Consider the following 112,185-nt stretch of genomic DNA (forward strand, 5'->3'; position numbering starts at 1 on the left):
AGCATCCTAAAAAGCAGATAACAAAAACCAAAAGCAGCATCCAATGTCACTGCTGCATTTTATTTTATTTGTTGCAATTTAAACAAAGGAGCATCCTTGCAAGATATCTCATAAAATGGTTCGCTGATAGAGAGGTAGAGCTCCCAATGCCTCTCGTTCTCCCCTCTCCTGTTTCACCTGCAACAAATAAAAGTGACCATTAGTAGCATAAACTTAAGCTGGAAAAAATAGTAGACTCAGTGGTTTAAAAAGTCATTCATCAGATACTCCATTTATATCAGTCAAATGCACCACATGCCAATTGCTAGAATTAAGTACCATAATCCAAAGGAAATTTGGTGATGTCCAGACTGTTACAATCAAATTCTGATGACAATTTCAGATATAATGCCATGTTGATCAAAGGTTGGGTCTTCATGATGTCACAAAAAAAAATAACAGTGATTCCAGTTGTTGAAGATGAAAAGACTAGTGTGAAGAAAGAGTGAATAGACTAGAGATGGGGGTGAAAGAGGTAGAAACCATTTGGTTCGTAGTTGGAAGAGAAAGGCTTTTCTTTGCCATGAATCCAGCATGTGCAAGCAAATGAAGGACTACCTAATGGATGCATGTGACTCCATCAGTTGGTGATGGAATGAGATTTAGTAATAGAAATGGATATTATATATATTTTTTCGATTGCATTTCTTATTTCTTTCTCAAGAAGAGAGAGCAAGAAGCGCACATCACCAAATAGGGAATGCATTAAACTCATTTCTTTTTATCAGACTCAATGGAAAGGTCTGGTAGGCATACCTCAACCTGTGCACTGAATTTTAATAGTAGCGAAACCAAAGCACTTTGCTTACATGAAACACAGACTAATGCCAGTTTTGGGTGAATATATATATATATATATACATATAATAAGCATAGAATATAGCTAGACATAGTTAATGCAGCATCTTATGCAATGTTTTCAGAAAAGGCGATACCAAATATAATAAGAATATAATCTATTTGTTGTTATATTAATATAATCAAATATAAAGAACATTAAGCACACCAAGTTTTCAAATTGACTGGCCATATGTTCATCTAGAAGGCTCAGCAAATTAAATGGATACGTCAATGCTACAAAACTTTCAAACAGCTCATCATTAGAATTAGAATTTACAGTAAAAATCTGTATAAACTACATAATGCAACTCCAATAAATAGGCAGAGAAGCAAAAAAGGTTGTCCACCTAGAAGGTTTGAAGAGGCCATTTGCAGAAGGATATCATCCACGTCACATAAACAAAAATTCCGAGTTACTGCCAGAAGCTGATTGAAAACAACTCGAGGTAAAATTTGCTCATAGAAACACTTACCAGAGCCAACATGTCTTTAAGATAGCTTCTAAATGGTGCCTGCAATGCCTGCAAAGACCGAAAAAGTGGTTGGTATTGGCGATTAAGATAGATGCGAAAGGCAAAACTTCATAACCAAACTGAAACAATATAAACATGGATTTTATTTCAATAAAAGTAATTGGTGCATAAAAAAAATAAGATCTTCATGGCTAAGGATCACTTGCAACAGTTATGTACTGCCAAACGAGAAGTATCCCAACCTATCAGCAGCACCACCTTGAAAGTATAGTTGATACATATGTAGGGAACAAAAAATGAGTCATAAAAGGCATGTAGTTATGGTTGTCTAGATACATATAGACATTATTACATGAGTTGAAAATTTCATAACAAACAAAATGATTTGATGCCCCACATTTGGATGTCCTATGCAAGTATTTTCCATATTCAAAAAAAATATATAGGGGCGGTATAGTCTACAAAAGCAGAAAAAAAGGGTGGAGAACAAGAGCTGATTTACATATATTCTTTAAAATAACTTTTATGAATAAAGCCAGAACAGTTAGCCCATACAGAGAAATGCATGCAGGCATATGTCTGGATCAAATGATTTCTCTACCATGAACCTAAGTAAGAACAGCATTATACTCATAATTATGTTCTTCATGTTTTCCTATATAGTAAGTCTCTTAAAAAAGTGTTACTAAACCAAATTGAATTTAGGCTCTGTTTTGTGCCAAGAAAGTGAGAAAAGAAGATAAATCAGCAGGGGAAAAGAACAAGGCAAGAAAATGAAGTATTTTCTCCCATCTGATTAATAAAAAATTTTAAAAAAAAAGTTATTGAAAAGTGGTTAAGATATGTTTATCTTAAGCCGCTCACCTACATTTCACTTTCTCTCAAAATCACTACCTTCAAACAAAAAATGTTTGCCATGTTTAGAGAATACCTGGCCCTATATTTTCTCTTTGATTTTCTCTTGAAAGAAGAGCTTCTCCCACCTAAAATCGAGTAAAAGTTTTTGGTGAAAAAAAAATGGAGATGGGAAAGGATGTTGAAAAATGAGTCATGTGAAACCAACAAAACTTTCAATAAGTTCAAGCAGCTTCAGGCACTTGAAAGCACAAGCAAAACACAACACCAAGGACAGGTTAGCAAAAGCTGGTAAATGATTCACACCGTGTGTAACATCCTGAATTCTTGAGAATCTGACAATCTGATATCAACATCAACTTAACTAAAAGGATCTCAGAAAATAATAATTACTTCTGGGCACATTTTTTTGTTTCCTCTGTTTCCTATACATCATTCAAAATCACCAAAAACCTATCTTCCGGATATCATGGCTCGTCTAAACTTGAGATGCATCGAATTCCAAAAGAACCCTTAACAAATCAATCATTTTATCAACGCATACCTTCATTAACACGAATCAAGGACCACATGACAGCTCTGTAAATCTTCTTCAGATTACTAATCATAGAAAACGAGCAAAGGCAAAAAAGGGAACATCGAAAAATGATCAGACCTGCAAGTCCTCGGGCAAATACTCGTGCTTCAGTGAGAGATCCATGGCGCGCTTAAGGCGCTGGTTTCTCGCGTCCGCCACCGTCGCGCGGGAGCCGGGCCAGCGCCTCCTTGATGTCCAGATCGTACATAGGATCGTAGAGATCATCGTAACGCAACCCTAAATCGAGAGATAAACAAAATTAAAAAAAACACACACACACACATAAAACAAAATAGAATCCATCAAATAAAGGGATCCACAATTCGGGATCAGAAACCCTAGGAGAGAAAGATGGAGATCCATAGGGACTACCGTATTTCTTGAGGCGCTTGGAGAGGGCCTTGTAGTGCTGGGCGGCGAGCCAGTTGCGGCGGGGGTTGAGGAAAAAAGATTGCAACCACGACGACGACGACAACGCCATTCCTACACCATTTCGCTTCGCCTGGAATCGCTATTTATCGATTGATTCGTTGGTTTTCGATCCATCCACCACGGGAATGCGAAGCGCGAGCTTACGGGCTTCACTGAGTCCCGGCCTGGATTAAAGCCCAGTACATGAATGGACCTAATCTTATGTAAGGCTGCAAATGGGTCGGGTCGACCCGAGATCCGACTCGGCCCGACCCGCGTAGATCCGACCCGAATCCGAATTTTAAGGACCCGTGAGTCCGGGTCGGATTCTAAAATTGGACTCGAATCATTTTCTAGGTCGGGTCTAGGTTCACCGAACGGACCCAATCCGACCCGAATGGATCCGAAGAGATAAAGAAAGAGGGGAAAAAAGCAAAAGAGAGTTTTTTTTTTTTTTTGTGTGGGTCGTGGCACTATTGTCCGTGAAGATCCTCTCTTGGTCTATTACACTGTTGATACCTCTGGTGTCTCGGTAGCAGGCTTTTTTTTCCTTTTTTTTTCCTTCTGTTTTTTGGTTTCTGTTTTTTTAACTTTTGCAGGGGAGGAAGTGAGGGAACACCAAACTGAATATGGGTCATGTGCCAGTTTTCTGCAATGGAATTGGATTTTGGAAGGTCTGGGATTTTTTTTGTCCTCGTGAGAGGGGAGCCGGGAGACACCAAGTTCCCGTCCAATCAGTCATATGGACAAAAAATAGTGTGATATGAAATTTGGCTTGTAGACCCGGCTTAGTCAGGGGTCATCTATTCTGACTGGAGGTCAATTGCAAGTCTTTCAAGTTATGGGTCACCCAGCACCTCATAATTATGATATGACCAAATTAAATTTGCCCAAATTCTTTCCCAAAAGCACAAAAAATTGGACCCCATTTGGACCCAAACCCGATCCGACTCGGATCCGGACCCGACCCGGACCCGATTTGGACTCGACCCCGATCCGACCCGATCTTTAACTAGGTCGGGTCTGGGTCCAAAATTAGGACCCAAACAAAAAACCGGATCGGATCGGGGTCACCCCAGAACCCGACCCGACCCGACCCATTTGCACCCCTAATCTTATGTGCTTAATTTATCATTTTGTAATTCTCAGTTATTTGAATGAATGAGGTTTAAGTTACACTTGATGTAACTCTGGTAGAGTTATACTTTTTTTTTTCGAATTGGATGATAGGATATCATATCGATGATCCAAGCTATTGGATATGATCCACCACCTACTACTTACATATTAAAAATTATGTGATTCGAAGTTCCTTATTCGATGTATCCAATAAACAATTAATTCGTGTTATTTAAAGTATTGAAAATTTGACCATTTGATGTATACGCTACAAGACCCCCAGTCATATGATCTTAGTGCGTAAATAATTTAGAGATGATAGATTATATCCAACAGCTTGGATGATCAATGTGGAACTCTCATCATCTAATTTAGAAAAAGAGTGTAATTCTATAAATCTTACACTAACACTAGGTATAACTTAACCTTCATCTTGTTTCTATTGTCAAAAAAAAAAACAAAGAAAAGAAAAGAGGCCATTCAAAATTTTTTATCTAAATTCATCACTCGACCTAATATAGGCAATCTTAATTCATTATGTAATACGCGAACTTACATATATGACTGCTTTTGTTATTTAATGGATCGGTGAAAAAATTTAGTGTTATTATTTCCCTCTTTGAGCCATTGGATCCTTGACTTTTGCTTGCAAAAGATTTCCTACATACATAAAATTATTATTATATAGCTGAAGCAAGTTCAATAACTTCATGTGCTCTTGCTGATTGAGGCCTCCATTTTAAGCCTCCTTGGTTTGAATTTCAAGAATTTCGTTATCATGATTTGCTCCCTTCTTGAAAATGTTGCGAGCATTCTCACGGTTCCATCTTCCAAGGCCTTCTTTAGTATTCTTTAGCATCAAGGCTACTCGAACCCATGGAGAGTAATGGCCATAGCATCTCCAGGCTTGTCGAACCACTTCGAATTCCTTTGCAAGGCAATCAGAATTTTTCAAAGCAAAATGGACTAATAATATTAAGGAACTTATCCTTACAATCAATTAAAATCGGACAATGATCAGAAGCATAGAAAGCCACATGACATTGACACACCTCCTTTGATTCGGGAAATAGATCCATCCACTCGTCCGAAGGTAGCACACAGTATAATATTTCCCTAAACACGAGCAAGATGCGGTTTATTGTTGCACCGGGTGTAATCTGGACCCTCAAAACCCAGGCCAATAAGGCCATTAGGTTGAAAGAATTTTTTTAAATTCCTTAATATTTATGTCAACATGAAAGGCCTTGCATTGCCACTAATAATACAATTAAATTTGTCATCCATTAAATTGATGTCAAAGAATTAAATGATATATCGCACTCTAAACATGATCTTCTAATATCTTAATCCAAAGTGTAGTTTTTTTGTTTTTTTTGAATGCAGAAGCACTGGCAAAATATATTGAAAAATTATTTTTTTTTGTTTTTTTTGAATGCTGAAGGATTTCCATAACAAGATATTATCTCTCTTTCTTGTGGGCTATTAAATTACTTGAATATGCAAAAAGAAAAATATTTATTTTTGTTGTCCATCAATTGTTCACCGATTATTTTTTCATAATTTTCTTTGCCCAACAAGATGGAGATACAAAAACCTACGACCTTCTACGTTGTACAACTAGGATTTAAACCAGGACCCCCGTAGTAGAAGTAACCATTGTTCTTATGGTGCACATTATAGCAGTTGGCTTGTGTAGCAAAAGTGCGAACCCCTCGAGGAGCTTGAAGTTGGTCGGACTTATCAACTATTCGTATGTTTTTGAAGAAGCTCGCCTTGCCAAAACCTTCTTCTGGGAAATGGCCACTGCCCATCTCCGTGGAGGTGTGCTGACCTTTTGAATATAAGTTCACAACCTCCCCTCCCCATTGTATCATTGAGGCACTATCGGACAGATGAGGGAGTAAGGAAGAAGGCCAGTACCCCACTGGAGATTGATTCCCATACTGCAGCCACCAATTCCCCGTTTTTGGATCCTACTCAAAAAATGAAAACCATATGAACATTCATCACTATTTATAGGTGAAAAGTGAAACTGTGATTAAACATGACTATTGAAGTTTTGCTATGTTGAGAGTTTGTGAGTTAGGAGAAGAAATAAACATTTTATGAATCTTTTGTTTTTACCTTCCAGAGAGACAAAGTGATTTCATATTGGCGTCCACCATAGCTAGAAATGGGGTAAATGGTGGCTCCCAATGCTACCTCCTTGTTGACTTGAACGAACCCAGAGCATCGTAGGTTGTAGCAGCCTGATTTATAACCGTCACCCTACAATTTCATGGAAAATATTAGAAGCCTTCCAATTTTTCATAATTGTTGCCTTATGTTTTCTGTCGAAATCAGGAATGTCTGTGGCACCTCATCTCTATCATATAATTGACCAGAAAGAACCAAAAAACTAAAAATAATGAACAATATAAGATAAATTATCAAAAAACACTTGGAAGATAAGGTAGGAGAACATAAGGAAAGAGGAAACTAATAGAAACAACACATAGAAAATACGGAAAAATGAAGAAATGTTAACCTACCGTCCAGAAAGTAAATAGTCTTGTTCTATGATCTCCATACAGAGATGGATCAACCTGATTTTTTCCACACCAAAGAGTAACCGGCTGAAGTTAATTAATGCATGAAGCGAGAACTTTCAAAATTTCATATAATTAAAACTACTTTCTATTTATCCGAAATTGAAGCAATAATATACATGCCAGCCAGCTTCGATGGTATTGAGAACTTCTGTAGGACCTCCAAGAATCCAAAGTTGAGACAGACTGAACTCATCTTTGTTTTCCAGCTTCGGGTTCCACACATTTATGGTTGCCTTTGCTCCATGGTACTCATCTCCTGTTACATAAGCAATCGCATGCTACGCAAGAAAACCCACCAACAAACACAAATGAGAAAGGCGAAAGAGTAGGGGAAGGAAATGGAAAGGTTAGAGATACTTCGCTCCATGGTTACTCCTTTTCATAAATTTTCAAAACCATGTACCTCATGTCCAATGCTATTCCAGTTGGGTTCTATAGAAGTTGGATTTGCGATTGTCCTATGCCTCTTCTTTCCATATCTTTCGATAAAGCTGGACCTCAGCACATCACCCTTCTTAGTTCTCCTAATAGGGATGGTGTCCTCGGGGCACCTCCCATTTTGATGCCAAAGTTGAGGTATGGAGCTAGTTTCCATCTTTGATGCCTCCCTATTCTCATCGTATAGGCCTAATAGTTGGAAACTTGGTCTCATCTGAAGATTTTGCATGAAGTGGAGACAAAGCAAAGAGACCGCCAAGTGTAAACATAAAGTGAAAGGTGAAGGACTTGAAAAGAAGAGAGAGTGTGGGGGGAAAAAGAGCACACCTGGATAGTATGGTTTTTGAGCGAAGGATGATCGAAGGCTGGCTGATGAGAGATATGGACACAGTCTATGATATCCCCATCCGGGCTCTTTTTAAAGAAACAAACATTAGAACAAATAAAACCGCAAATCAAGAAGCATTACAGTGAAAAATGCCAAAAAATAAGTATGATAGAAGAGAAAAATTACAATAGAAACTTGATGGGATTGTACTGAACGAACAAAAAAGGTGAAAACAAAAATATTTCAAAATACATTTCCGATTAAAAATAATTTAGAAAATCTTCTTAAAACTCTTTTACAATGAACAAAAAATGTTTTCTTACCAAAAAATCCAAAAAAAAAAGAATAATTGAAAGAATAGTGGGATGGTAGACCTTGATGCTTTTGACAGGTTTATCCAATCGGATCAGGTGTTGCTGCATCTCGAACTGCTCGATTGTAGCCCACACTCTAGGCATGATGCAAGATAAGCAAATCATCATCAGCAATAGCGCGACTAGACCATGGCTCATACTATTGTGCACCTCCATAGCCCTTTCTTTCAAACCCTTTTCAATGAAAATAAAAACATACACCATCCAATATATATATAACAAACTTCTTCTTCCTGGTTGCCTATTATATATCAAAGAATATCTTACTTAAATTAAATGCCACAGATTCTGCTTGATTTTGTGCATTAATTGAAAGAGCTTATCTGATTATCAAATTAATTGTCCATCAATTGTTTCCTCCATAATGAAGGATTTCCATAACAAGATTTTCTCTCTCTTTCTTGTGGGCTATTAAATTACTTGAATATACAAAAAGAAAAATATTTATTTTTGTTGTCCATCGATTGTTCACATCATCCTTCTTGGTCCTCCTACTAGGGATGGTGCCTCTTCTTTCCGTATCTTTCGACAGAGCTCGCTCTCATCACATCATCCTTCTTGGTCCTCCTAATAGGGATGGTGTCCTTGGGCACCTCCCATTTTGATGCCAAAGCTGACGTATGGAGCTAGTCTCCATCTTTGAAGCCACCTCATTCCCATCATCTAGGCCTAATGGGTGGAAACTTGGCCTCATCTGAAGATTGCACAAAGTGAGGACAAAGTAAAGAGATCCCTAGGTGTAAATATTAAGTGAAAGGGGAAGGATTTGAAAAGAAGAGAAAGTAAGGGGGAAAGATAGCACACCTGGACAGTATAGTTTTTGAGTAAAGGATGATCAAGGGCTGGCTGATGAGAGATGTGGACACAGTCTATAATATCTCCATCCGGGCTCTTTTTAAAAGAAAAGCAAATAACATAACAAATGAAACTACAAATTAAGAAGCATTGCAGTGAAAAATGCCAAAAATAAGTACAATAAAAGAGGAAGATATATTACAGTAGAAACTAGATGGGATTGTAGTAAATGTACAAAAATAATAATTTTTTTATTTTTTAAAAAGTGACAGAATAAAATGCTAACAAATTGGAAAAAGAGCGTAGCTCAAGAATTTTAATGCCCAACTAAATACAAAGGAATGATTTCAACTTTACAAATTAGATAGCACTAGGGTGAGTAAATGAAAGATAACAATTTTTTTAAAAGGGGAACAATAAAATTCCAAGTTTTATGCAAGTATTGTACAAAAATATGTTCTTGCTATCGTGCTTCCTAAAATATTATGTATAATAATTAAAAATAATAAATAGATTACCAATTAACAACCAAGTTAAATTTCATCCACTAATAAGGAACGGCTAGGATGTCTCTATATTTTGAGAAAAAAATAAAAAGGTAATATATCAATTTCTAAAGAATATTTTCCTAAATAGAGACAATATGGGAAGAAAATCGTCTGATCCGTGAAAGACGACACAAGATTAACACAAAAAAAAAAGTAAGAGAGAGAGAGAGAGATCAAGATTCCTTCTAAAAGATTATATTAAATTAAATAATCTAAAAAATTCTAACCAAATTAAGGTTCTTCTTTAAGTAGATAAATAAATAAATACTTTGTAAAATAGATTTTATTGAAAAATAATTCAGAATATCTATCCAAAACTCCTTTGGAATGAAAAAAAAAATCTTTGACCCTAAAAAACCAATAAAAATCTAAGAAAAAAAAATGAAAGAATAGTTAGACAGCAGACCTTGATGCTCTTAACTGCAGGCTTATTCAATCGCTTCAGATGCTGCCGCACCTTCGTTTGCCTACACCATAGCCTTAGTGCACCACAAGGAGATCATCACAAGCAATAGCACCACCAGTCCATGGCTCATGCCAACGTGAGCTTTCATGGCCCTTCTTTCGACCTTTTTTCAATGAACTAATTAGAAAACCAAACATACCATACAATATATGAACAAAAATTTCTTCTCCGCCATTGTCATTTATATAGCGAAGTTTATCATATATCAATCAAGATTATCAAATTAACGGTGCATCAATTATTTTAGATTTCTATCCCTTAGCAACACAATCAAAATTGAAGAGACAACCATATGAATTTTAGTCCAACACTACTTGCCAATGATTTCAAATAACCTATTAGCTGTGGTGTACTCTTGGCACATGTCATGCACCAATTTGCTATTTATGTCAGCAACAGCATGCATGCTTAACTTGATTGTAAGATGGTGGATTCATTTAGATGAGTATTTAACGTGTTCATCAAAGGCAAACTAACTTGAAAGGAGGGGGTTCAGAGTGTAGCTTTGTGTATCCTATAGCTTCTTACCAGCTGGTGCGTACAATTATCAACCCTGAGCTGGTATGGGATGGGGCGATGACGGGCGTCGATCTCGCCCGCAAATGGAGGAGAAGAAAGGAAAGAGGTGACTGGCTCCGGCGAACAGGGATGGAAACTCCTCCCCTATTAGTCGGGCAAAATAAGAAAGAAAAGGATGTGATTCGTTTCATGGTTAGCCATTTAAATAGATAAGCAACAGATAACCATTTAACAACCAAGGTGAATTTCATCCACTAACAAGGAATGGCTAGGATGAGTCCCTTTATATTGACAAAATAATAATAATAATAATAATAATATATCAATTCCTAAAAGATATTTTGCTAAATAGAGACAATATGTGAAGAGAACCGTGACCGAAAAGACGACACAAGTGCTGCCACACCTCCACTTGCTAGATTATGGCCCGCACCATAGCTTCGGTACCGTGCACCACAAGAAAATCATCACACATCATGGTCAGCTTTTAAGAAACCGTGTTGCAGCGTCCCTCGAGTACACATAGGTTATGGGCCGAGTGCGCTCTAATACCATGCATCACAATGCAAGATCTCACCCAAAAAAGCTAACCAAAAAGTATTTTTTTGATTCCTTAATCCTGTAAAAGTACGCAAGATCTTTTTTAGCGAATAACCGATGTGGGACTAAACACATACCCACATGATTCCTTACAATTTAATCCATCCCTCCCAGCTGGTGGCTCGATCAAGAATCCCCTGCCAAGAATGGCAGGTCGCTCGAGGTTGTTGGTCTCCAGAATCCTCCTCGCTCGCTACCGAGGATGGAAAACCGGGTGGGAAGAAAATGGAATGGAAACTGAGGAGGGAACCAGCCCATTTCAGCTTGGGATGGCAGTCATGATACGGCACTCGATAGCAATGGACGTAGAAGGAGGATAGAGACAGCCCATACTCGGTCGAAGGAAAAGGCCAGAAAGAAGCATTGTTCAGTTGCAAGAAACTATGGGAAAAGAAGATTTCCCTTTATATTTGAGATTTCTTTGGCTGTCCTATGTCCAAATTATGGTCAGTAAAAAATCAGTGCGCTTTGTACGTAGTTTGCTTCCTGTTGTGGCGAAGAAAATCTGAATTTAAATGCGTCCAAATTTGCGTGATTCTTAAATATCCGATAGTGGAAGGAAGGCCAAAGAGGAGAGACCGTGAGTTATGGACGATTTATAATATCCCTAGGGACCTCATTAACTTTCTGTAGGAAAATGTGATCTCGGCCTGTTAAAATCCTTTCGATGAAATCTTCCAGCATCCAAATACTCCCTTACAGAAGCATGAAGCTGTCTTATTGGCGGTACATGATGCATGCACCGTCCTTATTGCTTTCCTGACGCTGGATTCCTTAGGTCGTTCTTATTAGAAATTAACCTTATAATTACTACGTTCGGTGAGAAGGATGGTCCGTTCGTCAAGTCTCCGGGAGTACCAGCTTGAGTGGAATAGCTCGAGAGGTGCCGGTCTCCACTGCTTGTTTCTTTTCGATCTTCACTGTGGATTTTTTGTGGGGGAAGGAAGACATGGACTGCTGAATGCCCACCGTTCACACTCGCTTTGACGAGCTATTTGACGTAGGTAGCTGTTGCACTATAGCATATTTTACTACTAATTAAGACGTGAAATATTGTTACCCTTATCCCTATATAAAACTAGTAACAAGAATATTGGGGCAGGATGTCCGATTTCAGTGCGGAATCAAGCCCTTTTGCCTGTAAACTCCTAGGTACTCGCTTTGCTTTAAGATTTTTGTTCCCTTTACGGCAACTCCTAGTGATTGCACTAGGCCTAACAGACAAGATAATCGACCAAAATCTTCTCCTCCACCCTGTGAATTATGTCAATTTTCTATCCCAAATTCCAACCATTCCTTTCTAATTTCTTCATCCATGTATAGGCCAAGTTCCAAAGATGTTAGCTATTATTTTGCTCTTTCTCTCTAGAAGTGGCATCCTACACGGCATGCACTCTATGGCGAATCTTAGCCGCTCATTTCTGTAGTACTGGTGTATTGAGATGAACACTTGACGAATAGAGTCTACCGGATCGGGCTGAAACAAAATCTTGGAATCGAGTCTCAACTTTCTAAGTTCTTCCCACACATAATGTGAAGTAGTCTGCATGCCTATTTCCATCGACAACAAAGTATTTAAGATTAAAAAACTGCGATGCTTAGGTCTGTGTAATCTATTGGCCCGGCCTTTGTGGTTGCCATGTCCTAATAATTGCTAGCCTAAGCAAGCCTTGGTCGTACGTAGGACGAGGCAGTAGCGCCACCGGCTAAAACTGCCCCAACTCCTCCATATTATGAACAGTAATGCGTTATCATAGTATGATGTGATCAAAGGTCCATGGATCTTATACTCACGTTAGAGTAATATAAATGCCGTTTTTTACCAAAAAAAAAAAGTCCATGGATCATATGGTTCACAGCCTTTAAGACCATCAGGATCATGGCCTGCCAGTTTTGTGGATCTTAGCGACCCCTCTTTTACTTTAGCTAATGCGAATCTGTGCTTGGAAAATGTTTATCTTGTTTCTATTACCAAAAAAAAAGAAGAAGAAAGAAAAGAGACCATTCAAAATTTTTTATCTAAATTCATCACTCGACCTAACATAACCAATCTTAATTCATTATGTAATACGCGAACTTACATATATGACTGCTTTTGTTATATAATGGATCGGTGAAAAAAATTTAGTGTTATTATTTTTCCTCTTTTGAGCCATTGGATCCTTGACTTTTACCCACAAAAGATTTCCTACATACATAAAATTATTATTATATAGCTGAAGCAATTTCGATAACTTCATGTGCTCTTGTTGATTGAGGCCTCCATTTTAAGCCTCCTTGGTTTGAATTTCAAGAATTTCGTTATCAGGATTTGCTCCCTTCTTGAAAATGTTGCGAGCATTCCACGGTTCCATCTTCCAAGGCCGTATTCTTTAGCATCAAGGCTACTTGAACCCATGGAGAGTAATGGCCATAGCGTCTCCAGGCTTGTCGAACCACTTCCTGAATTCCCCTGCAAGGCAATCAGAATTTTTCAAAGCAAAATGGAGTAATAATATTAAGGAACTTATCCTTACCATCAATTAAAATTGGACAATGATTAGAAGCATAGTAAGCCACATGACATTGACACACCTCCTTTGATTCGGGAAATAGATCCATCCACTCGTCCAAAGGTAGCACACAGTATAATATTTCCTAAATACGAGCAAGATGCGGTTTATTGTTGCACCAGGTGTAATTTGGATCCTCAAAACCCAGGCCAATCAGGCCATTAGGTTGAAAGAATTTTTTTAATTTCTTAATATTTATGTCAATATGAAAGGCCTTGTGCTGCCACTAATAATACGGTTAAAATTGTCGTCTATTAAATTGATGTCAAAGAATTAAATGATATATCGCACTCTAAACATGATCTTCTAATATTTTAATCCAAAGTGTAGTTTTTTGTTTTTTTGAATGCAGAAGCACTGGCAAAATATATTGAAAAATTATTTTAGTGGATCGATCATATTTTCTCTAACTTCAACTCATGCTTCTGGATTTTTTTTTTTCGGTTTTGAAAAGAAATGGCCAAATTGGAGCTCAGAACCATGGAAATTGCTGAATTTTAGACTCATGGAAGAAACCAAAATCAAATCTGGAGTTCTCAAACCTTGGTTGACACTTGATGCTCATACTACCCAAGCTCGCTTATTTATCTGGTTAACTTGTGCTAGTTTTCTCAGTCTCCCAAAGCCTTTTTCACCCGTCTTTTGTTAAAAATGTGGGAAGCTCAATCTGAAATAGAAATGCTAGCTTGGATTCAGGAAACATGATGCTAAATTCAGGATGCAAGCCCCTTTCTGAATTGAACTTGTGTGTGTAAAATATTTTAGTTGAAGGATGGCACAAACCATTGTGCAGTACTGTATGAATCATTTGTGACAAGTACCCACAGAATAAGGCAAGCTGAGTTACAGCCCAGTGGTTCACCCCTCTACTTGAGAGGGGGTTTTGGGTTCAAAGCTTGGGAGGTATTTCCCAGGCGTACCATGATCATCAACTTGGAGAAATGGGTCAGCTAGAAGCTCTCTCGCAGGATGGAGACTATGATGAAGCATCCTCCCCTCAAATTTTCCTAAAGGTTCCCTCCAGCAGGCTGTTCCTCTTGTGTTGCCTCGGTTTCCTTTTTCTGATGGAGACTATATATGATGAGAAACCTGCAGCTTTGAACTATGCTACCTTGCTGCACTCTCATTCTTTTCAGATTTTCTTTCTTCCGAGTCTCCTCTTCGCTGTCTCTCTTGCTAAGGAGTGGTTCTTGCGGGCCGGAACACCTCCTTTGTAACTCCTTTGAAAATCCTGTATACTTTCTCTACTCCGTTGTAACTTCACCAATTTTGTTCTGAATAAATTTTGGTGAGTAATGTGGCACATCCCAAAAGAGTATATGTCCTCCAATTCATTGTAAAGCATGCATTAAATGTCAACTTTTTGCTTTCTAAATACAAATTAATTTAGAGTCTTAACTTGGCACTGCATGGTTAGCACCCCCAATCCAACGACCTGTCCTTCCTAATATTTTCCGAGACAAGCAGAATATGGAACCTGTCATGGGCTATAAAAATGTGCCGTGACAGAGTAACCATTGATTGTTTATTCTCGTTGTGCATTCATTGTTCGCAATTATATATTCATGATTGTATTTTTCTATGGACAACTGGGATTTCTACCATTGTTGTCAATGTGCACATTAAAGCAGCTGGATTGCGTAGTGGAAGGGGCAATCCCGTGAGGAGCTTGAAGATGGTTGGACTTATCAACTATTTGAATGTTCTAGGAGTAGCTCGCCTTGCCAAGACTTTCTACTGGGAAATGGCTGCTACCCATCTCTGTGGAGGTTTGCTGACCATTTGAATTTAAGTTCACAACCTCCCCTCCCCATTGTATCTCTGAGGCACCGTCCGACAGATAACGGAACAAGGAAGAAGGCCAGTAGCCCAATGGAGATTGATTCCCATACTGCATCCACCAATTCCCCGATTTTGGATCCTGCTCAAAAAATGAGAACCATATAAACATTCATTATTAATTATAGGTGAAAAGTTAAAAAAGTAATTAAACATGACTATTGTAGTTTTGCTACACTGAGAGTATGTGATTTAGGACAAGAAATTAACATCTTGTGAATCTTTTGTTTTTACCTTCCAGACAGACAAGGTGATTTCATATTGGCGTCCGCCATAGCTAGAAATGGGGTAGACGGTGGCACCCAATGCAATCTCCTTGTCGACTTGAACGAACCCAGAGCAGAGTAGGTTGTGGCGGCCTGTTGAATGATAACCATCATCCTGAAATTTTTAGGGTAAAATATAAGAAGACACCCAATCTTTATACTTTTTATGAAAACAACTCATATAGGACAAGAGAAAAATGAAGGAATATTAACTTACAGTCCAGTAGGTAAATAGCCTTGTTTTATTAACTTCATACAGAAATGCATATACCTGATTTTTTGGGGACCAAAGAGCAACCAGCTGAAGATAATTAATGCATGAAGAGAGAACTTTCAAAATTTCATATAATTAAAACTACTTTCTATTTATTCAAAATTGAAACAATAATATACATGCCAGCCACAGCTTCGATGGTATTGAGAAGTTCTTCGGGACCCCCAATAATCCAAAGTTGAGACAGACTGAACTCATTTTGCTGTTCCAGCTTCGGGTTCCACACATTCATGGTTGCCTTTACTCCATAATACTTATCTCCCTTTACATAAACAATTGCATGCTGCTCAAGAAGACCCACGAACAAACATAAATGAGAAAGACGAAGGAGCAAAGGGAAAGAAATGGGAAAAGTAAGAGATACAAAGCTGCTACTAAGATACATGGTCTCCATTTATATTAGTGAGGTCTGCTCTCGAACAATCCACATCAAATTCCCCCTCCAGTTAAAATAAAACTCAGCTCTCAAATTAGATATGACTAGTTGAAATAAATATGAAAAAAAACTAAAATCCTAAAAGAGATAGATCTCTTCTTCTATATTGACTTTGTTTTCAGTCGCTCTATCTAATTTTTCCTAAATCGGAACATATGACCGGTCAAAATCTATCCCAAAAAGAAAATTTTTGATTTGATCGACCCATTTCGAATTCCAAACGATAAAATTGGTCCGCACCATCCATTTCAAAAAGTAATCCATTTGAAAAAAAGACACATCATCTAAATCGAGCATTGTATGACCAAGTTATAACTCCGAAAATTTGACACATGATTTAGCTTCTCGATGCGATCTCACTACTGGACCATGTCTAGTCTAACCTATAGTGCCCAAAGTAGTTCACATTGAGTTTGATAATCCTCCTGGATCAGAGAGTTTGTTTGAAGATTGCATGGTAATTTTAACTCCAATTTTACTCAACTTTTAGGTGGTGAAACCTGGTAGTTTGTTCTTCAACTTTAATGGCTCGCCCTGTTGATTTCACCTCTTTTCTAATTCGATTTAGCATACCCACTTCAAGAGATTTTCTTGGCTTTTTGTTAAAATTCCACCCCATATGTGATGATATTGATATATGGGGATCTCTAGCTTTAGAAGAAATGCTCTCTATATTCCCAATATTTTCACAATGGTGAAGTTTTGCCTGAACCAAATGCAGTGGTGGTCATCCTCCAAGCCGAAGGATTTCCATAACAAGATTCTCTCTCTCTTTCTTGTGGGCTATTAAATTATTTTCATATTGATTATTAACTGTGTGGCTTGATTGTTAGTGCTCGATGATTTTGATAATTTACTTGAATATACAAAAAGAAAAATATTTATTTTTGTTGTCCACCGATTGTTCGCGATTATTTTTTTCATAATTGTCTTTGCCCAACAAGATGGAGATACAAAAAGCTACGCCCTTCTACATACATTTAGGATTTCTACCAGGACCCCCATAGTAGATGTAACCATTGTTCTTATGGTGCACATTATAGCAATTGGATCGTGTAGCGAAAGTGCGAATCCCTCGAGGAGCTTGGAGATAGTTGGACTTATCAACTATTTGAATGTTTTTGAAGTAGCTCGCCTTGCCAAAACCTTCTTCTGGGAAATGGCCACTGCCCATCTTCGTGGAGGTGTGCTGACCATTTGAATTTAAGTTCACAACCTCCCCTCCCCAGTATATCTCTGAGGCACCGTCTGACAGATGAGGAAATAAGGAAGAAGGCCAATACCCCACTGGAGATTGATTCCCATACTGCAGCCACCAATTCCCCGTTTTTGGATCCTGCTCAAAAATGAAAACTATATGAACATTCATTAGTATTGATAGATGAGACGTGAAAAAGCAATTAAATATGACTATTGTGCTTTTGCTATGTTGAGAGCTTGTGAGTTAGGACAAGAAATAAACACCTTGTGAATCTTTTGCTTCTACCTTCCAGAGAGACAAAGTGATTTCATATTGGCATCCACCATAGCTAGAAATGGGGTAGATGGTGGCACCTAATGCTATCTCCTTGTTGACTTGAACGAACCAGAGCATTGTAGGTTGTAGCAGCCTACTAATTTACAACCGTCAGCATAAAATTTCATGGCAAAATATTAGAAGCCTTCTATTTTTTCATAATTTTTGCCTAATGTCATTTATCGAAATCAGGAATGTCTGTGGCGCCTCATCTCTATCATATAATTGACCAGAAAGAACCTAAAAAACTCAAAATAATGAACAATCTAATTCCCTCATATTTGATAAGATAAATTTATTAAAAAACTCTTGGAAGATAAGGTAGGAGAACATAAGGAAAGAGGAAACTAATAGAAACAACACATAAAAAACATGGGAAAAAGAACGAATGTTAACTTACGGTCCAGAAAGTAAATAATCTTGTTTTATTATCTCCATACAAAATTGGATATACCTGAATTTTTTTCCACACCAAAGAGTAACCAGATGAAGTTAATTAATGCATGAAGAGAGAACTTTCAAAATTTCATATATTTAAAACTACTTTCTATTTATTCAAAATTGAAACAATAATATACATGCCATCCAGCTTTGATGGTATTGAAAAGTCCTGTAGGACCCCCAACAATCCAAAGTTGAGATAGACTGAACTCATTTTTCTGTTCCAGCTTCAGGTTCCACACATTTATGGTTGCCTTTGTCCCATAGTACTTACCTCCCCTTACGTAAACAACCGCATGCTACTCAAGAAAACCCACCAACAAACACAAATGAGAAAGGTTAGAGATACTTCACTCCAAGGTCACTCTTTTTCATAAATTTTAAAAATTATATACCTCATGTCCATTGTTATTCCAGTTGGATTCTATAGAAGTTGGATTTGGGATTGTCCTACGCCTGTTCTTTCCAAATCTTTCGATAAAGCTGGCCCTCAGCACATCGCCCTTCTTAGTCCTCCTAATAGGGATGGTGTCCTCTAGGCACCTCCCATTTTGATGCCAAAGTTGAGGTATGGAGCTAGTTTCCATATTTGAGGCCACCCTCTTCTCATCATATAGGCCTAATGGGTGGAAACTGGGTCTCATTTGAAGATTTTGCATAAAGTGGAGATAAAGTAAAGAGACCGCCAGGTGTAAACATTAAGTGAAGGTGAAGGATTTGAAAAGAAGAGTGTGTGTGGGGGGAAGAGACCACACCTGGATGGTGTGGGTTTTGAGGGAAGGATGATCGAAGGCTGGCTGATGAGAGATATGGACATAGTCTATAAAATTCCCATCCGGGATCTTTTTAAAGAAACAAATATTGGAGCAAATGAAACCACAAATTAAGAAGCATTACAGCGAAAAATGCCAAAAAAATAAGTATGATGGAAGAGGAAAATTACAGTAGAAACTTGATGGGATTATACTGAACGAACAAAAAAGGTGAAAACAAAAAAATTTTCAAAATACATTTCCGATTAAAAATAATTTAGAAAATCTTCTTAAATTTCTTTTAGAATGAACAAAAAATATTTTCTTACCAAAAAATCCAAAAAAAAAATGGAAAGAATAGTGGGATAGTAGAGGATGATGCTTTTGACAGGCTTATCCAATCGGATCAGGTGTTGCTGCACCTCGAACTGCTCGATTGTAGCCCATGCTCTGGCCATGATGCACGATAAGCAAATCATCACCAGCAATAGCACGACCAGGCCGTGGCTCACACTATTGTGCACCTCCATGGCCCCTTTTTTCAAACCCTTTTCAATGAAAATAAAAACATATGCTATCCAATATATATATATATAACAAACTTCTTCTTCCTCGTTGCCAATTATATATCAAAGAATATCTTACATAAATTAAATCCCATAGATTCTGCTTAATTTTGTGCATTAATTGAAAGAGCTTATCTGATTATCAAATTAATTGTCCATCAATTGTTTCCTCCATGCTGAAGGATTTCCATAACAAGATTCTTTCTCTCTTTCTTGTGGGCTATTAAATTACTTGAATATACAAAAAGAAAAATATTTATTTTTGTTGTCCATTGATTGTTCATGATTATTTTTTCATAATTTTCTTTGCCCCACAAGATGGAGATACAAAAACCTACGACCTTCTACGTTGTACAATTAGGATTTATACCAGGACCCCCGTAGTAGAAGTAACCATTGTTCTTATGGTGCACATTATAGCAGTTGGCTTGTGGAGCGAAAGTGCGAACCCCTCGAGGAGCTTGAAGTTGGTCGGACTTATCAACTATTCGTATGTTTTTGAAGAAGCTCGCCTTGCCAAAACCTTCTTCTGGGAAATGGCCACTGCCCATCTCCGTGGAGGTGTGCTGACCTTTTGAATATAAGTTCACAACCTCCCCTCCCCATTGTATCTCTGAGGCACTATCAGACAGATGAGGGAATAAGGAAGAAGGCCAGTACCCCACTGGAGATTGATTCCCATACTGCAGCCACCAATTCCCCGTTTTTGGATCCTACTCGAAAAATGAAAACCATATGAACATTCATCTCTATTTATAGGTGAAAAGTGAAACTGTGATTAAACATGACTAATGTAGTTTTGTTATGTTGAGAGTTTGTGAGTTAGGAGAAGAAATAAACATTTTATGAATCTTTTGTTTTTACCTTCCAGAGAGACAAAGTGATTTCATATTGGCGTCCACCATAGCTAGAAATGGGGTAAATGGTGGTTCCCAATGCTACCTCCTTGTTGACTTGAACGAACCCAGAGCATTGTAGGTTGTAGCAGCCTGATTTATAACCGTCACCCTACAATTTCATGGAAAAATATTAGAAGCCTTCCAATTTTTCATAATTGTTGCCTTATGTTGTCTGTCGAAATCAGGAATGTCTGTGGCACCTCATCTCTATCATATAATTGACCGGAAAGAACCAAAAAACTCAAAATAATGAACAATATAAGATAAATTATCAAAAAACTCTTGGAAGATAAGGTAGGACAACATAAGGAAAGAGGAAACTAATAGAAACAACACATAAAAAATATGGGAAAATGAAGGAATGTTAACTTACCGTCCAGAAAGTAAATAGTCTTGTTTTATAATCTCCATTCAACATTGGATATACCTGATTTTTTTTCCACACCAAAGAGTAACCAGATGAAGTTAATTAATGCATGAAGAGAGAACTGTCAGAATTTCATATAATTAAAACTACTTTCTATTTATCCGAAATTGAAGCAATAATATACATGCCAGCCAGCTTCGATGGTATTGAGAACTTCTGCAGGACCTCCAAGAATATAAAGTTGAGACAGACTGAACTCATATTTGTTTTCCAGCTTCGGGTTCCACACATTTATGGTTGCCTTTGCTCCATGGTACTTATCTCCTGTTACATAAGCAATCGCATGCTACGCAAGAAAATCCACCAACAAACACAAATGAGAAAGGCGAAAGAGTAGGGGAAGAAAATGGAAGGGTTAGAGATACTTCGCTCCATGGTTACTCCTTTTCATAAATTTTCAAAACTATGTACCTCATGTCCAATGCTATTCCAGTTGGGTTCTATAGAAGTTGGATTTGGGATTGTCCTATGCCTCTTCTTTCCATATCTTTCGATAAAGCTGGACCTCAGCATATCACCCTTCTTAGTTCTTCTAATAGGGATGGTGTCCTTGGGGCACCTCCCATTTTGATGCCAAAGTTGAGGTATGGAGCTAGTTTCCATCTTTGATGCCTCCCTATTCTCATCGTATCGGCCTAATGGGTGGAAACTTGGTCTCATCTGAAGATTTTGCATGAAGTGGAGACAAAGCAAAGAGACCGCCAAGTGTAAACATAAAGTGAAAGGTGAAGGACTTGAAAAGAAGAGAGAGTGTGGGGGGAAAAAAGAGCACACCTGGATAGTATGGTTGTTGAGCGAAGGATGATCGAAGGCTGGCTGATGAGAGATATGGACACAGTCTATGATATCCCCATCCGGGCTCTTTTTTTAAAGAAACAAACATTAGAACAAATAAAACCACAAATCAAGAAGCATTACAGTGAAAAATGCCAAAAAATAAGTATGATAGAAGAGAAAAATTACAGTAGAAAAAAAATAAGTATGTTAGAAGAGAAAAATTACAGTAGAAACTTGATGGGATTGTACTGAACGAACAAAAAAAAAGAAGGAGAAAATGAAAAATATTTCAAAATAGATTTTTGATTAAAAAGAATTTAGAAAATCTTCCTAAAACTCTCTCAGAATGAGCAAAAAATATTTTTACCTAAAAATCCAAACAAAAAATAATTGAAAGAATAGTGGGATGGTAGACCTTGATGCTTTTGACAGGCGTATTCAATCGGATCAGCTGTTGCTGCACCTTGAACTGCTCCATTGCAGCCCACGCTCTCCCCATGATGCACGATAAGCAAATCATCACCAGCAATAGTGAGACCAGGCCATGGCTTACACTAATGTGCACCTTCATGGCCCCTTTCTTTCAAACCCTTTTGAATAAAAATAAAAACATATACCATCCAATATATATATATATATATATATATATATATATATATATATATATATATATATATATATAAATTAAAATTTAGATCTCTTTCTATTTGCAACACAATCAAAATTGAAGAGACAGTCTTATGAATTTTAGCCCAACACTACTTGCCAATGATGAGAAATAATCTCTTATAATCATTTTTCTTACAAAAAAAATGATTAACTTGATCAAAATGTCCTTGACCAATAAAATTTTGTAAATATTATAGTTATGATTTTTAATAGTATTTGTCATGCTATCATGTTTCACATGAAACAATTATGGATTGCTAATACTTAGGTGGCTTGGGAGTACATTCACTGCTGACGAGGCGAGAGGTCATGGTGGCGAGACATGCCGCTAGGTACATTATGGAGCTGGACAGCTTATAGAGTGCCCTCATGAAGAGCAAGTATGGCTCGCATTCGATGGTAGCTGACTTCAGGGTTGGACGCCATAGCTCCTTCACCTGGAAGGAGACTTGTGCCTATGCACTGATGGTGTTACCCGAGATCAGATGGACGATTGGTGACGGACAATCCATTGACGTGATGGAGGATGCCTAGGTGACCGAGCAGCCATTAGGGTGGATGCCAACGATGGTGGACTCGGCGAGATTGTCGGGGTGTAGGGGTAGTGAACTGATTACTCCTGGTACGGGCAATTGGAATGAGGTGCTGATCTAGGAAGTCTTTAAGGAGTAGCTAGCTGAGAGGGTCCTGGAGCTTTCGATCCAGACTGAGGAGGGGGTGGACAGGTTGGTATGGACTCCGATAGGGAGGACGAGGGTGCATGTTAGGGATATGCGGGTAGTGATGGGGGGGGAGACTATCCAATAAATAGAGGACAGGTGGATCTGGAGACTGCGCGTCCACCTTCGAGTGGCTTTATTCATTTGGAAGGTGACTAGGGGCTACTTTCCAACCCGTAGTATACTAGCTAGGAGGGGCATCAGGACGATCCCAATATGTGAAGATTGCCTTGATGAGGAGACCATTAGTCATGCTCTTCTTTGCTGCCCTCGAGTGACACTGGTGTGGAGGAGCGCGACACTATATGTACCGCGAGGTTGGGGATCGGCGGAGAATTTACTACATCATCCATAGGCATCCATGCAGAGACAGGTGATGGTGGAGTAGAGCATCACCTGTGCTTACCTGGCTTATCATATTTGGTTAGATAGGAATGCCCACATCTTTGAGGAGAGGAGGTTACCCCCGCGAGCTGTGGTGACAGAGCTATCCGTCATGCATTCGTGATCATCGACACTACTAGGGCGACTTCACTTGGGGGGACTAGGGACACCTGGGGTTTCCATATTGCTGTCATAGCACTCAAAGTCATTCTTGTCACTTGGGAACCCCCACCCCCTAGTCACCTCAAAGTAAACTTCGACGGTAGTGTGCTAGCAGGAAGAGATAGATGCGGGACGGGGTTCGTGATCTGAGATCACAGTTGCCGCCTGATTGCTGTAGGAGGACGGCACATCTGTGGCACAACAGTCATAGGAGCGAAACTCAGGGCGACATGGGAGGGCATCATCTATACGAGGACTGTTCTAGAGGTTGGTAAGATCATCCTGGAAGAAGACTCTGTTATGGTGATCGACTGGATTCGGAATGCTGTGTGATAGGTTGACAGTCATCCTCTCCTTAGAGACCTATTTTACTACCTATGCATACTCTAATATCTAGAAGATAGCTTTTGCCTGTCTCAAGCTTTCTAGCCATGTTCTTACTCAGTGGAGTTCGTACATAAGGAATAATGATATTTCTAATTTGACATGGAGCAAATTCAAGAACCTAATCAAGAAGTAGCTCTACCCAATTGGTTATGAGAGGATCGGTGGATCAAGTGACAGTATCTATGGTAGAAGTATGATCAATTTGTCTAAGACGAAGGGTAACAAGTTGACCTAAAGCCATAGGGATTGAGGAGAAGAATTAACCTAAAGACGACAAGAAAGGTAACAAGTTTCAAAAAAAAGAAAAAACACTACAACAAAAATTATTGTTGACCGCAAATCGCTTGTGGCATTTCTTACTATATGCCATTAAAAATCTTTCTTTGTTGCACTATAGTATAAATGTCGCTGTTTTCCAATAAGTATTTGTTTTATTAGTGGTACTTTATTGTAAATACCATTATAATTTTGTATCTACAGTATATGATTTGAAGTGATGGAAACTAGAACTACTATTATGGTATTTAACTAATATGCCAAAAAATAATACCATAATTTGTGGGATTTTAGAAGATTGCCCTAAACCTTAAATTGCTAATTTTTATAGGGAGCCTCGGTTTGGTAACATGGAGGCCATCAAATATGTTATTGTACATATTATGGTAGTTATTCGAATCTCTCATGATTAAAAACTTTTGCAGTAAAAATATTTATAATAAATCAGCATGTCTTCTTGGTAATACTATATAAAGGTTACTGGTCCGATCGAGCTTGCATTGACATATTAAAAATAAAACTTATTTAAGGCAAATATATATATATATATATTAACATTTTTTCATCAAACTCATTATTACTTTTATTATAGCATTAATAAAAATAATCAAAAAATAACTATTCTTAAAGAGTTTGCAAAAAAATTATATATGAATATAGTGACACATAAAAGTTAAGTTTTAAATATTTTCAACAATAAAACTTCGAAAATACATGAAGAATAAAATATTCATTTTTTTATTTTCTAAAAAAGATAAGGATTTTTAAAAATAATGATTAAAATGTGAAATATTAAAATGTACATCAAATAATTATTTAATGATATGAATATATGTTAATAAGTTAAATGAATTGTTCTTATGTACTAAGAATACAAGTTGTAGCTCGGTGGATAAGAGCTTGCCATTTAACTAAGAAATCATTGGTTTGATTTCTTTCTTCGTTTGAATTCTGGTTTATACATTTATTTTTGAGAGTTTTTTTACTAGCATATATAAATTGCTAGGATCACAACTTTAAGGGCACTTACATATACCAATAAAATACAAATTTTTTATTGATATTGTTTTGAAAATGCCAACAATTAATTGTTGATACCATCTTAAGATGGTACATAAAAAAATACCACAAAAATGCCAATAAAGTATTGGCATCATTTTTATATTGGCAACTTTTTTTTTGCTTATGGTGGCACTTAAATATGCCGCTAATAACAGTTTTTGTATAGTGAAGCGGCAGAAATCCAGATCAGTAAGAGGAGAAAAGTAGGAAGCATGTCAATACAACTTAGAAAAATTATTGTAGCCACTACAAACCTTCGTAGGTATATCAAGAAGTATTGGAAGCTTTACCATAGTTGCAACCATAGAAGAAGAAGTCGTAGCACGATGAACCAAGGAAAAAAAGAAAGAAAAAAAGGCAATCCTCAATGCTACAGAGATTGAATACCCGAGCCCAAACAAGCAAACTCAAAATTAAGCTTGATGGTGAAAAAACCCAAAATAGTAACTAAGGTGGACCTAGAAGCATGAGAAAAACTCTTTGCTTGAAGATCCAAGTAAAACAAAGCATCATTAAAGCTATTGTAGATCCTAGAGGCCAAGAAGACATTTTATCTTCGAAAATCTGGTTCAGAAGCTGAGGGTGCAAACTAAGTCCCATCCATATCCCTATCCTCTTGGTTGGATTCAGAAAGAAATTAAGTTAAAGATCAACAAACAATGTACCTTTACATTTACCATAACTAAAAAAATATATTAATTGTGAGAACCCTGCGAGCATATATTTAATACTATATAAATACTAAGAAATTCAAAAAATACTTTCTGACTAGCTATTTTTGGATGAGATTTTGAATTGTAGATAACTAACTAAACCAATTAAAGATCTATTTTACTACTTATATATACTCAAATATCTAAAAAATAGCTTTTGCTCGTCTCAAACTTTCTAGCCATGTTCTTGTCCGGTAGAGTCCGTACAGAAGGAATAATGATATCTCTAATTTGATATAGAGCAAATTCAAGAACCTAGTCAAGAAGCAATTCTACCCATTTGGTTATGAGAGAATCGGTGGATCAAGTGACAGTATCTACGGTAGGAATATGATCAATTTGTTTGATTGTAAGCACTTCTTAAAATCCTCATCATCCCCTCGAGTTAGTCATGCAATAATAAATACTCATGGGGATCAGTTATGAGATTGTGCCATTTGATCAACAGATCCATCTTAAATAGGTAATTAACATGACATCACCACAGCCTGGGATTCAAACAATCTATTTATAACTAATAACAACTGCTTATTCTATATTACCCTTCAATAATCATGCAGTCTTCCCATAAGAGCCAGCTTTGCCAGACTGATATCTGAAAATGCTTGAGAATGCAGATTTCTGTGATGATTGCCAAAAACAAGCAAATAAAAGATAAAGCATCCTAAAAAGCAGATAACAAAAACCAAAAGCAGCATCCAATGTCACTGCTGCATTTTATTTTATTTGTTGCAATTTAAACAAAGGAGCATCCTTGCAAGATATCTCATAAAATGGTTCGCTGATAGAGAGGTAGAGCTCCCAATGCCTCTCGTTCTCCCCTCTCCTGTTTCACCTGCAACAAATAAAAGTGACCATTAGTAGCATAAACTTAAGCTGGAAAAAATAGTAGACTCAGTGGTTTAAAAAGTCATTCATCAGATACTCCATTTATATCAGTCAAATGCACCACATGCCAATTGCTAGAATTAAGTACCATAATCCAAAGGAAATTTGGTGATGTCCAGACTGTTACAATCAAATTCTGATGACAATTTCAGATATAATGCCATGTTGATCAAAGGTTGGGTCTTCATGATGTCACAAAAAAAAATAACAGTGATTCCAGTTGTTGAAGATGAAAAGACTAGTGTGAAGAAAGAGTGAATAGACTAGAGATGGGGGTGAAAGAGGTAGAAACCATTTGGTTCGTAGTTGGAAGAGAAAGGCTTTTCTTTGCCATGAATCCAGCATGTGCAAGCAAATGAAGGACTACCTAATGGATGCATGTGACTCCATCAGTTGGTGATGGAATGAGATTTAGTAATAGAAATGGATATTATATATATTTTTTTCGATTGCATTTCTTATTTCTTTCTCAAGAAGAGAGAGCAAGAAGCGCACATCACCAAATAGGGAATGCATTAAACTCATTTCTTTTTATCAGACTCAATGGAAAGGTCTGGTAGGCATACCTCAACCTGTGCACTGAATTTTAATAGTAGCGAAACCAAAGCACTTTGCTTACATGAAACACAGACTAATGCCAGTTTTGGGTGAATATATATATATATATATATATACATATAATAAGCATAGAATATAGCTAGACATAGTTAATGCAGCATCTTATGCAATGTTTTCAGAAAAGGCGATACCAAATATAATAAGAATATAATCTATTTGTTGTTATATTAATATAATCAAATATAAAGAACATTAAGCACACCAAGTTTTCAAATTGACTGCCCATATGTTCATCTAGAAGGCTCAGCAAATTAAATGGATACGTCAATGCTAACAAACTTTCAAACAGCTCATCATTAGAATTAGAATTTACAGTAAAAATCTGTATAAACTACATAATGCAACTCCAATAAATAGGCAGAGAAGCAAAAAAGGTTGTCCACCTAGAAGGTTTGAAGAGGCCATTTGCAGAAGGATATCATCCACGTCACATAAACAAAAATTCCGAGTTACTGCCAGAAGCTGATTGAAAACAACTCGAGGTAAAATTTGCTCATAGAAACACTTACCAGAGCCAACATGTCTTTAAGATAGCTTCTAAATGGTGCCTGCAATGCCTGCAAAGACCGAAAAAGTGGTTGGTATTGGCGATTAAGATAGATGCGAAAGGCAAAACTTCATAACCAAACTGAAACAATATAAACATGGATTTTATTTCAATAAAAGTAATTGGTGCATAAAAAAATAAGATCTTCATGGCTAAGGATCACTTGCAACAGTTATGTACTGCCAAACGAGAAGTATCCCAACCTATCAGTAGCACCACCTTGAAAGTATAGTTGATACATATGTAGGGAACAAAAAATGAGTCATAAAAGGCATGTAGTTATGGTTGTCTAGATACATATAGACATTATTACATGAGTTGAAAATTTCATAACAAACAAAATGATTTGATGCCCCACATTTGGATGTCCTATGCAAGTATTTTCCATATTCAAAAAAAATATATAGGGGCGGTATAGTCCACAAAAGCAGAAAAAAAAGGGTGGAGAACAAGAGCTGATTTACATATATTCTTTAAAATAACTTTTATGAATAAAGCCAGAACAGTTAGCCCATACAGAGAAATGCCATGCAGGCATATGTCTGGATCAAATGATTTCTCTACATGAACCTAAGTAAGACCATCTATACCTCATAATTATGTTCTTCATGTTTCCTATATAGTAAGTCTCTTAAAAAAGTGTTACTAAACAAATTGATTTAGGCTCTGTTTTGTGCCAAGAAAGTGAGAAAAGAAGATAAATCAGCAGGGGAAAAGAACAAGGCAAGAAAATGAAGTATTTTCTCCCATCTGATTAAATAAAAATTTTTAAAAAAAAGTTATTGAAAAGTGGTTAAGATATGTTTATCTTAAGCCGCTCACCTACATTTCACTTTCTCTCAAAATCACTACCTTCAAAACAAAAAATGTTTGCCATGTTTAGAGAATACCTGGCCCTATATTTTCTCTTTGATTTTCTCTTGAAAGAAGAGCTTCTCCCACCTCAAATCGAGTAAAAGTTTTTGGTGAAAAAAAAAATGGAGATGGAAAGGATGTTGAAAAATGAGTCATGTGAAACCAACAAAACTTTCATAAGTTCAAGCAGCTTCAGGCACTTGAAAGCACAAGCAAAACACAACACCACAGGACAGGTTAGCAAAAGCTGGTAAATGATTCACACCGTGTGTAACATCCTGAATTCTTGAGAATCTGACAATCTGATATCAACATCAACTTAACTAAAAGGATCTCAGAAAATAATAATTACTTCTGGGCACATTTTTTGTTTCCTCTGTTTCCTATACATCATTCAAAATCACCAAAAACCTATCTTCCGGATATCATAGCTCGTCTAAACTAAAGATGCATCGAATTCCAAAAGAACCCTTAACAAATCAATCATTTTATCAACGCATACCTTCATTAACACGAATCAAGAACCACATGACAGCTCTGTAAATCTTCTTCAGATTACTAATATAGAAAACGAGCAAAGGCAAAAAAGGGAACATCGAAAAATGCTCAGACCTGCAAGTCCTCGGGCAAATACTCGTGCTTCAGTGAGAGATCCATGGCGCGCTTAAGGCGCTGGTTCCTCGCGTCCGCCACCTCGCGCGGGAGCCGGGCCAGCGCCTCCTTGATGTCCAGATCGTACATAGGATCGTAGAGATCATCGTAACGCAACCCTAAATCGAGAGATAAACAAAATTTAAAAACACACACACACACACACATAAAACAAAATAGAATCTGTTGCTAGAAACTGGACCCGGGGCGGCCGTCGGCTGAGGAGGAGGAGCTCCGGCGAACACTGGCGGGCGGCGATCCGTCGGCGAGCGGCGTCCTCCGTGGGGGGCCTGCAAAAAGCCGGTGGCCGGGGTTTCCGGCGCCGGCCCTCCGATGCTTAAGTCAGAGGGGAGCTTAATTTTGGAGAAGGAGAGAGGAGGAAGATATATTCTGCTGGGCTTTTTCTGAGTCCAACCCCCCTGGGAAGGAGGGGTCCCCTTTTTATAGGGGGGTCGGATTACCTGTAATGTGATGGGGCGAGGTTGCCGTACGACTCAGCACGTCGCTTGAGTTGGTGCGCGACCAGTGAATTAATGCCTTTATGTTGGAGGCGAGGCCGGGATCAGAGAGTTGTCACGGCTGACCGAACGCTGCCGAGCTGATTTACCGTGGAGGACTGAAGATCCGTAGATAATAGGAGCCACGCGCATTAATTGTTGAGTGAGCCGGAGATATACATTAGTGAGCCGGAGATATACATTAATTGTTGAGTGAGTCGGGGGTTTGCAGAGATCATGCGCATTAAATGCTGGAGGCGGTGGCAGGGTATGGCCCCTGACCGGACTTCAGAAGGGTGCAACCGCGGTACGTGGGCGGCGAGGTCGGACTTCCGAGGTCAAGAGCCCTGAAGCTAGATGCTTGGTGGGGCGCCAGGTCGGGCGTATTAATTGTGGAGTAAGCCACCTAAGGCGTGATCCTGCGTCGGTCCGTAGGGGAAAGTACCCACAGTGGACAGTTGGTGGAGTCCGACTCCCAAGGTCGGGCGCTCTTCGGGTCGGGCATTCTGAAGTCGGGCATCAAGTTCGGCCGCCCGAGGTCGGCCGTCACCCGGTCCCGTACCGGCAAGGTCCTCATGTACTCGGGGGAACTTGCACTCCCTCAACAGAATCCATCAAATAAAGGGATCCACAATTTGGGATCAGAAACCCTAGAAGAGAAAGATGGAGATCCATAGGGACTACCGTATTTCTTGAAGCACTTGGAGAGGGCCTTGTAGTGCTGGGCGGCGAGCCAGTTGCGGCGGGGGTTGAGGAAAAAAGATTGCAACCCCGACGACGACGACGATTCCTACACCATTTCGCTTCGCCTGGAATCGCCATTTATCGATTGATTCGTTGGTTTTCGATCCATCCGCCACGGGAATGCGAAGCGCGAGCTTACGGGCTTCACTGAGTCCCGGCCAGGGCTCAATCTTCGGAGATTGAGTCCTGCTAGGTCTATAGGACGAGGGTGGCAATGGATTGGACCAGGTCAACTTTGAATTATAGACATAAGATTCTGATCTATATGTGACATGATGCTATATTGGTTCAGGAACCCTGGAGTCATATTCATCTCCAAGCCAACATTTCTCACCTGACATCCCTTTGACTTGTGATTTGATATATTTTATAAAGCCCAGTCCATGATGGACCTAATCTTATGTGCTTAATTTATCATTTTGTAATTCTCAGTTATTTGAATGAATGAGGTTTAAGTTACACTTGATGTAACTCCAGTAGAATTATACTTTTTTTTCGGATTGGATGATAGGATCCCATATCAATGATCCGAGCTGCTGGATATGATCCACCACCTACTACTTACATAATAAAAATTATGTGATTCGAAGTTCCTTATTCGATGTATCCAATAATCAATTAATTCATGTTATTTAAAGTATTGAAAATTTGACCATTTGATGTATACGCTACAAGACCCCCAGTCATATGATCTTAGTGCGTAAATAATTTAGAGATGATAGATTATATCCAACAGCTCGGATGATCAATATGGAACTCTCATCATCCAATTTTGAAAAAGAGTGTAATTCTATAAATCTTACACTAACACTAGGTATAACTTAACCTTTATCTTGTTTCTATTGCCAAAAAAAAACAAAGAAAAGAAAAGAGGCCATTCAAAATTTTTATCTAAATTCATCTCTCGACCTAATATAGGCAAATCATTATGTAATACGCGAACTTACATATATGACTGCTTTTGTTATTTAATGGATCGGTGAAAAAATTTAGTGTTATTATTTCCCTCTTTGAGCCATTGGATCCTTGACTTTTGCTGGCAAAAGATTTCCTACATACATAAAATTATTATTATATAGCTGAAGCAAGTTCAATAACTTCATGTGCTCTTGCCGATTGAGGCCTCCATTTTAAGCCTCCTTGGTTTGAATTTCAAGAATTTCGTTATCATGATTTGCTCCCTTCTTGAAAATGTTGCGAGCATTCTCACAGTTCCATCTTCCAGGGCCTTCTTTGGTATTCTTTAGCATCAAGGCTACTCGAACCCATGGAGAGTAATGGCCATAGCATCTCCAGGCTTGTCGAACCACTTTCTGAATTCCTCTGCAAGGCAATCAGATTTTTTCAAAGCAAAATGGACCAATAATATTAAGGAACTTATCCTTACCATCAATTAAAATTGGACAATGATTAGAAGCATAGTAAGCCACATGACATTGACACGCCTCCTTTGATTCGGGAAATAGATCCATCCACTCGTCCGAAGGTAGCACACGGTATAATATTTCCTAAATACGAGCAAGATGCGGTTTATTGTTGCACCAGGTGTAATTTGGACCCTCAAAACCCAGGCCAATCAGGCCATTAGGTTGAAAGATTTTTTTTAATTTCCTTAATATTTATGTCAATATGAAAGGCCTTGTGCTGCCACTAATAATACGGTTAAAATTGTCGTCTATTAAATTGATGTCAAAGAATTAAATGATATATCGCACTCGAAACATGATCTTCTAATATCTTAATCCAAAGTGTAGTTTTTTGTTTTTTTGAATGCAGAGGCACTGGCAAAATATATTGAAAAATTATTTTTTTTGTTTTTTTTGAATGCTGAAGGATTTCCATAACAAGATATTCTCTCTCCTTCTTGTGGGCTATTAAATTACTTGAATATGCAAAAAGAAAAATATTTATTTTTGTTGTCCATCAATTGTTCACGATTATTTTTTCATAATTTTCTTTGCCCAACAAGATGGAGATACAAAAACCTACGACCTTCTACGTTGTACAATTAGGATTTAAACCAGGACCCCCGTAGTAGAAGTAACCATTGTTCTTATGGTGCACATTATAGCAGTTGGCTTGTGTAGCAAAAGTGCGAACCCCTCGAGGAGCTTGAAGTTGGTCGGACTTATCAACTATTCGTATGTTTTTGAAGAAGCTCGCCTTGCCAAAACCTTCTTCTGGGAAATGGCCACTGCCCATCTCCGTGGAGGTGTGCTGACCTTTTGAATATAAGTTCACAACCTCCCCTCCCCATTGTATCACTGAGGCACTATCGGACAGATGAGGGAGTAAGGAAGAAGGCCAGTACCCCACTGGAGATTGATTCCCATACTGCAGCCACCAATTCCCCGTTTTTGGATCCTACTCAAAAAATGAAAACCATTAGTATTGATAGATGAGACGTGAAAAAGCAATTAAATATGACTATTGTGCTTTTGCTACATTGAGAGTTTGTGAGTTAGGAGAAGAAATAAACACCTTGTGAATCTTTTGCTTTTACCTTCCAGAGAGACAAAGTGATTTCATATTGGCATCCACCATAGCTAGAAATGGGGTAGATGGTGGCACCTAATGCTATCTCCTTGTTGACTTGAACGAACCCAGAGCATTGTAGGTTGTAGCAGCCTACTGATTTATAACCATCAGCCTAAAATTTTATGCCAAAATATTAGAAGCCTTCCAATTTTTCATAATTTTTGCTTTGTGTCGTTTATCGAAATCAGGAATGTCTGTGGCGCCTCAACTCTATCATATAATCGACCAGAAAGAACCCAAAAAACTCAAAATAATGAACAATATAAGATAAATTATCAAAAAACTCTTGGAAGATAAGGTAGGACAACATAAGGAAAGAGGAAACTAATAGAAACAACACATATAAAATATGAGAAAATGAAGGAATGTTAACTTACCGTCCAGAAAGTAAATAGTCTTGTTTTATAATCTCCGTATAGAAATGGAGCAACCTGATTTTTTTCCACACCAAAGAGTAAACCAGATGAAGTTAATTAATGCATGAAGAGAGAACTTTCAGAATTTCATATAATTAAAACTACTTTCTATTTATTCGAAATTGAAGCAATAATATACATGCCAGCCAGCTTCGATGGTATTGAGAACCTCTGTAGGACCCCCAAGAATCCAAAGTTGAGACAGACTGAACTCATCTTTGTTTTCCAGCTTCGGGTTCCACACATTTATGGTTGCCTTTGCTCCATGGTACTTATCTCCTGTTACATAAGCAATCGCATGCTACGCAAGAAAACCCACCAACAAACACAAATGAGAAAGGCGAAAGAGTAGGGGAAGGAAATGGAAAGGTTAGAGATACTTCGCTCCATGGTTACTCCTTTTCATAAATTTTCAAAACCATGTACCTCATGTCCAATGCTATTCCAGTTGGGTTCTATAGAAGTTGGATTTGCGATTGTCCTATGCCTCTTCTTTCCATATCTTTCGATAAAGCTGGACCTCAGCACATCACCCTTCTTAGTTCTCCTAATAGGGATGGTGTCCTCGGGGCACCTCCCATTTTGATGCCAAAGTTGAGGTATGGAGCTAGTTTCCATCTTTGGTGCCTCCCTATTCTCATCGTATAGGCCTAATAGCTGGAAACTTGGTCTCATCTGAAGATTTTGCATGAAGTGGAGACAAAGCAAAGAGACCGCCAAGTGTAAACATAAAGTGAAAGGTGAAGGACTTGAAAAGAAGAGAGAGTGTGGGGGGAAAAAGAGCACACCTGGATAGTATGGTTTTTGAGCGAAGGATGATCGAAGGCTGGCTGATGAGAGATATGGACACAGTCTATGATATCCCCATCCGGGCTCTTTTTAAAGAAACAAACATTAGAGCAAATAAAACCACAAATCAAGAAGCATTACAGTGAAAAATGCCAAAAAATAAGTATGATAGAAGAGAAAAAATACAGTAGAAACTTGATGGGATTGTACTGAACGAACAAAAAAGGTGAAAACAAAAAATATTTCAAAATACATTTCCGATTAAAAATAATTTAGAAAATCTTCTTAAAACTCTTTTACAATGAACAAAAAATGTTTTCTTACCAAAAAATCCAAAAAAAAAAGAATAATTGAAAGAATAGTGGGATGGTAGACCTTGATGCTTTTGATAGGTTTATCCAATCGGATCAGGTGTTCCTGCACCTCGAACTGCTCGATTGTAGCCCACACTCTAGCCATGATGCAAGATAAGCAAATCATCACCAGCAATAGCGCGACCAGGCCATGGCTCATACTATTGTGCACCTCCATAGCCCTTTCTTTCAAACCCTTTTCAATGAAAATAAAAACATACACCATCCAATATATATATAACAAACTTCTTCTTCCTGGTTGCCTATTATATATCAAAGAATATCTTACTTAAATTAAATGCCACAGATTCTGCTTAATTTTGTGCATTAATTGAAAGAGCTTATCTGATTATCAAATTAATTGTCCATCAATTGTTTCCTCCATAATGAAGGATTTCCATAACAAGCTTTTCTCTCTCTTTCTTGCGGGCTATTAAATTACTTGAATATACAAAAAGAAAAATATTTATTTTTGTTGTCCATCGATTGTTCACATCATCCTTCTTGGTCCTCCTACTAGGGATGGTGCCTCTTCTTTCCGTATCTTTCGACAGAGCTGGCTCTCATCACATCATCCTTCTTGGTCCTCCTAATAGGGATGGTGTCCTTGGGGCACCTCCCATTTTGATGCCAAAGCTGACGTATGGAGCTAGTCTCCATCTTTGAAGCCACCTCATTCTCATCATCTAGGCCTAATGGGTGGAAACTTTGCCTCATCTGAAGATTTTGCACAAAGTGAAGACAAAGTAAAGAGATCCCTAGGTGTAAATATTAAGTGAAAGGGGAAGGATTTGAAAAGAAGAGAAAGTAAGGGGGAAAGATAGCACACCTGGACAGTATAGTTTTTGAGTAAAGGATGATCAAGGGCTGGCTGATGAGAGATGTGGACACAGTCTATAATATCTCCATCCGGGCTCTTTTTAAAAGAAAAGCAAATAACATAACAAATGAAACTACAAATTAAGAAGCATTGCAGGGAAAAATGCCAAAAATAAGTACAATAAAAGAGGAAGATATATTACAGTAGAAACTAGATGGGATTGTAGTAAATGTACAAAAATAATAATTTTTTTATTTTTTAAAAAGTGACAGAATAAAATGCTAACAAATTGGAAAAAGAGCGTAGCTCAAGAATTTTAATGCCCAACTAAATACAAAGGAATGATTTCAACTTTACAAATTAGATAGCACTAGGGCGAGTAAATGAAAGATAACAATTTTTTTAAAAGGGGAACAATAAAATTCCTAGTTTTATGCAAGTATTGTACAAAAATGTTTTCTTGCTATCGTGCTTCCTAAAATATTACATATAATAATTAAAAATAATAAATAGATAACCAATTAACAACCAAGTTAAATTTCATCCACTAATAAGGAATGGCTAGGATGTCTCTATATTTTGAGAAAAAAATAAAAAGGTAATATATCAATTTCTAAAGAATATTTTCCTAAATAGAGACAATATGGGAAGAAAATCGTCTGATCCATGAAAGACGACACAAGATTAACCAAAAAAAAAAAGTAAGAGAGAGAGAGAGAGAGAGATCAAGATTCCTTCTAAAAGATTATATTAAATTAAATAATCTAAAAAATTCTAACCAAATTAAGGTTCTTTTTTAAGTAGATAAATAAATAAATACTTTGTAAAATAGATTTTATTGAAAAATAATTCAGAATATCTATCCAAAACTCCTTTGGAACGAAAAAAAAATCTTTGACCCTAAAAAACCAATAAAAATCTAAGAAAAAAAATGAAAGAATAGTTAGACAGCAGACCTTGATGCTCTTAACTGCAGGCTTATTCAATCGCTTCAGATGCTGCCGCACCTCTGTTTGCCTACACCATAGCCTTAGTGCACCACAAGGAGATCATCACAAGCAATAGCACCACCAGTCCATGGCTCATGCCAACGTGAGCTTTCATGGCCCTTCTTTCGACCTTTTTTCAATGAACTAATTAGAAAACCAAACATACCATACAATATATGAACAAAAATTTCTTCTCCGCCATTGTCATTTATATAGCGAAGTTTATCACATATCAATCAAGATTATCAAATTAACGGTGCATCAATTATTTTAGATTTCTATCCCTTAGCAACACAATCAAAATTGAAGAGACAACCATATGAATTTAGTCCAACACTACTTGCCAATGATTTCAAATAACCTATTAGCTGTGGTGTACTCTTGGCACATGTCATGCACCAATTTGCTATTTATGTCAGCAACAGATGCATGCTTAACTTGATTGTAAGATGGTGGATTCATTTAGATGAGTATTTAACGTGTTTATCAAAGGCAAACTAACTTGAAAGGAGGGGGTTTAGAGTGTAGCTTTGTGTATCATATAGCTTCTTACCAGCTGGTGCGTACAATTATCAACCCTGAGCTGGTATGGGATGGGGCGATGACGGGCATCGATCTCGCCCGCAAATGGAGGAGAAGAAAGGAAAGAGGTGACTGGCTCCAGCGAACAGGGATGGAAACTCCTCCCCTATTAGTCGGGCAAAATAAGAAAGAAAAGGATGTGATTCGTTTCATGGTTAGCCATTTAAATAGATAAGCAACAGATAACCATTTAACAACCAAGGTGAATTTCATCCACTAACAAGGAATGGCTAAGATGAGTCTCTTTATATTGACAAAAAAAAATGATATATCAATTCCTAAAAGATATTTTGCTAAATAGAGACAATATGTGAAGAGAATCGTGACCGTGAAAGACGACACTAAGTGTTGCCACACCTCCACTTACTAGATTGTGGCCCGTCCCATAGCCTCGGTACCGTGCACCATAAGAAAATCATCACACATCATGGTCAGCTTTTATGAAACTACGTTGCATTGTCTCCCTAGTCCACATAGGTTATGGGCCGAGTTCACTCTAATACTATTTGTCACAATGCAAGATTTCACCCAAAAAGACTAATCAGAAGATATTTTTTGGATTCCTTAATCCTGTATAAGTACCCAAGATCTCCTTGGTGAATAACTAACGTGGGACTAAATACACGCCCGTATGTTTCCTCACAATTCAACCCATCCCTCCCAGCTAGTGGCTCGATCAAGAATCCCCTGCCAAGAATGGCAGGTCGCTCGAGGTTGTTGGTCTCCAGAATCCTCCTCGCTCGCTACCGAGGATGGAAAACCGGGGAAGAAAATGGAATGGAAACTGAGGAGGGAACCAGCCCATTTCAGCTTGGGATGGCAGTCATGATACGGCACTCGATAGCAATGGACGTAGAAGGAGGATAGAGACAGCCCATACTAGGTCGAAGGAAAAGGCCAGAAAGAAGCATTGTTCAGTTGCAAGAAACTATGGGAAAAGAAGATTTCCCTTTATATTTGAGATTTCTTTGGCTGTCCTATGTCCAAATTATGGTCAGTAAAAAGTCAGTGCGCTTTGTACGTAGTTTGCTTCCCGTTGTGGCGAAGAAAATCTGAATTTAAATGCGTCCAAATTTACGTGATTCTTAAATATCCCAGAGTGGAAGGAAGGCCAAAGAGGAGAGACCGTGAGTTATGGACGATTTATAATATCCCTAGGGACCTCTTTAACTTTCTGCTGGAAAATGTGATCTCGGCCTGTTAAAATCCTTTCGATGAAATCTTCCAGCATCCAAATACTCCCTTACAGAAGCATGAAGCTGTCTTATTGGCGGTACATGATGCATGCACCGTCCTTATTGCTTTCCTGACGCTGGATTCCTTAGGTCGTTCTTATTAGAAATTAACCTTATAATTACTACGTTCGGTGAGAAGGATGGTCCGTTCGTCAAGTCTCCGGGAGTACCAGCTTGAGTGGAATAGCTCGAGAGGTGCCGGTCTCCACTGCTTGTTTCTTTTCTTCACTGTGGATTTTTTGTGGGGGAAGGAAGACATGGACTGCTGAATGCCCACCGTTCACACTCGCTTTGACGAGCTATTTGACGTAGGTAGCTGTTGCACTATAGCATATTTTACTACTAATTAAGACGTGAAATATTGTTACCCTTATCCCTATATAAAACTAGAGACGATATTGGGGCAGGATGTCTGATTTCAGCGTGGAATTAAGCCCTTTTGCCTATAAACTCCTAGGTACTCGCTTTGCTTTAAGACTTTTGTTCTCTTCACGGCAATTCCTTCTAGTGATTGCACTAGGCCTAACAGACAAGATAATCGACCAAAATCTTCTCCTCCACCCTGTGAATTATGTCAATTTTCTATCCTAAATTCCAACCATTCCTTTCTAATTTCTTCATCCATGTATAGGCCAAGTTCCAAAGATGTTAGCTATTATTTTGCTCTTTCTCTCTAGAAGTGGCATCCTACACGGCATGCACTATATAGCGAATCTTAGCCGCTCATTTCTGTACTGGTATATCGAGATGAACACTTGGCGAATAGAGTCTACCGGAACGAGCTGAAACAAAATCATGGGATCGAGTCTCACCTTTTTAAGTTCTTCCCACGCATAATGTCAAGTAGTCCGCATGCTTACTTCCATCGACAACAAAGTATTTAAGATTAAAAAAACTGCGATGCTTAGGTCTGTGTATTCTATTGGCCCGGCCTTTGTGGTTGCCATGTCCTAATAAATGCTGGCCTAAGCAAGCCTTGGTCGTACGTAGGACGAGGCAGTAGCGCCACCGGCTAAAACTGCCCCAACTCCTCCATATTATGAACAGTAATGCGTTATCATAGTATGATGTGATCAAAGGTCCATGGATCTTATACTCACGTTAGAGTAATATAAATGCCGTTTTTTACCAAAAAAAAAAAAGTCCATGGATCATATGGTTCACAGCCTTTAAGACCATCAGGATCATGGCCTGCCAGTTTTGTGGGATCTTAGCGACCCCTCTTTTACTTTAGCTAATGCGAATCTGTGCTTGGAAAATGTTTATCTTGTTTCTATTACCAAAAAAAAAGAAGAAGAAAGAAAAGAGACCATTCAAAATTTTTTATCTAAATTCATCACTCGACCTAACATAACCAATCTTAATTCATTATGTAATACGCGAACTTACATATATGACTGCTTTTGTTATATAATGGACCGGTGAAAAAATTTAGTATTATTATTTTCCTCTTTGAGCCATTGGATCCTTGACTTTTACCCACAAAAGATTTCCTACATACATAAAATTATTATTATATAGCAGAAGCAATTTCGATAACTTCATGTGCTCTTGTTGATTGAGGCCTCCATTTTAAGCCTCCTTGGTTTGAATTTCAAGATTTTCGTTATCAGGATTTGCTCCCTTCTTGAAAATGTTGCGAGCATTCTCACGGTTCCATCTTCCAAGGCCGTATTCTTTAGCATCAAGGCTACTCGAACCTATGGAGAGTAATGGCCATAGCGTCTCCAGGCTTGTCGAACCACTTCCTGAATTCCCCTGCAAGGCAATCAGAATTTTTCAAAGCAAAATGGAGTAATAATATTAAGGAACTTATCCTTACCATCAATTAAAATTGGACAATGATTAGAAGCATAGTAAGCCACATGACATTGACACACCTCCTTTGATTCGGGAAATAGATCCATCCACTCGTCCGAAGGTAGCACACGGTATAATATTTCCTAAATACGAGCAAGATGCGGTTTATTGTTGCACCAGGTGTAATTTGGATCCTCAAAACCCAGGCCAATCAGGCCATTAGGTTGAAAGAATTTTTTTAATTTCCTTAATATTTATGTCAATATGAAAGGCCTTGTGCTGCCACTAATAATACGGTTAAAATTGTCGTCTATTAAATTGATGTCAAAGAATTAAATGATATATCGCACTCTAAACATGATCTTCTAATATTTTAATCCAAAGTGTAGTTTTTTTGTTTTTTTGAATGCAGAAGCACTGGCAAAATATATTGAAAAATTATTTTAGTGGATCATCATATTTTCTCTAACTTCAACTCATGCTTCTGGATTTTTTTTTTTTCGGTTTTGAAAAGAAATGGCCAAATTGGAGCTCAGAACCATGGAAATTGCTGAATTTTAGACTCATGGAAGAAACCAAAATCAAATCTGGAGTTCTCAAACCTTGGTTGACACTTGATGCTCATACTACCCAAGCTCGCTTATTTATCTGGTTAACTTGTGCTAGTTTTCTCAGTCTCCCAAAGCCTTTTTCACCCGTCTTTTGTTAAAAGTGTGGGAAGCTCAATCTGAAATAGAAATGCTAGCTTGGATTCAGGAAACATGATGCTAAATTCAGGATGCAAGCCCCTTTCTGAATTGAACTTGTGTGTGTAAAATATTTTAGGTTGAAGGATGGCACAAACCATTGTGCAGTACTGCATGAATCATTTGTGATAAGTACACAGAATAAGGCAAGCTGAGTTACAGCCCAGTGGTTCACCCCTCTACTTGAGAGGGGGTTTTGGGTTCAAAGCTTGGGAGGTATTTCCCAGGCGTACCATGATCATCAACTTGGAGAAATGGGTCAGCTAGAAGCTCTCTCGCAGGATGGAGACTATGATGAAGCATCCTCCCCTCAAATTGTACTAAAGGTTCCCTCCAGCAGGCTGTTCCTCTTGTATTGCCTCGGTTTCCTTTTTCTGATGGAGACTATATGATGAGAAACCTGCAGCTTTGTGTTAACTCCCTCCGACTTTCTTCCAGACTCGTCACGGAGCTCCAGGCACATGGGTTCCATTTCTCCCTAACAACCTTCAAACAAACTCCCATCCAGAATGTTCCCAGGAGAGTTATAAAACCTCCGTCTCACGTCCTCTCATGTATTCAGTTGAATGAAATGTAATCCTGTTATCTTCTTCATCCATTCCTCACTCCTTCTTCTTCTTCAACGTACTCCTGTAACTGGAGCTTCTGTGCCAGTTACTATTCATCAATGTGCCGGGGTATAATAGTCCAGGTTAATGATTCTTTCATGGTATCAGAGCAGGAATCCTCTCTGTGTGTTGGTGAGCTCCCGACAACCTCTCTTTTTCTCATAGTTCATGTCATCCGACTCAATTATCCTTGAAGTGGTCTTACCTCCTCTCGACGACGAAGCTATGGCATCTCCTGGATCAACAAACAAATCCACCGATGCTCACAGAAGTTTCTCCAACTCTGCTATCTCCCCAAATTTAAAATTCCTCATCACAAGGATTCAATCCTTGGTTCCAACCCAACTCACAGCTGAGAACTATCTTACCTGGCGCTCACAAATCACTCGTGTCTTCAAGGCGAGTGGGTTTCTCACCTTTCTAGATAATACAGCACCCTCAGCATCTTTCAATGATTCTGAGGAATTCGACAATTGGTTGTTTACAGACCAATTTTTATCCACTGCGCTGTATTCTACAATCTCCCCTTCTCTTCTTCCTTTTGTAGTCAACTTAGAACACTGTCACCAGATCTAGAGAACTCTTGAAAATCGTCTGAATTCAGCCACTCGGACACACATTATCCAGCTAAAGAATGAACTGCACAATATTCGGAAGAACAATTTATCAATGCAACAGTTTCTTAATGAGGTCCGATCCAAGGTTGATGCTTTGGCAGCCACGGGATCCAATCCAGAAGCAGAAGATGTTATTCTCTACATTCTAAATGGCTTACCAACCTGCTATGACTCCTTCGCCACTGCCATTCGCACTCGTTCTTCATCCATTACTCTTGATGAACTATACGCCCTCCTCTGTAGTGAGGAAATTATCATGCTGTCTAAAGAAAAGCAATACTCTGCTCCTGATAATTCTTTTGCTTTAATAGCAACCAGAGGACGAGGCCGTGGCCGTTACTTCTCATCCTCTCGGGGACGTGGTCGCTCAAGAACCGGTGGCTGGTCTCCATCCTCTCCCAGCAGAGATTCCACACCTTTCATCGAATGCCAGATCTGTCATAAACCCGGGCATTCCGCAGCTCGCTGCTGGTTTCGTATGGACCCCAGTTATCAAGGTCATCCTCGCCAATTCACTCGACCGCAAGCTCACCTGGCTCACTCCTCTACTGGCTCTTCATCTGGCGAGTGGATCATTGACAGCGGAGCTTCACTACATATGACTCCAGATTCTTCCTTGGTTCATCAACCCAGCTCCTACAATGGCTCAGACAAGGTTATACTGGGAGATGGTTCTTCCACGGACATTACTCATACAGGATCAGGTATCCTTCCCACTCCATTACACACTTTTCACCTACCTACGCTTCTACACACTCCACACATATCGCATAACCTTCTCTCTGTCCATAAACTAGCTTTAGATCATAACTGCATCCTCATCTTTGATTCCTCTGGTTGTGTCATCAAGGACAAGCACTCCAACAAAACTCTATTCCAGGGACGATGCTCTGACGGTCTCTACAAAATCCCTTTCACATTCATCCAGTCATCTCCTACAGCCTATACAGCGTCTACATCTCTTCCATCTTCAATCTGGCATCTTCGTTTGGGTCATCCGGCCAACAATACACTGCAACATCTCTCCAGCACTCTTCGTCTTCCTCAGTCAAACAACTATTCTTCCCTCTGCGAGCCCTGTTGCATGGCCAAGAGCAGTCGTCTTCCATTCACTCTTCACTCCCGGACTACAACAGCACCACTAGAACTAATCCACTCCAACGTCTGGGGTCCCTCGCCTCCAAGCTCCGACAATCCCATTCGATTCTATGTGTTGTTTGTGGATGACTTTACACGTTATTCGTGGGTCTATCCTCTTGCTCGCAAATCGGATGTATTTGATAAATTTTTACTTTTCAAATCTCTTGTTGAACGACAATTCAGTAAGCCCATTAAATGTTTTCGCTCTGACGGAGGGGGTGAATTTGTTAATAACCGATTCCACTCTCTCTTCTCCTCTCTTGGCATCGTCCATCAACTCTCTGCGCCATATACCCCAGAACAAAATGGAATATTCGAACAAAAACACAGGCATTTACTTGAAATTACCCGTAGTATTCTTATTCATTCCTCCCTACCCACAATGTTCTGGATTGATGCTCTGCTCACAGCTACGTATCTCATTAACCGATTGCCTACTTCGACACTCAATTTCCAATCTCCATTCGAAGCCCTTTTCAAACACCCTCCAGACTATAACTTCCTCCGAACATTTGGTTGTCAAAGCTATCCCTGGCTTCGTCCTCAAACCCATAACAAACTATCCCCCCGTTCCACACCGTGCGTCTTCATTGGCTACTCTCCAAACCACAAGGCCTACAGGTGCTATAACCCAGCTACGGGAAAGGTCATTATCTCCAGGCATGTCCGCTTTGATGAATCTAAATTTCCTTACTCTTCCGTTCGTTCCACCATCTCAGCACATCCTCCTCTTCTTCCTTTTCCCTGTCTTGTACCACCCTCCTTATTACCTCACAATTCACACATCACTCCTATTGCCTCTCATCCACATGTCCCACAGCCAGCAACTTCCGATCCCATTTCTATTGTTTCACCACAACCAGAGGATCGCGTCTCCTCCTCCTCCACAACCGCATCACCTCCACCACTAGTCCGTCACCACATGATCACCAGACAGCAAACTGGTTCCCTTAAACCCAAACAAATACTCTCACTCCTCAGCACCTCACCAGAACCATCTGAACCAACCTGTTACACAAAGGCAGCCACAGATATGCAGTGGAGAAGAGCCATGTCTACAGAATTCGACGCCTTACTCAGTCAACACACCTGGGATCTGGTACCTCGGCCTCCCTCTCAACAGGTTCTCGGATGCCGATGGACATACCGAATCAAGAGGAATTCAGACGGGTCCTTAGCTCGGTATAAAGCCAGGTTAGTCGCCCAGGGGTTCAAACAATAATTCGGCATAGACTACACTGAAACTTTCAGCCCCGTTGCCAAATTCCAAACCATACGACTCCTCCTGGCTCTAGCAGTTACCAAACACTGGCAGGTCAGACAGCTCGATGTATCTAATGCGTTTCTTCATGGGAAACTAGACGAGCTGGTATACATGGAGCAACCACAAGGCTTCAGTGATCCTCAGCACCCAGACCATGTCTGCTTGCCTCGGAAAGCCATCTATGGTCTCAAACAGAGTCCCCGGCAATGGTTTGCTACCTTCTCCAATTTCCTTCTGCAACATGGTTTCAAATCCAGCGTTGCCGACCCGTCTCTGTTCTTCTCCCACCAAGACAATGCTTCAATCTACATTCTCATCTATGTGGACGACATCTTGCTCACAGGAGACTGTCCCCAGGCCTTAACAAATTTATTTCTTACACTACAAGGTCAATTCCAAATGAAAGACCTGGGCCAATTGTCTCATATCCTGGGTATTCAAGCTACATTTTCTACTCATGGCGTCACACTCAACCAACAATCCTATGCCCTGAAACTTCTACACAAGGCAGGCATGCAGGATTGCAAACCAGTGGCATCACCTCTTCCTTTAAAACTACCTATCTTCCCCAACAGTTCGGCTCCATATTCCGATCCTACACATTACCGATGTCTCACTGGATCTCTACAATATCTGACTACTACCAGACCGGATCTTTCCTTTGCCGTGAACTATCTGAATTCAGGATGCAAGCCCCTTTCTGAATTGAACTTGTGTGTGTAAAATATTTTAGGTTGAAGGATGGCACAAACCATTGTGCAGTACTGTATGAATCATTTGTGATAAGTACACAGAATAAGGCAAGCTGAGTTACAGCCCAGTGGTTCACCCCTCTACTTGAGAGGGGGTTTTGGGTTCAAAGCTTGGGAGGTATTTCCCAGGCGTACCATGATCATCAACTTGGAGAAATGGGTCAGCTAGAAGCTCTCTCGTAGGATGGAGACTATGATGAAGCATCCTCCCCTCAAATTGACTAAAGGTTCCCTCCAGCAGGCTGTTCCTCTTGTATTGCCTCGGTTTCCTTTTTCTGATGGAGACTATATGATGAGAAACCTGCAGCTTTGAACTATGCTACCTTGCTGCACTCTCATTCTTTTCAGATTTTCTTTCTTCCGAGTCTCCTCTTCGCTGTCTCTCTTGCTAAGGAGTGGTTCTTGCGTGCCGGAACACCTCCTTTGTAACTCCTTTGAAAATCCTGTATACTTTCTCTACTCCGTTGTAACTTCACAATTTTGTTCTGAATAAATTTTGGTGGGTAATGTGGCACATCCCAAAAGAGTATATGTCCTCCAATTCATTGTAAAGCATGCATTAAATGTCAACTTTTGCTTTCTAAATACAAATTAATTTAGAGTCTTAACCTGGCACTGCATGGTTAGCACTCCCAATCCAGCGACCTGTCCTTCCTAATATTTTCCGAGACAAGCAGAATATGGAACCTGTCATGGGCTGTAAAAATGTGCCGTGACAGAGTAACCATTGATTGTTTATTCTCGTTGTGCATTCATTGTTCGCAATTATATATTCATGATTGTATTTTTCAATGGACAACTGGGATTTCTACCATTGTTGTCAATGTGCACATTAAAGCAGCTGGATTGCGTAGTGGAAGGGGCAATCCCGTGAGGAGCTTGAAGATGGTTGGACTTATCAACTATTTGAATGTTCTAGGAGTAGCTCGCCTTGCCAAGACTTTCTACTGGGAAATGGCTGCTACCCATCTCTGTGGAGGTTTGCTGACCATTTGAATTTAAGTTCACAACCTCCCCTCCCCATTGTATCTCTGAGGCACCGTCCGACAGATAACGGAACAAGGAAGAAGGCCAGTAGCCCAATGGAGATTGATTTCCATACTGCATCCACCAATTCCCCGATTTTGGATCCTGCTCAAAAAATGAGAACCATATAAACATTCATTATTAATTATAGGTGAAAAGTTAAAAAAGTAATTAAACATGACTATTGTAGTTTTGCTACACTGAGAGTATGTGATTTAGGACAAGAAATTAACATCTTGTGAATCTTTTGTTTTTACCTTCCAGACAGACAAGGTGATTTCATATTGGCGTCCGCCATAGCTAGAAATGGGGTAGACGGTGGCACCCAATGCAATCTCCTTGTCGACTTGAACGAACCCAGAGCAGAGTAGGTTGTGGCGGCCTGTTGAATGATAACCATCATCCTGAAATTTTTAGGGTAAAATATAAGAAGACACCCAATCTTTATACTTTTTATGAAAACAACTCATATAGGACAAGAGAAAAATGAAGGAATATTAACTTACAGTCCAGTAGCTAGGTAAATAGCCTTGTTTTATTAACTTCATACAGAAATGCATATACCTGATTTTTTTGGGGACCAAAGAGCAACCAGCTGAAGATAATTAATGCATGAAGAGAGAACTTTCAAAATTTCATATAATTAAAACTACTTTCTATTTATTCAAAATTGAAACAATAATACACATGCCAGCCACAGCTTCGATGGTATTGAGAAGTTCTTCAGGACCCCTAATAATCCGAAGTTGAGACAGACTGAACTCATTTTGCTGTTCCAGCTTCGGGTTCCACACATTCATGGTTGCCTTTGCTCCATAATACTTATCTCCCTTTACATAAACAATTGCATGCTGCTCAAGAAGACCCACGAACAAACATAAATGAGAAAGATGAAGGAGCAAAGGGAAAGAAATGGAAAAGTAAGAGATACAAAGCTGCTACTAAGATACATGGTCTCCATTTATATTAGTGAGGTCTGCTCTCGAACAATCCACATCAAATTCCCCCTCCAGTTAAAATAAAACTCAGCTCTCAAATTAGATATGACTAGTTGAAATAAATATGAAAAAAAAAGAAAATCCTAAAAGAGATAGATCTCTTATTCTATATTGACTTTGCTTTCAGTCGCTCTATCTAATTTTTTCTAAATCGGAACATACGACTGGTCAAAATCTATCCCAAAAAGAAAATTTTTGATTTGATCGGCCCATTTCGTATTCCAAACGATAAAATTGGTCATGACCATCTATTTCAAAAAGTAATCCATTTGAAAAAAAGACACATCATCTAAATCGAGCATTGTATGACCAAGTTATAACTCCGAAAGTTTGACACATGATTTAGCTTCTCAATGCGATCTCACTACTGGACCATGTCTAGTCTAACCTATAGTGGCCAAAGTAGTTCACATTGAGTTTGATAATCCTCCTGGATCAGAGAGTTTGTTTGAAGATTGCATGGTAATTTTAACTCCAATTTTACTCAACTTTTAGGTGGTGAAACCTGGTAGTTTGTTCTTCAACTTTAATGGCTTGCCCTGTTGATTTCACCTCTTGTCTAATTCGATTTAGCATACCCACTTCAAGAGATTTTCTTGCCTTTTTGTTAAAATTCCACCCCATATGTGATGATATTGATATATGGGGATCTCTAGCTTTAGAAGAAATGCTCTCAATATTCCCAATATTTTCACAATGGTGGAAGTTTTGCCTGAACCAAATGCAGTGGTGGTCATCCTCCAAGCCGAAGGATTTCCATAACAAGATTCTCTCTCTTTCTTGTGGGCTATTAAATTATTTTCATATTGATTATTGACTGTGTGGCTTGATTGTTAGTGCTCGATGATTTTGATAATTTACTTGATTATACGGAAAGAAAAATATTTATTTTTGTTGTCCACCGATTGTTCGCGATTATTTTTTTCATAATTGTCTTTGCCCAACAAGATGGAGATACAAAAAGCTACGCCCTTCTACATACATTTAGGATTTCTACCAGGACCCCCATAGTAGATGTAACCATTGTTCTTAAGGTGCACATTATAGCAATTGGATCGTGTAGCGAAAGTGCGAATCCCTCGAGGAGCTTGGAGATAGTTGGACTTATCAACTATTCGTATGTTTTTGAAGAAGCTCGCCTTGCCAAAACCTTCTTCTGGGAAATGGCCACTGCCCATCTTCGTGGAGGTGTGCTGACCATTTGAATTTAAGTTCACAACCTCCCCTCCCCATTGTATCGCTGAGGCACTATCGGACAGATGAGGGAGTAAGGAAGAAGGCCAGTACCCCACTGGAGATTGATTCCCATACTGCAGCCACCAATTCCCCGTTTTTGGATCCTACTCAAAAAATGAAAACCATGTAAACATTCATCTCTATTTATAGGTGAAAAGTGAAACTGTGATTAAACATGACTATTGTAGTTTTGTTATGTTGAGGGTTTGTGAGTTAGGAGAAGAAATAAACATTTTATGAATCTTTTGTTTTTACCTTCCAGAGAGACAAAGTGATTTCATATTGGCGTCCACCATAGCTAGAAATGGGGTAAATGGTGGCTCCCAATGCTACCTCCTTGTTGACTTGAACGAACCCAGAGCATTGTAGGTTGTAGCAGCCTACTGATTTATAACCGTCACCCTACAATTTCATGGAAAAATATTAGAAGCCTTCCAATTTTTCATAATTGTTGCTTTATGTTGTCTGACGTCGAAATCAGGAATGTCTGTGGCACCTCATCTCTATCATATAATTGACCAGAAAGAACCAAAAAACTAAAAATAATGAACAATATAAGATAACTTATCAAAAAACACTTGGAAGATAAGGTAGGACAACATAAGGAAAGAGGAAACTAATAGAAACAACACATAGAAAATACGAAAAAATGAAGAAATGTTAACCTACCGTCCAGAAAGTAAATAGTCTTGTTCTATGATCTCCATACAGATATGGATCAACCTGATTTTTTCCACACCAAAGAGTAACCGGCTGTAGTTAATTAATGCATGAAGCGAGAACTTTCAAAATTTCATATAATTAAAACTACTTTCCATTTATCCGAAATTGAAGCAATAATATACATGCCAGCCAGCTTCGATGGTATTGAGAACCTCTGTAGGACCCCCAAGAATCCAAAGTTGAGACAGACTGAACTCATCTTCGTGTTCCAGCTTCGGGTTCCACACATTTATGGTTGCCTTTGCTCCATAGTACTTACCTCCCCTTACATAAACAATTGCATGCTACTCAAGAAAACCCACCAACAAACACAAATGGGAAAGGTTAGAGATACTTCACTCCAAGGTTACTCCTTTTCATAAATTTTCAAAACTATATACCTCATGCCTATTATTATTCCTGTTGGATTCTATAGAAGTTGGATTTGGGATTGTCCTACGCATGTTCTTTCCAAATCTTTCGATAAAGCTAGCCCTCGGCACATCGCCCTTCTTAGTCCTCCTAATAGGGATGGTGTCCTCTGGGCACCTCCCATTTTGATGCCAAAGTTGAGGTATGGAGCTAGTTTCCATCTTTGATGCCACCCTCTTCTCATCATATAAGCCTAATGGGTGGAAACTTGGTCTCATCTGAAGATTTTGCATAAAGTGAAGACAAAGTAAAGAGACTGCTAGGTGTAAACATTAAGTGAAAGGTGAAGGACTTGAAAAGAATAGAAAGTGTGAATGGAAGAGAGCACACCTGGATAGTATGGTTTTTGAGCGAAGGATGATCGAAGGCTGGCTGATGAGAGATATGGACACAGTCTATGATATCCCCATCCAGGCTCTTTTTAAAGAAACAAACATTAGAGCAAATGAAACCACAAATTAAGAAGCATAACAGTGAAAAATGCCAAAAAAAATTAAGTGTGATAGAAGAGGAAAATTACAGTAGAAACTTGATGGGATTGTACTGAACAAACAAAAAAGGTGAAAACAAAAAATATTTCAAAATACATTTCTGATTAAAAATAATTTAGAAAATCTTCTTAAAACTCTTTTACAATGAACAAAAAATGTTTTCTTACCAAAAAATCCAAAAAAAAAGAATAATTGAAAGAATAGTGGGATGGTAGACCTTGATGCTTTTGACAGATTTATCCAATCGGATCAGGTGTTGCTGCACCTCGGACTGCTCGATTGTAGCCCACACTCTAGCCATGATGCAAGATAAGCAAATCATCACCAGCAATAGCGCGACCAGGCCATGGCTCATACTATTGTGCATCTCCATAGCCCTTTCTTTCAAACCCTTTTCAATGAAAATAAAAACATACACCATCCAATATATATATAACAAACTTCTTCTTCCTGGTTGCCTATTATATATCAAAGAATATCTTACTTATATATCAAAGAATATCTTACTTAAATTAAATGCCACAGATTCTGCTTAATTTTGTGCATTAATTGAAAAAGCTTATCTGATTATCAAATTAATTGTCCATCAATTGTTTCCTCCATAATGAAGGATTTCCATAACAAGATTTTCTCTCTCTTTCTTGCGGGCTATTAAATTACTTGAATATACAAAAAGAAAAATATTTATTTTTGTTGTCCATCGATTGTTCACATCATCCTTCTTGGTCCTCCTACTAGGGATGGTGCCTCTTCTTTCCGTATCTTTCGACAGAGCTGGCTCTCATCACATCATCCTTCTTGGTCCTCCTAATAGGGATGGTGTCCTTGGGGCACCTCCCATTTTGATGCCAAAGCTGACGTATGGAGCTAGTCTCCATCTTTGAAGCCACCTCATTCTCATCATCTAGGCCTAATGGGTGGAAACTTGGCCTCATCTGAAGATTTTGCACAAAGTGAAGACAAAGTAAAGAGATCCTGTAAAGACCTGAAATTGGGCCCGTTCTTGGGCCCAATGAACTGAAGTCGGCAATGGATGCCGACTTCAGTCTGTTCATCGTGGTCTTCCCACGATGAACACGCGGGCCGAACGGCCAGCGGGATCTCCGCCCCACCCCCCCTCTTCCCTCTTCCCCCCTCTCTCTCTCTCTCTCTCTCTCTCTCTCTCTCTCCCTTTCTCTTTTCTCTGAGAGCCCATCCCTTCCCATCCCTTCCTCTCTCTCTCTCTCTCTCTCCCTTTCTCTTTTCTCTGAGAGCCCATCCCTTCCCATCCCTTCCTCTTCCTTTTCCCCTCTTTTGAGAAGATCGCCGGAGCCCCGTCGTCGCCGGAGCCGCCATCGCCGCCGGGGAAACACTCGTCGACGACCGGAGGCGAGCAAGACAACATAGACCTATTTTTTTTGGATTTAAGGGGAGAGAAACGATGGGAATCAGTGGGTTTTACTTCCCTTGTTTCGGGAAAATTCCTTTTTGGGAGATTCGGCCGGCCGACGGCGGCCGGCCGGGGTCAATCCGGGCCGAAATAGGTTCGGCCGGAGGTGGATGAACGGGGGGCCGGGCCTTCTAGCCCCGGCCTCTCTCTTTCCTTCCCTTCTTCCTCCCTTTCTTCCTCTCCTTCTCCTCTTCTTCTTCTTCTCTTCCACCGCTCGTGATGGTGGGGCAGCCGACGGCGGCTAGCCGAGCGCCGCCGCTGAGGGCCACGGTCGACCGTCGAGGGCCGACCGGAACCACCAGCCACCCTCCTCCCTTCTTCTCCTTCTTCTTCTTCTTCTTCTTCTTCTTCTTCTTCTTCTTCTTCTTCTTCTCTTCTTCTTCTTCTTCTTCTTCTTCTTTATTCGGCCTGGGTTTTTCCTTGCTTTGAAATCCGTGCCTTAAGGATGAACCAGACTTTGAACCGGGTTTAAATTGTGAACCGGTTCCACCTATTCCATGAATGGGTTTTGTTATGGTCTGATCAGACCTGGTTTGGGTTGGGCTAGGGATCTGTGTTGGGCTGAGTTGGACCTAATTGGATCTGTGGGCTGGGTTGGTTTGGGCCCGAGATCTGATCTGGACCTGTAATCTGGTTTGGTTCAGTTGGGCCTAATCTGTGTTGGGCCACAATTGGTTTTGGGTTTAAAGGATTCTGATTTTTGGGATTTAGTCTATTTATTCTTAGGGTCTATGCTTGATTTTGGGGACCCATTCTTGGATCTTTAAACTTAGGAATTTAAGGGGTTGAAATTAGTTTAAATTATATTTCTAAATTAATTAAATAATTAATATTTATGTTTAATCAGGGGTTCGTGATATCTGTGGCAGGGATTTTAAGCAAACCCAGGTAGGTGACCTATTGCTTTAAAGTAGAATTTTAACATGTATCATGCATATGTTGATGTATGATTTATTATTGGCATTATATGTTAGAATTAGAATTAAGCATTTAATTTCATAAACTATTAAATTATTATTGGCATTATGTGTTAGAATTAGAAATTAATATTTAATTTCATAAACTGTTATGTACTTTACTATTGGGAGTTTGTTCATGACTTGAGTTGAAAAGTTGATTTATTGATTTTTAAAATTCGCGTGACTATAGTCTAGGCCCCGGCAATGGGATGATACGTTGGCCCTGTCGACTTGTACTGAGGAACTAGTTCCGACACCACGACCACCGGTGATAGAATAGTGGCGGCACAGGAGTGCATTTTGCTCTTCGGAGCGGCTCAGTGGAGCGTGAGTTTGGCACCAGGGGGTGCGGCACAGTGGTGCGTTGGCTCAGTGGAGCGGCTCTTCGGAGAGTTGTATTGGCACTTCGGTGTAACCATGCCACTGGGTGATGTGGCCGTAGTCATGCGGTTGAGTTATTTTGAGTCTCGGATCGGATTTACGGATTGTCGTGTGAATTTTTGGATTCATGAGTTTTAGCTGCTTTTTATATGCATCATGACATGTTATATGATGACTTTATTGCATGATGTTGCCTACTGAGCTGTTAGCTCACTCCTACTATTTACATTTTTGCAGGTGATGATATATGATTATGGGGATTACGGGATAGAGTGATCATGATGTAATTAGCTAGTAGATATAGACTTTCTTTTGACTTATGTATATATGGACATTTGATATGAAAACTGGAATTTATCTTTAATTAGTTATTGATGGTTGATTAGATTTATCTGCCTTGCGTGCCTGCGGGGTCCGCCCTGTAGGTGCGCGGCGTCTGCTCGCGCCCCGGGCCCCCGGGTTCGGGGCGTGACAGATTTATTGGTATCGGAGCATAGGTTAAAGATCACTAGGAACATTAAAATAGAATCATAATAAATATAATAATAAATAATAATAATAATAAACTTAGGAATATAGGGACACATGTGAAGAAATGAGAGTGGGGTAGAAAATCTTATGGGTGGGTGGATCCAACACTAATGATGTGTTATTAAAAAAAAAAAAAAAACTTAGGAATATAGCGACACATGTGAAAAAATGATAGTGGGGTAGAAAATCTTACGGTGGATGGATCTAACCCTGATGTTGTGTTATTTGTGTATGTATCAGCATGCCGCCCCGCCATGCACGTGTGGCACCTCGCCGCCTGATCGAGACTATCGGGAGTGATCCAGCCACTTCTCATCCGACTGAGAGAGTCTAGGAGGACGAGACTGATCAGACAGTACTGGACGGACCAGATCATGGCCAGGAGAGCAGGATGGGAGGACCGACCCAGGTGATGGAGCTGATCAGAGAGGTTGTTGGGTTAGTTCGGCAGCAGAGGGGACCACAGCAGCTATTTCCCTCTGCTAGTTCTTCAGATCAGGGGAGGAGTATAGCAGAGTTCAGGAAGTTGGCTCCTCCGGCCTTCAAGAAAACTACCGATCCCCAAGAGGCCGAATGTTGGATAGATGAGATGGAGAAGGCCTTCAGGGCCATGGGTTGTATTGAGGAGGAAAAGATCAGATTTGCCACCTATATGCTTCAGGACCGGGCTCATCATTGGTGGGAGTCTGTGGAGAGGACCATGATGCAGGATGCAGGATCAGTAACCTGGCCGGGATTCCGCATGGCCTTCTACTCCAAGTATTTCCCTTCCAGTCGTATCAGGGAGCTGGAGAGGGAGTTTCTGAGCCTCTCTCAGGGGAGTATGACTGTGGAAGACTATGAGGCTGAGTTTGATCGGTTGTCCCGTTTTGCACCATCTCTTGTCCAAGACCCTAAATCTAGGATGAGTAGATTTGAGGAAGGACTGAGGCCTCGCCTGCGTCAGGGTTTAGCTGCTGTTCACTCGACTGATTATGATGACCTAGTTGACAGAGCTAAAAATATGGAGATCATCTGGAAGGAAACACATGATGCTCAGAAAGGGAAGTCGAAGAGGACCAGGGACTTTGATTCTGACGGTGAGCGGCATCTGCGCCGACCTATGCAGTTCCGTCCAGGAGCAGGGCAGCGAGTTCCATATGGGAGGACTGCACCGGATCGCAGGGGGATATCAGGAGTGTGCTTCAGGTGTGGCCGGACTGGACATAGAGCTGTTGAGTGTCTTCAGACACGGCCTGGTATTGGAGCATGTTTCAGGTGTGGTCAGCAGGGCCACCGGATAGCTGAGTGCCCTCAGACTCAGACTGTTTCTGGAGTTTGTTTCGGGTGTGGTTAGCCGGGTCACAGGATTTCCAGTTGTCCTCGTACTAGACCTGCGCAGAGGCCACCGAGTTCTGTAGCTCCTCAACGACAGATTTCTTTCACTCCAGTACAGGCTACCCAGTCAGCTATCCCCAGGCAGCAAAGGGGAGGAGGATCTCGTACCCAGGGACGAGTTTATGCACTGACTCAGCAGGATGCTCAGGCATCCAACACTGTAGTGACACGTACACTGTTGGTATCTTCCACTTATGCTTATGTGTTATTTGATTCTGGTGCTACGCATTCTTTTATCTCATCTTCATATGTCCATAAGTGCGATTTACACTACTCTTCCTTAGAGAGGGAATTATGCATTAGTACTCCAGCTGGGGGTACGATGACAGTTAGTCAGATCTGCATTTCCTGCCCAGTACTAGTTGAGGGTAGAGATTTGAGAACTAATTTGATTGTTATGAATCTGCATGATTTTGATGTAATCTTGGGTATGGATTGGTTGGCTGCATATCACGCTACCATAGACTGTTTTCTGAAGAGTGTGACCTTCCGGATCCCGGGTATTGATAAGTTCAGTTTTATGGGTGATGACTGGGGTGTCTCTTCTCAGGTAGTATCTGCTATGCAGGGCATAAGATCTCTTAGAAAAGAGTTTCCTATCTTTATGGCCGCAATTGCAAATTCTGAACAGTCTGAACAGAGAATTGAGGATATACCAGTAGTCAGTGAGTACCCTGATGTCTTTCCTGATGATCTGCCAGGCTTACCTCCTGATAGAGATGTCGAGTTTGCTATTGATATAATCCTTGGTACTGCACCTTTGTCTAAAGCTCCTTATAGAATGGCCCCTGCTGAACTAAAGGAGCTAAAGGACCAATTACAGGAGCTATTGGATCTGGGTTTCATTCGACCTAGTGTCTCTCCTTAGGGTGCCCCAGTATTATTTGTAAGGAAGAAAGATGGTAGCATGAGACTGTGTATTGATTACCGGGAAATCAATAAAGTGACTATTAAGAATAGGTACCCTCTACCCCGGATTGATGATTTATTTGACCAGCTTCAAGGTGCTCAGGTATTTTCCAAAATTGATCTTCGATCTGGATATCATCAGCTGAGAATAAAGGAGTCTGACATAGCCAAGACTACTTTCCGTACCAGGTATGGACACTATGAGTTCCTTGTGATGCCTTTTGGTTTGACTAATGCACCAGCAGCATTTATGGACCTGATGAACAGAGTGTTTAAGCCTTTTTCTGGATAAATTTGTCATAGTATTTATTGATGATATTCTGATATATTCAAGGAGTCAGGCAGAGCATGAGCATCACTTGAAGATTGTTTTGGAGACTCTGAGGCAGAATCAGTTGTATGGTAAATTAAAGAAATGTGAATTTTGGTTGGACAGGGTGATGTTTTTGGGGCATGTTATCTCTAAGGAAGGAATTATGGTTGACCCAAAGAAGATTGAAGCTGTGGTTGATTGGAGCAGACCGAGTAATGTGTCTGAGATTCGCAGCTTCCTTGGACTAGCCGGTTATTACAGAAGGTTTGTGGAGGGCTTCTCTAGTATTGCTGGACCCCTGACTCGACTCACTCGCAAAGAAGTGAAGTTTGAATGGTCGGATCAGTGTGAGAAAAGCTTCAAGGAATTGAAACACCGTCTAGTATCAGCACCTATTCTGACCCTACCAGCTACCGGTACTGATTTTACCATTTACAGTGATGCATCCAAGAAGGGTTTGGGTTGTGTGTTAGTGCAAAATGGGAAGGTTATTGCTTATACCTTCCGACAGCTTAAGCCCTATGAAGAGAATTATCCCACTCATGATCTTGAGCTTGTAGCTGTGGTTTTTGCCTTAAAGATCTGGAGACATTATCTGTATGGAGAGACATGCCAGGTATTCACTGTTGCTGGTGGTCCAAACCGAGAACGATTGGCACAGCGGTGTGAACGGGATTCCGTCTGAGTTGCCTTGGTTGGTGTTGATTGCGCTCCACCTTCCACCGGGAAACCTGCAAGCAAGCCTCGCACCACCACTGGGGTAGTGGGGGCCCTCCGACGATCAAGTCAGAGAAGATTGGAGGAGAAGGAGAGATAATAGTAGCAAGTAGGAGAATGCTCTGGAAGTTCTTGCTTACCCTCCCCCTTCTCCCCCCAGCCGCATATATACCAGGCTGGGGGGTCTTTCAGGGGGGTTCGTTATCGTGGGGCACGATGGAGCTGCCACTGACACGGCCGTTACAGGGCGTCGTGGGGCAGCGCTGGGTACGGACATGACAGGGCGTAGTGGAGCTCCGCCTTGTACGGCCGTTACAGGGGATCGTGGAGCAGCGCCAGATACAACCGTTGCAGGGAGTAGTGGAGCAGGAGGCTGCGGCGTGCCTCTGGGGAATAGCCTGTCGTTGTCGAGAGATGTCCGACTCGGGGTCGGGCTGCCGTAGTCTTCCTGGGCGCGCGTGCCGGTCACGTGGGGCATGGTGGCTAAGTTCCCCCGTAACAGTAGCCCCCCACTTCCGAGCCTGGAACCAGAAGGGGAGCGGGTGAAGGGAGTGATGCTTCGTGATTGCCGCCATCCCTCGGAGAGGCGCGCGCGCTTCGAGCTCCCCGCCTTCTTTATGGCGTATGGCGGTTGTTGCTGACCTGGCAGTCTGAGGATTTCGGCGGACATCCTTTCTTAATGGCGTCGATTCGCCTTTGGGGCGCGAGCGACCCTTCGGCAGCCAGGCGTCCTCTGGCGTCACCGTGGCGTCACCCACCTTTCCGCTTATTTAACCGGGGGCCCTCCTCCGTCCGCCTTTCTCTTTACAGACATCTCCGAGTTTCTCCTTTGCGCTGCCGTCATTGCCGTCGGACTGTCCGCTTGCTCCTCCTTTGACGCTCTCGGAGCCGTTCTTCCTTTTCTTCCGGTGAGTTGCCCCATTCTTCAATTTAAGGCTCTCCATACTTTCTCCTTTTGTATTAGGGTACTCCAGTCGTTCCGGTCCTTTCCCCCTTCTTGACCCCGTCCTGACCGTAGATTCACTGGCCATTAGGGATGGGCGAAGTGAGAGCAGACCGCATTAAGTCGGAGCTGGTCGCTGAAGACCTAGATAGGTTCGTGGCTCGATATCACCTTCCTGAGGCCTGCAATGTTACGCTCCCGGGGCCTGAGGAGAGGATGTCCCATCCTCCTCCAGGGAAGGTCGCCATCAATGAGGGCATTCTTCAGGCCGGGTTTCGCTTTCCCCCTCGGACTTAGTCGTTCAGGTGCTTCGGGGTTTAAGAGTGGCGCCGACGCAACTGGTGCCGAACTCATGGCGCGCCCTGACGGCCTTTCAGGTTCTCTGCCGCATGCACGAGGTTCCCGCCACCCTGAATGTCTTTTGGGAATGCTACGGCCTGAGCGGCCACCCCCAGGACAAAGGGTGGTGGTGCTTTGCGGCGCGGCGAGGGTGCGGCCTCGTCAAGGAGGCTCCTACCTCCATTCACGGCTGGAAGGGGCGCTTCTTTTTCGTTGACGCAGATCCCTCTTGGAGAATCAGGGCTACCTGGGAGACGCCGATGAAATCCCCGATTGGCCTATCGAGGTTGTCGAGGGAGGAATCCGATGGCGTCGCCGTCTTGAAGGGGTTGGTTGCCAAGGGCCGGCTCCCCCCGGTGGCTCGCCTTATTTCCGAGGATACCTTGGTGAACGTCGGTCTGAGCTCGGTCCCCGCTGACCGTGAGCCCGCCACCATTTCTTTTTTAGCTCTTTTCTCCTATTTCATTTCTTCTTTCCTTCAGTTTCTCAGCCTCCGACCATCTCGTCCTTTTTGCAGAGATCGACGACATCATGCGGTCGGACAAGGCAACGGCTGTCGGTAGGACGTCCCTACTGGAAGCGGTCCGGAGGAAGAAACGAGCTCCTCCGAGCGGGGCCCCTCCGGCGAAGAAGTCCCGCCGGCAGGCGACTCCGACGCCGACAGACGGGTCCGGACCCACCGATCAGGGGGACGCCGCGGGCGCGGACCGGCAGTTGACGCTATATCAGCCCTCCGATGCCGAGACTACCGTTTCTCCGGAGGCATCACCCGGGCGCGCCCGAGATGGACGGGTCGGACGTGATCGGTCCCCAGCCCAGCCTTCGACTCGGTCGGCTCCGGATGATACGAGGAGGGACGCGCCGAGGCCCCGGCCGAGCGGGACCCTGTCAATTCCAGGGGCGGTCCCCGCCCCGAGCATGGTCAGCATGACTCTTCCCCAAGCGATGGGTAAGGGTAAGGCTGCAGAACCACCGTCCGACTCCGGGGAGAAGTCGGGGTCGGCCTTCACTTTCGCCGGTGCCCGAAACCTCATCGAGACGGTGCTGCTGGAGAAGGACCGCAGGCGGGTCCGGGAGATGAGGGTCCCTGACGTTGGGGCTGCCAGCTGCGTCTGTCTCATGTCGGTGAGTGTTCTTTTGGTCGCTTTCATCATTTATAGGCTCTGTTGATCCCCGCCTGACGCCCTCGTTTTTCCTATCTCTTAGCTCGCCCAGTACATGATCCGCCTGGAGGAGTGCTACGAGGAACAGGCGAGGCTTCTGGCGAGGGCCGAGAGCCAACTGAAGGCAGTAGAGGAGGGAGGTCAGGCTGCGGCGGGGAGGACGACCAGGGACCTCGAGATGAGGCTCCAGGTGGCCGAAGAGCGGGCACTCGGCTTCGTCACCCTCGAGAAGCAACTGTTGGAGGCTCAGGAGCAACTCAAGGTTGCCTCGGGTCTCGAGGGCGAGATCAAGAAGGCGGAGGAGCGGGCCGAGAAGCAGTCCCGGAAGGCTGCCGACTACCGAAAGAGGTGGGAGAAGGCCCAGCGGTCAGCCGACAACGCCCGCAATCGAACCCGGTCTCTTGAAGCCAAGCTGGGCAAATTGGAGTCGGCCTTGGAGAAGTTCCGCGCGAGCGACCAGGAGCTTCATTCGCGCCTGGAGGAGGCTGAGGCTGCTCGCATTGCTGCCGAGGCGAAGCACAAGGAGGCTCAGGCTGATCTGCTGAGGGTCTCCTCCGAGGCGGACGACCGGATTGTGGCGAAGGTCTTGGAGGCGAAAGCTCAGATTATGGAGCGGGCAGAGGCGGCGCTGGCCGAGAAGAGTGCGGAGATCGGGCGTCAGGCGGTACAGGCTTATCGTCAGTCCGCCGAGTTCCCCCGTGATATGTCGGAGGCAGTACAGGCCTATCGTCAGTCTGACGAGTTCGTCCGTGACATGTCGGACGCGGGGTCCGACTCCTTTATCTTAGGCTTCGAGGAAGGCCTGACAAGGGTGTCGGCTAAGTACCCCGAAATTGACCTGAGTGGGATCTCTCTTCTAGACTCCTCTCCGGCGCCATTGCCCGCTGATTCTCCAACCGCCTCCCTACCCCCTGCGGACGTGCCCGGCGTTCCCGACCCGGGGGTTCCTCCAAGCTGACCTTCTGTATTTTTGTTCTTTTCTTTGTGTGTTGGCGTTTTGCCAAGTTGTATGGGTCTCGGCCCTGAAACAATGAAAGTTAATGCAAATAGAGTTTCTTCATTTCACTTTCGTCCTTCTTCTTTTTAACTCTTGGTAGCGTCTCGCTGACTCCCGACTCTTGAAATTCTTCTGGCGCTAGGCCAGGTATCTGAGGGTTAGGCCTCAGGGAATTCTTCCGGCGCTAAGCCAGGCATCCGAGGGTTAGGCCTCAGGAACTTCTTCCGGCGCTAAGCCGGGCATCCGAGGGTTAGGCCTCAGGAAATTCTTCCGGCACTAAGCCAGGCATCCGAGGGTTAGGCCTCAGGAAATTCTTCCGGCGCTAAGCCAGGCATCCGAGGGTTGGGCCTCAGGAAATTCTTCCGGCACTAGGCCAGGCATCCGAGGGTTATGCCTCAGAAAATTCTTCCGGCACTAGGCCAGGCATCCGAGGGTTATGCCTCAGGAAATTCTTCCGGCACTAGGCCAGGCATCCGAGGGTTAGGCCTCAGGAAATTCTTCCGGCACTAAGCCAGGCATCCGAGGGTTAGGCCTCAGGAAATTCTTCCGGCGCTAGGCCAGGCATCCGAGGGTTAGGCCTCAAGAACTTCTTCCGGCGCTAAGCCAGGCATCCGAGGGTTAGGCCTCAGAAAATTCTTCCGGCACTAGGCCAGGCATCCGAGGGTTAGGCCTCAGGAAATTCTTCCGGCGCTAGGCCAGGCATCCGAGGGTTAGGCCTCAGGAAATTCTTTCGGCGCTAGGCCAGGCATCCGAGGGTTAGGCCTCAGGAACTTCTTCCGGCGCTAAGCCAGGCATCCGAGGGTTAGGCCTCAGGAAATTCTTCCGGCGCTAAGCCAGGCATCCGAGGGTTAGGCCTCGGGAACTTCTTCCGGCGCTAGGCTAGGCATCCGAGGGTTAGGCCTCAGGAAATTCCGCTCGTTGGTCGGCCAAGGCTGGCGCAAGCCGAGGCGACCGGTCGGGGCTTCAGGCTAGTCTGCTCCCGGGATGATCATCGGGTTAGCCTGGCATCCGAGGGCCAAGCCTCAGGAGATTCCGCTCGTTGGTCGGCCAAGGCTGGCGCAAGCCGAGGCGACCGGTCGGGGCTTAAGGCTAGTCTGCTCCCGGGATGATCATCGGGTTAGCCTGGCATCCGAGGGCCGAGCCTCGGGAAATTCCGCTCGTTGGTCGGCCAAGGCTGGCGCAAGCCGAGGCGACCGGTCGGGGCTTCAGGCTAGTCTGCTCCCGGGATGATCATCGGGTTAGCCTGGCATCCGAGGGCCGAGCCTCGAAAAATTCCGCTCGTTGGTCGGCCAAGGCTGGCGCAAGCCGAGGCGACCGGTCGGGGCTTCAGGCTAGTCTGCTCCCGGGATGATCATCGGGTTAGCCTGGCATCCGAGGGTTGTCAGGCCTCAGGAAATTCCGCTCGTTGGTCGGCCAAGGCTGGCGCAAGCCGAGGCGACCGGTCGGGGCTTCAGGCTAGTCTGCTCCCGGGATGATCATCGGGTTAGCCTGGCATCCGAGGGCCGAGCCTCGGGAAATTCCGCTCGTTGGTCGGCCAAGGCTGGCGCAAGCCGAGGCGACCGGTCGGGGCTTCAGGCTAGTCTGCTCCCGGGATGATCATCGGGTTAGCCTGGCATCCGAGGGCCGAGCCTCGGAAAATTCCGCTCGTTGGTCGGCCAAGGCTGGCGCAAGCCGAGGCGACCGATCAGGGCTTCAGGCTAGTCTGCTCCCGGGATGATCATCGGGTTAGCCTAGCATCCGAGGGCCGAGCCTCGGGAAATTCCGCTCGTTGGTCGGCCAAGGCTGGCGCAAGCCGAGGCAACCGGTCGGGGCTTCAGGCTAGTCTGCTCCCGGGATGATCATCGGGTTAGCCTGGCATCCGAGGGCCGAGCCTCGAGAAATTCCGCTCGTTGGTCGGCCAAGGTTGGCGCAAGCCGAGGCGACCGGTCGGGGCTTCAGGCTAGTCTGCTCCCGGGATGATCATCGGGTTAGCTGGCATCCGAGGGCCGAGCCTCGAAAAATTCCGCTCGTTGGTCGGCCAAGGCTGGCGCAAGCCGAGGCGACCGGTCGGGGCTTCAGGCTAGTCTGCTCCCGGGATGATCATCGGGTTAGCCTGGCATCCGAGGGCCGAGCCTGGGGAAATTCCGCTCGTTGGTCGGCCAAGGCTGGCACAAGCCGAGGCGACCGGTCGGGGCTTCAGGCTAGTCTGCTCCCGGGATGATCATCGGGTTAGCCTGGCATCCGAGGGCCGAGCCTCGGGAAATTCCGCTCGTTGGTCGGCCAAGGCTGGCGCAAGCCGAGGCGACCGGTCGGGGCTTCAGGCTAGTCTGCTCCCGAGATGATCATCGGGTTAGCCTGGCATCCGAGGGCCGAGCCTCGAGAAATTCCGCTCGTTGGTCGTGCGCCTGTCGCTTGCCGCCCGACGGGATTTCTCCGTGGCCAGCTGCGATCGTGTTTCTCCTCCTCTCCAAGCGTTGCCTGGGGAACACCAGATGGGCATTAAATGCTAATTGAGGGGTTACCTGGGAAATCGGATCGCCAGTTGCTGCTTGCGAGGAGTGTCAGTTAAGCGGCCGCGATACGCGCGTTCTTCGAGGCGGATGCGGCCTGGGCGCGAGCGGAGATACGTGGACCTAGGGGTACAGGCCACCCGGAGTGTCCTGCACAAAGAATGCGATTAAGGAGAATGACGCTTAGAAAATCGCGGAAAGATACGCCTCGAGAACCGGATCGGCTCCGGATTCAATGCGCCCGCATTTATTGGAGCCACCCGCATCGGAACGACCGGGGGGCCGCAGTTTGGCTATAAATATAGGTGCAGGTGCGATGGAGCCTGCCAAGCCGGAGCTGTTCAGATTGCCATGGATCGTGGGCCTCCTCTCCGGCGCATGGTTGAGAGACCCCTATCGAAGGAACGGGAGGCGCGCCCTTCGCGACTTCCGCCAACTAGCCGTTTCATCTGGGATCAACAAGGAGGTTCTCCCCGGCGGAACTCCGCTCTAGGCGTTTCATCCGGGATCACGTCTCCCCTCCTTGAAGTTCAGCCTCCCGATTTAGCTCCGCACCAGACGCTTGATCCGGGACCGCGCCTCCATATGCTCTTCTCCCTTGTATTCCTTCTCTCCCCTAACACTGGGGAGGACCGGAATATCCCTTGGAGGTGGCGTTCCCCTGGAGGCAGCGGGAGCTTCTTCTGCGGCGGCTCCTCGTCTTTTTCGTGAGGCGTGGACGGCGCCTCTGGGTAGGAGCAGTGTGGACTTCTCCTTCGTCCACTTCTTCTTCATCCGCGCCGGCTCTTCGTCTTTTTCGTGAGACGCCGATGGCGCCTCCGGTTGGAAGCACCCACTTCCGGCGGGATTGCAGCCGCTTCGGATGGAGGTTTCGGGATCCCAGATCTTCAGCTCCTCGGAGTCTCCACCTCTTCTTTACTTTCTTTACACCCTAATTTCCCTCTGGGAATTCCTTGTAATCACACGAGCGCGCCATTGTAACCAGAAATTATTGAAATGAAAAGTGTTATACATTTTTGAACTGTCTTTCTGGCATTGTCGTTCTACTGGTAATACATCCGCAGGTTAGCGGAATTCCAGCTCCTTGGAATTTCTCGACCATCTAGGGCCTCCAACTGGTAGGAGCCAGGTCGGTTTACCCAGCGAACCCTATACGGGCCTTCCCAATTTGGCGCTAGCTTTCCACCTTCCGCAGGTTGAGATGCTTTAGCTCGCCTTAGCACCAGATCTCCGATTCTGAAAAGCTTCGGTCGGACCTTGGAGTTGTAATATCGGGCCACCCTCCGCTGATACATCGCCATCCGAACCTGCGCCATTTCCCTCGCTTCTTCCAAGAGATCCAGGTTCCCTCGGAGTTGCTCCGAATTGGCCTCGGGTCGGTGCGCGGCCACCCGAGGTGAGGGGAGTCCGAGCTCCACGGGGACAACGGCTTCCGTGCCATAGGTTAGGCTGAAAGGCGTCTCCCCGGTAGGGGCCCGATGAGTGGTCCGATACGCCCAAAGGACATTCTCGAGTTCTTCGACCCAAGCTTGCCCCGTCCGACCGATTCGCGCTTTGATTCCTTGGAGGATTGTCCGATTTGTGACCTCGGCCTCGCCGTTGGTTTGGGGATGCGACACAGATGTGAACCGATGCTCGATCCCGAACTCCTCGCAGAAGTCACGGAAATGCTTGTTGTTGAACTGTCGACCATTATCCGAGATGAGGACCCGAGGTACCCCAAATCGGACAATGATGTTCTTCTTCACGAACTTCCGGACTTGCGCCTCCGTGATAGTGGCCAGCGGCTCTGCCTCCACCCACTTGGTGAAGTAGTCGCTTGCAACAATCAAAAATTTCCGCTGAGCTGAAGCGACGGGGAATGGTCCGAGAACACGCCTGAGCTGAAGCGAAGGGGGGTGGATGTTTTGTGCAACAATTGTCTGGACAAGCTCATCTTTTGGAAGGCCTCGTAAAACAAAATATCAGCTGAGCTTCCACTATCCACAAGAACACGCCTTACATCATAGTTTGCCATAGTGAGGGAGATCACCATGGCGTCATCGTGGGGGGTCTGAACCCCCTTTACATCTTCATCACAAAAAGTGATTACATTACCGACCCTCTGCCTCTTTGCGACGGCTGCCCCTGACGCTTCAGTCGAGCCCCCTGCGTTCCTCTCGGGCCGGGGGAAGCCCCCAGTGATAGTGTGGATCACGCCCGCGACGGGTCGATTCTGCTCCCGAGGCTCCTGAGGGGCCGGGTCGGCCGGACGCGGGTCTGCGGGGGGACGTCGGTCGTTCACATATCGACCGAGACGCCCTCGGCGGATGAGAGCCTCGATCTCGTCCCGAAGCTGGGAGCAGTCTTCGGTGTCGTGGCCGTGGTCCCGGTGGTACTCACAGTACGCCCGAGAGGGCCTCCTCCCAGGAATCTTCTTCATCTGTCTCGGGACCGGGAGGTCCTCCCGCCCCTTGATTTTCATGAGGATCTGGGCCCGGAGAGTCAGGAGAGGAGTGTACCGGTTGAAATGTCGGGGCGGAGAATGAGGGCGTAAGGCGCCGTGGTTCCTCGCCGGCGACAGGCTTCTACGCCGACGTTGAGGCGTCGGGCTCCTCCTCTGGCGTGCCTCTTTTCGCCTTTTCTTCCCGAGCTTTGGAGGGATCTCGGCGGCCTCCTTGCTCCGGTGGGCGGCCGCCTCCTCGGCGTCCGCATACTGGTTCGCCCGGGACAACAGCTCCGGAAAGCTCCGCGGCAGGCGTTTGTCCAGGGAGAAGGTGAGTCTGCCCTTTCGGAAGCCACGCTTCAGGGCTGAAAGAGCCACCTCCTGGCTCAGGTTCCGGACTTCCAGCGTAGCCTTGTTGAAGCGGGTAAGATAATCCCACAAGCTTTCTCCCTCGTTTTGCCGGACATCAAAGAGGGAGTCGGAGACCAGTCGCCGCCGGCTACTGACGGCGAAATGGGTGATGAAGAGGCGAGTAAACTGGTCGAAGGACTGGATTGAGTTAGCCTCCAAGCCGGCGAACCACGCCCTTGCCGGGCCACGGAGGGTCGCCGGGAAGGCCTTGCAGAGGAGAGGATCTGATGCTCCGTGGAGGAGCATAAGGGTTCTGAAACTCTCGACGTGATCCCGCGGGTCCGCCGCCCCGTCATAGGGCTCGATCGCCGGCATTTTAAACCCCGGTGGATTCGGGGTCCGCAGGATCCTCGAGGCAAGCGCCGGCTGGGAGGAGATCTCCAAGTCGGCGAAGGAATCTTTGGAGTGGCCCTTCAGGACCTGGAGTTGTCGGTGAAGATCGTCCACCCGCCGGTCCAGGGAGCGCGACCGATGGGTGGGAGACAAGGAGCACCGAGAGGGGGACCGACTGGAGCGCGGGTTCCTTGAGGACTGGGGGTCTGGGAACGCGCCCGGGCCCGCCTCTCGTACCCCGCGCAGCTCCGATGGGAAGGTCCCGGCAGAATGGACCGTGCTCGAGAATCTTCCTCGCGCCGGCGCTCCTCCCCATGGGAGAGGAAGGAGCACGGGTTGAGGAGGACAGGTGAGCGCTCAGGGAGCAGCGGCTCCTGGGCCCGCTGCGGCGCCCGAGACACCACACCCTGCAGGTTTTGCACTGCCTCCGCGAGGGTGCGAACCTGCTGGGCTAACTGGTCGAACTGAGCGGCTTCGACCATCTGAATGGGAGGTGGAGCGGTGGAGTGTTGCTGAGAATGTGTTGGAGACGCAGCGGCCTCCCGACCGGAGGCGCGAGAGGCCCCGCGACCGAAGGCATTGGAAGCTCCACGACCACCTCGCCGTGCCATTACGATCGCTCTGAGATTCGGTGCCCTTCCTCTAGCGCCAACTGTTGCTGGTGGTCCAAACCGAGAACGATTGGCACAGCGGTGTGAACGGAATTCCGTCTGAGTTGCCTTGGTTGGTGTTGATTGCGCTCCACCTTCCACCGGGAAACCTGCAAGCAAGCCTCGCACCACCACTGGGGTAGTGGGGGCCCTCCGACGATCAAGTCAGAGGAGATTGGAGGAGAAGGAGAGATAATAGTAGCAAGTAGGAGAATGCTCTGGAAGTTCTTGCTTATCCCCCCTTCTCCCCCCAGCCGCATATATACCAGGCTGGGGGGTCTTTCAGGGGGGTTCGTTATCGTGGGGCACGATGGAGCTGCCACTGACACGGCCGTTACAGGGCGTCGTGGGGCAGCGCTGGGTACGGACATGACAGGGCGTAGTGGAGCTCCGCCTTGTACGGCCGTTATAGGGGATCGTGGAGCAGCGCCAGATACAACCGTTGCAGGGAGTAGTGGAGCAGGAGGCTGCGGCGTGCCTCTGGGGAATAGCCTGTCGTTGTCGAGAGATGTCCGACTCGGGGTCGGGCTGCGGAGCCGAAGATGTCCGACTCGGGGTCGGATTGCTGGATCAAGGGGCTGCCGACTCGGGGTCGGGCTGCGGAGCCGAAGATGTCCGACTCGGGGTCGGATTGCTGGATCAAGGGGCTGCCGACTCGGGGTCGGGCTGCGGAGCCGAAGATGTCCGACTCGGGGTCGGATTGCTGGATCAAGGGGCTGCCGACTCGGGGTCGGGCTGCGGAGCCGAAGATGTCCGACTCGGGGTCGGATTGCTGGATCAAGGGGCAGCCGACTCGGGGTCGGGCTGCGGAGCCGAAGATGTCCGACTCGGGGTCGGATTGCTGGATCAAGGGGCTGCCGTAGTCTTTCTGGGCGCGCGTGCCAGTCACGTGGGGCATGGTGGCTAAGTTCCCCCGTAACATTCACTGATCATAAAAGTTTGAAATATCTCTTCACTCAGAAGGAGCTGAACATGAGACAGAGAAGGTGGCTGGAATTACTGAAGGATTATGATTTATCTATACATTATCACCCTGGGAAGGCAAATGTGGTAGCAGATGCTCTAAGTAAAAAATCTTCAGAAAATGTTGCAGCCTTGATTACTACTCAGAGAAATATCCTGGAGGATCTGAGGAGGGCAGAAATAGAGGTATATCTGCAGGATGCTATCCTGAAGTTGGCAAACTTGCGAGTCCAGCCTACACTCATTGACAGAATTAAGGCAGCGCAAGTGGATGACTCTCGACTTCAGAAGATCAAGAAAGATGTTGAGTCTGGATCTCAGCCTGATTTTCATATACATGAGGATGGCTCATTGAGGTTCATTGGCAGAGTTTGTGTTCCAGATGATCCTAGTCTAAAGAAGGAAATTATGGAGGAGGCTCACAGGGATATACAGTGCATCCTGTTAGTACAAAAATGTATAGGGATCTGAAAGTTGTGTTCTGGTGGAACAATATAGAGAGAGAGATTGTCCAATTTGTATCTCAATGCTTAACTTGTCAGCAAGTTAAGATTGAGCATCAGAGACCAGCTGGTATGCTTCAGCCCCTTCCGATCCCAGAGTGGAAGTGGGAGCATATTACTATAGATTTTGTGTCAGGGCTACCTCGTACCCTCAGAGGTAATGATTCAGTCTGGGTGATTGTAGACAGATTGACCAAATCAGCACATTTCCTAGCATTTAAGACTGGGATGACACTAGAGAGATTTGCAGAGTTGTACATTGAGCAGATCGTGCGGCTGCATGGAGTTCCAGTATCTATAGTGTCTGACAGAGACTCCCGATTTGTGGCTCATTTCTGGGGCAGTTTGCACAAAGCTTTGGGAACCACTCTTAGCTTCAGTACAGCTTTTCATCCACAGACAGATGGGCAGTCCGAGAGGACCATTCAGATTCTAGAGGATATGCTGAGAGCTTATTCTATTGATATGAGGGGTTCTTGGGATCATCATTTGTCGTTGGTAGAGTTTGCTTATAACAATAGCTACCAGGCAAGTATTCAGATGGCTCCTTATGAGGCGTTGTATGGTAGGAAGTGTAGATCACCTATCTGTTGGGATGATGTGGGGGGAGGAAAATTCTGGGTCCAGAAATTATTCAGCAGATAGTGGAAAAGGTTCAGCTGATCAGAGAGCGACTTCGGGCAGCTCAAAGCAGACAGAAGAGTTATGCTGATATTAGGAGGCGGGATCTGGAATTCCAAATCGGAGATCATGTTTTTCTCAGAGTGTCCCCTTCTAAAGGGGTGATGCGATTTGGAGTTCGGGGTAAGCTCAGCCCGAGATATGTGGGACCATTCGAGATTCTCGAGAGAGTTGGAGCTGTTGCTTATAAGCTGGCACTTCCACCTGCTTTATCGGGGGTCCATTCTGTTTTCCATGTCTCTATGTTGAGGAGGTACATTGCTGATCCTAGACATGTGATCGAAGTGGCACCGTTGCAGCTCCGAGCAGATCTTTCTTATGTTGAGCAGCCTATCCGTATAGTGGATAGGAAGGACCAAGTTTTGAGGAGGTGCATGATTTCTTATGTAAAGGTGCAGTGGAGCAATCACAGTGAGAGAGAAGCTACCTGGGAAATGGAGAAGGAGATGAGAGAGAAGTTTTCTGCCTTGTTCTCTGATTGAGGTATGTTTTAATTTCGAGGACGAATTTTTTTTTTTAGTTGGTTAGAGTGTAAAGACCTAAAATTGGGCCCGTTCTTGGGCCCAATGAACTGAAGTCGGCAATGGATGCCGACTTCAGTCTGTTCATCGTGGTCTTCCCACAATGAACACGCCGGCCGAACGGCCAGCAGGATCTCCACCCCACCCCCACCCCTCTTCCCTCTTTCCCTCTCTCCCTCTCTCTCTCTCTCCCCCTTTCTCTTTTCTCTGAGAGCCCATCCCTTCCTCTTCCTTTTCCCCTCTTTTGAGAAGATCGCCGGAGCCCCGTCGTCGCCGGAGCCGCCATCGCCGCCGGAGAAACACTCGTCGACGACCGGAGGTGAGCAAGACAACATAGACCTATTTTTTTTGGATTTAAGGGGAGAGAAACGATGGGAATCAGTGGGTTTTACTTCCCCTGTTTCGGGGAAGTTCCTTTTTGGGAGATTCGGCCGGCCGACGGCGGCCGGCCGGGGTCAATCCGGGCCGAAATAGGTTCGGCCGGAGGTGGATGAACGGGGGGCGGGCCTTCTAGCCCCGGCCTCTCTCTTTCCTTCCCTTCTTCCTCCCTTTCTTCCTCTCCTTCTCCTCTTCTTCTTCTTCTCTTCCACCGCTCGTGATGGTGGGGTAGCCGACGGCGGCTAGCCGAGCGCCGCCGCCGAGGGCCACGGTCGACCGCCAAGGGCCGACCGGAACCACCAGCCACCCTCCTCCCTTCTTCTCCTTCTTCTTCTTCTTCTTCTTCTTCTTCTTCATTCGGCCTGGGTTTTTCCTTGCTTTGAAATCCGTGCCTTAAGGGTGAACCAGACTTTGAACCGGGTTTAAATTGTGAACCGGTTCTACCTATTCCATGAATGGGTTTTGTTATGGTCTGATCAGACCTGGTTTGGGTTGGGCTAGGGATCTGTGTTGGGCTGAGTTGGACCTAATTGGATCTGTGGGCTGGGTTGGTTTGGGCCCGAGATCTGATCTGGACCTGTAATCTGGTTTGGTTCAGTTGGGCCTAATCTGTGTTGGGCCACAATTGGTTTTGGATTTAAAGGATTCTGATTTTTGGAATTTAGTCTATTTATTCTTAGGGTCTATGCTTGATTTTGGGGACCCATTCTTGGATCTTTGAACTTAGGAGTTTAAGGGGTTGGAATTAGTTTAAATTATGTTTCTAAATTAATTAAATAATTAATATTTATGTTTAATCAGGGGTTCGTGATATCTGTGGCAGGGATTTTAAGCAAACCCAGGTAGGTGACCTATTGCTTTAAAGTAGAATTTTAACATGTATCATGCATATGTTGATGTATGATTTATTATTGGCATTATATGTTAGAATTAGAATTAAGCATTTAATTTCATAAACTATTAAATTATTATTGGCATTATGTGTTAGAATTAGAAATTAATATTTAATTTCATAAACTGTTATGTACTTTACTATTGGGAGTTTGTTCATGACTTGAGTTGGAAAGTTGATTTATTGATTTTTAAAATCCGCGTGACTATAGTCTAGGCCCCGCAAATGGGATGATACGTTGGCCCTGTCGACTTGTACTGAGGAACTAGTTCCGACACCGCGACCACCGGTGATAGAATAGTGGCGGCACAGGGATGCATTTTGCTCTTCGGAGCGGCTCAGTGGAGCGTGAGTTTGGCACCAGGGGGTGCGGCACAGTGGTGCGTTGGCTCAGTGGAGCGACTCTTCGGAGAGTTGTATTGGCACTTCGGTGTAACCATGCCACTGGGTGATGTGGTCGTAGTCATGCGGTTGAGTTATTTTGAGTCTCGAATCGGGTTTACGGATTGTCGTGTGAATTTTTGGATTCATGAGTTTTAGCTGCTTTTTATATGCATCATGACATGTTATATGATGACTTTATTGCATGATGTTGCCTACTGAGCTGTTAGCTCACTCCTACTATTTACATTTTTGCAGGTGATGATATATGATTATGGAGATTACGGGATAGAGTGATCATGATGTAATTAGCTAGTAGATATGGACTTTCTTTTGACTTATGTATATATGGACATTTGATATGAAAACTGAAATTTATCTTTAATTAGTTATTGATGGTTGATTAGATTTATCTGCCTTGCGTGCCTGCGGGGTCCGCCCTGCAGGTGCGCGGCGTCTGCTCGCGCCCCAGGCCTCCGGGTTCGGGGCGTGACAGATCCCTAGGTGTAAATATTAAGTGAAAGGGGAAGGATTTGAAAAGAAGAGAAAGTAAGGGGGAAAGATAGCACACCTAGACAGTATAGTTTTTGAGTAAAGGATGATCAAGGGCTGGCTGATGAGAGATGTGGACACAGTCTATAATATCTCCATCCGGGCTCTTTTTAAAAGAAAAGCAAATAACATAACAAATGAAACTACAAATTAAGAAGCATTGCAGGGAAAAATGCCAAAAATAAGTACAATAAAAGAGGAAGATATATTACAGTAGAAACTAGATGGGGTTGTAGTAAATGTACAAAAATAATAATTTTTTTATTTTTTAAAAAGTGACAGAATAAAATGCTAACAAATTGGAAAAAGAGCATAGCTCAAGAATTTTAATGCCCAACTAAATACAAAGGAATAATTTCAACTTTACAAATTAGATAGCACTAGGGCGAGTAAATGAAAGATAACAATTTTTTTAAAAGGGGAACAATAAAATTTCTAGTTTTATGCAAGTATTGTACAAAAATGTTTTCTTGCTATCGTGCTTCCTAAAATATTACGTATAATAATTAAAAATAATAAATAGATAACCAATTAACAACCAAGTTAAATTTCATCCACTAATAAGGAACGGCTAGGATGTCTCTATATTTTGAGAAAAAAATAAAAAGGTAATATATCAATTTCTATAGAATATTTTCCTAAATAGAGACAATATGGGAAGAAAATCGTCTGATCGTGAAAGACGACACAAGATTAACCAAAAAAAAAAAGTAAGAGAGAGAGAGAGATCAAGATTCCTTCTAAAAGATTATATTAAATTAAATAATCTAAAAAATTCTAACCAAATTAAGGTTCTTCTTTAAGTAGATAAATAAATAAATACTTTCTAAAATAGATTTTATTGAAAAATAATTCAGAATATCTATCCAAAACTCCTTTGGAACGAAAAAAAAAATCTTTGACCCTAAAAAACCAATAAAGATCTAAGGAAAAAAATGAAAGAATAGTTAGACGGCAGACCTTGATGCTCTTAACTGCAGGCTTATTCAATCGCTTCAGATGCTGCCGCACCTCCGTTTGCCTACACCATAGCCTTAGTGCACCACAAGGAGATCATCACGAGCAATAGCACCACCAGTCCATGGCTCATGCCAACGTGAGCTTTCATGGCCCTTCTTTCGACCTTTTCTCAATGAAGTAATTAGAAAACCAAACATACCATACAATATATGAACAAAAATTTCTTCTCCGCCATTGTCATTTATATAGCGAAGTTTATCATATATCAATCAAGATTATCAAATTAACAGTGCATCAATTATTTTAGATTTCTATCCCTTAGCAACGCGATCAAAATTGAAGAGACAACCATATGAATTTTAGTCCAACACTACTTGCCAATGATTTCAAATAACCTATTAGCTGTGGTGTACTCTTGGCACATGTCATGCACCAATTTGCTATTTATGTCAGCAACAGCATGCATGCTTAACTTGATTGTAAGATGGTGGATTCATTTAGATGACTATTTAACATGTTTATCAAAAGCAAACTAACTTGAAAGGAGGGGGTTCAGAGTGTAGCTTTGTGTATCCTATAGCTTCTTACCAGCTGGTTCGTACAATTATCAACCCTGAGCTGGTATGGGATGGGGCGATGACGGGCGTCGATCTCGCCCGCAAATGGAGGAGAAGAAAGGATGTGATGTGACTGGCTCCGGCGAACAGGGATGGAAACTCCTCCCCTATTAGTATGGCAAAATAAGAAAGAAAAGGATGTGATTCGTTTCATGGTTAGCCATTTAAATAGATAAGCAAACCATTTAACAACCAAGGTGAATTTCATCCACTAACAAGGAATGGCTAGGATGAGTCTCTTTATATTGACAAAATAATAATAATAATAATAATAATATATCAATTCCTAAAAGATATTTTGCTAAATAGAGACAATATGTGAAGAGAATGGTGACCGTGAAAGACGACACATGTGTTGCCACACCTCCACTTACTAGATTGTGGCCCGTACCATAGCCTCGGTACCGTGCACCACAAGAAAATCATCACACATCATGGTCAGCTTTTATGAAACTACGTTGCAGTGTCATCCTAGTCCACATAGGTTATGAGCTGAGTTCACTCTAATACCATTTGTCACAATGCAAGATTTCACCCAAAAAGACTAATCAGAAGATATTTTTTGAATTCCTTAATCCTGTATAAGTACCCAAGATCTTCTTGGCGAATAACTGACGTGGAACTAAATACACGCCCGTATGTTTCCTCACAATTCAATCCATCCCTCCCAGCTGGTGGCTCGATCAAGAATCCCCTGCCAAGAATGGCAGGTCGCTCGAGGTTGTTGGTCTCCAGAATCCTCCTCGCTCGCTACCGAGGATGGAAAACCGGGTGGGAAGAAAATGGAATGGAAACTGAGGAGGGAACCAGCCCATTTCAGCTTGGGATGGCAGTCATGATACGGCACTCGATAGCAATGGACGTAGAAGGAGGATAGAGACAGCCCATACTAGGTCGAAGGAAAAGGCCAGAAAGAAGCATTGTTCAGTTGCAAGAAACTATGGGAAAAGAAGATTTCCCTTTATATTTGAGATTTCTTTGGCTGTCCTATGTCCAAATTATGGTCAGTAAAAAGTCAGTGCGCTTTGTACGTAGTTTGCTTCCTGTTGTGGCGAAGAAAATCTGAATTTAAATGCGTCCAAATTTACGTGATTCTTAAATATCCCAGAGTGGAAGGAAGGCCAAAGAGGAGAGACCGTGAGTTATGGACGATTTATAATATCCCTAGGGACCTCTTTAACTTTCTGTTGGAAAATGTGATCTCGGCCTGTTAAAATCCTTTCGATGAAATCTTCCCGCATCCAAATACTCCCTTACAGAAGCATGAAGCTGTCTTATTGGCGGTACATGATGCATGCACCGTCCTTATTGCTTTCCTGACGCTGGATTCCTTAGGCCGTTCTTATTAGAAATTAACCTTATAATTACTACGTTCGGTGAGAAGGATGGTCCGTTCGTCAAGTCTCCGGGAGTACCAGCTTGAGTGGAATAGCTCGAGAGGTGCCGGTCTCCACTGCTTGTTTCTTTTCTTCACTGTGGATTTTTTGTGGGGGAAGGAAGACATGGACTGCTGAATGCCCACCGTTCACACTCGCTTTGACGAGCTATTTGACGTAGGTAGCTGTTGCACTATAGCATATTTTACTACTAATTAAGACGTGAAATATTGTTACCCTTATCCCTATATAAAACTACAGACAATATTGGGGCAGGATGTCCGATTTCAGTGTGGAATCAAGCCCTTTTGCCTGTAAACTCCTAGGGGCTCGCTTTGCTTTAAGATTTTTGTTCTCTTTACGGCAACTCCTTCTAGTGATTGCACTAGGCCTAACAGACAAGATAATTAATCGACCAAAATCTTCTCCTCCACCCTGTGAATTATGTCAATTTTCTATCCCCCAAATTCCAACCATTCCTTTTTAATTTCTTCATCCATGTATAGGCCAAGTTCCAAAGATGTTAGCTATTATTTTGCTCTCTCTCTAGAAGTGGCATCCTACACGGCATGCACTATATGGCGAATCTTAGCCGCTTATTTCTGTACTGATGTATTGAGATGAACACTTGACGAATAGAGTCTACCGGATCGAGCTGAAACAAAATCTTGGAATCGAGTCTCAACTTTCTAAGTTCTTCCCACACATAATGTGAAGTAGTCCGCATGCCTATTTCCATCGACAACAAAGTATTTAAGATAAATAAACTGCGATGCTTAGGTCTGTGTATTCTATTGGCCCGGCCTTTGTGGTTGCCATGTCCTAATAAATGCTGGCCTAAGCAAGCCTTGGTCGTACGTAGGACGAGGCAGTAGCGCCACCGGCTAAAACTGCCCCAACTCCTCCATATTATGAACAGTAACACGTTATCATGGTATGATGTGATCAAAGGTCCATGGATCTTATACTCACGTTAGAGTAATATAAATGCCGTTTTTTATCAAAAAAAAAAAAAAAGTCCATGGATCATATGGTTCACAGCCTTTAAGACCATCAGGATCATGGCCTGCCAGTTTTGTGGATCGTAGCGACCCCTCTTTTACTTTAGCTAATGCGTGCACTTTTGGGAGATGTATCCTATATTGATGCTGAGATCAAGAGAGCAATGGAGGATGCTTCACAAAAAGGACTGTAGAATATGTGCTTGAAAAATGTTTATCTTGTTTCTATTACCAAAAAAACAAAAGAAAGAAAAGAGACCATTCAAAATTTTTTATCTAAATTCATCACATGACCTAACATAACTAATCTTAATTCATTATGTAATACGCGAACTTACATATATGATTGCTTTGTTATATAATGGATCGGTGAAAAAAATTTAGTGTTATTATTTTCCTCTTTGAGCCATTGGATTCTTGACTTTTACCCACAAAAGATTTCCTACATACATAAAATTATTATTATATAGCTGAAGCAATTTCGATAGCTTCATGTGCTCTTGTTGATTGAGGCCTCCATTTTAAGCCTCCTTGGTTTGAATTTCAAGAATTTCGTTATCAGGATTTGCTCCTTTCTTGAAAATGTTGCGAGCATTCTCACGGTTCCATCTTCCAAGGCCTTCTTTGGTATTCTTTAGCATCAAGGCTACTCGAACCCATGGAGAGTAACGGCCATAGCGTCTCCAGGCTTGTCGAACCACTTCCTGAATTTCCCTGCAAGGCAATCAGAATTTTTCAAAGCAAAATGGAGTAATAATATTAAGGAACTTATCCTTACCATCAATTAAAATTGGACAATGATTAGAAGCATAGTAAGCCACATGACATTGACACACCTCCTTTGATTCGGGAAATAGATCCATCCACTCGTCCGAAGGTAGCACACGGTATAATATTTCCTAAATACGAGCAAGATGCGGTTTATTGTTGCACCAGGTGTAATTTGGATCCTCAAAACCCAGGCCAATCAGGCCATTAGGTTGAAAGAATTTTTTTAATTTCCTTAATATTTATGTCAATATGAAAGGCCTTGTGCTGCCACTAATAATACGGTTAAAATTGTCGTCTATTAAATTGATGTCAAAGAATTAAATGATATATCGCACTCTAAACATGATTTTCTAATATTTTAATCCAAAGTGTAGTTTTTTGTTTTTTTGAATGCAGAAGCTCTGGCAAAATATATTGAAAAATTTTTTAGTGGATCATATTTTCTCTAACTTCAACTCATGCTTCTGGATTTTTTTTTTTCTTTCGGTTTTGAAAAGAAATGGCCAAATTGGAGCTCAGAACCATGGAAATTGCTGAATTTTAGACTCATGGAAGAAACCAAAATCAAATCTGAAACCGAGTTCTCAAACCTTGGTTGACACTTGATGCTCATACTACCCAAGCTCGCTTATTTATCTGGTTAACTTGTGCTAGTTTTCTCAGTCTCCCAAAGCCTTTTTCACCCGTCTTTTGTTAAAAATGTGGGAAGCTCAATCTGAAATAGAAATGCTAGCTTGGATTCAGGAAACATGATGCTAAATTCAGGATGCAAGCCCCTTTCTGAATTGAACTTGTGTGTGTAAAATATTTTAGTTGAAGGATGGCACAAACCATTGTGCAGTACTGTATGAATCATTTGTGATAAGTACACACAGATTAAGGCAAGCTGAGTTACAGCCCAGTGGTTCACCCCTCTACTTGAGAGGGGGTTTTGGGTTCAAAGCTTGGGAGGTATTTCCCAGGCGTACCATGATCATCAACTTGGAGAAATGGGTCAGCTAGAAGCTCTCTCGCAGGATGGAGACTATGATGAAGCATCCTCCCGTCAAATTTTCCTAAAGGTTCCCTCCAGCAGGCTGTTCCTCTTGTGTTGCCTCGGTTTCCTTTTTCTGATGGAGACTATATATATGATGAGAAACCTGCAGCTTTGAACTATGCTACCTTGCTGCACTCTCATTCTTTTCAGATTTTCTTTCTTCCGAGTCTCCTCTTCGCTGTCTCTCTTGCTAAGGAGTGGTTCTTGTGTGCCGGAACACCTCCTTTGTAACTCCTTTGAAAATCCTGTATACTTTCTCTACTCCGTTGTAACTTCACAATTTTGTTCTGAATAAATTTTGGTGGGTAATGTGGCACATCCCAAAAGAGTATATGTCCTCCAATTCATTGTAAAGCATGCATTAAATGTCAACTTTTGCTTTCTAAATACAAATTAATTTAGAGTCTTAACCTGGCACTGCATGGTTAGCACTCCCAATCCAGCGACCTGTCCTTCCTAATATTTTCCGAGACAAGCAGAATATGGAACCTGTCATGGGCTGTAAAAATGTGCCGTGACAGAGTAACCATTGATTGTTTATTCTCGTTGTGCATTCATTGTTCGCAATTATATATTCATGATTGTATTTTTCAATGGACAACTGGGATTTCTACCATTGTTGTCAATGTGCACATTAAAGCAGCTGGATTGCGTAGTGGAAGGGGCAATCCCGTGAGGAGCTTGAAGATGGTTGGACTTATCAACTATTTGAATGTTCTAGGAGTAGCTCGCCTTGCCAAGACTTTCTACTGGGAAATGGCTGCTACCCATCTCTGTGGAGGTTTGCTGACCATTTGAATTTAAGTTCACAACCTCCCCTCCCCATTGTATCTCTGAGGCACCGTCCGACAGATAACGGAACAAGGAAGAAGGCCAGTAGCCCAATGGAGATTGATTCCCATACTGCATCCACCAATTCCCCGATTTTGGATCCTGCTCAAAAAATGAGAACCATATAAACATTCATTATTAATTATAGGTGAAAAGTTAAAAAAGTAATTAAACATGACTATTGTAGTTTTGCTACACTGAGAGTATGTGATTTAGGACAAGAAATAAACATCTTGTGAATCTTTTGTTTTTACCTTCCTGACAGACAAGGTGATTTCATATTGGCGTCCACCATAGCTAGAAATGGGGTAGACGGTGGCACCCAATGCAATCTCCTTGTCAACTTGAACGAACCCAGAGCAGAGTAGGTTGTGGCGGCCTGTTGAATGATAACCATCATCCTGAAATTTTTAGGGTAAAATATAAGAAGACACCCAATCTTTATACTTTTTATAAAAACAACTCATATAGGACAAGAGAAAAATGAAGGAATATTAACTTACAGTCCAGTAGGTAAATAGCCTTGTTTTATTATCTCCATACAGAAATGCATATACCTGATTTTTTCGGGGACCAAAGAGCAACCAGCTGAAGATAATTAATGCATGAAGAGAGAACTTTCAAAATTTCATATAATTAAAACTACTTTCTATTTATTCAAAATTGAAACAATAATATACATGCCATCCACAGCTTCGATGGTATTGAGAAGTTCTTCGGAACCCCCAATAATCCAAAGTTGAGACAGACTGAACTCATTTTGCTGTTCCAGCTTCGGGTTCCACACATTCATGGTTGCCTTTGCTCCATAATACTTATCTCCCTTTACATAAACAATTGCATGCTGCTCAAGAAGACCCACGAACAAACATAAATGAGAAAGACGAAGGAGCAAAGGGAAAGAAATGGAAAAGTAAGAGATACAAAGCTGCTACTAAGATACATGGTCTCCATTTATATTAGTGAGGTCTGCTCTCGAACAATCCACATCAAATTCCCCCTCCAGTTAAAATAAAACTCAGCTCTCAAATTAGATATGACTAGTTGAAATAAATATGGAAAAAAACTAAAATCCTAAAAGAGATAGATCTCTTCTTCTATATTGACTTTGTTTTCAGTCGCTCTATCTAATTTTTCCTAAATCGGAACATATGACTGGTCAAAATCTATCCCAAAAAGAAAATTTTTGATTTGATCGGCCCATTTCGTATTCCAAACGATAAAATTGGTCCTGACCATCCATTTCAAAAAGTAATCCATTTGAAAAAAAGACACATCATCTAAATCGAGCATTGTATGACCAAGTTATAACTCCGAAAGTTTGACACATGATTTAGCTTCTCGATGCGATCTCACTACTGGACCATGTCTAGTCTAATCTATAGTGGCTAAAGTAGTTCACATTGAGTTTGATAATCCTCCTGGATCAGAGAGTTTGTTTGAAGATTGCATGGTAATTTTAACTCCAATTTTACTCAACTTTTAGGTGGTGAAACCTGGTAGTTTGTTCTTCAACTTTAATGGCTTGCCCTGTTGATTTCACCTCTTGTTTAATTCGATTTAGCATACCCACTTCAAGAGATTTTCTTGGCTTTTTGTTAAAATTCCACCCCATATGTGATGATATTGATATATGGGGATCTCTAGCTTTAGAAGAAATGCTCTCTATATTCCCAATATTTTCACAATGGTGGAAGTTTTGCCTGAACCAAATGCAGTGGTGGTCATCCTCCTAGCCGAAGGATTTCCATAACAAGATTCTCTTTCTCTTTCTTGTGGGCTATTAAATTATTTTCATATTGATTATTGACTGTGTGGCTTGATTGTTAGTGCTCGATGATTTTGATAATTTACTTGAATATACAAAAAGAAAAATATTTATTTTTGTTGTCCGCCGATTGTTCGCGATTATTTTTTTCATAATTGTCTTTGCCCAACAAGATGAAGATACAAAAAGCTACGCCCTTCTACATACATTTAGGATTTCTACCAGGACCCCCATAGTAGATGTAACCATTGTTCTTAAGGTGCACATTATAGCAATTGGATCGTGTAGCGAAAGTGCGAATCCCTCGAGGAGCTTGGAGATAGTTGGACTTATCAACTATTTGAATGTTTTTGAAGTAGCTCGCCTTGCCAAAACCTTCTTCTGGGAAATGGCCACTGCCCATCTTCGTGGAGGTGTGCTGACCATTTGAATTTAAGTTCACAACCTCCCCTCCCCAGTATATCTCTGAGGCACCGTCTGACAGATGAGGAAATAAGGAAGAAGGCCAATACCCCACTGGAGATTGATTCCCATACTGCAGCCACCAATTCCCCGTTTTTGGATCCTGCTCAAAAATGAAAACCATATGAACATTCATTAGTATTGATAGATGAGACGTGAAAAAGCAATTAAATATGACTATTGTGCTTTTGCTACGCTGAGAGTTTGTGAGTTAGGACAAGAAATAAACACCTTGTGAATCTTTTGCTTTTACCTTCCAGAGAGACAAAGTGATTTCATATTGGCGTCCACCATAGCTAGAAATGGGGTAGATGGTGGCACCTAATGCTATCTCCTTGTTGACTTGAACGAACCCAGAGCATTGTAGGTTGTAGCAGCCTACTGATTTATAACCATCAGCCTAAAATTTTATGGCAAAATATTAGAAGCCTTCCAATTTTTCATAATTTTTGCTTTGTGTCGTTTATCGAAATCAGGAATGTCTGTGGCGCCTCAACTCTATCATATAATCGACCAGAAAGAACCCAAAACACTCAAAATAATGAACAATCCAATTCCCTTATATTTGATAAGATAAATTTTATTAAAAAACTCTTGGAAGATAAGGTAGGACAACATAAGGAAAGAGGAAACTAATAGAAACAACACATAAAAAATATGAGAAAATGAAGGAATGTTAACTTACCGTCCAGAAAGTAAATAGTCTTGTTTTATAATCTCCATTCAAAATTGGATATACCTGATTTTTTTTCCACACCAAAGAGTAACCAGATGAAGTTAATTAATGCATGAAGAGAGAACTTTCAAAATTTCATATATTTAAAACTACTTTCTATTTATTCAAAATTAAAACAATAATATACATGCCAGCCAGCTTCGATGGTATTGAAAAGTCCTGTAGGACCCCCAACAATCCAAAGTTGAGATAGACTGAACTCATTTTTCTGTTGCAGCTTCGGGTTCCACACATTTATGGTTGCCTTTGCTCCATAGTACTTACCTCCCCTTACATAAACAATTGCATGCTACTCAAGAAAACCCACCAACAAACACAAATGGGAAAGGTTAGAGATACTTCACTCCAAGGTTACTCCTTTTCATAAATTTTCAAAACTATATACCTCATGCCTATTATTATTCCTATTGGATTCTATAGAAGTTGGATTTGGGATTGTCCTACGCCCGTTCTTTCCAAATCTTTCGATAAAGCTAGCCCTCAGCACATCGCCCTTCTTAGTCCTCCTAATAGGGATGGTGTCCTCTGGGCACCTCCCATTTTGATGCCAAAGTTGAGGTATGGAGCTAGTTTCCATCTTTGATGCCACCCTCTTCTCATCGTATAAGCCTAATGGGTGGAAACTTGGTCTCATCTGAAGATTTTGCATAAAGTGAAGACAAAGTAAAGAGACTGCTAGGTGTAAACATTAAGTGAAAGGTGAAGGACTTGAAAAGAATATAAAGTGTGAAGGGAAGAGAGCACACCTGGATAGTATGGTTTTTGAGCGAAGGATGATCGAAGGCTGGCTGATGAGAGATATGGACACAGTCTATGATATCCCCATCCGGGCTCTTTTTAAAGAAACAAACATTAGAACAAATAAAACCACAAATCAAGAAGCATTACAGTGAAAAATGCCAAAAAATAAGTATGATAGAAGAGAAAAAATACAGTAGAAACTTGATGGGATTGTACTGAACGAACAAAAAAGGTGAAAACAAAAAATATTTCAAAATACATTTTCGATTAAAAATAATTTAGAAAATCTTCTTAAAACTCTTTTACAATGAACAAAAAATGTTTTCTTACCAAAAAATCCAAAAAAAAAAGAATAATTGAAAGAATAGTGGGATGGTAGACCTTGATGCTTTTGACAGGTTTATCCAATCGGATCAGGTGTTGCCGCACCTCGAACTGCTCGATTGTAGCCCACACTCTAGCCAAGATGCAAGATAAGCAAATCATCACCAGCAATAGCGCGACCAGGCCATGGCTCATACTATTGTGCACCTCCATAGCCCTTTCTTTCAAACCCTTTTCAATGAAAATAAAAACATACACCATCCAATATATATATAACAAACTTCTTCTTCCTTGTTGCCTATTATATATCAAAGAATATCTTACTTAAATTAAATGCCACAGATTCTGCTTAATTTTGTGCATTAATTGAAAGAGCTTATCTGATTATCAAATTAATTGTCCATCAATTGTTTCCTCCATAATGAAGGATTTCCATAACAAGATTCTCTCCCTTTTTCTTGCGGGCCATTAAATTACTTGAATATGCAAAAAAAAAAAATATTTATTTTTGTTGTCCATCGATTGTTCACATCATCCTTCTTGGTCCTCCTACTATGGATGGTGCCTCTTCTTTCCGTATCTTTCGACAGAGCTGTCTCTCATCACATCATCCTTCTTGGTCCTCCTAATAGGGATGGTGTCCTTGGGGCACCTCCCATTTTGATGCCAAAGCTGACGTATGGAGCTAGTCTCCATCTTTGAAGCCACCTCATTCCCATCATCTAGGCCTAATGGGTGGAAACTTGGCCTCATCTGAAGATTTTGCACAAAGTGAAGACAAATTAAAGGATTTGAAAGGAAGAGAAAGTAAGGGGAAAAGATAGCACACCTGGACGGTATAGTTTTTGAGTAAAGGATGATCAAGGGCTGGCTGATGAGAGATGTGGACACAGTCTATAATATCTCCATCCGGGCTCTTTTTAAAAGAAAAGCAAATAACATAACAAATGAAACTACAAATTAAGAAGCATTGCAGTGAAAAATGCCAAAAATAAGTACAATAAAAGAGGAAGATATATTACAGTAGAAACTAGATGGGATTGTAGTAAATGTACAAAAATAATAATTTTTTTTATTTTTTAAAAAGTGACAGAATAAAATGCTAACAAATTGGAAAAAGAGCGTAGCTCAAGAATTTTAATGCCCAACTAAATACAAAGGAATGATTTCAACTTTACAAATTAGATAGCACTAGGGCGAGTAAATGAAAGATAACAATTTATTTAAAAGGGGAACAATAAAATTCAAGTTTTATGCAAGTATTGTACAAAAATATTTTCTTGCTATCGTGCTTCCTAAAATATTATGTATAATAATTAAAAATAATAAATAGATAACCAATTAACAACCAAGTTAAATTTCATCCACTAATAAGGAACGGCTAGGATGTCTCTATATTTTGAGAAAAAAATAAAAAGGTAATATATCAATTTCTAAAGAATATTTTCCTAAATAGAGACAATATGGGAAGAAAATCGTCTGATCCGTGAAAGACGACACAAGATTAACCAAAAAAAAAAAAAGTAAGAGAGAGAGAGAGAGAGAGAGATCAAGATTCCTTCTAAAAGATTATATTAAATTAAATAATCTAAAAAATTCTAACCAAATTAAGGTTCTTCTTTAAGTAGATAAATAAATAAATACTTTGTAAAATAGATTTTATTGAAAAATAATTCATAATATCTATCCAAAACTCCTTTGGAACGAAAAAAACCTTTGACCCTAAAAAACCAATAAAAATCTAAGAAAAAAAATGAAAGAATAGTTAGACGGCAGATCTTGATGCTCTTAACTGCTAGCTTATTCAATCGCTTCAGATGCTGCCGCACCTCCGTTTGCCTACACCATAGCCTCAATGCACCACAAGGAGATCATCACAAGCAATAGCACCACCAGTCCATGGCTCATGCCAACGTGAGCTTTCATGGCCCCTTCTTTCGACCTTTTTTCAATGAACTAATTAGAAAACCAAACATACCATCCAATATATGAACAAAAATTTCTTCTCCGCCATTGTCATTTATATAGCGAAGTTTATCATATATCAATCAAGATTATCAAATTAACGGTGCATCAATTATTTTAGATTTCTATCCCTTAGCAACGCAATCAAAATTGAAGAGACAACCATATGAATTTTAGTCCAACACTACTTGCCAATGATTTCAAATAACCTATTAGCTATGGTGTACTCTTGGCACATGTCATGCACCAATTTGCTATTTATGTTAGCAACAGCACGCATGCTTAACTTGATTGTAAGATGGTGGATTCATTTAGATGAGTATTTAACGTGTTCATCAAAGGCAAACTAACTTGGGTTCAGAGTGTAGCTTTGTGTATCCTATAGCTTCTCACCAGCTGGTGCGCACAATTATCAGCCCTGAGCTGGTATGCGATGGGGCGATGACGAGCATCGATCTCGCCCGCAAGTGGAGGAGAAGAAAGGAAAGAGGAGACTGGCTCTGGCGAACAGGGATGGAAACTCCTCCCCTATTAGTCGGGCAAAATAAGAAAGAAAAGGATGTGATTCGTTTCATGGTTAGCCATTTAAATAGATAAGCAACAGATAACTACTTAGCAACCAAGGTGAATTTCATCCACTAACAAGGAATGGCTAGGATGAGTCTCTTTATATTGACAAAAAAAATAAAAATAATAATATATCAATTCCTAAAAGATATTTTGCTAAATAGAGACAATATGTGAAGAGAACCGTGACCGAAAAGACGACACAAGTGCTGCCACACCTCCACTTGCTAGATTATGGCCCGCACCATAGCTTCGGTACCGTGCACCACAAGAAAATCATCACACATCATGGTCAGCTTTTAAGAAACCGTGTTGCAGCGTCCCTCGAGTGCACATAGGTTATGGGCCGAGTGCGCTCTAATACCATGCATCACAATGCAAGATCTCACCCAAAAAAGCTAACCAAAAAGTATTTTTTTGATTCCTTAATTCTGTATAAGTACGCAAGATCTTTTTGGCGAATAACCACTACAGGAGAACCTACCTTTCCCGACGCTATTTAGGGCCTTTAGCGACGCTTATAAGCGTCGGCTAAAGACCCGGCCACGCTAATCAAAGCGTTGCAAAAGCGTCGGCGATACTGGAGTGGGAAAACTTTTTGCCGACGCTAAGTAAAAGCGTCGGCCAAAACCAGGATTTGCCGACGCTTTTTGCCGACGCTTTAAAGCGTCGGCAAATATTGAATTCCGACGCAAAAACGCGTCGGAAAAAACCGCCATGGCACACGGGTTACGCCTGGGCTGGATTTGCCGACGCTTTAAAGCGTCGGCAAATATTGTATTCCGATGCGAAAAAGCGTCGGAAAAAACCGTCATGGCACACGGGTTACGCCTAGGCCAACGGTTTTTACCGACGCTTTAAAGCGTCGGAAAATATAAATATTTTAAAAAAAATTAAAAATATCAAACTGCATAAATTTACATATATCATAAGATATATGATATACACACTGGGAGAGGACTCATATCTCACACCAACTGCCTTTGCAATTGGCTGCAAAAAAAAAAAAAAAAGGTTATCGAACATAAACATATATAGTAAACTAGGAAATTTGGAGGACAACTAATTTCTATAACTTTTAGCACTCGGAGAATAAATAACCTAACCAGAACTTTGTATACTCCACCTAGAGGGATATCAACTACCTCAAGAACCCAAAGTTCAAATCTAACATGATATATTTGGTCAATCAGAGAAAGAGGGTAATGCTAAAATTAAAAGAGACATGAGGGTGAGTGCCATGCAAGCACTAATTTGTACTGTTATCTAACAATCTATAGCATATGGTAATGGATCTTACAATCTTCTCAAGCACAGGAGAATTAGAACTTAGCCATGTCTCTTGCATTTCTGACTGGCAGTGGGCATAACAAGAATTTATGAACATGCCTGTAGAAGAAGAGCTCCCAAATCCAGCCAGTGCATTTAGAAACTGTGTCCTGAAACCTATTATAGCAAATGACTTTGTCAATAACATCATTCAACTGAGCAACTGATTGCATAAACTTCGGAACAGTTGTCTGACACTTTACAACTCTATCTCACTGCAATATGATATACTTAAACAAAGATGGTTCACAACTGGTTGCAAATGACTGAATGCAGTCAATGAATCAAATCAGAACAGACATCTTTTGTAGATTGGAACACATTCTATCCAAAAGTTTAATTGCTAAAAGCAGATATATGCCTTTCTCAGATGCTTAAACTTGAGCTATTCACTAGATTTTTTTTTTTTCACCGCAAAAAGGGACTAGATTTTTCACTAAGTTGAGTGTTAAGTACTAACCCTGCATGATTTGAAGTTGAGATGAAGAGCACTGCTGTATATCAAGCTTGCAGTCATGCCACGTACCATGAGGATCAGCAACACCTGGTACCAAAATATTTTTTATCTGCAATGGGGAGGCCTAGATTTCAGTGACATGTAGTTTGCATCATCAAGCAGTGGCTCATTCACCCTGAAGGGAAGATGAATAAAGAAAGAAAGATCGGAGATTTTTTTATTATCATTTTAGATCAAAATATCATCTAAAAGCTATCTACGTGAACATTATATGAACATACATAATTTGAGTGTAAGAAAAGGAATTTAATATGTCATTCAGGGAATATTTACATTGACTATATTCTGTCTGGCACATGCATATAGTTGCTTGTTCTTCAAAATCTTTTCCTGGTTTAGTAAATTGACTTACAAATCTTTAAAGCCTAAGATATAAGTTTCAAAAAAATATATTTCACGACAATTAACCTTATATATGCACACAAGGTCAAATCAGTGACTTAGAATACCATTCACAATTGCATTAGGCATTTAGTCAGGATTTTGTCAAGTAATGTTCTTCTAAAGTAAGTACATAACAAGAGGAAAAAGTAAAAAATGGTAAAAGAATTGGCTACACAATTTGATGCTGAACGGACTAAACTACTCTCTGAATATTTGTTGCTAAAGGGTTGCCTGTCATAAGCCTTTACATTATTAAGAGGCATCTCTCAGTTCCACAGATATTGCAAGTCCTAAGAGATGTTGCACGCTTCTTGCTTTTACTGCAATATCGTTATAATAAAAAACCAAGCTATTTAAATAATCATGCACTGAAAGGAACATAAGAAAACTGCAATCCAGAATTTAAATTATCCTAAACCACTGTTACAAAGAACTTGATATACATATTCCAGCACAATTGAATGAATTTTTATAAACAAGAGGGCAGTATCATTGGAAGGCTGAAATAAACATATTAAACCATACATCAGGAGTTACCAAAGTACATTAGCAACTAAATAGAATGGTAAGAAAAGGCCCAATAGATATCAAAGAACATTTCTGAATTTGAAAGTTAGAATTGAACAAATACACAAAGAGAAACTAATAAATGGCATAAGTACCTAACCTGGGAAAAAACATCAAACTAGATACTAACGATCAAAATCAAAAAAAGAACATATTGCAGGTATTAGTTGTAGTTTTTAAAAGCAGTCCAGTTGGAAGCCTATACAGGCCATATAATTTTTTCTAAAAAAATTAGGAATAAGAATGACTAATACGTTATTTTTTCAAGTTGTATGTTTGAAGCTTTGATATCAAACCTCTTGATTTATTAACTTGGAAATCACATAACAAAAATTAATTATGTGCAAGACTCCTTTGCTATGAGCAAAAAAAAAATGTGGGCTCTATATTCAAAATAAGAGGAAACTAAAGGGGAGTGTGGGCACAAAATATTCATTCATTTAAATCTTAAAGTGTCCCTCTGATGATCAGAGCAACTTAACATCCAACATCCGGACAGAAAAGATTTCAAATAACTTGCAATAAAATCTACAATAAATCTAAACAAATCCAGTGTTGTTATCCTCGATGAAGCTGATCGTCGAATTGATCAGAAGCAGGGTAATAATCCCCACGAAATCCTGCCAGTCTGGGGGCTTCCCCTGTTGAACGGAATCAAGAACCCATATGGGTTCGTCACAGAAAAAAAAACTAAAAAAGAAGAAGAAAACAATCAGATTATGGTGTTTCCAGGACTCACCCCTCCGTTCGCGAGGACGATGGCCATGATGGCCGCCGCCTCCATCATCCACGACAGTGGATTCCACATGAACCCTAAGAATTTCAGAAACTTGCTCTCCTGCAACCACAAACAAATTCAAAAAATAAATAAATAAATCAACAGCTAGATTAAAAAACAAAAAGCACAAACAAGAGGGTTGTCTCACAGATCTATATCAGTTGAAGTGGTGAGGGAAAGAACACATCCCCTCCCGCGTGCATCTCAGATTATCAAACACCTCCTTCAAGGGTATGTTGTCATCGAACTACATCCCGCCCGCCACCAGCGCCGTCGGAGGGGTAGAACACCTTTCTCGACGGCGCGGGGTCGTCCTCGAAGCTCGAAGGGGGAGGGGGATCCGGAGGGGGAGGGGGATCCGAAGCTCGGTGGGGGGTTTGGGGGGAGATGATCGGGGAGGAAGGAGGGGGGGAATGATGGCGGCTGGGGATGAAAGGGTTAGGGTTTTTTCCTCCGCACGAGAGAGAGAGAGAGAGAGGGAGGGAAAAGACAGGGGATCGGGAAAAAGGCAGGAGATCCGTGGGTTTGGTGGCCTTTTTCCTCCAACGACGCTTTGAAGCGTCGTCTTATTCTAATTTCACCCACCGCCTTACAAAAGCGTCGTAGTATGCCAGGGCTGTTTCGAAATTTGCCGACGCTTTCTGTTAGCGTCAGCGAAAAAGAGTTGGCAAAATCCTATTTTCTTGTGGTGAACTGATGTGGGACTAAACACATGCCCACATGATTCCTCATAATTTAATCCATCCCTCCCAGCTAGTGTCTTATTGGCGGTACATGCATGATGCATGCACTGTCCTTATTGCTTTCCTGACGCTGGATTCCTTAGGTCGTTCTTATTAGAAATTAACCTTATAATTACTACGTTCGGTGAGAAGGATGGTCCGTTCGTCAAGTCTCCGGGAGTACCAGCTTGGAGTGGAATAGCTCGAGAGGTGCCTGTCTCCACTGCTTGTTTCTTTTCTTCATTGTGGATTTTTTGTGGGGGAAGGAAGACATGGGCTGCTGAATGCCCACCGTTCACACTCGCTTTGACGAGCTATTTGACGTAGTTAGCTGTTGCACTATAGCATATTTTACTACTAATTAAGACGTGAAATATTGTTACACTTATCCCTATATAAAACTAGTAACAAGATTGGGGCAGGATGTCCGATTTCAGTGTGGAATTAAGCCCTTTTGCCTATAAACTCCTAGGTACTCGCTTTGCTTTAAGATTTTTGTTCTCTTCACGGCAATTCCTTCTAGTGATTGCACTAGGCCTAACAGACAAGATAATCGACCAAAATCTTCTCCTCCACCCTGTGAATTATGTCAATTTTCTATCCCAAATTCCAACCATTCCTTTCTAATTTCTTCATCCATGTATAGGCCAAGTTCCAAAGATGTTAGCTATTATTTTGCGCTCTTTCTAGAAGTTGCATCCTACACGGCATGCACTATATAGCAAATCACAGCCGCTCATTTCTATACTGGTGTGTCGAGATGAATACTTGACAAATAGAGTCTATCGGAACGAGCTGAAACAAAATATTGGGATCGAGTCTCACCTTTCTAAGTTCTTCCCAAACATAATGTCAAGTAGTCCGCATGCTTATTTCCATCGACAACAAAGTATTTAAGATTAAAAAACAGCCATGCTTAGGTCTGTGTATTCTTTTGGGCCGGCCTATGTGGTTGCCCTGTCCTAATAAAGGCCTAAGCAAGTCTTTTGTGGTCTCCATATTATGAACAGCCATGCGTTGTCATTGTATGATGTGAAATCAAAGGTCCATGGATCAGATGGTTCACAGCCTTCAAGACCATCAGGATCATCGCCTGCCAGTTTTGTGGATCTCAGCGACCCCTCTTTTACTTTGGCTAATGCCTGCACTTTTGGGAGATGTATCCTATATATATTGATGCCGAGATCAAAAGAGCCATAGAGGATGCTTCACAAAAAGCACTGTAGAATCTGTGCTTGGAAAATGTTTGTGACCTGCGACCAACAAACGAGATGCCTTCGCTTTTATCAATCCATAGCCAACAAAAGTCATGCCTTCACACTCTCGAATAAAGATCATGTCATGCCCCCATGGAATCAGGCAAGCAGGACTTCTCTATGCTTTCCTTTTTTTTTGTTCTAAATTATGGGCATGACCCAGCCTCCAATCATTCAAAAGGAGGCCTACCTTTCACCTCCCCGCCACCCTACCCAATTCAGCTGATGACCTTCCAGAGTTCCCAAAATTGGACCCTTCAACCGTCACTTTCCATCCACTTCCCCATCTCAAGCGTGCACGGCATCATCCATGACTTCTAAGTCTCCAGTCGATGTAATTTAAGAGCTGGAAGTCCTGAAACCATTTCAGTCTCCTTAAGAACAGAAGGGAGCATGTCGTGGAACCCGCTGTAGCGGACGTAATGGACAAGGAGGAGGCTGACTGAGGACCTCAGAATAGCTCTAAATGACTGACGTCCCCTGGGGTTGGCCAACCGTTTCCCATCATGCGCCAATGAGTGGAACTCACCACCAGCATCTGCATGCATGCTGCTAAGTATTAATGGATGGTGATTACTGCCAGGAGATGCCAGTTGTTTGACACCTTGGTGCCAGAGTAGGAGTTACGAGCGGCCTGATTCAGACTGTGTTATGTCAGGTGTGCTCTGCGGATGAGAAGGTCCTTTTGAAGGATGACTCCACGACGATCATTGGGTGGATTCTACGGGTGTCAAAGGGGGTCAGCGACTACCACCTGCTGCTGAGGGATATTCGGGCCTTGGTTTGTAATGGAATGGTCATTCAAACGAAGCATGTATTTCGTGAGGCGAATGGGGCTGCAGATTGGATAGCCTTCTTTGTTACGAGACGGAGCCGCCGAGTGCTCTCTGTGATGTTTTGCCTTTTAATTTTTTTGGTTGTAGATACACATTATGTATGATACCACCATCTTTAGCAAAAAATAAAAAATAAATAAATAAATAAATAAATAAAGCATTAATGGATGGTTCCACACACAGTTGGCATCTCCATCCAGCGAGGCATGCATGGATGGGCTTGTCGGGCACAGAGCAGCACCTTCAGAAAGCTCGCAGTACTTTGAAAGGATCCATTTAGCTTGGATATTTGCCCTCTCGTTTGCTCATTTAGATTGCTGTCGGTTTGATGGAGGATTTCTTTAGTTGGTGCTTCGTAGATTTTAACATCTTAGGCCGCTCGATCACCATGCTCATTTTGCTTGTCCCCGTTGCATGCTGCATTCCGAGTGCATTTAAATTGTTTTACGTGCGCTTCAATCTCTTCGCTGAGCCTGGAAGTTAAGAAAATGGGCAAACATGGAGGTCTTCCCCCAAGGAAAAAGAGAGCGTAAAATATTTAGAATCTAGATGAAATGAGATGTCTCTCGTTTCTCATGTAAATCTTCTCGAGTTACACCGCATGGAGTTGCATCACATCATACAAAGTCTGCCTGAATTGATCTCTTCGATTCTAGGAAGTAAAAGAACGATACATAGTGCTCACGAGTGAATACAGACACCCTCGCATTTCAACTCACTTCATTACCCATATACAGTGAGGCAGAAGAGCTGCGCAATCTTATGCAAGTAGCGGGCCAAAAACAATATACAGTCGAAGTGAGTGATGATGGAATTATCTTGAGAATGCCTTGCAGATATCAAACATCCACTGCATCAGCAGGGAGGGACTTGGTTCTGCAAAGCAGAGGAGCTCCCGCATAGAAATTCTTTGCTGTGAACATCTCAGGGCTGCTCTCAGCATTCGCCTCGCAATCTCGGGCCCTTCGGGCTCCCAAAACGGGGCGGCTCTCATTGCTATCGGCTGGAAAACTCTTCTTTCCGGGGCCTGGTTCTGCGTCGCCACAAGGGATGTGAAATGAAAAATGCATTCCCAAATGAAAGGATTTCATTGTCTTGTTTTCTGAAGTTTGTGAATGTTCAAGGAGCAAGGAACCTGCAGCACCATTCTCCACTCTCATTTCCCCGTTGCCAAATTCCGGGGATGGATGCAAAGCTCTTCCTGATTCTCCCAAGTGTCGATTCCTGTACTCTCTTAGCTCTGCCTGGTACTTTGCCTTGAGCCATCTCAATTCTTGATGGATCTCATTTTCATAATCATCCGATATATCAGGTCGAGGAGAGCCGAATCTTAATTCCGGTACCTCGAGGCAATGCTGTTGGTTGGAACCAGAATACGAATGGCCCGACGACTTCGTACTTTCGCTCTGTAGATAGCCATTGATGTGTTCAACCCTCTCATCCTCAGCTTGGTCACCTTCATCGTCGGAGCAATTATCCGATTGGCTGGTAGACAGCACCGGTGCTCCCTCGGTCACATTATCCTCAGATCCCTCGACTTGGTACGTTCTCTCTTCGAACCGGCCATGCATCGCAGCACACTCGAGATTGGAACAATGAATGGATTGCACATTAGCACAGCCTGGAGACTTGAGTGAAAGGTAGTCCATGAGCGAACCGCATGATGAGGCATTGGATGCACAATTCTGACAGAAACTTGCAGTAGGAGCTCCTGGCATTTCTTCTATTCCAGGTCCTGGTTTCCATTCCGGCACCAGGGACACTACCTCTCCGTCGATCATTTCTGCTATTCTAGTTACTTCATGATCAGTTATATCCAACTCCGCAACCATCTCCGTCGCAACACTCAATGCAGTATCAGCTTCGATGTCGAAGGGGAAGTATACGTTGCGCACACGGCCTGCAAAACAGATCACAGGTGATGATGGGTTTCCCTTGCTCATGAATGAATCAAAACAGGAAAGCTTCAGAGGATCTAAATTCTCTCATACCGTCTTTATCTGCAATCCTGAGCCTCAGAAAAATGCCCCCATCTTCTCCCCTCCTTCCCTTGATTGTGATATCTACATTAGCCAGTGCTTCGTCTTCTTGGCTATTGAAAAGGTCCATTCCATGGATTTCCATGCCAGCAGCATGGCAGCCCCACCCATTTTCTATCTCTGTTTCTCGGTGGAGACTGCTGGAGAATCCATTAGTGTACGAAGAATCGCTACTTAGAAGGAGATTAAGAGAAGGTTGCCTCACAATCCGGCCCATGTCGCTCAATTCTCCCTCTCCATAGACCATACCGCGATCATCGATTTGGAGAAATGGGTCCTTGAGAAGCTCTCTCGCAGGAAGCCTTCGGGAAGCTGCGGCCAAGCATTTTTCCACGAATTGCCTCACCTCGGGATCCTTAACTCGATACAGAGCTTCGGGCTTGGTCCCCTACCGGATTTACGACCGTAAGACAGCAACAAAATAACTCTTAGGCATTGCAGCAATGCTATAATTAGCTATGAGGATTCAAAGATATGGGATCTTACTGAGATAACTTTCTTGTAGATCTGCGCCGGATGCGTGCATTCGCTGTAAGGGTACTCGAAGGTGACCATCTCCAAGATACACATCCCAAAAGAGTATATATCCACCAATTCATTGTATTCCTCCTCATACACCTCGGGGGCCATGAATTCCGGTGTGCCTGTCGAGGAAGGAATGGAGATACCACCTAAATCTAAATCTAAATCCAAATCCAAATCCAAATCCAAATCCAAATCTAAATCTAAAAATAGAGGGTGGGCAGCATCTTTGAGACTAAGTCATTGCCACAAAGGAATGAAGAAAAGAGACTAGATTGGCAATGTCCCTAGCCTAGCGTGAAAGCTATATGATGATAAAAGCAGGCCATGGCGGGCGCACCTACGCAATGGACGGCGTGCGACTTCCGGAGGATGGCGGCGAGGCCGAGGTCGCCGATCTTGACCTCCCCTTGGTTCCCATTGATGAAGATGTTGTCGCACTTGAGGTCCCTGTGAATGATGGGGGGGTCATGGCTGTGGAGGTAGAGGAGGCCCCTCAAGATCTGCCTGCACCAATGCTTCACTGCCCTGATGCTCACCCTCCTATGCTTCTGCCTGTACCTATTCCAATAGAGGAGGAAACAAAAGAAACAAAAACAAAAAAAAGGAAGGGATTGAATCAAGAATAAAACAGTGACCCAGATCTTTAGTGTGGGGGAGATTCACTTACTGCCTGAGGGTGCCGGAGGTGAACATCTCGGTGATAAAATTGATGTTCCTCTTGGAGGTGTCGACCCAGGAGGTGTAGAACTTCATGATGTTCTTGTGCCTGAGGGTCTTGAGGAGGTGGATCTCACAGTAGAGCCTCTCCAGGTCCTCAGGACTCTGAAGGAAGTCATAGAGCTTCACCTGGTTCCATGCCACCTCAATCCCTTCATACTCATCAAAAGCCCTGTAACTGCCATCAGATTCCAACATGAGAAAGCCATGAACCAAGAAGAGGAAGCTGGAGTAGGTGGACAGCAGGGGGGAATGGGATCTTACACTGTCTTTGAAGCTCCCCTGCCAAGGATCTCATTGTACTGCAGACAGGAAAACGAAAAAGATTGTGAAGTTGCCCAACTTAGGAACTTCGAACAAAAAGGAAAACAAATATATTTCTGCAAGTACCCTGCCATATCTTCCCGTGGGATCGACCTCTAAAAATTCTGGGTAATCTGACACCTGGGCCTTTGCACCCATCATTCTACTTAGCTCCAGTGCTTACTTGTAAAAATCCTTCCTTAGAGGACCATAAAAAAAAAAAAAAAAGCAAGACCTCTTACTTCTGAGGAGAGGGAATTCCAGCCTAAATGGATAGATGGAAGATGAGAAAAAATGAGTCAGGAAAGACCAATTGCCTGTTATGAAAACAGCAGAAAAATGGAAGGGTGAAAGAGGAGTTGGAAGGAGGGAGGGGAAGGGGAGATAGGCCTTGGGCGGTTTCACCAAGAGAACAAGGTTTTCCAACTCAGCTCCAAAGGTTGTTCCATAATTCAGTAGGGAGATACCAACCTACAGGACAAAAACGACAGATGGAGGGACCAAAACTTTTCACGCCATCCCTCCCTCTCTTCCTTTCCTTTCTTTTTTTTTTTTTTTGTTTCCTGGTAGCAGTCTCCATCCCTCTTTAGGCCTTCTCACGGACTCTCTCTCTCTCTCTCTCTCTCTCTCTCTCTCTCTCTCTCATCCTTGGTTGTGAAAACTCATAATGATATACTAATCTCTCTCCCAAACAGATTCAAAACCACAAGTTCTGGCTCGATTAAGTTATAAGGATTTTTTAGCATTGTATTGTGGGTGGACCTGCAGACACATCACATATGTATGGTAATAATTATTTTCGAATAACTGCATTTTTTAGTTATACACAGATGCTTCAATATTCATGAATTGTGGCCAGAAATGTTGTTTTGCTATGCCCTTTGCTTCTCATGTGTTTCTTCTGTCTTTTATAATCGCATGGTTTGTATTGATATATCCTACATTTTAAAGCCTAAAAAGTCTAAGAATGTGCATAAAATCTTTCTCAACCTTCGGCTAATGGGTTACATGTGATATATATATACACACACACACACATATAATGAATAAATGAATCATAAATATCTCCTTTGGCAAAAATATGTAATAAATTGTGCTGTTATTAGTTACTATGAGAAGAATTTATTTGACATCTTATCTTTAGTGTGCTATTTTGCATGATTTGGAAATTTCCATGTTGCGTGGTGAGCAAAACATGGATTAGATATTCATTATGCGAAAGTTAAGGGCTATCTTTGGGGAAAAGGGATAAAAGCAAGAATGTGAAATTTTTTAATCTTTCTCATATAGACTATAGATCAGTTCTCAGCAATTGACTTGTCGCTCAAAGCTTCCTGAGGATGTCAAGGTTGGACATTTGCTATCTTTTACTATCTTAAATTGGTAGCTAGCTGACAGTTCAAAGAAATAGAAAAAAAATTTGTGGCAACACGTAAATCGATTGAAATCATAGCTATTGATGGCGAGCCACCCGAAGACTTGTATCCATTTAAGAGTTCCCCTAAGTCAATAGAAAAATAAATGGTTGAATAAAGAATAGGATGCATTTAACTTGGAGATAACATAACATAGGCCTTGGTGAATAGGCTTCAGAAATCATTTTATTGGTAAAATAGAAATGATTGGTAAAAGAATGATCTCTTGCACGAAATGGGAGATTGTGTCATCAGAGCTGCATAAGAGTTGGGCAGAGGGTGTAATTGAGTCGAGCTAAAGATGAATATGAGTAGGAAAATGTTAAGCTGCTCCAAAACTATATGAAGCTTAAACTTGGTGCATTTCCTAATAAGGCAGACCAATGTTACGGCACATATGACTTGCTCAAAAATTCGACAACCGAAATTCATAGGACATGTTTGCATATTAGGAAATCGACTCGATTCATCATGTTTGCACATCTGTAAATTAGATCAAACTCAAATAAACAAACCATGCATCAATTCCTTTCGAAGTTTATGAATTTCATAACAAATACTCATCTTCACCATCATATCATTATCAAATAATTAATTACTTTTAAACCACTTCCTGCATAGGTAATATATTTTCAGAAAACTTCAATATTGTTTTTAGGCATTTTGGATATGTAGATTATGATGATTGGTGATTCAAATGTTTCATCTTGTTGGACATTTTATATTCAGATGGCTCTATTTATTCTAGATTGCTTTAGTGATTCCGGTTTACGTTTAGCGGTGTTTAGCGTTCGGGTTTACTTTAAATAAATAAAAAGTAAAAAAAAAAACATACGGAGGAGACAATCTCGAAACAGACTACAATACAACAAAAAAAGAAGAGAAAAAGAAAATCGATCGTGGCAAGCGCCAATTGGATGGAAACACTGTGCGATGTTCCCCATGAGGACTTTTCCGTGCCGAGTTTCCCGGTCAATTAAACTATAACAGCCAGTGTACTAAACGAAGTACGGCAGACGTTGGGCGACTCCACTCAGCTCTCTCGTCCCAGGCACGATCCAGATTCCCCTCATGACGTGTCCATCCATAATTTAAAGGCCTCGGGCTGCGATGGAGAGCTGCCCCTTCTGCGCCCCCACAATATCCACCAATGGTTGCGCGACAGGTAGCAAAAATGTGCATTGACCAGACCGGAAAGCTTCCATCTTTGAGAACAAGCAAACTCCTTCGAGGACTGTGGTGGACAGAGCCACTCGATCATGTGACTGAGATCATTGCCACCACTCGGGCATCTCCATCGAGGTTGGCTAGAGACATCTAAGGTTCCCACTTACTGCCACAGCACCCCAAGTGATACTTGTCTCTTGAAAATCCCCATCCTCTGGTCATCTTAAGGTGAACTTCGACAGTAACACCTCGGCAGAAGGAGATGGAGGAGGAATTGGGTTTGTGATCCAGAATCATGACTCCAAGCTAGTCATGGCAAGCGGGCGGCGCACCTGCGATATGACAGCTATTAGAGTAAAGCTCAGGACAGCATGGGAAGGAGTCACCTATGCAAGGAGGATCCTAAGGGCAATCTGCCTAATCCTATAGAAAGAGACTCTACTATGGTAACTGAGTGGCTCTATGACATCAGGCACCAAGGAGACGACCATCCCATACTCAATAATATCCAGAGGCTAGTGTCAAGTTGCCGCTCGATCTAGATTGCTCATGTGTTCCGTGAGGCGATTAGGGCTATACACTGAGTCGTCTTATTTGCTGCTTCCCATTCAGAAGAGGTTTTATGCACTAAGATTGATTCTGCCCTCTTATCTTTATGTCATCCTATTTCTCTTGATGCTAAAGATGGTACTCATGCCAGGCTGACGTAAGCTACTGCAATCTACTGATGTACCAAAAAAAAAAAAAAAAAGTGAGGGATGAGACGACGTATCCAGGTTGGGGGTGGAAAGATGAGGTCGGTGTGGAAAACCCCTCCGCCATCAGGCGCTAGGAATTTGGGAGGGAGAGGACGGAAGGCCACGTGAGCGCATGAAAACAACTCCTTTTAAACTTTGGTCTCGGCGTAAAGAAATCTTGCCTCCTATGTTGCCATCCAAAGACCTTTGCGGCTCATCACTCCAAAAATTTTATTTAAGCAAACCATGTCCCTACATATGAGCTATTGTGTGATTTTATTTTTTCTAATTTGTTGGCCACCTTATAGCATAATCTTTAGATTTTCACCATTAAACCAATAATTATTATTGATGTTATTTTATCATATATATATATATATATATATATATATATATTAACATGATGGATTGATGGAGTTAGAAACCGTTATAACATCTGTTATTTTGAACCTCCTCTCTCTCTCTCTCTCTCTCTCTCTCTCTCTCTCATCTCTCTTTCTAGATGGAAGTGAGGGAGGGGCCACTTGAATGAATGAATAGTTTGATAGATTTTTGTTTTTTAGTTCATCCCCAATTATTTGAGGGAGGGACGCATCAGGACCACCTGATATGATATGGTGGAACCTCCCCATGCTGCACCGTCCAATCCTGAAACACGACCAAATCCGGCATCGAATCTTGTGACATGTGGTTCCTGGGGCCACCGTCCGTTAGGTTCGGGTCATATAGTAGATTTGTCTTTTTATACCAACGTTACTTTATTTAACGCCTAGCGGCCGTTTCCTCCGTGCAAAAATAACTGTCAATATTAAATTCTTTAAAATAAAATAAAAATTACATGATGGCCTTTTTCTTTTTGATAAATCGAATATATCATATTTTTTAGAACAAATATATCTAAAAAAATAAAAAAGAAAAAACGAAGAAAAGAAAGTGGTGAAAATTTATAACTATTATATTTCCAGCATCATATAAGGCGGTTCAATAAAAAATTTCATTCATTTCTCAATAAATATGGATAGTTTGCAAGGTCGCGCAGTTTTCAATAAATTATAACGATGGGCGCTCATTATCTGGTTTTAGATTCATCTAATCACTATTAGCGAATTTTTTTCCAAATAATTTGAGCGGCTAAAGCTGGTGCCAGCCGTCAATTTTGTACTCGACTTACATTTTTTTTTAGAAAAAAAATATTAATTTGAAACCTTTGCAATACCTTATCAATAAAAAAAATAGTTTATTTTTACTTGATAAAATTTTTATGGAGCTGGATGGACGCATCCCTGATTTCAAAGGGAGAAAAAAAAAAAAAGGTCAGCCAAGTTCAGGCCAATTTTAGCCACTGGTTATTGTCCAAATTCCTCAAGAGGGAGCTCGTGACGGCCAAAGGCCAAGAAAACGATGGTGGAAATCATCCAACCTTTCACAGTCTCACTCGATGCAGCCATTTCTTTTTATTTTTTTACTTATTATATATTTTTTTAAGATGAATCTTGGAAATCATAAAAAAGAAAACTGAGTTAATTAAAAAAAATGGCGTTAAACCATCTGCTTTAAAAAGGGTGATGCCGCATGCTGGTTCAAATAAAATTTATTTTTAAATGGACGGGATACTTCAAATTTTAGATTTTAAAACATAATATTAATATAGTATGTAGGAAAATATTAATTAACAGCTGCTATTTTTATTACAGGTTGGCTAATTACAGAAGGATAACTCCATAAAACTAAATAACCATCACTTAATACCAATACATATTGTTAAGGTTCTATATAAAAATCCACACTTTTAGATTGGTGGATCTAAGAATATATAAATATCATAAAAATTCTTAACTCATCCGACGTTGGGCTATTATTATTGGATGTTAACACATAGAATGTAACAGGAAATGATTCAAATGATTAAGCAACCAATGCAATACAATAAAGTCATTTGATATATATTTACAACGTGGCCTTTTCAGGCTCGTTCCACAATCGTTGGTATCTATCAAATCATCCATTGTTTCAATGGAGCAGTCATGGAAGATGACGATTGGGCAAGAAAAGCTGGGCGTGGTGAAGTGCTGCGAATGAGGGATCGGCTCAAAGGCGGCTCCTACTTGGCGTGGCTCGTCTTCTTTTCAAGAAGATTCGACTACGATGATTGGATGAATTCGGAGTCGAGGGTGCTCAGTCGAAGATCGGCCGCTATTCCACAACATGTGCATAGCACTGAAAAAGTGTGACACCTACCAAGCCACACATGTATATCGGAAAGCGAACGATGCAATAGACTGAGTTACTTCTTTCGTGACTAATCACTCTGTAAGTTTCATTTGGACAGACTATGGGCTTATACCAATGCTTTTACATAGTATTTTGTTTTCTGATTTTATTGGTTGTATTCATATTCGTCGGATGTGAGCTACTGAAATAAAAATTAAAAAATTAAAAAAAAAAAAGGCGACTTCTACGGCAAAATTCCCGTACGTGTTTGGCTGTGTTTTATGGTCTCCCTCACCACGTAAAAGCTCGTGTCGCATCCGTTGGCCATATCGTCGACTCATGTAATCCGCAATATGAACTTGGTCCTATTTTATAAGTAAAAAATCTACTAAGTTTTCATCTCTGACTCGAGAGACAATAAGAATCCGTTTGTCGAGTAGGAAGAGTAATTCTATAAAGGCTACAGTGCATATGAGGTTAAGACAACTTGCGTTTTCTTTGTATTTATCGGTTGGTTTGAAGTTCCGCTGGTTTGTTGAAATTTATTGGGCATGGTCTTCCTAAGATGATGCAGAAGATGACGGAAATGGAGGGAAAAACAAGTCTCTTGCATAATTTGCGCATGACTTGTATATCCCTCTTTTTTTGAAAGAGGAGTCCAAGAAGGGGAGAGAGAAAGAGAGAGAGAGGACAAATTATATCCTCCATTGTGTCACGTGGTTGTGCACGCCGATAATCATAGCTGCTCGTTTCTACAGCAGTGCATTGAGATGAGCGCTTATGAATAAGATCCACAAGAACAAGCAGCTGTGATTAGCAGCATGCACGGGTCGTATGGTGCATACAATGAAAGCGATCCGAGGTCAAATTGCTTTCATTGTATTAGAGATGCATGCTTGGATCGCTATCAAGTAGATTTGTGAAAAGCGTGGAAGGATTTTGCCAGAAGGTCTATGCTAAAATATGTTTTTTAATTGGAGGGGACCTTTTAGCAAAAAGCAGATCAAAAGAGCAGTGTTCGAAATACACTAATGTCTTTGTGGTTTCCCTTGCTGATTCTATCAAAAGATACTAGTATCTGTTATGCGATGATATCTTTCAATTGACAACGAACTAATATGATTCAACCTGGGTTTGGAAATAGGGCTTGAAGGAATTTCAAATCAGGCTTTAATCAATTTGGGCCGGCCCGTAGCCCAATCCCAGAACCAGGCCCAAGAAAAAAATCTGACGGTTCCCCCCCCCCCCCACCTCAAGCACTCTCTCTCCCTCTCTCCTCTCACCCGATCTCTTTTCCTTCTCCGCTCTATCTCCTCTCTCTTCATCTGATCTCTCTCTCTCTCTCTCTCTCTCTCCAAAGCGAGCTTGGGTTTGGATTCCGGCCAAAGTTTTTTTTAAAAAAACTTCGGACCTGCCCCTTCCCCAAGAAATTATTCCCAACGCTGCATGCACCATGTAGCCATGCACGCCACCAATCGCAACCAGTGCACCAAGATGCATACTTGATGAATCAAACCCATAAGAATGAGTGATTATAATTGGTGGCATGCATAGCCATGTAGTGCATGCAGTATGAAAAATAATTTCTGCTCCTCCCCACCCCATCCCAAAAGAGCCTGGAAGTGGAAGCACAGTTGCTGAACAATTTATCACTCAGGAAAATGTTGCGACCCCCAAAATGAACCAGAAAGGCTGTTCCTGATCTTTCAGAAAGATAAAACAGAAGATGAAGTCTGACTAAGATGCAGACCTCATAGTAATTTTTTGTTCACAGTATTCAGGCTCTAGAGACAGATGGCCTCGATTATCAGATCTCAAATCAGCTCTCCCGGGTCCCAGCCATATCTTCCAACCTCTCGGATGTGGTATGCTCGTTGTCCGCTGCTTGAAATGGCGGGGCATTTGACAGAAGGAAATCATGTATTGCTATTACACTACCGTAACACATAACATCCAAATTTGCAGTCCACAGAATGAATCGAGGTCATTGGGAGCAAAATACTCTTATACACAATTTACAGATTAATATACAGGCCGCCACAAAGAACTATGGATATATTTGTGATGGTGTGATGCATGCAACATCGTTGGAGCACATAGCTGCTCCTCTCATTGCAGCTCGGCTATGTAATTAGGCAGCTCGCCCTGGCAAAGGTACTCATCACACTGGGAAGCAGATTCCCAGCCTCTCCGGAGTCGAATAATATCCTCAGTAAAAGTTGAACCTGAGGCTCCTATGAAAACATTTGACAATGCACAAATTGTTTTATCCAGCATGGCCTCTACCTGCATACAATTAAAACCAGCTTAGCGAATGCTTCAGTGTTGACAGTCATCTAACAAGGGGACAGAATAGAGTGCAAACCCTAATGGGTTTATTTTTTATATATAAACTCGGATTGTTTTTCTTAAGCCGAATATTTCACCTGACTATCTCCAGCTATGTGATTTCGGTATAACAAGGCATCCCATTTCTCGGCACTAGCATGAGCTGGCCTCTTGACCAGAGGGACTGGCTTATCATTAAACACAACCAGAGACTGTAGAAGATCCGTTTCACTCGTAGCAGCATCCGTAGAAAGATAAATCACAGGGGCATTAGCTCTCTCTACCACTCGTAGTATGCATTCTGCAGCTTGGGGAATGGGATAAAAGCAGCTCTCTTTTTTCACATTGCTGCAAGAGAAAATGGAATATACATACATGGTCAGAGAATCACCAGTTTATCTTTAACAAAATTAGTAGTCAGAATGTTGTGACTGCTGCGTCACCACCATGAGTTCTCTCTCCAACTAATTACAGAAATCTCTAACATATTAAAAATTCATATAAATCAAGAAAGCAGCCTCTATATAAATTTCTAGCACTCAGACATAGAATCATGACTCAAAAGAAAGTTGTGACTACTACAAGTCAGTAGTGTCCATAAAAATGAATCCATTAGTCCGGTAGTCCTAACAAGCCCCCATAAAAATTTTTTATGCTGTGCCATCAGAATCAAAGCATAATAAGTTCTGCAGTTGTTCTTTAAGGGAAAGATTTGCATGTTTGGCTTATTATGAATCACAGTCTGATTATATCAGTTATCCTGTCCCTGGCCTTGTACTGCAGCCATCGGTTCTCTCAATTTTCCTAAAATCAATGCTATTCCGGAAATCAAAATGTGCTCTAGAAAATCAACAGAAAAAAGGAGCGACATAGATTTCTAACACTTAGAAATGGATCATGACTCTACTGCATGTTATCATATCAATAAATCAGTCTCTAGAATGAAATCTGAATTTGTTACTGGCAAATTGCAGAGGTGAACTTTTAATACTGCATTGGAATTATAATAGTGTGCCAGGATGTGAAACAGATTAAAACAAGCAGATTGTTACAATTTCCAACAAACAGGGTACCCCTAAAGATATTATTGAGAGCGAATAGATTTTTCCATTTAGTGCTTCTCACTCCAAATACTTTAATGAACATTAAATATAGTAACCGTCCACCAACTAATTGCAGAGAATCTAGAATTGTTTTCAAAAGCAATAACAATAGTGAGTGGAGAATGTTTATCAGCATGTTGAAGTGAAGCAAAGCACGGTGCTTTAAATAATAAAAACAGTCAAAAACCATTCAGCTCGGTGCAACATTTAGTAATGGGATTAAACTTCCAGATATTATTGACCATCAAATAGATGCTAGAAATAAGTCTCGAGATGTATAACAAACATCCCATTGAACATAAATTTCATCAACTTAATCAACAGAAAGCAAATAGGAAAAGAGAGCCATGCTTCAGAAATAGACCAGATACCAAACACATGCAAGAGTTGGGTAGGTATCAGCCAATGCCGAAAAGGATGCAAAGAACTGCACAATCATATATTGTTAGGTACAAAAAAGTGAATAAAATGAATAATAAACCTCACCATATGCATAAAATGTGAACATAATATGGTGAGAACATCAAGAATTTTAGTCATCAATTATAAGAGTACTCTAAGCCATAAACATTGTACTGCATCTTTGTTCCTTTTTCTTCTTTCCTCTTCTCTCCTAATAGAAGCTACAACAATGAAATGGAATTCATCAATTTGGCATGAACTGATGACTTTGTGCCTTCTTTGTTATGCCGCACTTCAAGATTAGGGTTCAAGATAAGCATTTATCAAAACATGCCCCATAGACAATGGAGTGGCAATATGAAAAACCACATACACAACCCAGTCCATTATATCCACTTCTTACTTGCCTCTTCGTCATACACCTACTTCATTCAAAAGACATAAATAGAAAGGCTTAGATCTCAGTACCGACGCCCGTCCTAGTCTACAGCCAGGGTAATACAGTACTGGTATGGACCGGGACAGACCAGAACAACCATTAAATGAGAATGAAGAGAAACATTTTTAAAAAAAAAATTTAAAAAAGGTGCCTTGAGATGCTAAAGCCACTCAAATGTCAGAATGTAATTGTCCCAACGACCCAGTTGGAAGGGACATGGGGTCCGGATGTGTCCTAGCACTCAGTCTCTCTTCAGTTCAGTATACTTCTGTTGCAATGGACTGGATCCTTAATCCTTGCATAAACCTCTTCCAAATAGTGAGCTTCAACAATCCTTTCATGAAAACATGTCGAATGCTCTCATGTTAATCAATTCTTAAGCAAGAATCTTAAACATCAGCAAAACATAGAGTCTACTTTGCCACCCCCAACAAATGCTTGTCCATAGGCATTCATATAGGAATCCAATAAAATTTATTAACCTTCCTCAACCTCAAAGAAATCCCCAATCTCTGATCTTTGGTGATTAAAAGTTGTATCCCATCAAATCAGCTCTCATCATAAATCTCACAATTACTTCCTCTTATTTGTTTTTAACCATGTAAAAAATATTTGAAAATTGGCCTCAACTGTTTTGAACTATAAATAATTCAACACAATGTGATGCTGTTTACTTTCTTGAATCATTCTTGTCTGGCATGAGAGTATCACTAGAGATCTACAGATAGGCATGTGATCAGCATCGTTATAAATTTTGAATCTAAACCTACATAACTCCTTGAGACACATTTTGCAGAGTGTACAAATTTGAGTCATCTTGTCCTACCTTACTAGAACTAAAAGAACATTTGACAGATCTAATAAATAAATTTTGGTTGTCACAGTGCAGTTTTTTCACCAATAATCTACAAGCAGATAGATCTGAACCCCTACATCATGTAAGAGATAACCTTTGTTCACATCATGTTATGTTCTTTTCCTTAACAATATTGTAAGGAAATACTGAAATTCCTCAACAGCAGTAATCGTAAGCAATTAAGGAATCATCTAGTATTGATTTAACCTTGACTACAAATCATAATAATGAGATAGGGGCCATCTAATTCGAGTGAATTGTTCCCCCCAGAACACCAAGGATTGTTGCTTTCAGTGGAACCCTGGTTCCTTCTGGTCAATTCCCGGAAGGCCCAAGAAAGAAAAAAGTAACTACTTAGTAATCAAAGTGCCTTTTGCAGCAATCATGAGCATTTTTCCCTGCTTGAATTCCAGAAAATCCCCAAATCTAGTATAATAAAATGACATTTAAGACTCTGGATAGACCTGCTAAGAGTTATGGGCAGTATATAGAGTAGTGCTGATTCTATTTGCTAGTCTGCTTAAACATAAGTACCATGCATAACCTGCCATCCTAGAGTTGAGCATGTGAAGCCAGAGCCCAAAGGTGAGGCCCTTGTCTTTGGGACCCATTGCTTCAAAGCTAGAATTTCCATTAATGAGTCACAGCATCGCAACAAACTGACAACAATATTTCTCCTCAAATTACATAAAAGTGAAGCTGAATAACTTGCCTCCTCCCGTGCTTATCTGATAAGCTTAGAAACTGACCATGACATATCAGCTCAAATTGATAGGATGGGGTTTGCCATCTAAGGTTTTTGACTACATTGCTTGGATACATATTCCAGAGTTTGGATACTAGCCAAAGGTTTCAAAGCCTCCAAGTATTAAATAGGATTAAAACTATAACTATTATATGTGTTCGTGCATTAAATTTCCGTGAGCTTGTAGTTGTTTTCAGAATGATTCATAAAAAATAAGTGTTGAAACATTCTCTGCATCAAGGTTAGCATTATCTAACCCACAAAATATGGGTGGTGAATTAAGCCAAAAATGAAATAAATAAGTTTCCCTCCCCCGCAGCAAGAGAAGGTTGCATAAATTTGGTAAAATATGTTCTTAATTTTGGGGTTAGGGTTTAGATTTTTTGAATAGATTGTGGAAAAAGAGTAGGAAGGGAACATTCTCTCCAACAATGTATAACTAAACAACATCTTTTTTATTTTCTATTCCCAATCAAAATTCCACCAAGTCAATTACATCAATGTATAGAGGCATCCTTTTATCCAGGATTTTTCAAGGAAGACACTATGTAACCTATGCCCCATCCACAAATTCTGAGAGCATCAGACTCTACAAGCTAGCTAAAGTAATCTCTAGTGTGCAAAGTACCTCTGTCCTTTCCATCATGGTGTTCCACTTCCTTCATTCAATCTTAGCCAAGCCAAAGAGTAAATTGATGAATCTAATAGGAAGTCGTATAACATAATAACTCATCCAGCTCATGTTTGGACCACATATCACCATATTTAGAACATGAAAATAGCTAAAGGATTAGGACACGTTTTAGATGGGAGCTATTTTCATCTAATGTTCCTTCATAACTTCCTAAAAGTCAAACCAGATGAAAGTCAGAATGATCATTGAAAATATCATGAAACTTTGCAATAGTTCATAGACCAACAAATCTCAAACTGCAGAAGAAAAAAAACAATGCAAGACAAATACCTGAATTGAAAGTGACAAACAACTGATTGTATATAAACAAATGAGCTCGAAAGTATAACCTATCCATACTTTAAAAATGTATCACATGCCATGAGATGCTCACTACACATTATATCATTCAATTAAATTAGCTAGAAAATAAACACGTAAAGATAAAACTTATAAAACATAAAGATAAAACTTATAAACATATAAAGATAAAACTTACCAGAATTTCAAGAATCCATGCCGACGAAAATGCAGAGCTTATATAGTTTGCTCCCCAAGAATGTCTGCACAAAGCGTTGCGCTGTAAGAATAATAAGCCGACTTGGTTGGATCACCGTCTTGCATTTGTGAGCAAGTGGACCACCTGGCTGCATCACCCACTCTTCCTCCACATCTGCATAGAACATATCCCCAATAGCAAGAACCTCATCATCAGACGAGAATTTGGGCACAATATCATCCACGACCCTCTTCTTTTGTGTCTTCAACTTGGCATCCTCAGGCCAAGCAGCTTCAATCTTGCCCAACGAAATCCCCGACTTTCCAACCTCTTAATATGCTCCCCATCCAGATAACAAGGAGGTGATGCAATATAGCATATAAACCTATCTATCCTCATCTTATGGTTCTTCATTTCATGGAATTCTTCGAATGTGATCACAACCTTTCTACCGAAGCATTCATTAATGTGGTCGATGTCCAACACCCGGTCGTACTGGTAATCAAGTTTGGAGCTCGGAAAAATCAGGGTGCGGCCTAGAAGTGCAGCGAAGAACATATGCTTCTCCAGACAGATCAAATGGTTGGACATCTGGCCAGACAAACATATAGCAAACAAGTATCGATCTTTCTGTGGCTTCCACTCAATCGTCCTTCTCTCCGCTGGTCTCTCCACTTTCCTACACACATCAACTCCAGAACTAGAGGGATCGAAGTCCACATTGTCATCTGATGACCCTAGGGAAGCGTTTCCGACCCGATGAGTGGAGAGAAGAGTATTTTTGGATCTGTTTATTCAGCTTGATCTGCTTCTAGCAACGCCAATCTGAACTCCTCGAACGAGACCGAGTTCAAGGACTGCGGCAGATCGACGACTTTACCTGAAGTGTTGGAATTGGAGCTGTTGAATGGAACTGAAGGAGGAGAACGAGAGACCTCGGATCCGGAATGAGCGACGGAGAGTGTCCGATTCCAGAGTCTCAGAAAACCTAATTGTTGGTTTCTGAGAAGATGGATGGCCCGGAGCTCGGACTCCCGCATCCTTTCGCCGGTGGAGTCGGCCTGTATGATGGAGACGCCGCGGAAGAGGCTGCCGAGGTCGAGGGAGAAGAAGAGGAGGATGACGACGAGGGGGGAGGCAGATGACGAGGAGGTAGCGCTTGCTGGTCCAGAAGCCGCGGCGGATCCGAGTGGGAAGATCGCCAATCTCGAAGGCAGCGAAGCGGCGGCGGGTCTTGACCTCGTTTTGGGGGACGAGGGCCCCGCGCTCCTCCTCCTCGTCGGAGGAGGAGTCGGAGGAGCGATCCCTCTCCATTGCTAGGGTTTCTTCTGAGATCGAGGAGATGAGAGGAGAGGATCAGAGTGAGGCCATGGGAGTGGAGATCTCGGGCGGAGATCTCCGGCGAAGGAACCGAGGAGCAGAGTGAGTGCAAGCGGGAAGAAGAGGCGAGGGGAGATGTATCGATTCACCTTCCTTCGCGCGAATCTACCGTTTGATCGCACAAAGGTCGGTTCGAGCCTGTGCAGCGGATGAATGAAGGGTTCGAAGTGCTCTGAGATTTGTGCATGGAGAGATCCAACGGTCTTCGTAGCCAGAAAAATGAATCATTCTTTTGCGCCAAAGATACAACCCAAAGCCATAATAGCGTCTGGTGAACGAAAATTAGCCCCTGGCTGCCGCTGACGCTACGTTATATAACCCAGCTTTTTGGGTGCTCATATTTATCTGTAAACAGTGCAGCTAACTGAGTGCATTACTCCAAAAAAAAATTTATTGAAAAAGGTTGGTATATGCTTTCTTACTCTTTTTTTTATTATTATTTTTGTGAATGTACTCATGCGCGTATGATATAAATTAAAAAATTATAATATAAATTTAATGCTAAAGTTTTTTCTTGAGAAAGTAGGTAATATAAATATATGCAGTGAAGATTTTTTTCCAAAAAATTAAATCAGTATTATATAAAAAAAAAGAGTAAATAAGTCTTGGGCATGTCAAAATTGTCCGCGAGAGAATTGTTAATTTTGAAAGTTTTGTATTATATAAAATTATATACATGGGTTAAATGGAGACAATACATAATTTTTTTATGGGATAAGAATCCAAATCAATGACAAATCCAACCATCATTAGACTATTTATTAACTGTCTAAACGTCCTCCTGCATTTTTAAGCAAGTGCATCCATGCTTATCAAACCTATTAGCATTTAAATTATTCAAAAGCCCCCTAGAATTATTTATTAATCAAAGTTTGAGTTTTGTCCTGACTAGACCTTTATTTTTGCTGTCCAGCATGATTCCTTTTTCTGAAGATGAGAGATATGAAGTCCCATACTTGCTATCTATTTGCATCATTACTTTTTCTTAAAAATACAAAATTTGTTCGTTGAATTATATTTCAGATCAAGAATCAATATCCATACAATTACTGGCTAGTGAGCCGGCCCATAGATAACTATAGTCAAATTATCCTTTATCTACAGCCCAAAATAGTGCAAATTTACTATTGCTTGTCACCAAAAGCCTGAAGAACATATCATGAGCCCAGAAAACTTATAAATCATAAAATTTAAATTAGAAAATAATATATATCTACCGGTCGGTCTTTCTCGGATCTGCATAATGCTTGCATGGAAGCTGTTGATTCAAGTAAATATTCATGTGTCATTTTGGTCCTCATAATGTATACTAATCTTATTGCATCATATGGGTGATAGAACTTTTGTATAACTAGGTGGGAGCTTACAATATTAAATTAAATTAGACCAGTGATATATCAGGTTGGATAAATAGGAACATATATATTAGAAAAAAATTGCAATTTAAACTTAATGTATTTGTTAAATTGATCAAAAATCCAAAATTGGACTAGATCTATTTATTATAATGTAATTTGATATGGCACTTGCAACTTGTTTAATAAACAAGATTGATCATGTCATGTTCATGATAATTAGTCAATGGGGACTTAAGAAAGTTAAATGAATCTTAATTGATTAAAAATGATTTTAAGTGGGCCAGATTCTATCATATTCGACTATTAAATATGCCAAAAACTGAGTGAACAACTGAGGAATCAAAACTTGGAACCCATCTATTTAGTAAAAAGATTAAATTGAGCGGAATACAATCAGCTTATATTGGACTAATCGAACCCAGACTTAGACCCCAAAGCAACTAATCTTTCGTCCGTACAAAACCAGCTCCACTCACAAACTCAGAATTTGAGCTCACTTGATTATTTGATCCCGCAGACCTTCTTTAATCTGATGATCACGATAACCGTTCGATCTTGATGGGTCTTCCCGACTAGACCGCCAGCTTCAAAGCCAATCAGACGGCTATGATTCGAGGACTCCTTGCCGTCTTTAGCGGCGCGTTCAATTCCTTTAAGACCATAATATCCTTCTCCGTTACCACAATTACCAACTCGTCTCGCAAAAAGCGATCCTAAATGAGGGGTACTTCAGTCAATTAAAACCCCGAAGCCCGTCAACCGCCTTCCGCGCCCGGGTCCTCGATTTCGATACTAAAATACCCCTAACAATTTCTAAAATTACAGAAAAAAATCCTATCATCTATAATGTTAAGGCTGACCGCCGAAGATCGGGGGACTCCGTCCGTTTTTCAAGCTTCGAGGGAGGCCTCCGTCGAGAGCGCAACGAAAGCCGAGCGCCGGTCGGAGATGGACCGCCGGGGGAAACCCTAGATTTTCTCCGGCGGTGGGTTCGGCTTTTAAGGCTCTGGTTCCAGGGCGTTCGAGATGGAGATCCTCAACAAGCTCAAGAACCTCGATGCCTATCCCAAGATCAACGAGGATTTCTACAGCCGCACGCTCTCGGGAGGACTCATCACCATCATCTCCTCCATCATTATGCTCCTCCTGTTCATCTCCGAGGCCAGTAAGTCCTTTTTTTTTTGAAGAAAATAGGTTCTAGTTTGTTCTTTGTTTGAGGTGGTGACTTATTATTAGAAAGATGAAACAAATGCTTCATGGGGTCATGGGTTGTCATAAAAATTAAATTTTGAGTTTAATGGCTTTTGTTCGTAGATTTTTATCAATACTAGGAAAGATTCCAAAAGAATACGTCATGTGATCATGGGTTGAACAATAATAAGATTTTGAGTTGATTCTTATTATTTCTTCTACCTCAAAATATCTGCAACATCCCGTTTGATCATAAGACCATAATATTAATTCCTAATGGATCTGACGATTAGCATTGCATCTTGGCAATGTGCCACCCATTTGATCAATTTGATTTTGGACCTTAAGCACACTTAATTTTATGACGGATTCTCCTGTTTGGGGATCAAAACATGTGGAGACAGATATCTTAATATATATCTTGGCCTAAAAGCAAACAGCGGAAGCGGAAATGCTCATTGATCTAGGCTAAAATGTGCGTTGAGCAAGGCTTAAAAGGGCATGAAGCATCCTATCCCACGAATTAGCAGATCATATTCGATGCAAAATTTATTATTTACTTTCATAAATCTCAGTGCATGATCATTTATAGCGGGCTTAAAAGCCATAACCTATATTCACTGCCTCTCTCTTGTATCATTTTGTTTGAATACCCTTTGCTTCTAGGTGTGCAACTTGGGCTGCATGATGTGTACCACCCCATAGTTTGGGTCTTGTCAGCAAATAAATATCGGGTTTGGTTTGCAAGCATCAAGTTATTTCAAGTTTTATAAGGTTAGGGTTAAGGATTTGGCAATGCCACTTTTCGCAGTCCTGTTCCAGGTTGATATAATACAAGTGGTGAATCTATATAATACAGAAATCAGGTTAGCTTAGTGCAGGCTCAACC

General features: G+C 41.7%; 9 protein-coding genes and 5 pseudogenes across 9 annotated transcripts; 1 reads left to right on the forward strand and 13 right to left on the reverse strand.

The window, feature by feature from the left end:
- Positions 1–18: 18 nt before the first annotated feature.
- Positions 19–3,374, reverse strand: LOC120108457 (annotated as a pseudogene).
- A 2,513-nt stretch (positions 3,375–5,887) lies between these two features.
- Positions 5,888–10,106, reverse strand: LOC120108456. The gene is made up of 8 exons (XM_039122063.1): positions 9,798–10,106; positions 8,049–8,939; positions 7,674–7,760; positions 7,312–7,560; positions 7,025–7,186; positions 6,849–6,902; positions 6,442–6,585; positions 5,888–6,290 (listed from the first exon to the last, which is right to left on the reverse strand). The coding sequence occupies exons 2-8, from the start codon at positions 8,250–8,252 to the stop codon at positions 5,922–5,924; spliced, it is 1,269 nt and encodes a 422-aa protein (XP_038977991.1). The 5' UTR covers positions 8,253–8,939; positions 9,798–10,106; the 3' UTR covers positions 5,888–5,921.
- Positions 10,107–13,280: 3,174 nt separating this feature from the next.
- Positions 13,281–19,582, reverse strand: LOC120108459 (annotated as a pseudogene).
- Positions 19,583–19,962: 380 nt separating this feature from the next.
- On the reverse strand, positions 19,963–22,220 carry LOC120108452. Its single transcript, XM_039122059.1, has 7 exons — positions 22,137–22,220; positions 21,719–21,805; positions 21,356–21,604; positions 21,069–21,230; positions 20,891–20,944; positions 20,483–20,626; positions 19,963–20,331 (listed from the first exon to the last, which is right to left on the reverse strand). The coding sequence occupies exons 1-7, from the start codon at positions 22,218–22,220 to the stop codon at positions 19,963–19,965; spliced, it is 1,149 nt and encodes a 382-aa protein (XP_038977987.1).
- A 4,380-nt stretch (positions 22,221–26,600) lies between these two features.
- Positions 26,601–31,234, reverse strand: LOC120108453 (cytochrome b-c1 complex subunit 7-2, mitochondrial-like). Its single transcript, XM_039122060.1, has 5 exons — positions 31,190–31,234; positions 30,834–30,939; positions 29,614–29,771; positions 28,109–28,156; positions 26,601–26,928 (listed from the first exon to the last, which is right to left on the reverse strand). Exons 1-5 carry the CDS (start codon positions 31,232–31,234, stop codon positions 26,860–26,862), a joined length of 426 nt encoding a protein of 141 aa, XP_038977988.1. The 3' UTR covers positions 26,601–26,859.
- A 1,606-nt stretch (positions 31,235–32,840) lies between these two features.
- LOC108511895 lies at positions 32,841–35,239 on the reverse strand. The gene is made up of 7 exons (XM_039122056.1): positions 35,012–35,239; positions 34,636–34,722; positions 34,274–34,522; positions 33,987–34,148; positions 33,809–33,862; positions 33,397–33,543; positions 32,841–33,257 (listed from the first exon to the last, which is right to left on the reverse strand). Exons 1-7 carry the CDS (start codon positions 35,213–35,215, stop codon positions 32,889–32,891), a joined length of 1,272 nt encoding a protein of 423 aa, XP_038977984.1. The 5' UTR covers positions 35,216–35,239; the 3' UTR covers positions 32,841–32,888.
- Positions 35,240–35,316: 77 nt separating this feature from the next.
- On the reverse strand, positions 35,317–37,000 carry LOC113461047. Its single transcript, XM_039122061.1, has 4 exons — positions 36,965–37,000; positions 36,766–36,858; positions 35,819–35,905; positions 35,317–35,706 (listed from the first exon to the last, which is right to left on the reverse strand). Exons 1-4 carry the CDS (start codon positions 36,998–37,000, stop codon positions 35,506–35,508), a joined length of 417 nt encoding a protein of 138 aa, XP_038977989.1. The 3' UTR covers positions 35,317–35,505.
- A 9,255-nt stretch (positions 37,001–46,255) lies between these two features.
- LOC120108454 lies at positions 46,256–47,368 on the reverse strand (annotated as a pseudogene).
- A 1,155-nt stretch (positions 47,369–48,523) lies between these two features.
- Positions 48,524–50,902, reverse strand: LOC120108449. The gene is made up of 7 exons (XM_039122057.1): positions 50,645–50,902; positions 50,267–50,353; positions 49,906–50,154; positions 49,648–49,809; positions 49,472–49,525; positions 49,058–49,204; positions 48,524–48,906 (listed from the first exon to the last, which is right to left on the reverse strand). The coding sequence occupies exons 1-7, from the start codon at positions 50,846–50,848 to the stop codon at positions 48,541–48,543; spliced, it is 1,269 nt and encodes a 422-aa protein (XP_038977985.1). The 5' UTR covers positions 50,849–50,902; the 3' UTR covers positions 48,524–48,540.
- Positions 50,903–54,139: 3,237 nt separating this feature from the next.
- On the forward strand, positions 54,140–55,972 carry LOC120108455. The gene is made up of 2 exons (XM_039122062.1): positions 54,140–55,058; positions 55,158–55,972. Exons 1-2 carry the CDS (start codon positions 54,140–54,142, stop codon positions 55,970–55,972), a joined length of 1,734 nt encoding a protein of 577 aa, XP_038977990.1.
- A 21,968-nt stretch (positions 55,973–77,940) lies between these two features.
- On the reverse strand, positions 77,941–79,984 carry LOC103723772 (annotated as a pseudogene).
- A 239-nt stretch (positions 79,985–80,223) lies between these two features.
- LOC120108458 lies at positions 80,224–82,572 on the reverse strand. The gene is made up of 7 exons (XM_039122064.1): positions 82,345–82,572; positions 81,969–82,055; positions 81,608–81,856; positions 81,350–81,511; positions 81,172–81,225; positions 80,740–80,886; positions 80,224–80,589 (listed from the first exon to the last, which is right to left on the reverse strand). Exons 1-7 carry the CDS (start codon positions 82,546–82,548, stop codon positions 80,224–80,226), a joined length of 1,269 nt encoding a protein of 422 aa, XP_038977992.1. The 5' UTR covers positions 82,549–82,572.
- Positions 82,573–91,743: 9,171 nt separating this feature from the next.
- LOC120108451 (probable serine/threonine-protein kinase WNK1) lies at positions 91,744–95,297 on the reverse strand. Its single transcript, XM_039122058.1, has 7 exons — positions 94,880–95,297; positions 94,754–94,791; positions 94,440–94,667; positions 94,110–94,330; positions 93,734–93,891; positions 93,200–93,635; positions 91,744–93,108 (listed from the first exon to the last, which is right to left on the reverse strand). Exons 1-7 carry the CDS (start codon positions 94,952–94,954, stop codon positions 92,048–92,050), a joined length of 2,217 nt encoding a protein of 738 aa, XP_038977986.1. The 5' UTR covers positions 94,955–95,297; the 3' UTR covers positions 91,744–92,047.
- A 6,928-nt stretch (positions 95,298–102,225) lies between these two features.
- On the reverse strand, positions 102,226–109,001 carry LOC120108450 (annotated as a pseudogene).
- Positions 109,002–112,185: the final 3,184 nt, after the last annotated feature.

Source organism: Phoenix dactylifera, unplaced genomic scaffold (genome assembly GCF_009389715.1).
Source record: "Phoenix dactylifera cultivar Barhee BC4 unplaced genomic scaffold, palm_55x_up_171113_PBpolish2nd_filt_p 001342F, whole genome shotgun sequence".
NCBI lineage: Eukaryota > Viridiplantae > Streptophyta > Magnoliopsida > Arecales > Arecaceae > Phoenix > Phoenix dactylifera.

Bases quoted from the DNA above. Each gene is read 5' to 3' on its own strand.
- LOC113461047 (XM_039122061.1), bottom strand. From the start codon at position 37,000: ATGGCGGAGAAGAAATTTTTGTTCATATATTGTATG. The intron at 36,859-36,964 runs GTATGTTTGGTT...TGCTTGTGATGA, and splicing joins TTTTGTTCATATATTGTATG to TCTCCTTGTGGTGCACTAAG. The intron at 35,707-35,818 runs GTGTGCTATCTT...CAAAATCTTCAG, and splicing joins TCAAAAACTATACTGTCCAG to ATGAGGCAAAGTTTCCACCC.
- LOC108511895 (XM_039122056.1), bottom strand. From the start codon at position 35,215: ATGGTGTATGTTTTTATTTTCATTGAAAAGGGTTTGAAAGAAAGGGCT. The intron at 34,149-34,273 runs GTACATGGTTTT...TTTCTTGCGTAG, and splicing joins GGAATAGCATTGGACATGAG to CATGCGATTGCTTATGTAAC. The intron at 33,544-33,808 runs GTAAGTTAACAT...ATAAAATTTTAG, and splicing joins GACTATTTACTTTCTGGACG to GCTGATGGTTATAAATCAGT.
- LOC120108455 (XM_039122062.1), top strand. From the start codon at position 54,140: ATGGAGCTGATCAGAGAGGTTGTTGGGTTAGTTCGGCAGCAGAGGGGA. The intron at 55,059-55,157 runs GTTAGCCGGGTC...CTTTCACTCCAG, and splicing joins TGGAGTTTGTTTCGGGTGTG to TACAGGCTACCCAGTCAGCT.
- LOC120108449 (XM_039122057.1), bottom strand. From the start codon at position 50,848: ATGGTGTATGTTTTTATTTTCATTGAAAAGGGTTTGAAAGAAAGGGCT. The intron at 50,354-50,644 runs GTCTACCATCCC...TTCTTTAAAAAG, and splicing joins AATCTGTCAAAAGCATCAAG to AGCCTGGATGGGGATATCAT. The intron at 48,907-49,057 runs GTAAAAACAAAA...TTTTTTGAGTAG, and splicing joins TCACTTTGTCTCTCTGGAAG to GATCCAAAAACGGGGAATTG.
- LOC120108452 (XM_039122059.1), bottom strand. From the start codon at position 22,220: ATGGGGAGAGCGTGGGCTGCAATGGAGCAGTTCAAGGTGCAGCAACAG. The intron at 21,605-21,718 runs GTGTGCTCTTTT...CAAAATCTTCAG, and splicing joins TCAACAACCATACTATCCAG to ATGAGACCAAGTTTCCACCC. The intron at 21,231-21,355 runs GTACATAGTTTT...TTTCTTGCGTAG, and splicing joins GGAATAGCATTGGACATGAG to CATGCGATTGCTTATGTAAC.
- LOC120108458 (XM_039122064.1), bottom strand. From the start codon at position 82,548: ATGGTGTATGTTTTTATTTTCATTGAAAAGGGTTTGAAAGAAAGGGCT. The intron at 81,857-81,968 runs GTGTGCTCTCTT...CAAAATCTTCAG, and splicing joins TCAAAAACCATACTATCCAG to ATGAGACCAAGTTTCCACCC. The intron at 80,590-80,739 runs GTAAAAGCAAAA...ATTTTTGAGCAG, and splicing joins TCACTTTGTCTCTCTGGAAG to GATCCAAAAACGGGGAATTG.
- LOC120108456 (XM_039122063.1), bottom strand. From the start codon at position 8,252: ATGGTGTATGTTTTTATTTTCATTGAAAAGGGTTTGAAAGAAAGGGCT. The intron at 7,561-7,673 runs GTGTGCTCTTTT...CAAAATCTTCAG, and splicing joins TCAAAAACCATACTATCCAG to ATGAGACCAAGTTTCCAACT. The intron at 6,586-6,848 runs GTAGGTTAACAT...ATGAAATTGTAG, and splicing joins GACTATTTACTTTCTGGACG to GGTGACGGTTATAAATCAGG.
- LOC120108451 (XM_039122058.1), bottom strand. From the start codon at position 94,954: ATGATGGGTGCAAAGGCCCAGGTGTCAGATTACCCAGAATTTTTAGAG. The intron at 94,668-94,753 runs GTAAGATCCCAT...ATCTGATGGCAG, and splicing joins AGGGGAGCTTCAAAGACAGT to TTACAGGGCTTTTGATGAGT. The intron at 94,331-94,439 runs GTAAGTGAATCT...CTATTGGAATAG, and splicing joins ACCTCCGGCACCCTCAGGCA to GTACAGGCAGAAGCATAGGA.
- LOC120108453 (XM_039122060.1), bottom strand. From the start codon at position 31,234: ATGTCAGGTGAGAAATGTTGGCTTGGAGATGAATATGACTCCAGG. The intron at 30,940-31,189 runs GTTCCTGAACCA...GAAATGGTGTAG, and splicing joins GAGATGAATATGACTCCAGG to GAATCGTCGTCGTCGTCGGG. The intron at 28,157-29,613 runs GTCTGAGCATTT...CGGTCTTTGCAG, and splicing joins ATTTGCCCGAGGACTTGCAG to GCATTGCAGGCACCATTTAG.